The sequence below is a fragment of the Pituophis catenifer genome, unplaced genomic scaffold, assembly GCF_029215685.1.
Source record: "Pituophis catenifer annectens isolate HBS135680 unplaced genomic scaffold, rPitCat1.0.hap2 SCAF_3, whole genome shotgun sequence".
In the NCBI taxonomy this organism is placed as follows: Eukaryota; Metazoa; Chordata; class Lepidosauria; order Squamata; family Colubridae; genus Pituophis; species Pituophis catenifer.
Genome location: NW_027256883.1, coordinates 168,222,871 through 168,367,049, shown reverse-complemented (window position 1 = coordinate 168,367,049; position 144,179 = coordinate 168,222,871). Strand labels below are relative to the sequence as shown.

Sequence of the window (144,179 nt, the reverse complement as noted above, 5' to 3'; positions counted from 1 at the left end):
ATGTTTATTCTTAATTGGCTGTGCAGTACATTGCATGTAATGTGTGGATTATAGTTACTGATAGAACTTGTGCATAATTGGCCCAGTCCTTTGCAAGCTAGTTGTGTGTGTGTGCATCCTTAAGAGCTGGTAATATAAAAGAAATTGCCACAGATTTCTCTGTGCCTAAAAGAGTGAGATTCAGCAGTTACCAAATCTATTGTGTCAGGATAGCAGGCAGTTCTTAGTTTTATCTAGTGTATGTTATTCTCTTATTGAAAATTATACAAAATAAAGCTCCAGAACAAAAGTATTATGTTAAGAACTGTTACATATGACTGGAGATGATAATTTGAGGAGCTGGTGGGTACAGTTGAAATTTGTGAACATATCAAGGGAACTCTCACAAAATGGCTGTTGGGGGAGCCTTTTCTATTCACAAAATGGCTGTCATAATGTACCAAGCTGGCTACAGAACACCCATTATAGGTAAATGGGTCAAAGACAAATTGGTCAGCTAGCTTTTCCTACTAATCTCCCCCTTCCCCGGATACTTCCTACTGTCTCAGGTTTTTGTTCCTTTTCTCTGGGCAAATGGACACATTTCCATACAAATACATGGATGCAACCACTCTTTATGTTTCTGTTCTACAAGTGCCTAGGAATCTTCTGTGGAGCCCAGAATTGTCCTTTTAAACAGATATTTATAAGAAGCTTTGTCAGCTTTCAATTTCATTTTCATGCAGTGTTAACCCAAGCCAGATTTAAAATAGCTTTCCCCAAGGTTTATTGTTTATATAACCAATGTAGGAAGGCAGAATTTAGAATGGGATGTTAATGGTGATGGTGATGCAAATAGTTATATTCAATATATTGATTGACCAATATTTGAGGTGGGAAGGACCATAAAATCTTTGCAAACAATCACAATGTACTTACATTAAATGAGTTGAAAAGAAATAATTAAATATTTATTTAGAGGAAAAAATAATTTTATTGCTAAACTGGTGGTAAATATTTTAAAAACTATTTATATTATATATATCTAATAAAATAAAGATGCAGGATATCTTCAGCCATGTACTCAGCTTTGCAAAAAGAAAGGAACATATTGCCCATCATAGCTAACTAAATCAAAAGATATTTTTCTTGCTGAAAATAAGAAATGAATTGCCCAATTTATAGTTGGAATCAGTGAATGCAATCCCAATAAATTGAAAACATTGGGTTTTCATACACATACATCTTATTATTAAGTTCAAACTATTACTTTGAACTGTATATCATCCTAGACTCTAGGTTAGATACTACCTGTAAACATTAGTTCTTCTGATTCAATGCTGAGGGTTTATTTTAATTCTAAATTCTGCATGAATTTTATTTCTAGTATAAATTATTGTATTTATCTTGAATGCTGTTCAGGTATCATGTAATTTTCAAAGACCAATCTATATTGTTAATTTAGATTGTAAAATATATTTTAAAATGACATTTTTCTGTAAACTGTTCTGTTAAATAATTGTTTAATTTAGTTTTTTCTATTTTTTTTCTAGAAGCAGACTACGAATAAAATTAAAATTTCAGGCCTATAAACACTTGTCCTTGATTAGCAAGCTGTCTGTGTGATTCCTGCATGCTCTGTAGATCAATTTCCCTCCACCACCTCCTGAACTCATTACAATTAATGGTAACTGTTGTGAGAGATAAAGACTTAAATACTTTTGAAAAAGACCCATAACATTGTGAACAGTACTGGAATGCTTTATGTATTTGTGAAACAGATTATTTTTATGAGTAGCCCTGTAAATGTAAATAATTCCTTTGTGTGTGTGTGTGTGTGTGTGTGTGTGTGTGTGTTAATGATTTCCTTTTTAAAAAATAGTACTTTCAGCTATTTTTAAGATCCCTTGTAATAAAATATGAATGCCAATTATTATATATTATTGTAGTTTAATCCTCCCATCTCTTATATATTTATATAGTCATGCATATAAACAAATATAAATGTGGGATTGGACATGAGTCCTTTTTGCTAAATAAACAAAAGCCTGTCTTTTATTGCATCTAATTTTCTCCCCACTTATTAAAATGTTGGACTAGGACTAGGACCCAGATACAACTGACCCTCAGCCATGGAACTCACTGCATGACTTTAGATTAATCATTCCCTCTCTGCCCAATATCATTTCTCACTGGGTTGTGAGAAAAAATGGGAAGGGAGAGAGTGATGAACATTGTTTGAGCTCTTGGAAGGAAAGCAGGATGTAAAATTGGATTGCTATTTTTTTATACCGTAGTTCTATTTCTATGTTTTTAAAAGTGACCTATAAATTGAAAATACATAAATGAAGTTATTTTTGATGTTGAGATAGGCAAGAATGAGGAAAGTTTGTGTGTGCGCCACGATGTTAAGGCTTAGGGCCAAAGCTAATAAAAAATGTCTAACTTACAGTTTCTGATTGGTTTCAGCAGTGTAGATGTCTTTAAGTCATTTTCTGGGTGAAAGCACTTCCACACAAGGTCTTTCCACCACCCCAGGACCAGCTTCAGATCTTACACTGTTGCCTGCATTCACCAGCTGAGCTGGCTTATTTCTGGTTCAGTGGTGGTATATCCAAAATTGCACCAAAAGAAGTAATCTTTTTTGCTTTGCAGAGTTTGTGGGTGGCCTGTTCTTGCGTTGGTGGGACTCATTTGGCTTCTGGGCTTCAGCTGATGTATGTTCTGTTCACAGGATCTTAAAAGAGAAAGGTGTCTGAATAGCTTCCAAGTCTCAATATGCATTCAGATTGTGTGTGTGTGTGTGTGTGTGTGTGATTCAACAAATGCAGATAGTTTTTTGGTGGTTTCACCTTAAAATGTAACTCACATGAGCAGTTTTGACTGTGCAAATACTTGCAAATGATATTTTAGACAGAGATTTTCAAACTTTTTCAGGCTATGAAGCCTGTTAATTTTTTTTAAGTCTTACAATCTCCTATCAATAGTCAAAGCTCTAGTGAATGAAAGGGTTTTGTTTTTGTTTTTTGTTTGCTTTTAGTCTTTTATGGAATCCTATTAAGTTCTCATGGAATTTTAGGATTCCATTGAACACTTTGAAAGCACTACCTTAAGGTACAGTAGCCAGGCAAAGGAAGCAAGAGTTTTATCTGTATTCCATTTCTCTTATATATCCAACATGCAAAATCCCAGGATACATCTTGATGTTTTGTTCTAGCAATTTTCTTTTCGTTAGAGTTGGGTAAGAGGTAAAGGGTTCTGGATTGCTTCAAACTTTCTTTCCTTTAGGAGGAATGTCTGTCTGAAGGTATTGTTTCTTCTCTGCCTTTCTCCTTTTGTATTTCCATCTTTTCAGCAAGGTTGCAACCATTACAGTAGTTGTAAAATTTGTAGTACATTCCTCAGTAGAAGTCTTCTCAGTGCAACAAAGTAAAGGAATGACAGCTTGACAGCTATTATTTTTAGACAAATAATAGGAAGGGTCAGAATCCAGACGAGTGGTTTTTGCACTCTCCATTTGCTAGCTGGAGAAATAGCACTGATTGGCTCATGATGTCTCCTTGTTCTCTTTATTTTGGGGTCAGCAAAATTGAAGGCAGTCACAGACTGGCTTCAAGCTTTTTGGTGATAAATTGATAACATTGTGCTGAGGAAGTTACTTGATTGTTGAAATTTATAATTAAGTACTTATGCATAGGCTGTAATCCAAAATGTACTTATTAGAAAGCATGGAGTCCTTGGTGCTCTCTGACCTTGGTTGTTTGCTTGCACACATTTCATTATCCAACTGGGTAATATCAGTGTGGGTAAGTGTGGGATTTGCTCCCTGTTTATATATAATAGCATGGCCTGCCAATGTTAGAGGGACTGTGGTTTTTTTTATAGTTCCATCAACTTCTCCCAAGACAAAGAATAAATCAAATACTGTATAATGACTGGTGTTGGAATTTCCCCAACTTTCAATGGGGAGGTTGAGTTAATGGCCTCCATGGCAACCATAGGCTAGTTCCAGACAGCAGAAAGTATACTTTCTGAGAAAAATCTCCAACTTCAAGCACAGACACTTGCATCTTGTCATTCGAACAGGAGGACACCTGATCACACCTAAGTGGTGATCATTAAGAAGTACATTAAGAAGTCAGTGAACAATGTGGTACTTTTAATGAAATTATGTTCTTACCTTACTATTTACTACACAGTAACAATAGTTAAAGAAACTATTGGAAATGAAACTAATTAAAAGTAATTTAATTTTCCAATAAGTCTAATAATCATAATAGTCTGATTGATTTTTATAGTATTTGTTATCAATTTGTAAGATTTACCATTTAATAAACAGTAAATAGAATTATAGTACCCCAAATATGTATTATTTGATTGGAGTATATAAAGTGTTAGGATCATGTGTTCATTTGTTATGTTATTCAAGTATTAATACCAAGATGAAATTATTTGGATCAGAAATGCAGCCCTAGAAAGGTAATTTCCAATTAGAACTACTCTCTTGTAAAGCTTCTTGAATATAAAGGAAATGTGCATATATGCAAAAGTAGATCTGCTTTGCTTAACTTGTAAATGCACACTATGTTTGGTAAGAATTATTTAGGCTATGTATATACAGACAATCCTTGATTTACCATCATTTATTTAGCAATCATTACAATGGTGCTGAAGAAATGAAAAAGATTTCAGTTTGTTTTTTAACTGAACTGTACAGCTTATGTTATATTAAAGGTAGAAAAACTCTGAAGTGATTTATCTTTGGTTTTTTTTTTTCCATGTCAGAAGCCTGGTATTTTAACAGGAGTGTGTAGGCTTTTTATAGCAATTGTAGAGTTTGTAATTTACCATATTCATCAAAATGCGTTTGGTCAGCTAGATGATGATAATGCTTCAAGAAAGGGGAAAAATGTGTACACTTCTTCTTTCTTCAGGCATTTGCTCCCCAGGTTCCATTTCAGTGGAAAAATTAACATTCAAAAACACTATAAATTCTTGAGCATTGAGAGGAGAAATGCTTCATTAGAATTTAGAAGTACCACACTGCTGTATGCTTAGGTAATCTGATAAACTGTTGATTTGAGTTGCAAAGTTTATCACTGAAAAATATCCAGTTTCTGAAATCTGTTTTTATCAGTGATGACATTCCCTGAGTAAATATGTATAGGACTCCAGCCATAATGTTGATAATTACTGATAGCTAGAAATACTCCAACTAATCTTTCTTCATAGTCCTTCTAGCACTAAAACCTCTAGAGCACATGTGTCAAACTCGCAATGTCACATGATGTGACGTATTGCAACTTTTTTCTCTTTGCTAAACTGGGGGTGGGCGTGGCCAGCACGTAACACATCCGGCCTTCATGCCACGAGTTTGACACCTCTGTATTTAGAGAGTTGAGGTTCTTTCTAAGCAATAGGAGTTATAATATTATTCATATTCATATTATTCATAATATGGGAGATGGGGTTCAGTAAATATGGAATATTGACCAAAATTATATAAAGGATCAATATGCAAATAAACATAATTGCATCATTTTAATATATTTGTATACAACTATCCATTATTAAAAATCTCAAATTTGCTTAGAAATAAAATGCAATATGCAAAAATTATTTTATTGATTATGTGTCATTAAGTCTAAGTCCTTAGTGACCACATAGAATTGTTCTATGAAATCTGTCTTTTAATATTACATTATCAATGTTACACTCATTGCCACAATAATGAAATCATCTCAAGGTCACATTACTTTTTGAGACTTTGGGAATCTTAGAAATTAAAAAAAAAACATATAAGAAACATTTGCTCAGCCAGGAGAACAGAACAACAGATCACCCATAAGCTTATAAATAATCTTATCCCCACAGCCTGCAAAATAGCCAAGTCTTCAACAATTTTGAAAATGTCATAATGATGGGAGTCATGAATTTCTGAGACACCATTAATATAAGGCAAGAAAAATGAAATATTTAATTATTAATAGAATCAAAATAAAATGAAATCTAAACCATGTACATCAAAGAAGTAAAATTTGGGTAAAAATGTAGGCCCAGTTTAAAAAAAAACTTCAACAGATGCCTAAAAGATTCTGGTGGTTTAATTGTTCATATAAGTTTTTTATTTAGTTATGGATAATTTCCTTTTTTCTGTTGCAGTCCCCAGTGTAACACTGTTCAAAAGTAAGAATCCTCCTTCTGGTATTTTTCTGGAGTATCTTTTCAAGATATTCAGGGAGCCTCAGGAGGGAAGAGAAAAGGCACAAATACCTTTCTGGCCTTGTAGCTATTAAATAGGTCTCAAGTACCTTTCCCAATGTATAATAATGTGACAGGTAATTAAGACTGAAAGAGGTTGATCATCTTTCAGTATAGAATAACTTCTCTGCTAGCATGCCTATTTATCTAAGGTCTGGGAAGCACTAGCCCATGTACGTGCTGTCCCTGCTTGAATTAGCTGATCTTCTGTTGCCTGTCCAAAATACGAAAATTGCTGGTTCTACTGGAAACATCAATTTCTTCTTTTTTCTATATTTTCCATCCTTATATCTGAGCAAGATTTGAAGAGGGAATATACAATATACTAGGAATTTATAATAGGGATGTGATGTAAAAGCAGTAGATAGTTATTCCAGAGTTAAAACTATGGCACCATAGCAAACATCATTTATAGCAATCTTATAAGAGCTGTGGTGGTGAAATGATTAGAATGCAGTATTGCAGGCTAACTCTGCCAACTGCCAGCAGTTTGATCCTGACCGAGTGTTCCATCCTTCCAAGATCGGTAAAATGACCCAGATTGCTGGGGAAATATGCTGACTCCGTAAACCACTTAGAGACGGCTGTAAAGCACTATGAAGCAGTATATAAGTCTTAAGTGCTATTGCTATTATCAGCTTTTTCCTATTGTAAAATTGAAATGCTATTCACCCATTATTGAATTCACTGAAAAACAATTCCAACATAAAATTTGCAGAATCTATTGCTGATTCCAATCCTGTCTCTTTGGCATTTGTTTCTGGTTCATCTGATTTCTCTGCTTAATACACCTTGACACTTTGCTTAAATTTGTCAGAATAAGGGATTTTTAACAAATAAGCATTTCTTAAGCCTTTCTCCCTTATAGGCTAGGGACAAGTTAAAGGCAGCATCATGTGAACAAATCATTTTTTAAAAAATTGACATTTTACTACCACAGTTAAAAACAAATAGGGATAGGTCATGTTAGGGTTGGATATGTTTTAATGTTCTTTTTCTGTTTCTATTAATTCAGTGAGAAACTTTATAGATGAACATATTTCTCAGGTTCTTGATTTTGCTTTGAGAGGGAAATGTTATAGATAAGGAGATGATAAAAAATGATGATTACAGTGCACTTGCAAAAAATCCTGTGTTGTTTTGGCCATATGAACAGCTGCAAAAAGGCAAATGCTATCTTTCTTACTATTTTATGTATTTATTACCAGGCTTATTTAGCAACTCATCTCACTCTGGCAGCTTTCAAGCATAGTAGCAATTAAACCATATCACCACAGTATAAAAATATCAAACATATAACAACAAAGATGAAAACATAAACCACAAAATAACCTGCAGATAGTGGAGGAACAACCATCATTTAGCCTCATATAGTCACTTTGCAGGCTCACAATGGGATCCTCAATGTTAATGGAAGAACCATGTTTTCAAAGGGGTACCATTCCATTCCACATCACACCACACCACCTGTTAAGTAACAGAACAGATTATCACATCAAGGTATGTTCTCTTTAACTAGAGATCTTTAGACAGAATGCATGGTCAGTGATGTCAGTGATGTTGTAATAAATCATGAACCAAACAGGAGATTGGATTAGAGAATATCTAGTATCCATTCCAACTCTCTGATTTTGTGATGTAAAAGACAAATGTGCATAAATTTCTGTAGAGGGTACTAGAAATTTTTGCATGCAGATTCGGATTTGCACTATATCCTAAGCCTGCCTTTCTCCTCACTTATGAAGTTGACAGATGCAGTTCTAGTAACATTTTTATCTCTCCTTGCTTCTTATAAGATCTATCATTTTAAATTACCGGTATATAAATGCTGCATTACTTCTAATTGATTAAAGTGATTGTTTTATTTAAACAAATTGAACAACTAGGAAAGGAGGGATTGTGATGTCACACGTGATAGCCAATGAACATTTTACAAAGCAGATGTCTATTGCAAACTGGTAGTACCAATTTTCTCAAAGCTCAACCTTAGAGAAAGAAATAGGTACGTTTTTGAAACATGATTTATTTCTAAAATAATTTTTCCACTATTTATATATTTGTATATAATTTTTAATATTTATGACTCATTGGATGAAATGTTTTCTAATTAGGGCCATCAGTTTAGAATTTTAAGATTATTTATGCTCTAAATGTCACTCTAAATGTTATATTTTCACAAACTTAAATGATGAGAAATAAATGAACATTTAATTTTTATGGGCTTTTTCCTGTCAATCTTGTTATTTGTAGAGTTATACATAGTGTCAGAAATTAGAGTTATTTAATTCAGGCCAATTATTTCTCCTATAATGTGCCTTTTTAATATTGAAATTGGTATTTTTAATCCTTTGTACACTGTGTAGTCAAGAAAGTAAAACAACTGCTGACTGATACTAAAAGCAAAAATTACCCTCCCTCATGCTTTCCAATCAGTTATATCAGATTGTTCAGTGTCAAGTAAATTATCAGCAAATTCTGACATTCTTCTCAATGTATTAAAACATCATTTCTGAAACTCATCATGAATTAAAATAGACCAGTTAGCTACAGTCCAATTTTAAGATACTAATACCCTCTAATTTAAACATTTAGCTAGTAAACAAAGTGCTTTGCAAAAGAATTTCTAAAATACATATTTTTTTCATACTTGTACAAATCCCCCCCCCCCAATGGCCACACACATACACACAAACCTATACTGGCAATTGAGACATATCTTTCCCCTTTTTAAAATTTTTTAGCTTTGACAAAACATCTCTATCATATTGAAACCAGCGAAGGCTGTTTTTTCTTCTAAAATATCTAAAAAAAAAACCTGAAGAAGATTCCTCTTATACGTTGAACATTCATTTAAGAGGTTTAAGTAAACATTAAATGTATTGAAACATTGGCCTTCCAATCTCAACCCTGGACGACAAAGTGATGGGCTATATATAGTAGTGTCACTCTATTACTGATTGAGATTGGACCAGTAGAAACAAGAAACAAAATGAGGCAAAGTTTCATTATGCAGACGTTGGTTTACTTAAATAATAGTCAGAAATATGATGAGCTGCCTCTACCAATTGCATAAAATAAAGTCCAAATAAATGAGTGTAAGTAGACAGTTCTCTAAACAAGATAAAAAATAATTTTCTTCCAATAAACAGAATTGTTTTCAAAATAGTTTGACTAGATGACTATTTCCTAATCTCATATTTACAACAGTTGTGTTAATCATAACACAATTTGCAGTTACCCCTGTTTTCTATTATTATGGACTTTTTGTTTATAGATAGTCCTCGACTTACAACCACAATTGAGCCCAAAATTACTACTAAGACATTTGTTAAGTGAGTTTTGTCCCATTTTACGATTTTTCTTGCCACAATTATTAAGTGAATCACTGCAGTTGTTAAATTAGTAACATGATTATTAAGTGAATCTGACTTGCCCATTGACTTTGCTTGTCAGAAAGTTACAAAAGGATCACATGACCCCAGTCACTGCAACCTTCATAAATATGAGTCAGTTGTCATATGTCTGAATTTTCATCATATGACCATGGGGATGCTGCTATAGTCATAAGTGTGAAAAACAGTCATAAGTCACCTTTTTCAGTGCTGTTGCAACTTTGAATGGTCACTAATGAACTGTTGTAAATTAAGGACTACTGTATTTAAATTTATGTCCACCATTTCTCTGGGAGCTCACAATGGAATACAGAACACTTCTTCTCCAGTTGTTTTCTTAATCTTGTTAAATAAATTAGGCTGAGAGAAAGTGAGTAGACTTAGTAACCCACTAAGCCTCTATGATTAGTAACCTGAATCTGGATCTTTCCAATCAAAGGTCAGACACAGTTTCACTTTTTTCATAAAATTGTCCTGGCAAGTTTTTGTTTGTGATGTCAACAGAAGATATTTTTATCAGCTGTGCAAAATCCTTCAGTTAATATATACAGTATATTAAAAATCTCTCTCTCTCTCTCTCTCCTCTCCCTCCCTCTCTCCCTCTTTTGCTTAGACAAATAAGAATTACATAGTGAATTGAAATCAGTGATGCACTGGATATTTATTGGTATCAGTTATTGCTCAGAATAATACAGATACTGCTTATGAAAATTTATCAGTCTGCAAAAGTAGACTACATTGAGTTACCTTGTTCCTAAGTAAGCAATATAGAATTTATAATTCACATTAAAACACATATGCTATATAATTATATAATTAAATAGAAGAGCTATTTTTTCCAAAATAAGCAATAGACCTCAAACATCTCTACACAAGAAAAACTTTGCCCTATCTGTTGGTGAAAATAGATAGGCTCCCAGATATTTCTCTGTTCTTCCTGTAATATGATACACCAAGTCAACATCTTAATGCCTTAGTCACTTGATCAAAATTCAGATGCTTGGCAACTGACTCATATTTATGATGGTTGCAGTGTCTCCTTTTGTGACCTTCTGGCAAGTAAAATCAATGGGGAACCCAGATTCACTTAAAAACCATGTTACTAATTTAACTACTACAGGTCATAAAATGGGGCAAAACTCACTTAACAAATGCCTCATTTAGTAACAGTAATTTTGGGCTTAATTGTGGTTATTAATTGAGACTACCTATACACAAAAATTCCATAATAATGGAAAACAGGTATGTGCAAATTGTGTTATAATTAACACAACTGTTGTAAATATGAGATTAGAAAATAGTCATCTCGTCAAGATGACTAATTAACTTAATATGTCAACTTATGTTGATATGGTCATAACCTGTATATTACTAGTTGCCGTTCTTAATGAGGGTAGCTTTTAAAAAAAACTGTTAGATTTTTTTTAAAAAAATAGAAAAATAAAAACCAAGAAAAACTAATATTTAAGATAAAAAAGGAAAAGCAAAGCTAAAAGTGCAGACAAAAAAGGAAAGAAAAAGAAATACAAAGAAATGACTTACATTTTTTTACAACCAATATAAATTTTAAATGATCTCTTACTCAAAGGTTAAAACATATCTGGGGTGTAGTTTCTACAACATTGCCTTTGAATACATTGAGAAATAACAGTACAGATTCATATAGTCATGTAGGAAAAGATCTTAATAAATTACCCATATGTATGTTATTGTGGTATTAAAATTAGCTTTACAGAATGCTACTGATGTATATTTATCTTTTAGAAATGTAAATGATTTTCTATATTTAACCAAATTCATTAAAATGCTATGGTTGTTCCTTTGTAAATCTCTCTGGCATTATTTATACATTGTCATTAATGTATAATGACATTAATGGTATGCACTTCAATAAATAAAAATAACAGATCACTCGTCTGAGAAAACTCCCGTTGTGAAATACTGCAAGAGAACAACTGACAGAAGGCATAACCATTCATTTATTGACATCTAAAGTTACAACAGCACTGAAAGAAGTGACTTACAGCCTTTTTTTCACAGTTTACAACCATTGCAGGTTCCCCATGGTCACATGATCAAAATTCAGATGTTTGACAACTGGTTCATATTTATGACGGTTGCAATGTTCCAGGGTCATATGATCTGTGATCACCTTTTGCAAACTTCTGAAAAACAGTCAATGGGGAACCAAGATTCACTTAACAACCATGTTACTAACTTAACTGTGATAAGAAAGGTCATAAAGTGGGGCAAAAATCACTTAACTGTCTCACTAAGCAACATAAATTCTGGGCTCAATTGTCGTAAATCGAGGACTAGTTGTATATAACAATTATCAAGATGTGTAAGACTATTTCATTGGGGGTGATAATTGTATGACTAAATACAGACTTTATGTAATTTGTTTTATACACAGAAGTAGTTAATGTCTGTTAATATCTATGGTTATCTTTAGCATAATTTAATTTTTAAAGGAATAGTTACATTCATGAAAGAAAAAGATACTTTTAATTATCTCAGAAAAAATCTTCAGAGTTCCTTGTTCTTTCTCCAATTGCACCCACTGTCTTAATATTATCTGATGTTTCTTTGTTCTTTACTAAAATTCATGAAAGGTTCTCAGAATCCCTACTCTGGTTAACTGATCCCATGTAGGGGCAGATTTAATTCCTATTGAATCTGCTTAGTGGGAGGCCAAACCCATGCAAATAGAGAGATTCCCCATAGGGCTAATGTTAGAGGATAAATTAGATTGTTTCCAGAACAAAGGATCTTCCAGGAAAAGATAGCCTCTGTTAGTTGTGAGCATAAAACAATGTGTGGGATGATTTACTATATTATCAAAGATGCTCCAACTGGCGCAGAGTACGGCCGCGCGGGTGGTGATGGGAGTGACATGGAGTTCCCATGTAACACCTCTCCTGCGTGAGCTGCACTGGCTCCTGGTGGTCTTCCGAGTGCGCTTCAAGGTTCTGGTTATCACCTTTAAAGCGCTCCATGGCTTAGGACCTGGTTATTTACGGGACCGCCTGCTACCACCAATAGCCTCCCACCGGCCAGTACGCTCCCATAGAGAGGGGCTCCTCTGGGTGCCGTCAGCCAAACAATGTCGGCTGTCGGCCCCTAGGGGGAGAGCCTTCTCTGTGGGGGCACCTACGATTTGGAACGAGCTCCCCCCGGAGATACGTAGGATCCCGGATCTGCGCACCTTCCGCCGCGCGCTTAAGACTTTTCTATTTTATCAAGCTGGCCTGGCCTAAATCTTCCCCCTTTTTAAATGTGGAAATTTTAAATTTTAAATTCGTCTTATTTATAGGGTCATGGGTAAGGCGTTTTAAATTGGGGAGCCATTTTGGATTTAATTCTGTTTTAAACGTATTTTAATGTTTATATTGTATGTTTTTTTAATTTTGGCTGTTCACCGCCCCGAGTCCTTCGGGAGAGGGGGCGGTATAAAAATCTAATAAATAAATAAATAAAAAATAAATAAAATAAATGCTTTTGGTGTGAAAGATTCTTTTCCTTAGCAAGGCCCATCAGACACATCTATAACTGTTTTGCAGAGGAATGATCTTTTCATTAGCTAGTATTGTTAATTTGTTTTTGTTTTTATTGTGCAAAAGTACGATATTTTGCCATTGTAAATGGGACTCAATGTACTGTGTTATTAATCTGATTGAAGAGTAATCCTTATTGTAATTACCTTATACAGGCACAGTATAATCCAAAACCATAAAATTACCAAAGCTAAATATGGAATAGAATTTTTCAGCAAAGGCTGTTTTCTCAATCGTCTCATATCAAAATAGTTCATTAGAACTTTTGATTTAGAAAGCTTTATAAAGATAGCGCAGCTTTAAGTAAAGAGTGCTGTCTTCAGAAAGAAGGAATAGAATTAGGGAAGCAGGAAATGTTTGTTGGAGAAGCTGGGTTGGAAAAGAAGTTGGGAAGACACAAAAGGTCAATGCAAGGAACTGGGAGAGAAGGAGCTGGATAAATGAATGCTTGCTGGGGAAGGCTGAAGCTTCCTAGGGTATGGCAAGCAGGCTTAGAGCCACGCGATTCAGGGACTGCGAAGCAGGGTGCAGGGCAGTCAAAAGGGCATAGTTTGGGCAGGAGATTAGTGGGTGGGGGAGTTGAAGCACCCCTGTAGTTGTAAGTGCAGACGAGGTGCCAAGTGCCACATTTTGATCACATGATCACAAGATGCTTCATCAGCCATAACTAAGTCCATTTTTACAGCATCATTGTAATGTTGAACTGTCACTGAACAAATGGTTATAAGCCAAGGACTATCTGTATTTTGTTATTTCAATTACATTTTTCTTAATAAGGGAATTGGAGAAATTATTAATTCTAAAACTCCAGAGTTGTGTGTTCGTTTAATTAAAAATATTTCATGAAAAGTTTAATGAAAAAGCTGCATACTGTATTTGTTTCATGAGGATATTTCTCTCTTCAGGGCTTTTATATTACATTACTTTTTCTCATGAATATCCAAAGCTGCTGAAAGGAAAATTGACCTCCTATTGACTGAAATGGGGATGTTCTGGCCACTGATTATTGAATTGCGAGAATATTTAAATATGAATCGGTAAGTATTATTTCTTGTCTTAAATTATGTTTCTGTCTGGCCTATACTTTTTCTCCTTGAAAAAGCATATGCCACATTTCAACCTGAAGAAGACAGAACTCATGTCTTATCACTAAGCACAGAGGAAAGTACTTTCAGCAGTACTCATGAAACTAATAAATCATTATTGTACGTGAAGCTTCTTTTGTTGCAGTTACTTACATTTCATTCCCATTATTATTGATATAATGCATAAATTGTTACATCCTGCTCATTAATATGTCTTATGTTTTTTATTATGTTACTGACAATTTGTGTACCATATTTTGTAGGTTCTGCCTACTGCAAAACAGAAATAAAATCCTGATAAAATGTCAAGTTCAGGTTGCAATTCAGCCCTTTCCTCCTACCTTTTAAAATCAATAGACTTGTGTTAATCTTTTCTAAGTCTTGTAAATTAGAGACACTTGTTCCATATATTTATAATAATTCCTTCAAGCCTGATAATAATTGAGTCCCATCTTGCCAATTTCAGTTCTTATAGTAGACCTTTAAATGTTTTTCCATTAATAGTATAATGGAGACCAACTTATTGTTTAACAATAAGTTTGAGGAAGAAATTAGGCATCTTAAAAGGCTATTATAAATAAACATAGATTCAAAATAGTGTGCATTTATAGTGTACTAATTCTATATTCTCCAAGCTTCAACTGTTTCTGATATGCATTTTTCTTGCATATGTTATTACTCAACAGCTTTAATTTTATGTATAAGTGTTCAGAATTGTAGATAAATATTTAAATACTGTTTAGTGTTTTAGTATAATTTATTACTTTGGCACAGCTGTCTATATTTGCTTCCATCCTAAAAATACACATTATCTTTGTTTTGAATCATTTAATGCCATTCTTCAATGTAACTAGAGTATTTTAGAATAATCTGCACATTTTACTTCTTTCTATCATAACAAGAGTAGAAGTAAACAGTCTGTTAAAAACTTCCTCAACGATTTGTACTTAAAAAGCATTTTGTGTAAAAAGACATCAATAATTAAAATCCTTTAATGAAATAATTTTACCAATAGAACATCACTTTATTTACTTAGAATGTTTTCTCTCCAGTCATTATTTGCTTAATTTCTGGTATTAATTTTTGGTTTGTAGTCACCTGCTTGAATTAAAGTGCCCTTGATCATTGGGCTACCTATTTAGATTTCTGTGCCAAAGTTTTTAGTGAAACAATTCCCAGCAGTTTTGATAGTAGATGTAAGTTTCATGAAATCACCTTATAATACTGATAACTTCCTAAATCTTGAAAGAGAGCAAAAATATATACTAGACTAAAATCCCAGTTTTCGTACATAACATGAAAATGCTTTTTTAATGATCAACATAAAATCTTGAGTTTCTGAACATTTTTTTTTTTTTACAAAATCAAATTCTTAAGTTAAATATTTAAGGGTATCTTTCTGCAAACTTGCGCACATTTAACACTTGTTGACTTAGCTGTTCTTCTCTCATAAAATGCATTCAATTTCTATCACCAACACTGACTGGAATTGGCTTTGCAGAAGGGAGGGAAACATTGTAAAACAGTATCTCACACTCGCAACTCCTAAAGCTGGCCCAGAAGGATACTGCACCAATAGTATGGAAAGCTGCTGAGAAATTTAGGAAGACAAGGATGGATGTACCACCTCATCTCAAACATTTCAAAGGTCAACTTCAAATATGACCAGTATTGTCCCACTGTTATACCTTATCCAGATCCAGATAATCCACTTTTTGCAGGGCCTTCTGAAACTCTATACCTACTACTTTCTCAAAATTTCCATAAAAAGGAAAGGTTGGACACTGGATGAAAATTATCTAGTAATGTATCATCTATCTTTTTTCTAACTCCTTGCTCAGTGTTGAACAGTTTGCTAAGTATTCCATTAATTCCCATGGATGCTTTTGTTCCATTGTATATCACTTTTCTTGCATTTAGCAAGAATGCATTCATCTCCACATTATTGCAAAGCATTCTATAATTCAAGCCTATTCATATTATAATATGTTTTCTTTAAAAAGACACATGTAAAAAACCTCTTCCTTTTCACATTCATACTTTCAGTGACTTGCTGAAGAGCAAAAATAAATTTTATTATAACTTTCTAAATTTTACTCACTGTCACCTTTCATACCCTTCAGTCACACTTATGCTAGATACCTTTCCTGGAACATTAGATTTTATGTGACAACAGGAATTAACTAAATGAAACATACATTCATGCATACAAACATATATGCAAAATGTAAAATATAACTTGTGTCCAGCTGGATTAGACTCCTCATTCATCTAGTCTGTTCTCACAGTGGCCAACCAACTGTTCAAGGAAGTGCACAGGTTTCTCAACAGGCTGCTTTAATCACAAGAACAAACGTGTAGTGAGCAGATAATTAATAAAAAAATTTTTTGCATGCCTGGAATATATTCAATCTCTTTTCCCTGTTCTATTAATCTATTAAACTCTACAAATATGTAATTCTCTGAAGAAAATGATAGAACTTATATATTTTTGATTGTGTGCAATAATTACATTCTTTTCTGCCTCCTTTGTAAGGTTAAAGCAACGGAGTTTTATGTAAGACATGGATAGATGCAAACATGTTGGGCGGCTAAGACTTGCCCAGGATCATTCCATTCTGAACCCCCAGAAATGGTACTGCATGGACTGTAACACCACGGAATCCATTTGGGCTTGCCTAAAATGTTCCCATGTGGCATGTGGAAGATATATTGAGGACCATGCACTTAAACACTTTGAAGAGACCAGACATCCTTTGGCTATGGAAGTAAACGATCTGTATGTATTTTGCTATCTTTGTGAAGACTATGTATTGAATGATAATCCCGAGGGTGACCTGAAATTACTGAGGAGTTCTTTATCTGCAGTTAAAAGTCAAAAGCATGATCCTTCTGCTAGAAGTAGTAGGACATTGCGGTCAATGGCTTTGGGGGAGGATGTTTGCAACCATCAAAGAGCCCCTCAGGGACAACCTCAGATGCTTACAGCTCTCTGGTATAGACGGCAATCGTTGCTTGCAAAAGCATTGCGAACATGGTTTGATAAAAGTTCTAGAGGCCAACGAAAATTAGAACAAAAAAAGCAAATGGAAGAACTGGAGAGGAAAAAGGAAGTGGCCAGGCAGCGACGTCAAGAGATGAAACGGAGATTGTTAGAGGAGCTGGCAAACACTCCTCCAAGAAAAAGTGCCAGGCTTTTATCGCACATTCACAGAGAGAACCTGATTCCTCGGAAGTTCAGAGATATGGAAGCTAGTTCCCCTACCTCAAGACAAGTGCAGAGTAGCAAATTCAAACAATTCTATTCCATCCGGCGTAAACCTCTTATGACTCCTGGTGTGACTGGACTAAAGAATTTAGGAAATACATGCTACATGAACTCTATCCTTCAAGTATTAAGTCACCTCCAGAAATTTAGAGAATGTTTCCTGACGTTGGATCTTTGTGAAACTGAAGAACTCTTAGCTAAGACTGTAATTGGAAAATCTAGAATATCTGGAAAGCTAGTCACTGGATCTACTCCAACAGAGTCAGGCAGAAATGATCAACTGGGTTCATTTGGCAGGCAAAGCCTGTCTGTTGGTTTAAATGGTGGGTCCTCAATAAGCAAAAGTTTAGAACTAATACAGCCCAAGGAACCAAGTTCAAAGCACATCTCTCTCTGTCATGAACTGCACACACTCTTCAGAGTTATGTGGTCTGGGAAATGGGCTTCAGTGTCTCCTTTTGCCATGCTACACTCTGTATGGAGTTTGATTCCAGCATTTCGAGGTTATGATCAGCAAGATGCTCAGGAATTTCTTTGTGAATTGTTGGACAAAGTGCAGCAAGAGCTGGAATCAGAAGGAACAAAACGCAGGATCCTCATCCCTTTTCCACAAAGGAAGCTCACCAAGCAGGTCCTGAAAGTGGTGAACACCATTTTTCATGGGCAGCTACTCAGTCAGGTATGCATGTTATCTGATCCTTTGCCCAGCCAGAAATACTCATTTACATACATAGAAAAAGAATGTTATTTTTTCTAATGCGGTATGATTGTTGCATGATTCTTTTTCTCTAGTTGTAGCCAAAAGTGAGCTTTTAAAATTTAGCAGACAATTCTGTGTGTGTTTATGGACTAACATGATTCTTCCTCTTCAGATTCTTGTTTCTATTAAGGTTGTTTTATGACCAGTATACAGTAGTGGCCAAAATTGTGGAAACCTTTTGGGAAAAGTGTATTTTTGAGGTTTGATGGCTAATAACACCATTTATTATTATTATTTTTTTTTTGAGTTTCAAGATAATCATATTTCACTGCTGGAATGGCCTGAGAATAGCCCAGACCTTAACCCAATTGAAAATCTATGGAGCCGACTAAAGAAACTTGTTAATCAGCAATAAAACCCAGTTAATAGAAGCAATCATTCAATCTTGGTTTCACATTATAACAGCTGCAGAACTAAAAGACTTGGTTCACTTTATGGGAAGATGTTGTAAGGCCGTAATTCAGGCTAAAGGTTACCCAACTAAGTATTAAGTATTGTGATAATTTTTGTATATCTCGTTTTTTCTACGTTTCACTTTTCTTCTTTATACTGTAACTGCTATTCTAATAGCAAAATCGGTTTAATTATTTTAAATTATTTTTATTTCACATTATGTTATTCTGACTGTTCACCGCCCTGAGTCCTTCGGGAGAAGGGCAGTATCAAAATTAAATAAATAAATAAAAAAATAGCAAATCCTTCATAAAAGTTATTGCATTACATTCTTGATTAAATTATCTTTCCATTGATATATAATTTTATGGTACTACTCCAAAAAAAAGTGGTGGTGTTAGCTAGTTTTAGAAAATACACTTTCCCCAAAAGGTTTCCACAATTTTGACCACTATTGTAGGTGGGACTGTTGTTTCTTCTTTCCTTGAATATTCACCCTTGTATATTCTGACATGTCTTTTATAAACTTTATCATTTCTTCAAAAGCATATTTGATTGAGTGAGACTGGTTTTACATTTTAAGCCATAAAGAAGTTTTGCCAAAACAATAATATTTTCTTAAAATAGCATTTAATACTTTGTTTGTTTCGCTTTCATATTCTATAAATATGAACTTATTCTTGTGTCACTGTGATCCTTGGCATTATGGTAAGTGAGCTTCAGTCTTGCAAACTCTGTTACCTTTCACAATCTCTGATTTCTTAATGTTTTTATTCATGCTATCTATAGTAGACCACCACTTTTCCTAATGTTGGGACTGTGGGTGAGGGTTATAATGAGGGCTTGCTCAGAGCTGAAGCTCATATACTGACAAATCATTATTTTTTTACATAGAGTGTGGCAACTGGTCTCCTAATTTGATAAACCTAGCAAATTGAATAACATTTATTAATTTAATTCAATTCAATTCAACATGTTTTCTTTCTTTAACCTGTTTTGTATCACTGACTGTTGTGAGAGATATATATTGACATTTCAGCAGTGCAATATTTTGGTGATTCCAGGGATCTGGAATTAAGCATTTTATTCCAGCTTAATAGTTAAATTGTTGGATTTTTTTAAAGCAACATTTTAAAATTAACATTTGATTAATAGAATAGGATTCTTTATTGGCCAGTGTGATTGGACACACAAGGAATTTGTCTTTGGTGCATATGCTCTCGGTGCACATAAAAAGACAAGATACACTTGTCAAGAATCACAGGGCACAACACCCAGTGACAGCCATATGGTACAATAAGCAATCAAATCATACTAGGAAACAATATCAATATTAATCGCAAGGATACAAGCAACAAAGTTACAGTCATGCAGTCACAAGTGGGAGGAGATGGGCGACAGGAACGATAAGAAGACCAATAGCAATAATAATGCAGCCTAATGTGAATAGTTTGACAGTGTTGAAGGAATTATTTGTTTAATAGAGTGATGGCGTTCGGGGAAAAACTGTTCCTGTATCTAGTTGTCTTGGTGTGCAATGCTCTATAGCTTTATGCTAATTTTATATAACTTTATGCTAATAGAATAGTCTTTGTATTAGACACAGAATCCAATAGAGTAAAACTGATTATTATACTAGTGAGTTGTAGGAAGGTAGTAAAATCACACGATGCTTTTTTTGAAAATGATTCTTTTTATCTGAGAATTTTAAAACAAAATATCCTATGGTTACAGATTTGTGTCATTTCAGACTGGAAAATAAGCCCACAAGAATCACAATTTTTGTCTCTATTGGAATGTTCTGATATTCTTTTTTTCCTTGACAGGTCACTTGTATAACGTGTAATTATAAATCCAATACTGTGGAACCCTTTTGGGATCTTTCCCTGGAATTTCCAGAACGTTATCATTCTATCAATAAAGGGATTGTGCCTCTTAATCAGACTGAGTGCATGCTGACTGAAATGTTGGCCAAATTCACAGAAACAGAAGCTTTGGAAGGGAGAATTTATGCATGTGACCAGTGTAACAGTAAGAAAAATCTGTTTTGTTATGTGTTCTCCTTGAATCTATTGAGAAATGTCCCTGTATGTTTTTATAATTATAAAGCTCAGGTTTTTCCCAAGAAGGTGTTTCCAGATGTATTGCATGTGAAATCATGGAATTTCCAGTCAATGCAGTTATATGTCCTGCTGGATGGAAATTTAGCTAGATAATGCCAGATAAGTAAAGCTGGTATAGTTTCTCTTTCATTATTTTTAAATTGCTGTGAAATAGTTCAGGAAAGTTATTAATAATGATGTTTACATAATATCAGCAATTAAAATTGATAATAGATTGTAAAAAGATTTACTCCCGTATAGATCTGCCAACAGATCGCAGTGTCTTGTATCTATCTTTCCCAGAACAAAGCAAAGAAAACAACATTTCTTGAAAGAGACTGCCTTCTCTCAATGGATAGAAATAGTTGTTTTGGAACACAATTGCACATATTATAATCCCTTAAAAAGGAATGGGTGGATGAGGTCCCAAAATTACATGGAGTCATTAAGCTTTTGTTTTGGGATTTCCAGAATTTTTTTCCAATCACTATTGTCAGAAACCAGAGATACTGTTTATTGCCATTTTTAGGAGGCAACCAAAGCTGTATGTTATAAGGCATAAATAAAGCAAATTAAAAATCCTAAATTCCCATCCTATAAAGAAAGGAAAGAAAATCAGAAAAATGTCAGACTGTCCAAAAAGAATATATGCATGATCTTACCCACTTTGCTTCACTGATCAACAATTATAATCTTGCTCCCTTAAAAAATGTACAATGGCCCTGGTCATTAAAACATTGCCCAACCTTGTCCTGCAACTCTGGTAATTGTCCCTAGAAACCTTCCAGATGTTGCAATCAAATTGTACTTTTTAAGAGCTAGGAGAAACAATTAAATACTTCGGTGGAATAATTATGTTGCATTATAATTTAATCTTTTCTGCCATAGTTCTTTGTCTGGAACCCATCCAGTTTTTGGAATTCAATCACTGACATACCACTAAAGCCCATATCTAGTCAATGGCCTAGATAAAGTTGTGTACCCCAGTTTTATAATTTTTTACCTTCAAAAAAATAAAAGGAATAGCATATGGGGAGAAAGCAATACAGGCATTCCTTGAGTTATGATGACAGTTGGAAGCAGAACGTCCATCTGTAAGTGATATCATTATAAAGTGTGATGTCACGTGACTACATCACTTAGTGATGGCATTTCTGGCAATCCTGATTACTGTCATAGCCCCAGTAGCATGTTTCATTAAGTAGGAAGAAGCAGACGTCCCAGGCAAGGATAATAGGATGTGTGTGGGTGGCATAGAGGTGGTGGTGAGTGCCATAGGCAGGTCCTATGAAGTGTGGGTGAGTGGTGGGGGTCACAGATGTGTTATCAGAAGCCATGGGCAGGCACTAAGGGGTGGGTGCTGTGGGGGATGCTGCCAGGGAGTCACACTACAAAGCAAGGGGTGCTGCTAGTGGGCATGTACTACAGAGAACAGGTAGGGGGGTGCTTCAGAGTATGGGATTCCTGGGGACTTCATAGTGAGGCTCCTCAGGAGTAAAAGCAGCAGAAGGGACTTGTGATCTTCCCTGCCAACTTCCACATTGACTCTGCTGGTGGGAAGCTGGCAAGGAAGATTGCAAATGGCAACCATGGAAAGTTGCAATGGTCATAACTTTGAGGACTAATCATAAGTACTATTTGTTCAGTGCCACTTTAATTATGAATGGTCTCTGAACCAAGTGGTCATAAGTTGAGGACTATCTGTAATGGTTGAAGGAGAATTCTCTTTTTATAACTCTTTTGCTAATTCCTTCATGAAATGAGAACCGAATTGGTTTTGAAATCCATAACTAGTCCATGTATAGCTAAAGAAATTGAGCTACAGTCCCATATTTCAAAAGAGAGCAACATGCTCAAGGCCTCATATCACTTGAGCACCTTCTTTGTGGTCCTTGGAATTTCCTTGATGAAAATATATAGTAATATTCCCACTATTTTTATGTGGGAAACTGAAATCATAGCCATAAAAATAGACATATTACAGTTTTAAAAAGCAACTCCCCAAACCACCAAAACTAAAAAAATTAAAAGAGGTATAAGCAGAAATTCCAGGAATATTTATCCTTCCTGCCTTTATTATTTAGATTATGGCTTGCTTTATTTCTACTATCCAAGTTTAAAATAAAAAACTTTTTAAAATTAAAAAGAAAAAGATTATGGCTTGCTAAAAATGGTGTCTCCATTTTCAGCAAGCCGTAATCTTGAATCTAAATTCAAGACAGTATCTCAGTTTGTTGGGTACAACTTTTATATTGGAAGATGGAAGCCTTTAACGCATGACATTTTGTATTCTTTCTTAAATGTGACATAGGCAAACGACGGAAGTCTTCTCCCAAACCTCTTGTTCTAAGTGAAGCTAAAAAGCAGTTAATGATCTACAGACTACCTCAGGTCCTCCGGCTGCACCTTAAACGATTCAGGTGAATAGAAGGGGGTAGAAATGTGGAGTCATTTTTGTATCTGAAATGGCAGTATAGTTATTACTATTTTATTTCTGGAGTACTAAATATAACACTTATATGTCATATTACTTTTAAAGAGAATTGGAAGAAAGTTTTACATTCCTTTTTTATTTTTCTGAAAGAAATGTTACAGAGCATAAAGGAAGTAGCTACCTGTAAAAATGTGATGTACATAGTCAAATATTAGTATACTTTGCAGTTGAGCAGTTCTGAAAAAAAGCCTGTTATATTCTTTCTTCATGTATATTCACTTTTGTAAAGAGAGTTCTCAAGTTTAAATGTTTGCTATATTTGCAAAATTTGTTGATTCCTCTTCTAATTACTGTATAAGGATTAAAATTATTGTTTTATAGAATTCTTTTAAGTTGTGATTTAAGGGAAGACTTTTCAAAACTTGACATTAAAATCTACTAGGGTCAACCTAAAGTATAGAAATGATAGAAAATGTTTTAGCCATTTGCCTAGGAATACCGCTGCCAGTGGAGTATGTCTATATACATAGCAGTTGAAAATGCTTGTAATATAATTGCAGCTCTGTATGTTTCAAGTGAAACATTATTTGGGAAGCAACTCATAATAGCACTGCTGTTTCTTTTGTGGAAGCTGATGTTTGTCAAACAGGAGACTCCCAAAGCAGATTGCAATGAATTGCATAATTACATAATTAATAAAATTTGAAAAAATATTCATCAGCATGATGTATCTTTTAATGACCAGTTTACAGTAAAGGAAAAGTTACTTCTGGCCTTTGAAAGTTTTATATTTATATAATTTTTAAACATAATTCTGTTGCTTCCATTTCTTTGAAGATTCTGAAAAGTTTCTTTACTTTCTTTACAACATTTCTGTGTTTTGATTCAGCCATAGTAGAAAAAGTTTGTTGTAGTATTAACTTGTAGTAATGAGAGTTCTTTTGTAGAGCTGATCGATAGTGACTAGACACTATGCTATTGTTCTATACATCAGAGGTTTCTAACAGAAAAAGAAACATCCTTCCTTCCAGGAAGTATATTTCAATATCTACATTTGTTGTGAGTCATGTTGAGTTATTGCCATAAAGGTTAGACAGGGATGCATTTTATCATCTTTTTGTTCAATCTGTATGCTGAAGTGATCATGCGGAAATTAGATCTTGAACTGCCTGATGTTGGAGTGTAGATTGGGGAAGAACCATAAATAATTTGAGGTATGCAGATGATACAACATTATTGGCTGAAAATAAGGAAGACCTGGAAAAAGTGATCTGGAAAATTAAGGACGAAAGTGAAAAAGTGGGATCGAGTCTTAACATCAGGAAAACAAAGTTAATGACAACAGCTGCAGATGGACATGAGACATTCAAAATCAACAAGGAGGAAATTGAATTAGTTCAAGAATTTATCTTCCTTGGATCCAAAATTGTTCACAGTGGCAGTTCTACTCCTGAAATCAAGTGCAGGATAACCGTAGGCCGCACTGCAATGGTTAACATGAATAAGTTCTGGAAAAACAGAGATATTGATATAATTACAACAAGCAGGCTAGTTAGAGCAAACATTTTCTCTATAATGATGTATGGTTGTGAGAGTTGGACACTAAGAATTGGCTGATCAAAGAAGAATTGATGCCTTTGAACTGTGATGCTAGCATAAATTTTTGCGTATGCCATACCATGGATAGCCAGAGTAATTAACAGAGAGGTGCTAATCGTATAAAACCAGACACATCACTAGAAGCTAAAATCATAAAACTCTGTCTGATTTACTTTGGCTCTGTCATACATGCAAATTCATCGGAGAAGGCAATGATGCTAGGAATGGTTAGTGGAGCAAGCAAAGAACAAACTGGCTTGATAACATCAAATCTGATACAAAGTTCAACTTGCAACAATTGAAAGAAGCCTTTGCTTCACAGAGTAGAATGGAGAGCACTTCCTATAAAGTTGCCAAGAGTAGGACATGACTGAATGGTTAAAACAACAACAAATTTGTTATATCTGGCAGCATAATCAGTATTGGTAGTTTCCCAGGACATTAAGAATCTTAGCCCTAGCATAAATACGTTTTATCTTAATAATTATCTATTTCAGAAAAGGATTTGGTAAATAAAAGCAGAATAGTTTTTCAAATGTTATATCAGAGAAGTTAGGTAATAACAATGTTTTAAAAAAACATATTAAGTGAATGTCAATTAAATTTGGAAAAAAATTAGTTGAAAATATATATAATAATGACAATAATTAGTATATTAATTTTTTTCAAAGATGTTGTATCAGATTCTTTTTCATTTTAAAAGTCCTTTTGATTAAATGTTTTCAAATTGCAGGTGGTCTGGACGTAATCACCGTGAGAAGATTGGGGTCCATGTCCTCTTTGACCAGGTATTAAACATGGAACCTTACTGCTGCAGGGATACTTTCTCCTCTCTTGACAAAGAGACCTTTGTCTATGACCTCTCGGCTGTGGTGATGCATCACGGGAAAGGGTTTGGCTCAGGACATTACACGGCATATTGCTACAACACAGAGGGAGGTGCGTGAGCCTTATTACAGGGGAAAAAATTAATTCATCTTATAAATTTATCTCTTCCATAAGAAACATACTTGTTTTGTGTGAGTTTATATTGCTCAGCTTTCACTGTGCACTAATAATAACATTAGAATAAAAAAATCTATTAGGTTTCTATAGCTTAAACACAATGAGGAGAAACTTTATTGCTTGTTTCTTTTAAAAAAGAGGTTACTTTCTCTCTTTCTCAGGCTCGCATTTTATTTGCTTGTGTGTGCATGTGAGACAGAATCACAGCAATTGATGTTTCCAGTACTTAGGCTGAAAAACAAACTTTTAAGAAATCTGCTATGAAGAATTTAATTGCTTTGTCTCCAATCAGTTATTGCATTTCTTTATAAAATGTTTGTATTACATTTTTCCAACCTTCTGTAGAAAGAATTAGAGTTATTTTTTCTCTTAACTATCATTCAGAAATATCAGTGAAACAGAAAAACTGAGATCAAGAGAATCTTTTTAAGGCACAATCAGAATTTCAAACCTCTTGGGCTTATGGAATTGATTGCATTATTCTTTAGATGTCTTTCTCCCAATGACTATTTAAAAAGAATTTGTTGGACCACAATCTTGCCATTAATATTCTATGTTTTTCTCTCGTTTTTAGGGTTTTGGGTCCACTGCAATGACTCCAAACTGAATGTATGTAGCGTGGAGGAGGTATGCAAAACCCAAGCATACATTCTTTTTTATACACAAAGAACTATACAGGGCAGAGCAAGTATCTCAGAAACACAACTTCAAGCTCAGGTGCTGTCTAAACACAATGTTAGAAGACTGACACTCCCCTGAAAGGAGACATTATTCTCAATCAACTGATTCTTTTTCAAAAGCCTTTGGAATTAATTCAGCTAGGCAGGAACAAATACTGTTGCAAGAATTTTGGATCCACTGTCTGGAAAATTTGTCCTCCTACCATGTGCAACTGTGTTCTATAAGATTGTAGCAGAACATCTATTTTTTTTAAAAGGCAGATGCATTTGTAAACCCTTCCTCCTCCAAACAAAGAGTAACAGCCTCCAATGTGTACGACCATTTATCTTCTTTCAAAGAGGAATTGCTATGTGATATGAAAAAGTAGGTACATTCAAAACTTCTGTGTACAGCCAGGATACAAAGCCATTAAACTGACCATAAATCTATACATTACTTAAGAAAATAAATGAATAGTAGAATTCTATCTCTGTTCTGTTGATGTGGTGATCTGTTGTTGCACCTCTTGGTGTAAATAACTCACCAATATCATACATTGTTCTTTCCAACCAACATAATTTATGTAGATAGGATTGTACTATACAAAAACTCTTAAATGATTTTTCTAAACTGGGAAAATATGCTCATTGGTTCTTGTTTATATCTTTCGGGTAACAAAACAAATGTTTGTACCCTACAATTACCCCAATCTGTTAGAATGAACAAAAGTGGAAATTATATACACATCTGAGTAATTGTTGCATATTTCAATTTGAACCTGTGCTAAAAATTACAAGTACTGTTTTTCTTCCCCAACTAATCTTATTCTTAGCTGCTAACAAGACAGCTATGTAAACTGAATTTGCAACCTTTCTTGTGTATTTATAATAGTTAATATGGGATACATTACTTTCAAGACTTTCATCATCTACTGTTTTATGATGAGTACTGCATGAATAGGTCTTATGAATCCATTCAGGTTCACAGCGACGCTTAGGTTTTTACTATTACTGACACATTGTTCAACAAACACAGATTTTTAAAAAATCAATTCTTACCCTAAATGCATAAAACTTCTGCATATACAAGAAAAAATGGTCAGGAATATAGTAGCCATTACATAGAGTTACAAGATCATTTCACCCTAATAATCTCCTTTTCATGACCATTTTTCCATTCAGTTTTCCCTTTGTTGTGTTTTTGGGAAGTCTCAAAGAGGTTTATTTTGGAGTCTTATGGTGAAAGGGATTGCACCATAAGGGATTGTGCACCTATATTGTCTTTTCCCCCAGTTGCTGTTCTTGCTGTCTCAGAGACATATACAGCTCTGGAAACAGTAAAAAATCTAGTATACTGTGTATCTTAAGGGAAAAGCCCCTGACCATGTCATGTAGACTTTAAATTGGATGAATAACATCCAATTTATCATGGTTACTTTTAACTGTTAACCTTTCATGATTATCACTAGATCTCATTGCAGCTAAGCAACTTGCTGCCTTTCAGTTAAATACTGATGTACAGCATACAAATCCCATGTTATTCATTTAAGATACATGAAGTGTCAAGCTGGGGGTCTTTAAAAACAAAAATGGACATGGTTCTGGCACATGCAGTGTTTTTATGTGCTTTCCTGTGGTAATTCTGAATTGGTATTTTAAATCCATCAGCAAATTCCTGGTGAAATTGAATCACAAAATAATTTTAAAAAACCTACCGACTTGTTTCTTCTCATCCTGCTAGGGAACTATATTGGAAGTGCATGGAATTATTATATGCAGTATTAGTCTTGACCCTATGATTCACTTTCTGATTGTATCAAATTAGTCTCCAGTCAGACAGATAGGAATACTCAGAGGCCAGATGTGACTTATAAAACAACATAATTGCCATTCCAGAAAGTTTTCTTTTAGCAGAAGCATTCTTGATAATAAATTCACAATTCAACTACTGTAATTATTAAGAGACATTTAATATAACTTGAATCAAGGAGCAGACCTTTTTTGGTAGAATTGACTTTGAAAGGTGAATTAGTGTAAAAATCAGCACAATGATTTTTACAGCATGAAAAGCTTTGTAAGGATTATCTCCAGGAAAGATATTTGGGGCTGACGTGCAGGCCTCAATTATTTTGCTTCAATATTATCATTATTTCAGATTATTCCTCTATTCAAGAATCTCAAAACAAAAATGAAAAGTGGACATTTTTATAAATCAAGATCTTTCAGCCACTGCCATTTGCATTTTCCAATTTTTTTCTCCCATTATTTGTTTTCTTACTGTCTTCCTCATTGAGTGCCATAAAATATCTTGCTCCCCCAACTCCACCACACCCCAATAATTCAAAACATGACCAAGAATATCTTGCATGTAACATTCCAGTTGTTTTTACTCTCATAAAGAAAAAAAATGCTGCCTGGCTAGACAATTTTGAGAGGGTCCTCAGTGGCTCTAATTCATGGATTCTATGAGAGATTTGAGTTCTTGAGATCTCTTATGTACCCATCACCTTCTTTCTTGTCCTTGCGGTCAGTGGCTGATGTAGAATTTATCATTGTGAGGTATTCAGAACTGTAGAAACCTCAAAGGTTCCCCCCCTCTAGAAAAAGTAAAAATAGATTGATCAAAAGCTGGCACAGCTTCCATTAATACTGTTTGAGTATTACATCCATATTTGAGTAAATAGGAATATCTGACACTTATAGGAGATATATGGGGAAGATAATAGAGAGGTGGGTGTATTAATAGCCATGAATGTTTTACATTTCCCAAGATTTGAAAAGTCGTAGTCTCTTATGTGAGTAATAGTGCCATGGGATATAAAAATGTGCAATTAAAAGTTATCTTGAGAGATGGAAGTAACTTACTTTTGAATTGAGCTTGCTGTTCCCAACACTGTGAGGTTTCTGTAATATTAGCTTTTATTTGGAAGCGATAGTGTATAGCATTTTATGCTGTTTCTTTTATATCTGCTGCAAGCAGTGTTCTTGCTATTCTTTGTACACTGTTTTAAAGTGTCCTGATTGGCAGAAAATGAAATAATTGATAATTCTATCTATTGCCATTATAATCGAAGCCTAACAGAATAATAAATGATACCATGTCTTCCCTTATTATTTTTTTCTAGCCACATTCAATTCCTTTCTTTGCATATATATTAATTGCAGGGCTGACAGGATCAACCAGTCCTGATTTGAAAATATTTATCATAGAGTAAGTGATTCATTCACACAAAACATAGTGTACCAGCAAAAATATGACTCAAAGTATATACGTACCTGTTAAACCATGATAAATAGTTTAGTCATGCTAAGAGTTACATGGTCCTAAGAATGCTAACTAGGGAGCAAGCCCATAACCTTGAGTAACTTACTTCTGCATAAACATCTTTGGGAAACAACTTTTAAATTTACCTACAAAAGTAAGCTGGCTACATTTAAAACTTAATCAGCTAATTCTGTGCCTATTGCTAAAACTAGTGATGAAAAATAAAGTTGAGTGAACCAATTCAGCACATAATTTTTTTAAAGGACTATCAAATCAGATATAAATCAGATTTTATTAATTTGATACACCTGTATCTCTAAAATTTGCAGAAAAATAAACAGCTCCTAATAAAAAATAAACGTATAGGAAGAAGGAAAAGAAAATAATGGCTATTTTTCCTATTAGATAACAATGGAAAATATTACCAACTTTATCAAGCAAATTAATTAGGACAATATCCTAGCATATTTCTTCATTGCATAAAGCTGAACTATGGAGACCTTTTTTATTGCTGTTGCTTTTGAATGAGCTGTTTTCATTTATTTCAGGGAAAGTTTCTACACACAGAAATTAAAATGCACAAGTAAATGTTGTATGGATTCATAAGGAGATGCTAAGAAAAAAGCATGTCTCCTTATATATACAATCTCTGATTGTAAAATTCCATATTTTATGAATGTTATATCTAAGGAAAGAAAGTGAACAAATTAATTTTGAAATAACAATCCCCAGCACAAATTGCAGCCACATCCAACAGTATTGCTATTATGTTTATGGATTGAGTGAAAGTTGGGTATAGGATTAATTTTCCCTCCTGATAAAACTTTATGAACAATTTTTTAAAGTTTAAAATGGTGCCTTGTACCTAACTATATTTTGCATGGGACACAAGTTTTTAGTTTCTTCACTCCCAGATCTGAGTCTTTACAATACTTAGGTAGCAGGTTTGGGTTTTTTAAAAACATTTCTTATCTGTATGTGAATGGAAAAATATTTCCTACCAGCAACTTGATGTATTTTATTGTATATGTCTAAATACTGTATTTCTAATGATGCAAATGGTTTGCTCAAAAGTAGATCATTTTGGATTTTGTGTTAAATCTTTGTCGGTAATTTTTTTTAGATAGAATTATTCCTCTTCAAGTAATTCGTAATTAAAACACAAATGGTAAGAATGCCTAGAGCATCTTATTGACAAAGCAGTTTGAAAAAGGCTCTTAAACTACTGACTGGTGCCTTGCATGATAATGGTTCTCTTTTGCCATGATGTTCTTTCTCTTACTTCTGTTAAAGATGACAATGACTTAACATATCTTCATGCAGATAATATTTCAATAGAATGAATCAGGCATATATATGTTTCAGTATAAAAAAGATTAACAGATCAACCATATACTGAATACTTTTTCATGAAATTAGACCTGACATCTAGTTGTCTAATAATTAAAAATGCATTCTTGAATACAATACTTTGAATAAGATTATTCCTGGTTACTATTGCATAGGTGTAATATGCCTCTTTTGTGTTGTAACACTTCTCAATACGGTCAAGACTTCCGGATTATTTGTACTGCAGAGCATGCAATGCTGATGCAGGCTGAATTGTGCTCTTCAAATTCACTTTAAATGGGATTGTAAATGGAGATGTTAAATACACTACCAAGTGTTAAAATATTTCATTTGAACAGAAAGGTTTGGATATATGCATGCATTATCAGTTGAATCTAAAAATTCACATCTCAATTGCCACTATTTCTTAGTAAAATAAGAATGGCCTCTTCTATATATTCAGCCCATCAGTAAGACAAAAGAATGTTATTACATCAATACATTTAATAGTAAAATTACACTATTGTGGATGCTATGTAATATCCTAATACATAGTGTCTTGTAAAATTCCTTCCAAATCCAATACAGCATATATTGAAATGATTGGAACTGAACACAAACTTGTTTCTAGTGCTGCTATAATGCTACATTTAAGAAAAATCAATTTGATTACTTAGGAATCCAGCAAAATATAAGATGAATAGTGATCTTAGTAAAATGTTTACCACCACTTAGGAAATCCCAATACATATACTGCAGTTCTGCAGAATACATCATTAACAATTGGGAGACTTAAAAATTAACTCCTAGTAAGTGAAGTGGTAGTTGAAGCAGTCTGGGTTTAGAGTTGATGTTGTTATTCCAGCAGCAAATAGGATTCTATCAGCAAACAAAATTAATCTTTTCCCATTCCAATCAATTCAGAGAGAATTTATTTCCATAAGATGTAAGATTTAGTATATTAGCCTTATTAGACTAAAATTAAGGAGTAGGCTTTCTTTCTACTTGCTTTTTGAAATTGTATAGAAATTGCTTTTACCTAAAGTATGCTGAATGCTTGGATTAGATTGTGGGTTTTCAGTATACAAAATTCAATACGTCTTCTCTGAGAATTGATATATTTTGACACCAAAACAACCCTATTTCACACTGAAAAGTTGATTTTAAAGGCATTTCCTAAATGCAAGGATTCTCTACTTTTGTCTTACTCCTAAATTATTCTAACTATAAGAGTAGCAAAAGTTGTTAAAATTTTGTCTTTGGGAAGAATTATGAGTAGTAATTTACAGCTTCACTTTTTACTACTTAAAGAATCTTAATTATTGAAGTGGTCTTATTCTACATTTGCTATCTATATGATACTGCCTCTTCTACAAGATTTTGTAGAATGGAAGTGAATAAAAGAGGACAGATCTGTCAATATCCAGCTGTCTGTCAATCTGTTTTTAAACTTCATCTAATCCAAAATGTTTAGGTGGATTAGTTTTTTTTAACGCAAGAACCTTTAGTGACACAAAGATGGAAAATGACATTTTCTGTCCATTAAGTATAGCTCCATCAGGATTGCATTCTTTGTCCTTTTATCCTCTAATTTTATCTAAGACGACTAATGATAGATTTATTGGTTTATGTTTCTTTTGGCTTAAGCTATCTTCTATCCAAATTTTGAAAAATATTTCTGATGAAAAATCATTCTGCTTTTGCTAACTAACATATTAAAAGATGTCTTGCAAAGGCAGTGGCAATCTTCCAAAAGAGGCAAAACATCTCAACTTAAAAAATACATCTTTCATAGTTTCCAGTTAACTTGAAAGGCACATAGAGCAATTCAAGGAATCAAAATGCTATGCAACAATTCTTTTTCCATGTATAACATACAATCGACTCAAAGCACCACACAACTGTTATATCGGCTGAAACTTGTCCATAATTAACCCTCACCTAGGCCTTTTTAAAATGTATTTTTTCCGTTCAATAGTTAATAGTCCTACTTAAACACAGGACTGGGGCTTGTTACTTCTTTAAAAGTGAAATATGAATCATGTTTTTATGATTTTGTAAATCTCTACTCTTTTTACCTTGTTTTGTAAGCTGAAATTTCCTATTAAAAAAGAAAGAAAAATCCAGTGCACCGGCATGTCTTTATTTCACATTTCAGGTCAGAATCTTAACAGTTCAATTCTGCAAAATAATGTACATATATCAAAAACATTTCAACAAAACAAAAAAATAACAATAGAATACTGTTATCTATAATTATTTGAGTATAAAACCTAATGGTGCCAAAGAATCAATTAAGCATAGTGAAAAATGATGTACAGGTAAAATATTGTCTGTTTTCTCCAATTCTTCTTGCTATTTTCTCATACAGAGGAGGGAAGTTCAGATTTGTAAAATCTGTAAAAAATGTAATGGTAAAAAAAATTAGAGGGTTGATGGCACTGCTCAACTGAATAAAAGAAGCAATATATAGCCTTTTCACAAATATACATAATCTATAACTTACAACACAACTCTCATTTTCAAATTCTTATTCTGGGAGAATGTAAAATAAATCCTAAAAGATTTTAAAATTATATAGTTCATCATAGTGATGGCTACAATTACTTAGTGATAAGTAATGAAGATTTTAAGAAAGATTGTACATTTTCATATTTTCAGGAAGGCTACAGAATTAAAATCTTGCAGATTAAACTTTCAAATCCACTTATCAAAAAAGACATCATGCTTACTGTATGCTCTTAGCAAGGATGTAGTTTCAGGGATACAAGAACAACTGTAATCAGTTTAATAGTCTTCCAACTACCACTAAATATTCTTTTATACCAAATATCTCTCTTTAATGTATTTCTTGCAGACAAGTTCAAATAGAATTAGAAACATTTGCTAAAAGGGTTTTTATATTAGGAGTCAAGTAGAGCCTTGATAGTACAGGGGTTTAGCGCACCCTGTTATTAACACAGCTGCCTGCAATTTCTGCTGGTTCGAATCTCTCCAAGGCTCAAGGTTGACTCAGCCTTCCATCCTTTCTAAGGTAGGTGAAATGAGGACCCAGTTTGTGGGGGCAATAAGCTGACTTTGTATAAAATATACAAAAGAATGAAGGCTATTGCTTAACGCATTGTAAGCCGCCCTGAGTCTCCGGAGAAGGGCGGCATATAAATCAAATAAAAAAAAAAAAAAAAAAAGTACACAGCCTCCTTGTCTCAGTTCAAGACATTCTACTTCCCACCCTTATAGCAGAGCCTCCATCTTATTGCCAGCTCACTGGAGGAGCAGGCTGAAGCTGATCCAAGGTACTCTGGCTTGAAAATAGTTTTCCTTGGAAAAAGGGAAGAAAACCACCTATGCAAACATTTTCATGCATGTAGAGAAGGCGCTTCCTGCTAAAGGGACTTCATCACCACTGCCTAGTTTTGGCTTTCAAAATTATTCACTTAAAAATACCAATCTATTTACTAGGAGGTTGATATTCATATGGCACACAAATGGCTCTGCAGGACCTAATATCAATTCCTGCCTCTGCAAAGAATTACATTTGACGCTTGTTATTTACCAGTTTTTGCAAGGATATAGCCAGTTGTCAGTATGCTGCATTTGAGCCCTTGAATTCTAGAATGGAAATTCCATGCACTGAATAATAAATATGGGGCATTGAGAATAGGAAGGAAGAAAAGCCTTAGTAGGGGTAAGAAGAATGGTTTGGCGCAAGTAGCAAAAAGGACTGAATTCAAATGTTCTTGTCATTGGATGCACCAGAAACCAGACTGGGAAAAGTTGAATCTCTCTTACTTATTACCAATACCAAATATATATATAAAAAGATTGGAGCAAGGTCTTTTGGAAAGCTGCCTGCCAATAATTATCAGGCTCAAACTGAATGCCTGCTCTCTCTCCCCCCACTTCCAAGAAGAGCTAATTTAGTTGCTGAGGCAATCATGTTTCATTGAGAATTTCTGACTTTAGGGAGGCAGAATATTGTTTTGAAATCCCAACTTCCATCTGCATCTTAGGGCTATGTAATTTTCCTAAGTTGTTTTGTCTGTAGCAGGACAGAGCATCTGTTCAGGATTGGCAGGACTCTTCACACAGCTGTTTTTGGAAAACCATGTTACTTTTAGTGAGGGCTGGTAAACTACCTGTCTTTTCCTGAGGCCTAATAAAAGATAAGATGTGAAAGCTGTGAGTTTTAGACAGTATACTTTATTCCCATCTCAAGGACAGGAAAAAAATCCATTTGCCCCTAAATTAACGTAACAATATTAGAAAAGGCATAGTTTCTTTAAAATTAAAAATAAGTGGACAATTTTTGCCTAATTTCAATTTTAAGAAAAACAATAACAAAGGGCTGGGCTGATATTTAAAGTAACCAATACAAAGATCATGAATGTAGCACATTTTATACAACATTAGGGAAGGAGGGCTGAAAATAAAACATGCTTTATGTCATGCCATGACATATATTTGCATGAGATATTGGGACCCAAATATATAATTGTGGCACTTATATGTGTCACCAAATGGATATTGTCATTTAAGCATAATTGTGGTTTGCTAAAAAAAAAAAAAAAGGCAAGGGTTCTTAGATTTTTTTAAATCCTGCCTTTATTATTTTTAAATAACTTAAGGTAGCAAACATATCTAAAATTCCTTCCTTCTATTTTTCTACACCTGCCCTGTGAGGTAAGGTGAACTGGTCCAGTCACCCAGCTGGTTTTCATGCCTAAAGTAGAACTAGAATTCACAGTCTCCTGGTTTCTAGTCTGATATCATTACCACTGGCTCAAGCTGCGTTGCTTTCATAAAACAAGTGTAAGTCAGTTTATCAGGCTCAATAATTCAGTTTAATAATTAATTGGGCTTGACATAAATGAATAATTTGCTTAATAAGAAACATATTAAGAAATCCCACACTATGGTATATACTCACCTGTTATGCAACAGGTTGTGGTGCCATCAAATCAATGTCTGTTAAGTTTCTGGCTACCCAGACACCTACTGCAAAGAGTCCCAGATTAACTATGAGGTTTCTGTAACAAATACAAGTGAGAGCTAATGACAACTGATACTGATTATACAGAATGCAAAATAGAATTTTCTATCTAGAAACACTGAAAGAGTATTCTTAGGTAACAACACTATCAAATAACATTTTTTCAGTTGTGGAATTTATCTGTGTGTTCTCCAATGTTTTTGGGGGACTTTTTCTAACCCAATTTTTTTTAATACTGCTATAAAGAAAATGCATAGGAAGGTGAAGCATGATGTCTTCATGTAGCTCTTCTGTATATCTTAAGAACACAAGAGGTTAACTGCCTCAAGGCCTGTCAGATCTAGTGGTAGTTCCACAGGGACTAGATACTTATGGAAACTTTCCAAGGACATAAAGAATAACACTTGTGTTCCTGAGCAAATAGCAATCCCTGAAAGTCTTAATTCTTCACTTGTTCCCCAATTACATCTTCAAGATTAACGAACGTCGATACATCGAGAGGCACATACATATTTTCAACCTCTGGTACCTTCCAGATTGTTGGGCTTTTAACCTTCAGCAGTTCCCAGCCGCGGCACGTGTTAAAATCAGGTGGGGAAAAACGAGTTTATAAGGACACGAGAAGCTTTAGCTAAGAAGCGCAGGGCGCTCCCTCTTTTTTCCAGTAAGGTTTCTGGTCGAGACCCGAAGCTCTTCAATACCTCTCTCACCTGCGGAAGTCATTGCGGTCGGTGGCAAAGCGATAAGCTCCTCGGATCCAGCCCCGCAGACCATCAGGGGTAACCGCGCCAGCGGAACTCCCGCCAGCAGGGCCTATTTGACCGCCTGTCACCATAGCTAAAGCTCCGGGCTCCTGGACAGAACTATTCGCACGAGTTCTTCGAAGCGGAGGAAATATCGACCCCGCCGGCAACCCCCCCCCAAAAAAAACCGTCACTGCCGGCGCGCGGCCTTTACGTCACTGCCGGTTTTCGGAGCCCTTGAAGAAGGAGAGAAGCTCCCGCTGGTTTGTTTCCTCCGTTGAGGAGGTGTGAGGAAAAGAAAAGCGCGAGGTGCGCAGGGGAAACGATTACCGGTGTTTTCAACCTTGGCAACTTTAAAATGTGTGGACTTCAACTCCGTGTTGGCTGAGGAATTCTGCGTCTTGAAATCCACACAGCTTAAAATTGCCAAGTGGCTGCCCCTACAGTACCTCGTGGAACACTTTCCCCCACTTGGTTTGACAACATACATACATACATCATTTATATATGTGTGTGTATATATGTGTGTATGTATTATATGTATGTATGTATGTATGTATGTATGTATATATATATATATATATATATATATATATATATATATATATATATATATAATAAATTATGTATGTATGTATACATACACGTCTTATAGCCTTTGGAAGGCTATCAAGGTTTGGCTTTTTAACCAATGCTCTGGGACAGAATATAATGCAACAGAAAAAATAGGAATGAGGGTAATTGGAGTTTGCTGCAATGATTAAGGCATAGGGTTTTTGTTTTGTAGGTTTACTGTGTTATGGTTATGTTTGGTAGTACTTGTTTTACCTCTGTTGTGAGCCGCTCAAAGCTGTTGTAAGATGAGTGGCCATACAAATACATTAAATGAATAAATGCTTAATAGTGTGGAAATGCTTCTTGTCCCATCAGCTGTTCCTACAATTCTCAATTGAGAACTGAGTAACAAGTGTATTTGCAGGATTATGCCAGTGATAACTACCCCCTGAATCAGTTGGGTTTGATAACAGTTACCTGTGCATTGATATTATAATTTTCTTTTATGAGGCTATAATCTCTGAAAAGAACTCAGTTTACTTAGTGTTAAATACTGTATGGAACTTAATTTAAATTTCTGGGCCAGAAGAATTTGTAACAGCCTGCTGTGAGTGAGCAAAAAGAACAGTAATAAATCTTCCTGTTACTCTTTCAATAGGGTTACAATTACAATGATTGCAGTATATTTCCAAGGATGGGAGGTATTTGGAATGCATTTTCTAGAAGCAAAAGTTGGAGGATGGGATTAGTACATTCCAAGTCAGGTCAGTCTGACTGGCTATTTTAACAGTAGAAGGAAGGAAGCTGTCTTGTTCAGATTAATTGTATTGTTAAGAAATGTGGCAAGGGGATTTCTGATTCAGGAAATGTGTTGCGGAATAGCCAAAAGCTTATATAACTTCAGATAGCCAATGATAAGTCGGGGCGTTGAATTGCTTTGCTGCTTGGTTGAAAATGTATTTAAGCCATGTATTCAGACCTGTATAGTGTTCTCTCTCTTTTCTTGAAGAACCTTTTTGCAAAAGATTATGATATATATATCTTTTGAATAAATATGCTTTTTATTGTTCATGGTCTCCTCATTTTTATCTGAGAGGTTTATTTTTCAAATCTCACTGCTACTGAGTTTCTGGAGGTCGGAAGCAAAAAAAAACCCCTGGTAACTAGCATAGAAAGAATCATAAGACACCCCCCCCCCCCAGGAAAAGAAAAAGAGCCATTCCTGAAGGCTAGGAGAAAGGGGGGAGAAAAAAAAAGAACTCTGCCTCTCCATCAAGGGGAATAGCCTCAGGCAACCCGATAAGAGCATTCTGCAAATGGATAAATTGTATGTAATTATTGAACCAAAAAAAAAAATCACCCAAGAATGTACCAATAAGCTACTTTAGCATTTCAGACCAAGGCCAGACAAATTGACTAGAATTGAATTGACTAGAATTGAATTGAATTGAATTCTTTATTGGCCAAGTGTGATTGGATACACAAGGAATTTGTCTTTGATGCATATGCTCTTAGTGTACATAAAAAGAAAAGATACATTCATCAAGAATCATAGGTACAACACTTAATGATAGTCATAGGGTACAAATAAGCAATCCAATCAAATCATACTAGGAAATAATATCAATATAAACCCTAAGGATACAAGCAACAAAGTTACAGTCATGCAGTCATAAGTGGGACATGATAGGAACGATGAGAAAACTAATAGTAATAGTAATGCAGACTTAGTGAATAGTTTGATTGTTGAGGGAATTATTTGTTTAGCTGAGTGATGGCGTTTGGGAAAAAAATGTTCTTGTGTCTAGTTGTCTTGGTGTGCAGTGCTCAATAGCGTCATTTTGAGAGTAGTAGTTGAAACAATTTATGTCCAGGATGCGAGGGGTCTGTAAATATTTTCACAGCCCTCTTTTTAATTCGTGCAGTATACAGGTCTTCAATGGAAGACAGGTTGGTAGTAGTTGTTTTTTCTGCAGTTCTAATTATCCTCTGAAGTCTGTCTGTCTTGATAGGTTGCAGAACCAAACCAGACAGTTATAGAGGTGCAGATGACAGACTCAATAATTCATCTGAAGAACTATCAGCAGCTCCTTGGGCAGTTTGAGCTTCCTGAGTTGGTGCAGAAAGAACATTCTTTGTTATGCTTTTTTGATGACATTTTTGATGTTAGGTGTCCATTTTAGGTCTTGAGATATGATAGAACCTAGAAATTTGAAGGTCTCTACTGTTGATACTGTGTTGTCTAGTATTGTAAGAGGTGGTAGTATGGGAGGGTATCTCCTAAAATCTACCACCATTTCTACAGTTTTGAGTGTGTTCAGTTCCAGATTGTTCCAGTCATACCACGAGGCTAATTGTTCAACCTGTGTGTATGCGGATTCATCATTATCTCGAAAGTCCAATCACCAATCACTGTTGTATCATCTGCAAACTTCAGTAGTTTAACAGATGGATCATTTGAGATGCAGTCATTCATTGGTATAGAGAAAGAAGAAAAGAGAAGTGGAGAAAGCACACATCCCTGTGCTAATTGTACAGGTATCTGATGTGATTCTTCTTAGCTTCACCTGCTGCTTCCTGTAAAACGCAAAAATCTACTAAATTTACATTCTCTTCCCCTCCCCAAGGCTGGACTTGATCCACCATCCAGAAGGGCAGACAAAATATCAAAAGACACATTGTGAAACTAATCAAATACCCGATCAGGCATCTCAGTCAAAAAAGCCCCAAAGGGTATAAAAATCATCTTGCTCATCTTTCCAAAATAAAGCCCCTCTTCCCGGCTTCTTATTTCGTACATCAGCGCTGATCACATTGTCCCAGCTGGAAGGAACTTTTTCCTGAGACTTTTTTGTTCTTCCTACACTAGTATGGGAAGCAGCTTTGCATATGTGAGGTAACAGGATGAGTAGAGAAATTTTGAAAATGATGTGGCCAGTCTCCTTTCTATTTATCTTATCCACAGTATTACCAGAAAAGTGGAGGAAGAAAAAGAACCCCTTACAGATGCTATTTAGAACCAGTAGACCACTTGGTTCCCAAAATCTACTCTATGTAACTGCTACTCTGTTATTTCCCTTTAGCATGGTAACTCCAACCTCATAATGACAGGTTTGCTGAAGAAATAGATTTTTAACTTGCTAGTGTCTCACCTTCAAATAAAATCAGATAACAGCAGTTTATGAGACCTGTTCAGTACTATTTAGAAAATATTTATTCCATTGATAAGATCTTATAATTAGTGCTATCATCAAGGGAAAATCCAGTGGTGGGTTTCTACCAGTTTGTAGTGGCGGCGGTGGGAGGCTCCGCCCACCTGCCCAGACATCATCACGGACACTCTGAGCATGCGCAGAAGCTTCTGCGTGTGCGCATAAAGCATGCGCTCACGCTTGTGCGACCACAGTTCCGAACTGGTAGCAAAGGTAAGTGAAACCCACCACTGGGAAAATCACGGACTAAAAGAAAGAAATATGCTGTTTTTGAAAGGATACACATTTTTCCCATTGGAGGGCTTTAGTTATGCTATATGTTTATAATTGTTGGTTGTTTCTGTGAATGGATATTAGTGCTTCTGAACCAATTTCTTTTGTTATGTCTTTTAGGTGTACAGAGGATAGCAGTGTTAACTAAAGCTCAGTGGAGTACCAGATGTTTCCTTTTTCTACAGAGGACTGCAAAACTGACAGGAAGCATATTAGCTCATTTAAATCTTGATTCAGAGGCAGAATTTGCAGCTGAGTTTGTGATGGCAACTAAAAAAAACCCTTCAGCTGCAGGGTCTCCTGAATCTAGATTTAATTGGATTACCCACATTTTGTTGCAGCTATGACCAGAAACACATCAAACATAGAAAAATAGGGGGGAAAGTTTTTATAAGAATAAGGACATGCACTTTCCAAAAAAAAAAACATCAACAACAACAGAATTCAGTTTCTAATTGTGGTAAGAAATTAATGACCTATCACATACGACAAATGTCAGAATAAAAATTGAGAGTCTATGTCAATTGCTTCTTATGTTTTGAATTCTTGGTACTGAGTTGTTTTCCTGCAGACATTTCATTACCACTCTAGGTATTGTTGGAAGAAATGTCCATCTGGGTTCAGTTCCAAGTGGGGAGAAAGATACTGGAAACATGGAAGCTGTTTGGAAAGATGGTTTAATGGTGGACAGGATCACATGGTTTGATGTCCTGGGCAATCGAGCCCATGGGTGAGAGAGAGAGATTTATACCCTCTCTTGGGCTTTGAACTTGCTTCCTATTCCTGTGAAAGAAATGTATTCTGATTGGTTGTCAGACTCCCATGGGGCCGTGCAGGGGTAACTTTGTAGGTTGTCTTGAGTCCCAGGCTTGATTGAATCTTGCTGGGTGATGTAATAAAGGGGCTTTGGGCAATTCCTATTATGGTTTAATGGCTTTGTCCTGGTTTGGATCTTGAGTGAGGGCTAATCCTATCACTCTGGAGCTGAAGGTCTTTTGTCTTATAGATAAAATGGCCCAGTCTTTTGTCTTGTAGATAAGCTGGCATCAAAATATCTGCTAGGACTGAGTTTCTGTGTCCCTTTCTATTTCTCTTTTAGGGCAAATATTCTGTCTTTTTAATATTCTCTAGAATATTTCATTCTTCTAGGAGAGGGGTAGGTGCTAATTTTCTATAGTATCATAATAAGTGCAGTGGAGAGGGGAGTTTGGCTGTTTATGGTAGATTGTGCTATAATTCTTTTTTTTCAAGTTTTTTTTAATAAAAATATCAAATCAATGCATGAACAGTGTGGCACCTGGGTGCCATACATTCCAATACAAATAAAACTGATCACATTAAACATTATTACATTCAATCAAGATATATATTTCTAATAATAATACACATTTATATTAGGTTACAGTCTATCATTATTCAATTATTCCACCTATTTCTCATTATTACTTTCATTTTATCAACTAAAAATGTATACATTAATATTCCTTTTATTTCTATCACTTATTCCAGCTTTTAATCATGTCACCCTTTATTAAGAAACTTTTTCTTTCTTTCCTGTCTAACGTCTAATCATGTTATCTGCCTAAAAAAAGAAGGAAAAAAAGAACAGAAAGAGAGAGGGAAAAGCAACTCAGAGCAACAACAAAAAAGAGGAATCATCCATCCATCATACTTTGTCCACATCATACTTTAATTGCTATGCTTTAAAAGAGAGGAAAAGGGAAAAGCGAATCAGAACAACAATAAAGAAGAAAATCATCTATCCATTGTCTCTTGTACGCTTCAATACTTCAATTTTTATGCTTTTTTTTTTTGACTTGCCTCCCAATTCCTCTCTTAAGTCTCCACCTATATCTATTTCTTGGATGTCCAATCTAAGTGTTCCTCCCACCTCTACCCTCTTCCACTGCCAAGTTTCTAAAATTTCTACCGAGGCCACTGCCTCCATTTCAGACGTATCTTCCAACTCTCTTAATATGTTTTCCCCCTCATTTAATTCATCAATCACTATTATTTTCATTGTTATCTCCTCTTTGTCTTCTTCCTTCTTATCTTCTTTTGACTCCTCCCTTTCCTGGGCGTCTTAGTCTGTACTCATCATCCCTTGTATAGTATTTTCCATTTTTTCCATAATGTCCTTAAATCCTTTATCCATAATGTCTTTTGTATTTTGAAAGAGTAAATCCATCTCCTGCACAATTCCACTCATTTCTCCTTCTTAAGTATCTTATTTTGTTTTTTAAAGAAAGTTGATTTTTCTCTAGCAGTCCAAGAACTATTTATATATCGGTAGTCTTTGAATTACCCTTCAAGGAGTACACTAGTCCCAGTTCTTTATGTATCATAGGTTAACATTCCATTTACACTCCTCAATGTCGGCTGGCGACCCCCAGGGGGAGGGCCTTCTCTGTGGCAGCTCCTGCCCTCTGGAACGATTTGCCCCCGGAGATATGAAGGATATCGGATCTCCGGGTCTTTCACCGTGCTCTAAAAACTTTTCCATCAAGCAGGGCTGGCGTGACCCCCCCCCCCTTTTAAATTGTCAATGGGTTTTAGTTTTAATGTTTTAAATTTTGGGCCAAAGTCATATAATTCTTTTTTAAAAATTTAAATTTTGTATTGGTATGTGTTTTAGTTCTGGCTGTGCACCACCCTGAGTCCACTAGGAGAAGGGCGGGATACAAATTGAATAAAATAAATAAATAAATTTCATTTGAGTAGTCCCAGAGGTTATCCAAAGCCCCTTTATGCCCTCTTTGCAAATTCAATCCTCTAATATAATATTCAAATGTCTCTTTGATTGAATCACTTTCTTGTAGTTTCCCTTTTTGTCTACAGGTGGCACTCTCCACTTAGATTTCAGTTTACTAGTCCACTATCATTTTGATTATACAACAAATGTAAAAGCAGAATAAGTTTTGTATACAGATAATTCCAATATTTAAAAATGCCTTCCCAGTAACCGCTTCTTCCCAATTTAGGAGTCAATTTTCTGTTTATTTCAAAATCTGTTATTTATTCTCCTGCGCCTTCCATTTCAGGTTAGGTGTTTCTTCAGAGTGCCTCAAAATGCTTACACACCGCTTGAACACATAGTTCTGGGCAAATGGTTCTGAATTATTTCTTGTGGTTAAATTTAAAGGGGGAAAAAAATCCTCAGTTCCACCACAACTCATCTTCTTCTCTCTAGCACCAGTCTTAGCTGTTACACTTCAGTTGTCCCAGCTTTGTAGCGGCCATCTTTAGGCTGCTGCTTCTTCTTGCCATGGCTGAGAGGGGAAAAAGATCCTGGGCTGGACAGGAGAACTGCGATTCTCCCCGACCTCACAGGGTACTCCACTCCACTTCACTATCCCTACAGGGTGGCTTAGGCTCCCTCTGGAGCTCACAAACATGAAGAATTCAGGGAACGCGGAGACCCATTCCTCTGTGTCTGTATCACCGCAACGTCAACCGGAAGGTTTTTTTGTTGTGCTATCACTCTTGGTGAGGGTATAACTTCTACCTTGATGGTTCCTTGATAGTTCCTTGATAAGGTACTGTTTCTTCTGATTGTTTATTTGGTGCTCTGCCCTGCTTATCTGGAAATAGACTACTAGAAGGGATGTTCTAGGCTGTTTCTTCCCTAGGCTTTTCATTTTATTCTGGAAATGGTACATAAATGGGGTTTATCTCTAGAGATAATCCTCAATTTATGACTGATTGTTTAATGACTAGTCAGTTACAATGGCCTCCAAAAGGGTGCTTTATGGCCCATAAAGCACTTTCAGCCAACAATGTAAAATGTTATGCTGCCCTCCAAGTCATGTGATCACATTTCAGGTTCTTGGAAATTGGCTTGCATTTACCACTGGTTGCCAAGTGTTCTGAAAGCATATTATTGTCATTTGTGAACTTTTCTGTCAGAAAGTCAGTTGGGAAGCTGGCAGGGAAAGTTGCAAAAGGAGAGGATTGGAGGGGGAAATGAAATATTTTATTGGGCTACAGGAATGCAGTTAAATATCCAGGATTTCAACTCTGTTCCTGCAGACCCACAAGGGTTTTACCCTTCATGAATTGAGAGAAATTGAAATCCCTGGGAGGGGAGGGGGGCTTCAGGAATGTTTAAGATTGACAGGGCGGTCATACATGAAAGCCAGCTGGGTGATTTTGGGACAGTCATTCTCAGCCCAACTCATCTCACAGGGTGTAGGAAAATAAGAGGAGGAAGGTGTGTTGGATATGTTCACTGCCTACAGTTGTTTGAAAAAAAAATAAAGATGGGATATAAATAAATAAAAATATTAAAAGGGCCAACATGAAACCATCAACATCTTCAAAGGAATAAAACTCACTAGGGAAGAAGAAAATAACACAGTATCTTTCCTGGATATCCTCATCAGCAGAGGCAGTGAGGGCAAATTAGAACCACAAGTCTATCATAAAACCATCCACACCAACCAAATGCTCTACTGCAGTGGTGGGTTTCACTTATCTTTGCTATTGGTTCGCACGTGCGCGCGCTTTGCTCGCTCACGCACCACTTCTGCACAAGCACAGAACCTTCTGCACATGTGCAGAGCATATTTGATGGCATCCAGACGGGTGGGTGGAGCCTTCTGCTGCCATTGCTACAGATTCGCCCAAACCGGGGTGAACCGGTAGCAAGCCACCACTGCTCTACTGCCAAAGCAACAACCCAACCTCCCATAAGAGAAGTTGGGTAAGACAAGCACAAACACACTATAGCAATCCTGAGCATCAGAAAAAGCTAATAGATTACAACTTCTTCCAACAAAATGGGTATCCACACAACTTCATCAAAAAGTGCTTAACCACTCAACACAAGCTGTTAAAAGGATGACAGCACCATACATCAAAAACATCTCAGAAACCATCATCAGACGCTTACAACCACATGACATTATCATAGCATGCACACCAACTAAAGCCCTTCAAAACATCCTAAGTAAACCAGAAAGATCCAGCAGCACTAGAAAACTCATCTACAGCATACAGCGTAAGGACTGCAATGGCCACTATGTAGGACAAACAGGCAGAAGACTAGTAGAATGCATCCATGTATACCAGGGTTGTCAAACTCAAGGCCCAGGGCCCGGATCCAGCCCGCAGGGTGCTTAGATCCTGGAAACAGTGAAGGACCAGCCCGTGGTGCCTCTGCCAGCAAAAACTAAAATCGCGAGGGCTGCGGGTGGCCCTCCTGATCTCTGTTTTCACTGGCAGAGGGTTGCAGGAGGTTGTCGCAAGTGAAAACAGAGCTCGGGAGCCCATTTTCACTGGCAGAGTGCTCAGGTTACCATTGGTACCCCCAACACAAGTGACGAGCTGGCCATGCCCACCCTGGCCATGCCCTCCCATCCCCCCAAGGTCAAACAATGCTGATACAGCCCTCAATGAAATCGAGTTTGACGCCCCTGATGTATACCAACTAGCAGTCAGAAAATACGAAGAAGCCTTCTTAATTTCACAACACATGGACAGATTTAACTACTGTTCCAGCTGGGAAACTACAGGTAGTCCTCAAGTTATGACTACAATTGAGCCCAAAATTTATGTTGCTAAATGAAACATTTGTTAATTGAGTTTCCCCCATTTTACAACTTTTCTTGCCACAGTTGTTAAGTGAATCATTGCATTTGTTAAGTCAGTAACATGGTTAAGTGAATCTGGATTCTCCATTGACTTTGCTTGCAAGAGGAGATCATGTGAGCCTAAGACACTGCAACTGTCATAAATATGAAACCCTTGCCAATCATCTAAATTTGGTCACATGACCACGGAGATGCTCCAATGGTCATAAGTGTGAAAAACGGTCATAAGTAATTTTTTAACAGCCGTTGGAACTTTGAATGGTCATTAAATGAATTGTTGTAAGTTGAGGACTACCTGTATGAGAATCCTAGACCAAGTCAAGACCAAAAAATTTTACGTTCCTGGAAGCCTGGCAGAAAAATCAGCCATCAATAAGCAAACAGACATAAACAACATCTACATATCATTCAAAAGAGGCAATCAAAAACTCCAAAAGGAAACAAAAAAACCCAAACCACTTCCTCACCAGCAATCAATACTCAGATGAGCAAAGAACCCAAATCAAAACAACAGCCCAAATCAAAGAATTACCAAGACCATTCCCAACAACACTAACAGGGCAAACCACTAGTATATAAAATGAGAGCACTACTAGCACTGATGATGTTATCTAGTTTAGTAATGAAACATCTTCAAGAAAACAATCATGCTCAAGAGAGTACCAAGGATCCCAGAGTTGAACTATGAACTACAAATAGCCCCTTCTATCAAAATACTTCATATAAATCATACGTTGTGGGTTAGATTTTCTCATACAATAATTGGAGAAGGCTCAGTGGAACCTTAACAACTAAATTGGGACAAAATATTAATACTGTTGGCTACCTTTCCAACAAGTTAACATTTATAGATCTGATAATTTATCCTTTTTTTACATTCAAGGCATTTACAGAAGTGAGGTCCTAGGACTCAGTTCAGATACTAGTAGTATAGTGCTCTTCTTGAATTGTCCCTTCATATTGGCAGTGAGCCATTAATAATAATTTGATTACCAATGATAAGGTCAGTATGCTGCAGTTTGCAAGCTTAAATACATTTGTGAAGGCAATTTTCAAACATCAATTTTCTGAAATAATCTACCAATCTAGTGATCATCTTAAAAGAGAAAGAGAGAAGGGTTTGGTTCCTAGATTAAAAGTGAGATCCTAAAGCCACTGCATTACAATGACCAGCAATTGCAGTCAACATGGTCAGTGGTGAGGGATGTTATTCAGTATTTGCAGTGCATACCCAAGATGAAAGCCTTTAGTCACCTTGTTCAAAAGTGCAGTGGAATACAACTACTTTTATTCCTTTATAACACATAAGGGGGAAGAGACCTAAAGATATGTAGATTAAGATCTATTTGTTTGGGTTTGTCACCTATGTAAATTTTTAAACTTTAGTGACTAACTGTTTTAAGGCCATTGTTATCTTAGAAAATTCTAACTGTAACTTTGACTATCAAGTGATATTTGAATCTCATCTGTCATTAACCTAAATACTATTTAATAAATGGGTATTAATTGATTAACAATTATCATGGGGGAATTGGATTTCCAAAACATGTAAAACCATTTAATGCTCTACAATGTTTAAGATATAGGACAAAAGAAATATAAAGCATGTTTTGTTAAATTAAATACATATAATGTCTTTTAAAATATCTGGTATAGGTAAAAGTTAAGTGATAGAAGTAATGTTATAAAACATAGAATAGCCAAATAACAAAGAAAATACAGAACCCAAACATAACAGTGTGAAGCTTAAAAATTGACCCACAATTTAAAAAGCTTTCCAAAGAAAATCAGAATAGTTTTTGAATGAGAAAAGAGATCATAAGATGAACAATCCTTAAGAAAGGCATTTCAGAGGCCAAGAGCAATACTTCCCCCTAAAGGAGCTGTTGCAATATTTTCAGGATCAGACTCAATAAATCTAGTAAGAGTTAAGAGTTCAAATATATCTCTCTTTATTTACACAAGGCATTCTATATTCACTGAATATTCACAGATAGAAGCAAGGAATGGGTGCGTGCAGCTCCTTATATATACAATGGGTGGAGCTAGGTATGGGAGTGGTAAAGTATGAATACATTAAGAAGTGAAGAATAAATTAACCCCTGATATCCCGTTCATATACTATTTACATATTAGAGAATAAGGCATTTACATGTGACAAATCCCCCTCTAAATGCCGATTCGATATGCTACACCAATTACATTCAGATTCAGAACAATACAAAACATATAACTTGGAAGTCAAGTATTTATGTTGCTTAGATGGCAAAGGCTTTGTCAATATGTCAGCTAACTGTTCTGATGTCTCACAATGCACCGCTTTAATAAATCCATCCTGAGATAATTGTCTCACATGTTTAAATTTTATGTCTATATGTCTGGACCTCTGTCCAATGGCGTCAGATCTAGATATTTCGATAGCCGCTTTATTATCTTCATGCATGACAAAAGGTAAGGCAGGTTTTTTCCAAACATCAGAAATTAAATCATTAAACCATACAAGGTTATTTGCTGCTTTAGATAAACAAACATATTCTGCTTCTGTCGTTGAAGTGGCCACTAAATCTTGTTTGCCAGTGTACCAGTAAACTGGACAACCGTTTAGGAGGAATAAATAACCAGATGTACTTTTTCTGCATGAAGTGTCTCCAGCCCAATCCGCATCTACGTAACATGTGAGGTTTGGCTCCTTGACATTATTAGGCTCTAATATCAAACAAAAATCTAAGGTATTCTTTAAATATCTTAATATCCTTTTAACAGCTTCCCAATGGTACATTGTTGGTTTGCTGACATATCTGGACAATAAATTGAGGGGTAAAGCGATATCAGGTCTAGTCCAATTGGAAATGTAAAGAAGGGAACCTATGATTGATCTATAGAATGTGTTATCTTTGAATTCAGGGGATCATTCATCTGTATTTCTTAGGAAGTCAGTCTGCATAGGAGTGTCACAGGGTTTGGCATCGCTTAGATTACATTTGTTCAAGAGTTCTATGATCTTATCTCTCTGAGAAAGCTTGAATCCTCTTCTAGTTTTACTAATTTGAACACCAAGATACTTATTTACTTTGCCTAAAGATTTCAATGAGAAATGTTCATTTAGCTTTGCTACAAATGTTTCTCTTCTTTCTTTATGTTTACCTATGTACAAAATGTCATCCACATAGATCAATACAAATTCTATGTAATCATCACCCTTTTTAACAAAGAAACAGTTATCAGCAGTAGTAGCATTGAAATCCATAGTTTTAAGTACTTTTACTAAACAATCATACCATCGTTTACCAGATTGTTTTAACCCGTATAAACTTTTGTTTAATAACCAAGTCTCATTCTTGTTTGTGTATTGACTGTGGGGTGCTCTTACATATATTTCCTTATCTAATTTTGCGTGTAAATACGCAGTCTGTATGTCATATTGGAATACATCGAGATTGAGTGCTGATGCTACAACTAGAGCTGTTTTGACACTCTCAGTTCTTACTGTGGGGGAGTATGTGTCAGTATAGTCCTCCGGATATTTCTGTGCATAACCTTGTGCAACTAATCTAGCCTTGTATAGAGTATTGCCTCCCTCTAAATTTTTAATTTTATATATCCACCTAGTGCCAATAATGGTTTTGTCCTTTGGTGCAATTGCAGGTGTAAATACATTTAATCCTTGTAAACTTTCCATCTCTTTTGTCATTGCTAATTCCCATTTTTCTTTTTCTTTACGAGGAAGTTTTAACACTTCCTCATACGTATTAGGTGTCGTTGATTCTCCATCCATATGCATTATATAATCTTTGTATTTATTTGGCATTTGGTTTCTGGTGTTTCTAATTGTTTTTTCAGGTTTACTATTATTATCGTGCAAATATCTTGCTTCCTTTTTTGTTAATGTATCTGTCTTTATTTTGTGTTGACTGTTTGTCCATGTTTTGGTTTTGTTTCTATGTTTGTTGTCATTTTGCTTTTCTATAGTCCTTTTCTCTTGGGATTTTGTATCTGTGTTGTTGCTTGGGAATATTTCATTAAGATGTATTTTAGACCAGTTGGCCTGTTCATGGAACACAGCTGTTCTGGAAACTATAAATTTGTTATTATTATCAATGAATCTGTATCCTTTTGTACCTGTCTCATATCCCATAAATCTAAGTCTTCTAGACACATTTTCTCCCTTTCTTCTCAATTGCTTAGGTATGTGTACGTCTGCAGTGACTCCAAATATGTGCATGTGTGCTAATTTTGGTTTCCTATTATACATCACTTCATATGGCATCTTATTTACAATGCTGGACCAAGTTCTATTTTGTGTGTAATTGGAATATTGTAGGGCTTCTGACCAGAATTGTTTGCTTAAGCCAGCATCTTCCAATGTGCATCTAATCATGGTTTGTAATGTTGAGTTCTTCCTCTCTACAATTCCATTCTGGAATGCAGAAAATGGGCTAGATGTGTAATGTAACATTCCTTTGTCCTTCAGCCATTGGGAGAATTCCTTAGACATGAATTCACATCCCCTATCTGTCATGATTTGTTTTATTTTGATATTGTGTTGTGTTTCTATGCGTTTGTAAAATTCTTTAAATTTCTGAAAAGTTTCATCTTTGTGTTTTAATGTGTAAACAAATCCATAGCGACTATAATCGTCCACAATGGTTAAGAAGTAACGTTTTTTTATAAGTGATTGATGGAGTTAGTGGACCAACCAGGTCCATGTGTACTAAATCAAAAATTTTGTTGGTTGACCTTGTTGATTTTCTAGGCCTGGGACTAGTTTTTAGTTTTGTAGATTTACATACTGAGCATTCCAAATAGTTTTCACAATTTTTTATTTTAACACCTTCTGCGTGTTCAGTCATTTTTTGTACTACAGGAAAACTGGCATGTCCTAACTTCCTATGTAAAACATGAGCACACTCATCATGAATTGGCTTACCTATTTTTGGTTTTTTTTCATTATGTGCTTCCTTGTGATCATGAGCCACTTTACATTCATCATTGTCACTGTTGCTAATGTTTCCATTATCTAGTTCAATACAATCTTCCATATTTGAATCAATGTTGTGTAACCATTTTTCCTTTGTTATTAAATAAGGTAGGCCTCCTTTGATCATTACTGTACCTATATCTATTTTATTTTTCTCCAAGGTCGCTTTTCCTTTTGAAAACACAATATTAATATCAGAATCTCTGTTTAGTTTTATGGCACTTAGTATGTTATGAGGTATTTCAGGTATTAGTAATACCCCCTCTATTTTTCCTAGGCCAGGTAAGGTTACATTCCCTCTACCTAATACTTGGACCTTTTCTTGGTTAGCTACCTTTATTACAAATTTATCTTCTACAAATGAAGATAATATACTTTTATTATTAGTGGTGTGATTAGTTGCTCCAGAATCAATAAGCCAATTATTGTTCTCAGTTTGCTGTATGTTAGAGTTGTCTTGTTTGTTTAGTCCATTTAGTGAACCAGATTTTCTATCCTTTGAATTATCTCTGCCCCCTCTATGCTCTTTGTAATTTGGTGGGCTTCTATATCTATGTCTATCAATGGAAGACTGTCTATAATTGTATTTATTTCTGTGTTCTGACCTATGTCTTTCTTTTGAAATTTTGGGGCAATCCCTTCTATTGTGTTCCCTGGATCCACAGTTGTGGCATCTAAATGTTTCATTATATCTTTCTTGAAAAGCTACTTTTCTATATGGTTTGTGTTCTATGTGGTTGTTAGAGCGACTCCTCCTTGAATTGTCTTCAGCTATTAACTTATTGGATAGACTTTCTATGGATAAGTATCCTAGATTGATTGTGTCTAAATGTGACATATAATTATCCCATGATGGGTCAAGTGAGTTGATGATAACACTTTTCATCGTTTGGTCTGAAATCACCTCCCCCCTTAAATGCAGTTCAGCTCTTATTTTGTTTAAAGATATTAAATGTTCACTTATGGAAACCCCTGGTTTTATCCTAGAAGAAAAGAAATCTTTAGACATTCTTGTGGTAGTAGCTACACTATCACTGTGAAATAAATTGAACATGCATTGAATAATTTCTGAGACAGTCAGATTTTGCTTAATGCTGTGATACATAGCAGGAGATACACTAGAAATTAATAAGAAAAATGCTCTATGGTGTAAGCAGTCTAACTTTAGAGTCCAAGGTCTTTTTGGGGGATTAGTGATAAAAAACAGTAAGCTTTCTTTCATAAAGACAACCTGGAGCTGCTGATACCATTCTTGTAAATTAATGCCATCTATTCTCAGCTTTGGGAAGTCACTGGGCAAGTTTCCGACATTATTGGGTCCATTACTTACAACCGGAGGTAGTCCGTGGTCTCGTAAATGCTGGAAATTACAAAACGGCGTGGGAATGCTCGCAACGAGCCTGCGCGATCCTTTCAGCAATTCATGTCTTCCTGGGCCGTCTGCGTAGTCTTGCGCATGCATGTTGCTCATTTCGTCCCTGGAGTCGTCGTGAGAGGTTCTCGTCGTTGCGGCTCGCTCGTTCTGCTCCTCCTCAGATGAATCGGTCTCCGGCTCGATCTTGGGAGTCCTGACGATGGCGGTTGTTCTTTTTCTTCTCTTGAGAGCGTTGGTGCTTGCATTGGTCTGTGGTGTGGGGCGGTATCTGCAGGGCTCTCTGGGTTCAGGCGTCGGTGCTCTCATCGTCAGGATGGGAGCGGGTAGATTTTGAGACATTGGCTTGCTCGCTTGCTTTCTAGTTGACTTTTTGGTAATCTTTAGTTTCGGTCCAAATGCAGCAAAAAGCGTTTTCATTGCTGACTTTATTTGAGTATCTGTTGAATCACCTTCACTTTCTGATTCTGATCCTTCTGAGGTGTTTGACTTTTCTTTTTCGATTTCATTATCTAGTAATGTCTTTCGCGCCAGAAATTTTGAATCGAGTTTTCTGATTGGCTCTGCTTCGCTCACCCTGGAGGTCTGTTGAAACCAAGATGGCTGCCATTCAAAATTTTGCGCGGGATCACCGTTTTTCTTCTTCATAGTGTTTTTTTCTGTAATCGTATCACTCACTATTTTTGAATCTTTTGGCTTTTCAGTAGCGATGTGCTTCTCTCTCGCTGCTCCGCTGTTTTTCAGCATATCTTGGAGGTTCGCGATGAGGCTTTCATCGTTCTTCTGGCTTTTTAACAGTTTTAATATCTCTGACCTGAGTTCGTTGTTTTCTATTTTGATTTCCTCTCGGTCATCATTTTCATTTATTATTTCTTCGTCTTCAGTGGTGTATTCTTCAGATTCTCTCGAAATCGCATTTGTGGACTCATCGATTATTTCTTGATCCATTTCCATTTCTTTGCTGTATGCCCTGGTGTTGGGCCTATCTCTCTTAGACATATTTAAGTTTTTATTGAGTCAATTCAACCATCCTCTGCTACCAGCTTGTTGCAATATTTTCAGGATCAGACTCAATAAATCTAGTAAGAGTTAAGAGTTCAAATATATCTCTCTTTATTTACACAAGGCATTCTATATTCACTGAATATTCACAGATAGAAGCAAGGAATGGGTGCGTGCAGCTCCTTATATATACAATGGGTGGAGCTAGGTATGGGAGTGGTAAAGTATGAATACATTAAGAAGTGAAGAATAAATTAACCCCTGATATCCCGTTCATATACTATTTACATATTAGAGAATAAGGCATTTACATGTGACAGGAGCAATATTTAAGACTTACGGAATTCTAAATACTTAAGGAAGAGAAGAGATATTTAGTCATTTTTATTGTAGGTGAAACATACATCTCCTTCCTCCTTTTGGTCAACCCTCCTTAAGAACAATAAAACAATTGGATTCACATGTCTTGTTAAGTCTTAATGCTCAATGACTTTGTAGGAGGAAAGCTGTATTAATGGCAGCAAAATATCAGAAAGTGTCTGCTATCATCCTTCCATTGTGATTTGAAAATTATATTTTATGGCTCAGTTGCTGAATTGTGAAGTATGAATGTTTTGGCCAGTGCCAACACTGGGTTCATTCATCTGGTGTGATGAGCCAAGGAATCATGTGGAATCGAGGAAAATAGAATTTGAACAGTTTATTTCTGCGCAGAAGCGAAGGGGCATATTGCTGATAGTTTCAGCAAAACAGCTCCAAGGCATATTTACAGCAAGCTTTTTATACTTGTTATACTTTTGCACAAGGAAACATAAGGATATAACTTCATTCATTGGTTATTTGCAACTTCCTAGTTTTACCTACTGCACATGCAATCACATGTAACATGTTCCATCTCATAATATTCTTAGCATGATCTCTATAATGCTCATCTAAATATTTAGGGGGCTGTGCTTCTAGCATGCTAATGACAAACTTTGTTCACCTCCAGACCCTTGTCCAGACCTCTTTCCTACAGCTTAAGGTAAATATCATGTCACCTTCCTTTATTCCAGGTACAGACTTGCTTGCAAAGTTTCTTAGCAATGTTCCTTAGCCACATCCCTCCACTAAACTAACATTTTCTATATGTGGTCAGTCCCCTCAGCTTCAGTTAGCAAGCAGCTATACTAATACTTCTTGTCAAAGAATTGTGGAGCAGCTCTCCAGATGAAGTCGGAGATACTGGCATAAACTTGTAGTCTTTTATATAAATATATTTAATATTCAAATTTACAGCAGTCTTTGACATCATCCTGAAATGGAAGAATATAAGATATCATGAACACAGGAATACCATGAGGTAAATCTAAAACAGTATACAGAATATACAGAAAAAGAAGGGGGAAAAGGGAAACTCCCCCTTTATACTTTGAGCAACCAATCATAGCATAGATTGCATCATGCATAATGTTAGCACTACATTAGCACTCTCTAATGTAAAATGGATATCGTGTTGTTTTTGCAAAAAGGATGTACCTTTTGAGAATGTATGTTTAGAAGTTCAATAGGGTCTTGGTACACTAAGGAAAAAAGGTCAAGAGTGGAAAACAGAAAATGTCTGCGGTCCTAAAAAGAAAGTCAGCTTGTAAAAATAGACTAGCCAACAGTTTTAACCACATAACCTTACACATAATGAAGAAATTAATTGCTTGTCTCAATTTATTATGTGTATGCCACTAAAATCCTAAAGAAACAGGAATTGTGGGTTAAACTAAAGTGGACTGATGGGATTAAGTCCCCGCTCTCAATGCCTACATGACATTGTTGAATGAGAGGACTGATGGGATTAAGTCCCCGCTCTTTGTATACGTGACATCTCACCTTTGTTGGGCTACCCCAGCAGGACCAAGGAAGTGGGCATGTCATACCCATATATGGTAATCATGTATACATCCGGAAATGAATATACTGACTGAAAAGAATATATAAACCTGTATGTAAAAACCCCTCGGGGTTCAGACTTTGCTTGAGCTATCGCTGCTGAACCTTGCGCAATAAACCTTTCCTTTCGATAAAGAGCTGGTGTGGTTTCTTTTCTGTAACAAAGCAAAATGCATAGGCATGAAGAAACCAACTTATAGTTGAAAGGGCAAAAGGTAGTTTAAAGGAAAAGGGGGGAACTGGACAAAAGGTGGGGAGCAGGGGTGAAATGCTCCCGGTTCGGACCGGCTCGGGCGAGTAGGTAGCAATGGCGGCAGGCAGTTCGGAGAACCGTTAGCAAAAATCCCTGCCCCCACCCCTCATGCCCAGCTGAGCTGCGCGATCATCAGAACCTTTTTTTTCTTTAAAATGGCTCTGAGGAACCAAACTCTGACGATCCCAGCTGAGTTGCCTGCTAATCAGGCAACTCAGCTTGGATCGCCAGAGCTATGTAAAAGAAAAAAAACTTTACTGCTAATCAGTAGCAAAAATCCCTCCCACTCCCCCCCTCTGCTTGCTTACCTTAGCTGCTGGTCACAACGCATTGCTGTAATCCCTGCTGCAATCCATTGCATCAGCAAGCAACTGAATCTCCCTGCCTGCAATCAAGCAGGCAGGGAGTTATGGACTTCAACTCCCAGAATTCCTCAGCCAGCAAAGCAAAGCTGGCTGAGGAATTCTGGGAGTTGAAGTCTACAAGCCTTAAAGTTGCCAAGGTTGGAAACCCCTGTTCTATTGGGTAAGTTTTTTCCCCCTTTGGGAGTTTTAAAAAAATAGTTAATTGGGTTTTTTTTTAGTTGTTCTTTTTTTAGACCTAGCCATTTAAAGTTTAGGAAGTTTTAAATTTAGCTGCTTTTATATAAAAATAAAAATAAATTAAAATAATATTTGTGCAGCTATCTGAGATTTAGTGTGTTTCTGTAGTGTTTCACTCTAACTACACAAACACAAAAAATCTCACAAAGCTGTATGTGGAATTTTGTGTGTGTAAAGTGTGAAAGTTGATTTTTTTGGGCTTTTTGTGGCTGTGTGAGGTTCCTGCTTGTTGCAGGGGCCATTTTGGGTCTAGCACAGCTGCTTTTATATTGTGGGTGAGCCTGTTGTGTTGTGTTGTGTTGTGTTTTGTAGGTTAAAAAAGGGCAAAGAAGTGACATTGACTTGGCCACGCCCACCTGACCAACAAGCCACGCCCTCTCAGTTACCTTACCACCAAGCCCCGCCCACTAATTAAGCCCCGCCCACAGAACCGGTAGCAAAAAATTTTAGATTTCATCCCTGGTGGGGAGACAGATAAAAATGGGGAAGTTCGCAAAAGAATTAGGTGTTCTGGGAAGAGTGTGAACTTGTGGTCAAGGGGGCTGCAAGGGAGGGCCTTATGCTTCGGGTGGAGGGAATAAAAGTTGCTGGAATCTGTTCTTGGATGTGCCTACTAGCCACCCACTCTTGCAAGAACGTATTTTGCACAAAACTGCTTGTTGCTTCACTTAATGATTGTCAAATTTGTGACTGGTTACTGTTTGCTTTGTTGTAGGAAAGACAAGACTAGGCCAAACTCTTCATTGTAGGAAAGTTTATTTGCGCAAGTTCAAACTCAAAAGCAAGCAAAATGTCTGAACCCCGAAGGGTTGTACAAAGTGGGGCTTATATAGTGTTTAATACGTAACAGTTTCTATATTTATTTATTTATTTATTTATTTATTTATTAAATTTTTATACCGCCCCCTCTCCCGAAGGACTCGGGGCGGTGAACAGCCAAAATTAAAAACACACAATACAAATATTAAAATACATTAAAACAGAATTAAATTATCTTAGGCTTCTCCAATTTAAAACCCCATTACCCATAAAATTCACCAATTAAAAAATTTTTTAACCCAGCCCGGCTTGCTGAAATAAAAACGTCTTCAGGGCCCGGCGGAAGGTCCGGAGATCCGGGATTAGTCGTATCCCTGGGGGCAGCTCATTCCAGAGGGCGGGTGCCCCCACAGAGAAGGCTCTTCCCCGGGGGGTCGCCAGCCGACATTGCCTGACAGACGGCACCCTGAGGAGACCCTCTCTGTGGGAGCGTGTTGGCCGGTGGGAGGTTATCGGAGGCAGAAGGTGGTCTCGTAAATAACTTATATATAGACATATAAGGTAATATAAGGAATTAAACTGTTCCTTCCAGACATGGGAGTTGAGATAATACAGCAAGGGAGTAACATACGTTATCTAAGTCTGCCATGTGACATCTTGAGACAGCAGTTCCCAGAGAACAACAGGATGCATCTGTCTGGGTCATGAAGACAAAAATAAATTCTTGCTAATACAGCAATTTATCTAGCTGACAAAGGGGAACCAGCTCCGGTTTCAGGCCCATTAGTATCAAACATTGGTTCGAACCAAGGATTTGCCTACCTCAGCTTCCAGAGCGGTTGGGTGGACAAGCCGAGAGAGTGTGTTTCTCACACTAACTAATCAGCTACAACTGTGTGTTCTGGCCTATTACACATTTTACCTGTTCCAACTGCTAAATTCAATATCTTATTTTAGTAAAACTCAACTTTGAAGTTATTGGCATACAAAACAATTTTATTGAACTGTTTGCAAAGGCTGGTGGATCTCAATACGCACAGGTAAGAGACCACCCCCAAGTAATGAAAAAGCATACTTTTATAATCATCCTATGCCTGTCAACTTACTCCACATCATTCCTTTGCAGGCCCAGTTTGGTCACATGCCTTCTGACCACCTATAAATTACTATCACACCTAAATGTTTAAAGTTAGTGTGGGAAGCCTCCCTCCACACTTCCAGAAGAGTGAAATATTTTGGGAAATATTTAAAAAGGCAGAATATTATATTTACCTGAAGGAGAAATGGATAAACATGTTTTTAGGGTCAGGAAGCAGTCCCCAAGTCTTTCTTAATAGCCCACTGCAGATGCCAACACTTAAGAGATAAAGAACTTATTGAAAGAATAAGCCAACTATCTAGATGGCTCAATTCATAAGCAAAGCAAATACTGCAGGCATAAATCCATTCAAGACAGGATATTTCAAAACTGCTTGCAGCAAAGTTTGACAGCTAATAAAAGCAGAATGGTAGGATTAGAAAGCAGCCCCTCACCCAAGACCCAACACAGGACAAAAGCCATTAGCCACAATAGGTATTGCCCAACACCCTTTCAGAATACAAACCCCTTATTGCACCACCCCCAGAGCAGTCCAAACTTCAAAGTCACAGAAACCTGGGTGCTCAGATAAACAATAAGCCAGAGGTTGACCAGATTAGCTCAGACAAACACATAGGATTTGCATTTCCTCTTTTGCTTATAGAGCCAGCTATGACCCCTACATGACCCCATAGGAATCTGACAACAGCCAATAGAATATTAAAGGACATGTTCTTGCACAGGAACAAGAAGCTCAAATACAAAGCCCAAAGAAGGTATAAAAAACCCCCACTGTCAACTACATTTTGTCAGCTGCACCAGAACCACAAACCCTGGTGGTTCTGTTCACCAATAAATGGACCTTCTTTTCAATCAGCCTCCGGCTTCCATTTTGTTTCAAGTGCCTTTCTCCCCGCTTGGAACTGAACCAGATGGATTTTTCTTCCAACATTAGTTAAGCCCTTATTGTCATCTAAACTTGCTAAGCATTCACACCTCCCCACATCACATGCCTCACTTTTTTCATACATTTCATAAGAATTGCAACATAGCAATAGAAAATAACATTGCTCAAATGAAAGAAACATTTGAGGAAGAAAAATATCAAAGTGGGTTTGGGTTAGATACCTTCTCAGCCTTCTCAAGGTTAGACTTAACTATTTTCTTTGTTACTGGGAATTTAAGAACAGCTAAAGATAAGGTGGTATCTACAATGTATACAATTGAAAAGAAAATTTAATCATGATTGTACTTTGGATATGTAGCAGTGTGGCTGTATGTTAAGGTACTAACTCTAGATAATTTGACCAAAGGAGAAACCCCATATAAATTATAAAATACAGTATTAAATGGAAAATTACAACTTATTATCTTATACCCCCACACCCCTTCATGCATTTGGCATAATGCTAATACTACACTATATGTGAATTAATGGGCTAACATTCTACATGCATTTTTGTTATAAGAGAGAGAAAAATACATTTGGCCCCTCCGGTTCTTTTTCATCCTATCCTGTTAACTCATAGGTCTCATTTTCCTGGCCAATTGCCAAAGGAAACGTCTGCATGAACGTTTGGTCCCTCCTTGCTCTCGAAAATGCGGGCGTTCTTGTGCGCCGCTTTCCTGCCTGCCAGTGCAAAGGCGAAAAGAAGCGCGTCTTAAGAAGGTTGTTGCTTGGTCCTGTTGGAAGGAAAAAGTAGCCTTTCCCTTTAAGGATTGTCAGAAGGCAGAGCTTTCCCTTCTTAAATTCAAAACTCCTGGCTGGGAGATTACTTCGCCAATGATTGGAGGTCAGCTGCTTGAGAGCAGAATTAGTTTATTGTTTATAGGAAGGCAGGCAAGAAACAAATACAAGCAGAGCGTTTTCTATGTGACCCTTTAAAGTCTTTTAAAATTCTTTTGATTTGGCGTGTGAATCCTTTGATTTGTGTGTGTGATTGTTTTATGGTGTTGAAATCCTGTTTTTGTTTGTGATTGGGTTCTTCCGTCCTGGATCTGGCAAATAAATAATTGTTTTATAGTCCACTCTCTGTTTTTCCCAGCCCTTTGTAGTTGTTCGTTCCCTATTCAGCTTGCTATTTCTGTGTTTTCTCCTTTTTCTCATGTGTTTAAATTACTTTGGCTTGATTTCTTTTCCTTTTTGGGTGTTTGTTTTTCTTTCCTGTGTCCCATATATCTGTTTGGATGTTGCAGGCCCCTGTAATTTTGTCCTTCCTTTGTTGTGGAAAATAGGGTGGCTTCAGTTTCTTAATGGCCCATTGATAAAGGTGGGGGCTGAAACTCTGCCTGGGTTTCTGCTTATTTATTTTAGGGGAATTTCCCTGCTCTTTTAATATTGAGTTTCTCATATCTTCCAACAGTCCAATATCTTTATTTTCCGCGTTACTCGGCTGCGCTTTCCCTCTGAGCCCGTGGGCGGAGACTTCAACCTTATCAGCGCGCACCTCAAGTCTGATCTTTAATAAAACTCCAGTCAGCCCTCAACGTTTCTGGTGAGTGGTGAAATTGGACTGGATCCCTGTTTTAAAGCAAAGCCGAAGTAGATGCTGGCTTGGTAAGTTTTCCAAGACTGGTTTTCTTAGGTATCTGGACAAACGATGAGGAAGCAAGACTGCCCTGAAACCAAAGTAACTGCTGTGGAATATTGCATATTATTTAAAACCATGACTATACAAGATTCTGAAGCAAGGTCAATCTGTTGACTTTGTGTAATATAAGCCGGTAGGGGAGAATGAGGGTAGGGGGAAGAGCAGGCTTTCTCAAGAGTGGTTTAATTATATTTATAATTAAACACATGTTCTAGAATGTCGTATAATTTTTAGGAGTTGCTGTAATAGCCTTGTTATTACTATAATTATTTCTTGATTTCTCTTTTCTTTCTTCCGACTATTTTGAAGATACTCTTAAAACAGATTTTCACTTTGGCGATCAGAAAGAGTATAAATTACGGGTCTACTTGTGCACGAGAAGTGTTACTTATTGCTGCGGCCCTATTTCAGAATCGGTTGAGAAACACCATAGTGGGGGGGGGAGAGGGGGGAAAGATTGATATTTGTTTACGCCTCTTTTGTGTGGCGGATGGTGAATCCGGAACCATGCTGAGTTGTGCCTTCTGCGCGCAGTGAGGTCGATGCAACGGTTCACGCGTGGATGGCGACTATTTTTAAGCAGGCAGCTCGTGGCTACCCTGTCACTTCTTGGGAATAAGGGGCTGCCTCCTGTAATAGGTTTTAAGAATTAGTTTGTAAACAGCTTCCATTATTTAGAGTCCTTAAGGTGGAAGGTGTGAATGTAAATTCCTAGTTGTAGCTCCTAGAGGTTTCAGAACACCGCGGTGGAGAAAACTATTTAGTCATCCTCAAGACCATAATCTTGAGAAAAAGTGTGTTAGAGATGGTCTGTCTCTATGTTTCCGCTGTTAGTTTTCTTTGAGTTTTAGTGTTATTAGCTCCCTCACCCCTTTTCTCCTTACAATTTGCCTTGCTTTTAAAATAATTTTTATTAAAAGTTTAAAATGAAAATAAAAACCTAATACAAACTTTAAAAAAAAAAAGAAATGCAGAGGAAAAAAAAGGGGGACAGGTAAAAAAAATATAAAGAAAGAAGAAAGTATATAACTTTATCTTTGTATTTTTACACCATTTCCTTCCCTTTAAAGACTGACTGCCTGGCTTTTGCTTTTGAAAATACACTTTTAGCCTTCTAGCAGGAATCCTTTTTTTAAAAAAAAGGTCTTGAGAAACAATGTGCATTTAGAAAGATAACTGAGTAACTTTTGTGCTGAAACGTTAATATTGGATATTTCCACTCCCAAGTGAGAGAAATGAGAATTATTTCTGTAAAGAAGAGAGCAATAGTAACGCCATATTTATCCTCTGTATGGGACACCAGCTGTGAGACATTATAAGAATGAGAGTTTTAGGAAAATACCAAAGCCATACATTTATTAGTACATTCCAGGTCAGGTCATGCTAACATTGGCAGGAAAGCAAGTTGTCATGCTAAAATTACGTGTTGTTATGATCAAGATATAACAACTGTCAGGGGGAATAGCATGTCCCGGAAACCATCTGTCAGGATTGTGCAGCCAAAACTCAACTGACCTAAATTGACCAATAGTGATAAAGGGCAGTGATGGGTGGGTTTTTATTGGAACTGTATTTATTCCTGTATTCATTTGTATCATTGCTCTTCTGTGGCTCTACCCACATGAGACACAGAAGGCCAACTTTTGCAAAAGTTCAAATAAAGCTCTTGTGTTGTTCACAGAGTCTCCTGTTGATTCAAACTGATAAATTTAAATCTCACATAAGTATTGTGTTAACATGTTTAGATTATATTTGCTTTTCTTATCCTATCGAAGTTCCTCTTAAGTGAAAGTGTGAATTGCTTCAGTTTTATTTCCAAGATCTTCACCAGATGGTGGCATATCACATTTTTTTTTCTTTTATAAATGAGATGTGTAGTAATCTACTTGATTTCTATAGCTGTTAGCCTATAGTAGTGACTTTTTTTCCCTAAAGGACTTCTCTCACCTTTTGTCACTTTTTATTTTGCTTATATTTGGCATTATTAGATATAATTAGATATAATACGAAGTAGAGTTACTAAATTATATTCATTTTTAATTGTTGTGGAAAAATTGAGACTGAACAACATTCCTGGGTCAGCCAGAGTCAGTTTATTGCTCAGGTTCAGAGCCAGATTTGTATCTGAAACTTTGAACCAAGAAAGAGCCCTGATAGAACTGTTTTTATACATATCCAAGACAAAGGATTCGCTGAGCTCATGCATTTTCCATATATGGTTAACATACATTTGATAATTTGTACATCCTAATTACTAAACCATTACTTGCTAGTTTATAAGATTATCTTAGCTACACAACTTTTCCTTAAGTGCTATGGTTGCTAATGGGAGATTTATTGCTGTTCTTAGGTAAATTTATTGGCTTAAGTAACTCTTTGTAACATATATGTCCTTGTCTTTGACAGTGAGGCCCCTCAAATGTTTTCCATACGGCTGTCCTTCTGTGACAGCTAGGCCTCATCAGAAGATACATTATCACTTAATGGGGTTTAGCTGATTTTTAATATAATCTCCAAGCAAGCACTTTTCTCTCTTACAATAATGTGAATAGAGAGGGTCCTTTAGAGTTCATGTAGCTGACTCTGTATGATTCCTATTTTATTCACATTATTATGGATTTTCTAATCTGGATGAAAAGTTTTTTGAATTGTTTTAAGAATCTTTGCTGTTGTAGAATATATGAAAACAAGCTATCTGTTCTAAGTCGGTTCTATATTTCTATTTGTAATTTCAAATTTAAGCATTTAACTCCCCAATGTAGTCTGTTTTAAAATATTTCTAGTCCATTTAGGCAAGCCTTCCAGTGCCCTCCTAAATAGTCAAATCAGTTTCAGCAGAGTGATAAAACTTGTTCATGGAATGCTTAAGTAAGCTTTATATTTCCTACTACATACTGTAGAATAATAATTACTTTTGCAAATAGTTTTTACTTAGATTGTCTAAAGTCTGCACATTCACTAAGGCATGTCATCTTTTCAGTGTTGGTCCTTCTGACATAAAGCTTCCTCCATAGGCAGGAATATTTATATAGTTACAGTTTGGTTTATTAACTAGGAAAATAGCTTGATAGTATCAGGGAGGAGCATCAATTCTGGTGTATGTTGGCATCAGAGACATTTGGAACATTAGTTCTGAAACCCAAATGCAGGGAGGTGGTATTTTCAGAAATGCTGCATTTTCCTTAATCTCAACTGGTTAGATGGACAGACAGATCTTAGAGGTTTCAAGACATTGAAGAAATAGTACAAGTAATCCTCAATTTACAACCACAATTGGGACCAGAGTTTTCACTGCTATGACCATTTTCTGACATAGTTGGTAAGAAAATCACTGCAGTCATTAAGTGAATCACACAATCATTAAACGAATCCAGCTTCCCTCATTGACTTTGCTTGTCAGAAGCCAGTCAGGAAGCCATTTATATGGTGTCCACCTGAACTTAAATACAAACAGTTGCTGGTGCATAACATCAAAAGTGCTAGGCAGCATCCAGTTTCGGTTGTGTAGATATTTTGGAAAGTACCATAAGGGAGAAGGCTAATATTGGAAGTAGGTTAATGGATGCCAGAAATTATCAGAAAAACTCAGACCTGATTTTATACAAGTCTGAAGACAGGATTTGGCAAAACATTCACAGAGATAGCTTTGACTAGCACTATAATGTATTATCTAGCTGCTAGATAATGTTTCAACAAATAAAAATGATGCCAAACGTAATAGTTGATTGTGAGCATAGAAGTATCTGTTTCTTTCCATGGTAACCTTGAACTTGATCAGTTGTTAAGTGTTTCACTAAGTATTCAGTACAGAAAACAATTGGTTTTCAGTGTCTATGACAATGTAAGAAAGGCTGTGAATAAAACACCAGCAATATTTGAAAATGTGCACCATGTACATGTGTGACAGCATCGTTGCTAAGTAATTACAGTGTTTGGCTATGAGCAGGAATATATGATGGAAAACTGATGGAATGGAAATAACCAGTAGGACATAATCATTCTTGGATACAAGCATTGTGTCATGCTTTGACTCATTACACACACACACACACACACACACACACACACACACCTCACAAGCAGACAACAGAAACAGGGAGGGGGATGGGTAGATTTGGAATGCAAGGGAGGGAATTGTGGAATGTAAAGAAAAGTCTTGTATGCACTGAAGAAGGTTTGTTATTTATATCAAAGAGATTATAAGATCTAACTCATTAGAAACTTTGGAAGACCAAATTCCTTCATTCTGCCACAAATGTAAAATAGATTTAAGGAAGTTCTATTGTCCACTTGATAAAAATGATAATAGTGATCTTGACACAGTGAAATAGAGAATGGAAAGGAAATGTTACTTTAATAATGGGGTAGTCATCACTTATCTTCATGTAAACTACCAGTAGGTATTTTCATGCAAAGAACACAAAAAGAAGCCAAATTTCTATGCATCCTAAGTGACTGTGCTTTAAACATTTTTTGTTGGAACTGAGCAGGGAAGAAGGGACTCTAGATTTATTCTTAAATGGTGAACAAGTTGCAAGGCTTGGGGAACTATTAAGAACCAGTGACCATAATTCTGTTACCGTTAGCATACATGTAAATGAGAACTTGCAGCAGGGTGCAATATAATGATATTTGACTACCTGTGGATAGATAGACTGTCTATGAAAAGGGTCTGTGAAAATACAGTTACTTCAAAGAAATGGCAAAGAAGTAAAATAATAAAGTCCGTTTTCCCTTTGCGCATAAGATTTTATAAATTCCTTCTACCTGTACATATTAAGTTTCAAGGCAAGTTTTATAAATCTACACAAATAGTCTTGCTTAATGAATACCTCATATAACAACTATTCACAATTACAACAAAAAGTGAGCTTTGATGAAAAAATAACCTTGCCTCCAGTTCTTGCATTTATAATCTTTGCAAATCTGTAAAGCAAAGGAAAGCTGAATCAAGATTGTAAGTAGTGGTTTCATTTAGTGACCTCTTTGCTTAATAACTGAGTTGCTGGCCTAAATTGTGGTCACTAAATGTGGACTGCCTGTATTTTGATTTCCACCAAAACCCTGATTCATCTTCATGTAAAATTGATGAATCGCTGCATACCAGGGTGCATGTGTGTATACAGCTTTTTAATTACATAATCAAATGAAAAATGACCAGCAATATGCACTACCATGAAATCCATAGAAAAAATGGTATTGCTTCTGTGATTTTCTTAAGCATAAGCTCAGTTGTGGCCATTTTATGCATTGAAACTCTATGGACAACAATTCAGTGTGGCTATGTGCTGGAGTTTTAGTAGTTCTCATTGAAGGCTATTTGTAGTTGTATCTTCATTCTCATACCTTATTTACCAAAATTGTAAAATGTGAAATGGGTTGCTCCATTCAGGGATACATATATCCATTAGACAAACAGCATCATTTCCTGCATATATTTCCACCTTCTCTGCAAATAATTATAATAATCTGTATTTGGCAATTCCCAGTCAAAATTGATTACAACTGGAAAACTCTTAGATTCTTTGGGATGCTAACAGTGGGGCCATCTTAATAATCCAAAATGTATATGTGGTAGTTATGATGGCTTTGCATTTTTATTTTTTTCTGTTTTTATCATGTTTTTCTACTTGTTTATTGATGAACAGAACCACCAGGGTTTGTGGTTCTGGGGCAGCAGACCAAATGGTTGAATAATTAGTGGATGGATCATTATAGGTTTCTGGACTTTGAAGTTTGAACTGTTCTGGAGATTGTGCAATGAAGGAGTTTGTGTTCTGAAAGGGTGTTGGGCAATTCCTATTGCGGCTAATGGCTGTGTTGGATCTTGGGCGAGGGGCTGCTTGTTCTAATCCTACCATTCTGCTTATGTTAGCTGTCAAACTTTGCTGCAAGGAGTTTGAAATATCCTGTCTTGAATGGATTTCTGCCTGCAATATTTGCTTTCCTTATGAATGGAACCATCTAGATAGTTTGCTTCCTCTTTCAATAAGCTCTTTATCTCTTTAATTGCTGGCATCTGCTGTGGGCTATTAAGAAAGACTGGGGGCTGCTTTCTGCCTCTAAAAACAAGTTTCTCCATTTCTTCTTTAGGGAAATATAATATTCTGCCTTTTTAAATATTTCCCAAAATATTTCATTCTTCTCGGAGCGAGGACTTCCCACACTATCATGAGTACTGTCTAAGTGTGGTGGTATTTGAGCACAAAATACTAAACACATTAAATGCATGGGTATGTGTATATAATGAGCTCAAGGTATCGCACAATGATAAATAATAGTAATTTGATTATAATTAAATTTTGAATTGATTGTTTTGGTATAAAATTTAATTTAAAAAAGCCTCTTAAAATGGAGAAGATGTCAGGGCATACATTATTTGCCAAAAAGTATGATCCCTGCTCTTAAGGACAATATGTGGGGAGATGGATGATTGTTTAATCAGGGGGGAGGGTGTCCCCTATTTTTTGAATGTTTATTGGACCATTACAGAATGTTTGAGAAACACTGCTCTGGAAAGAGATTTGCATAGTGACATTAGCCATAAATTTCTGTGCATTTCTGTTTAGAAGATTTCTAAACAGAATGTATCTAAATATAATGCCGATACAGTTTATTATTTTTAATTCCACACAGGCCTTGAAATATGGGCAGGGGTTTTTTCCCACGAAGGCAGAGCTTCCCCAGAAGATGCCATGATCAGTGGTTTCACCAAAATGTAAGTTTTTTTCTGTTCCCAACTCTCAGCTCTAGTTTCTTATTACAGACATCAGAGAAACACACACACACACACATGGATACACACAAAAACACAAAATTAATTCTTGGAGAATAAAGGTTATTTTTCTTCAGAAAATAATCTGGTTCAAAAAGTGTACTGATTTATAAAATTATTTTTTATGAACAAGATGAAAAGAATGATGTCTAGAACCTCAATACTGTGGCTGAAAATTTGAGGAAATTAATGTGATGCTGGATATGCAAAGTTATGTAGCACAAACTTTTCTCCATTTTCTTATCAATCATTCCTAGAAGAAACAACTCTGGTTTGAAATCAGAGTTTCAAGTGTAATCTCTTCTAACCCCTTCTGATTTTATACCAAAATTTTTTAATACTGGGGCACATCCACCACATGTGGTAGTATGTTCCTAATTTATGGCCACATCTCCAACATTTAGGTGATAGGCTGGAATACATTTTTGCCAATCTCGCTGGTGCTAAATGCCATCTATAAAACAGAAGAAGAAAGGGAACATGCTGCAGGGGTAAATGAACTGTGGTCAAGAGAGGAATGGATGAATGCATAAGAGAAGAAGATCAACACCAGAAGAGGCGAATAGGTGTGTGATAGAGAGATCAAAGGCAAAGAGGAGAAAGAGCCTATACAGATTATCCTCGATTTACAACCTTTTGTTTAGTGACCTTTTGAAGTTACAAGAGCATTGAAAAGAAATGACTTACAACTGGTCTTTCACTTACAAGCATTGCAGCTTTCCCATTTGGACACTTGGCAACCAGCCATGTATTTACCAGGGTTGCAGCATCCCCAGTCATATGATGGCCATTTGAAATTTTTCCAGCCAGCTTCTGACAAGCAAAATAATTTGGAGAATCTGAATTTGTTTAGTGACCATATAATCACTTAACAACTGCAACCATTTGCTTAACAATTAAGGCAAAAAAGCTTGTAAAATTGGGCACGACTGATTTAACAACTGCCTTGCTTAGAAATGGACAAAATGGACATTCTAGTCTCAATTGTGGTCATAAGTTGAGGATTACTTGTATGTGAGAGCAGTCAGTGTCAAAATATATGAAACTGGTTGTTCTGCCATGGAGAAGACCTCTGCTATTTGAAATGGCAGAAGTCAAGAGATGAATGCATTATTTTCTTGGGCTTCAACTTTTTTCTTTAAGAGGGAGGGGAGAAAGTAAAGGAAACAGAGAGGGACAGCTGGTAGAGAAGAGAGTGGGGAGAGGAGAGGAGAGGATTTAGTTGAGGCTCAGAGACTCCTGTGAGATTTAAACACTAAAAAAAAATTTATACTCACTAATTTGATAGACAACTCTGATGTACAAACCAAGAGAATTTATTGGAATGTGTTTGCAAAGGCAGGCCTCCATGTCACTTCCCAAGTTGGATTGAGATCATGAAGCGAGCTTTTCAAAGTTTCAAACAATACTTTTATACCTTTCCCCCCAGTATACATCATACCTCCTTCCCCCCAGTTCCTGCCTGTTTACATCCTGCGTACGTGTCCAACATGATTCCTTTTGGTTATGGCTTCTTTTATTTACTGATTTCCAAATTCCTGTGTTTTGCAGTGATTGCTTTTGCTAATTTACAACAGGATGCATATTATTTCTCTCACCCTTTGTGGGTGAGCTTTCTTGAACATTTTGGTCAAGCTGCCACATAATAATTAACCTTTTTCCATTTGTGGCTTTTCCTTTGCCTTGTTACTGAGGCAATAGAGCCTTTATAATTTCTTTTATGCAATTAATACATTCTATAAAAGAGTAACTTTTTATCTTTTCTTACACTCTCTATCACTATTCTAACATTTGGTGGAACAAGGGATTTGTTCAACATTTTAAGATGCTTTCTCTCCTCCCCACCACTTTGAGTTTTCCTATAGAGAATGTTTTGAGCAGATTTTCAACATCATATCAGAGATTCAGAATAGTCATGAAAATAATGTCAAATCCATTTATTTTGAATCTGACATATTTTGTTGATTTGGCTTCTGAAATTCAACCTATTAGAGGAGAAAGCTCTCAGAATCTAAGCTGAGATATAGTATGGAAACTGTGTATTTTTGATATGTTATAATTTACTACAGGTGTACCAATTTTCGTAGAATGCATCTGCATGATAGTTCAGTAGTTCCAAGAAATTATTTTCAGCAATTCTGGCTTATTATACAACCTATGAAGTGGGTTGGGCTGAGAGAGTGACTGGCCCAAAGTTATCCAGCTGTCTTATATATAAAACAGCTGGATAACTTTGGGCCAGTCACTCTCTCAAGCCCAACCCACTTCATAGGTTGTATAATAGAGAAAAGAGTGAGATGGCAATATTATATACAATGTATCCATTTGAGTTCTACAAATTAAAGATCATGTACAGTATAAATCAGTAATAATACTGCTATTTTGTAATAGCAAGTGCTTTTTTATTTAATGTTTTGGAGTGCTTCTGGCTCCTTTTAAAAACACTGTGGGAGGAGGCAGCAACATAAGATAAACATTACCTCTTTTCAAGGTTGTTTCAGATTTAGATAAAATATGTGGGTGTACCACCCTGTGTCAAGCTGTGCTGTTGATAAAAACTATAGCCACAACAGCTCCACTGCTGTTTTCTCTCTGCTTAGCAAAGAGAAAATTGTTTCTGGAATTCAACTTGCTTTTATATTAATATGAATACAGTTGTACATCTATACATTCCTCTCTTTTATGTCGTCTTCTCCTATCTTTTTGAAATAGTGGGAGTAGAGAATATGCTTCTTGTTATGCCACATAGGCTTCAGATATGAAATGGAATTTCAGTTATGTTCTTATATACACATAACTAGAGAATCTTCTGGCAATTTTCCCCAGCAAATGATGCATAACTACAATGTCTTCTGAACAGTGGATCAATTTATTTCAAATTCATCAACAGATCTATATGATTAAAGTTCTGGGAAAATTTTAAAAATTCAAACTAGGTTTTCACAGATACTTAGTTTAATTGCTTAAACTATGGTCTTTTTGCTTATAGCAATAGCAATAGCACTTAGACTTGTATACAGCTTCATAGTGCTTTTACAGCCCTCTCTAAGTGGTTTACAGAGTCACCATAATGCCCCCAACAATTTGGGCCCTCATTTTACCCCCCTCGGAAGGATGAAAGGATGAGTCAACCTTGAGCCTGGTGAGATTTGAACTGCCGAACTGCAGCTAGCAGTCAGCTGAAGTAGCCTGCAGTACTGCCCTCTAATCAGAGGTGGGTTTCAGCAGGTTCTGACCAGTTCTGAAGAACCGGTAGCAGAAATTTTGAGTAGTTTGGGGAACCGGTAGTAAAAATTCTGACTGGCCCCACCCCCATCTATTCTCTGCCTCCCAAGTCCCAGCTGATCGGGAGGAAATGGGGATTTTGCAGTAACCCTCCCTTGGATTGGGGAGGGAATGGAGATTTTACAGTATCCTTCCCCTGGAGTGGGGTGGGATGGAGATTTTACAGTAGCCTTCCCCTGCCATGCCCACCAAGCCACGCCCACAGAACCGGTAGTATAAAAATTTGAAACCCACCACTGACTAATCACTGTGTCACCTCAGCTCTGTAGTGACTAGATGTTTGATTGGAGGCCATATTAAGGCATTGTGGAGTTTTCTAGGGTTAAGAATTTTTTTTACTTGTGCTGTGATAAGTGGAGAGGAAAGCCATTTCCTATATCAATTCGGAATTACCAAAGTTTTCTAGGCAGGTTTTCCTTGGTTTTACAAAAATGCAGAGTCTGACCAAACAATGTTGAACAGAAATCAGCCTTGCTTATTGAATATTTGCATTGTGCCATAATATTGTCATGCAAAGATGACTTTGTTGCACAGCCAGAAATAATAATCTGCCTTTCTGTCAATAATATGACTTTTGTTACCTGTTAAAGGATTTCTAGATTAGTCACAATTGTGAATAATACTTATTTTTTAATTGCCCAGAATATACCAAATGAAAACTTTTGGATGGGTACTTGGAACATGCCACAGAATCAGTTTCCAGAGAGACCCCCTCCATGGTGGAACCAACACCATCCAGAGGAACAGAGGTATGTTACTTCCTCATCTTACATTATTTAGTAACATCTTTTATTTTCTAGGTACCATATTTCCCCAAAAATAAGACTCTGTTTTATATTTATTTGAATCCTGAAATAAGTGCTTGGCCTTATTTACTCAATTGGGCTTTTGGGCTTATTATCAGGGGATGTCTTATTTTGGGGGAAACGGTAGTTTGGGTTATTGTTCTTTAAAAAAGTATGAAGCTACTTTCAATTGCTTAAATTAGCAGAATAAAAAGCAATAAAGCATAAATAAATAAAAGCCACATAATACTATTTATTTAACAAGCATGGGCAAATAATTTTTCACCAGAGAGTGTCTATGAAGATTCTCAGTCATGGTTGTCCCAAAGGTGTTTTTTCAAGAGGGAATTGGACTTTCTGGTTTTTCTTTGAAGACATTTTGCTTCTCATCCAAGAGGCTTCTTAAACTCTGACTGGATGGTGGGGAATGGAAGGATTTATACTCCTTGCAGACAGCTGGTTATTTGCATTCTTTTAGCAGGTCATTAAGGTCACCTGGAGGTTTATCTCTGTCATCAGGGTCACCCGAGTGGTGCAAATGGGTGTGGAGCCTTCTTGGAACTGTTAAAAGGACTGTGTTGTAGATTGGAGATACATGATGTCCTATTCCTCCTCCTCTGTTGAGAGAGGGCTGCTCAATTTTGACATAGATGGCCCTTTAACCCCTCTTTCAAATCAGTGATCCTCTCTGTCCAAAATGTGGACCTTGTTGTCTTCAAAAGAGTGGCCTGTGTCTTTTAAATGCAGTTGGACAGCTGAACCTAGTCCTGATGTGTTTGGTCTCCTATGTTGTGCCATGCATTATGAAGTGGTTGTTTCATTTTCCCAATGTACAGATCTGCACATGGCTCACTGCATTGTACTGCATATACCACTTTGCTCAAACACCCAGACAGAAACTGAGCAACATGGTATCATAGTTCAAGAAACATAATCTCTACAATATAGAGAGAATACCATCAATCTGGTATAAATACCATTATGTGTGAAGTTGAAAGGCATCATTTAGTGAGTCTCCCAGAAAAAGACGTTTAGAAAATTTTTTTGAATTTCTGGTTTTTACTTAATAGCGTACAAAATTGGGAATAGCAGTAAAAGTTTGGGAACAAATTATGAAAATGGTAAAAGAGAAATTGTAAGGATTTTTAATAATTAATATGAGAGGAACTGTGAACAAAGTCATCTACACCAAGAAGATCCTGTAGTTCAGAGGCTTCACAAACTCCACAAACAGGAGACTCCCTAGAGGACTAGAGGACTCCCTAAAAAAGGAGTCCTCTAGTCTAGAGGCTTACAACCAAAGTACCTGCTTGCAGAATAGCACAGAGTTACCATGAGGCAGGCAGCATCTGTGATAAAGCTGAGCTTTGCATCACATCAGCTGGGCACCTCTGTAAAAAACAGAAAGATAAGTTGCTGCTGGTCCATGGAGCTAGCTGAGCAGCAGACCGAGTCCTGCAAGTATTTGGCTGGATGGATGGAAAGTAGACTGAAGTTTATGAGCTACAACTGCCCTGTGTGTTTCAGTAGAGTCTGCTGCCTGGCTTTAGGCTCCCTTGGAGGCTGAGTGCCCAGGTTGGGAGCAGCCTGAAGCCTGTGGGAACCTGAGGGACAGAGGGAGGCCCTTGGGTGACTGGATGGGAGGTATGCCGAGGCCTGTGAGCTACAACTGCCCTTTGTGTGCTGGAAGCATCTGCTGCCCAAATTTGGTCTCCCTTGGGTGCTTTGATGGCAACAGACCAAGGAATCTGGTGGGATGGGTGGCTGAGATAGATGCAGTATCCCTGAGGTCAGTCATACGAGTGAACAACTGCAGAAGAACTTCAGTGGTCATAACTTTGAAACTGCTTTATAAGTCACTCTTGGCAGAGCTGTCATAATTTCGAACGGTTGCTAAGTGACTGGTTATAAGTCAAGGACTACCTGTATTTTCAACAGAAATGAAGGCAAGTACTGTAGAATGAAGCCTATGTTTGTTTGTACTTCTGCAGGCCCTACAACATCGGTTTTGATGATTACACCCGAGGTTCCTATCATAGGCGTTCTTACCAAGATCGTTTTAATACAAGATCTAAAAAGACCTTCTCAAGAGGTTTGTGAGAGTTAAAATACTGGTATGTACTCCAAAGGGATACGGTGGCTCAGTGGCTAAGACACCGAGCTTGTTGATCGAAAGGTCGGCAGTTCATTGGTTTGAATCCCTAGTGCCGCGTAATGGGGTGAGCTCCAGTTACTTGTCCCAGCTTCTGCCAACCTAGCAGTTCGAAAGCATGTAAAAATGCAAGTAGAAAAATAGGGACCACCTTTGGTGGGAAGGTAACAGCGTTCCATGTGCCTTTGGCGTTTCGTCATGCCGGCCACATGACCATGGAGACGTCTTCGGACAGCGCTGGCTCTTCGGCTTTGAAACGGAGATGAGCACTGCTCCCTAGAGTTGGGAACGACTAGCACATATGTGCGAGGGGAACCTTTACCTTTAACTTATGTACTCCAAGCATAAGAGAATGAAAGAGGAGGAAGCCTCCAAATAGTACAGAAGAAAAGTAGCTTATGAATAAGTGTAATCATGTAACAAAATATTAGTGTGTGTGTGTGTGTGTGTGTGTTTGTGTATTCTATCTATCTATCTATCTATCTATCTATCTATCTATCTATCTATCTACGTCTCTGTCTCTGTCTCTCTCTATTAACCGAGTCAACCATGGCTCATTTAACCATGGATAAGAATGTAATGGAAATAGAGAAGAATCTGTAGTCATTGCCAAAGAGGATAAATGAAAACATAAATTGATCTTTATAGAAATATATTTACCAAATATGTAGCAGATATTGCCTTAAAACTGATAGGTGTTTCAGCACATGCTCTAATGGACTGTCCATTATTACTATTATTTCCATGATTTCTCAATCTAGGATTCAATTTTTTAAAAAGTGTCAGCAATCTCCTGTTCAGGAAAGCAGCATTTAAGTTTTAAGGGAGGAACCTTCCTTTTCCTGGTTCCAGTATAGTAGCCAAAACAAACAGCAGAATTTAAATCTGTTTCTTTTAACTCTTTGGATGGTTTCTCTCCTCTATTATATTTAACTTTCAGCACAACAATATACGTGTGCATGACTGAGACCCCAATATTCTTTCAGGTACTCTGTAAAGAATAATACTGTGAAACAAAGCTTTTCCAAATGTTTGTCTCTTACCTCATGGAATTCATTGGAAACTTCTTAATTTCATTTAACTGTTTCTCTTTCTGCAGGAAGAGGTAATTTTCAAAACCAGTCAAGTTCTCCTTTAAGCAATGTGGCGGTAAGAAATAAATAATAATTCTTCAGGAACAGTGTGTATTTTTGCACCAAATATATTCAGACAATTTCTCATGTGTATGTTCGTGGATATCTGGGAAGGTAAGGGGAGGAAATACTGAGATATGCATGATAATACCACACTTTTGACATGATTTAAGTATATGTCTCAAGTCTCATTATGCAATTATATAATTGCAGTATTTGCATCTCATTTTGATATAGTGCAGTTTGTTGTGGACATCGTATGCCAATTGGAAAACACATGCAATCTTTTGCTCTTACATGAAGGAAAATATAACGCTGGTATCTCAGTGGGGAACACTCAAAAAGATACAAATGAAGACAAATGCAGCTTAAAGATACATACAGTGGCAGTTTGTGACCATTAAATAATTGTTTAGAGCAGTTACTATTGCTTTCTTAACTACTTCCCTGTTTCTGTGCTCCAAATAATTATGTATCTTAATGTTTGGAAATTACAAGCAAAGCCAAATAACTATTTCCCTTAATGAAGCTAGACATAAAGGCCTAAGCAAAATAGACTACAGGTAGTCCTTGACTTACAACCATTCATTTAGTGACCGTTCAAAGTTACAATGGCACTGAAAAAGGTGACTTAGATCAGTCTTTTGCTTACTTCCTTTTCTCACCTGATTTCACTCTTACAATTGTTGCAGTAGCCCTGTGGTCACATGATCAGAATTCAGGCACTTGGCAACTAGCATGTATGTATGATGTTTGCGGTGTCTCAGGGTTGTGTGATCACCTTTTGCAACCTTCTGACAAGCAAAGTCAAAAGTCAATGGGGAAGCCAGATTCATTTAACAATCATGTTACTAACTTAACAACTGCAGTGATTCACTTAACAACTGTAGCAAGAAAGGTGGTAAAATGGGACAAAATTCTTTTAACAACTGTCTTAACAATGGAAATTTTGGGCTCAGTTGTGGTCATAAGACATACAACCATTCATTTAGTGACTGTTGGAAGTTATAATGATACTGAAAAAAAAGCGACCTATGATCGGTCCTTGTACTTACGACATTGCAACATCCCTATAGACAAGTGATCAAAATTTGAGCACTTGGCAACTGGCAAAGATTTATGACAGTTGTATCCTTAATGGGTCATGTGGTTGCCATTTGTGACCTTCCCAGCTGGCTTCCAACAAGTAGAGTCAATGGGGTTCATTTAACAACCGTGGCAAAAAAGGTTATAAAATCAGGTGAGCTTCACTTACCCTGGTTTAGTAATGGAAATTCTAGTCCCAATTGTGGTCATAAGTCAAAGACTACCTATATAGTTGTAGTGTTTACAAGAAGGTAATGGTGTGGAGGCACATAGTGGTGTGAACTACTTTTTCTCTGATACCTTATATAAACTCTGTATTATCCTATATCACCGTGAGATTTAAAAAAACAGCAAACCTCATAAAAAGTGAAACAGGCCATGAACAAGTAAAAAGCAGATTTATTGTAAGGATATATGTATCCCATAAACTTTTGCAAAAGGATTCTCCCATGAAAGAGAGAGAACGTTTTACCACTCCAAATACATGGTTAAATACATTTTCAGGCAATCAGCAAAACAATTAAAACGCCCCCACCTGTCATTGTTTTTCATTTTGGCTTTCTCACATGTTCCACCCTGGAGTTCCCCTCCAAAAATACCCTCTAAACATATATTCTTAATTGTTTGTTATTGTTCTTATTAATTGGATAATTAGTCTCTTCTTCCTTTTCAGTGGAGTTTGGTTCAGCCTGACCCAACTTAGAATGTACCAGAACATCTATTTCCTCAAAACAGATGTCATAAACATTTCCCATATCTTACTCATCTTAATGTCAGAGAGGATTAACTCAGGTTATATAAAGGATAAATATGGAGTCACTCAGGCTATATTCTTTACAGGAATAATTCTTTTCCTCTAAATCACCCATTATTGTTTGCCTTTGCACGCTGTATTTCCTTTGCCTACCCCTACTACCAGCCTTATCTTGTACTGACCTTGATACATACACACAGTTGCCTTAATCAGGCCAGCTGCAGAGTTGACACACATTTTATGTCCTAGACTTATTTATTTATTTATTTATTTTATTGGATTTATATACTGCCCTACTCCCGAAGGACTCAGGGCGGTGAACAGCCACAGAATAAAACACATAAATACAAAAATTTAAAATAGAATAAAAACAAATTAAATAATTTGGCTGAGACAAATTTAAAATACCCAATAATTTAAAAACAAATTAAAATTTACATTTAAAAGGGGAAAAGATTTAGGCCAGGCCAGCTTGATGAAATAAGAAAGTCTTAAGCATGCGACGGAAGGTGCGCAGATCCGGGATCCTCCGTATCTCCGGGGGGGAGCTCGTTCCAGATCGTAGCTGCCCCCACAGAGAAGGCTCTCCCCCTAGGGGCTGCCAGTCGACATTATTTGGCCGACGGCACCGAGAGGAGCACCTCTCTATGGGAGCGTACTGGCCGGTGGGAGGCTATTGGTGGTAGCAGGCAGTCCCGTAACCAGGTCCTAAGCCATGGAGCGCTCTAAAGGTGATAACCAAAACCTTGAAGTGCACCCGGAAGACCACCGGGAGCCAGTGCAGCTCGCTTAAGTTGTTTATCTTGTCCTTATTATTATGAACAAATGTATGACTCCAAAAGGAAGGATGAGTTGATAGATGCCAAGAAAAAACATGGAATGTCCTTGGCAGGCATTTCCAGATGCTAAATCAGATTAATCTCCCTCACTTACAAAAATATATGTAAGCCAAGACAAGGTAGGATGGGATGGGAACACCATTGTAGAACTACCTGGGAAGGTGCAGTGTTCCAGCTGGTATGCGAAGGGATCCCTTTTACAATTCCTGTTAGCAGAAAGAACATATGGGTACATTCTCTTTAATCAACTTTCAAGCACTTTATTCTATGACTGTGTTTATTGTCTTGAATCTTAAATAACCTGTCTGGTCATTAGGTGCCAGAACAATAAAAACAGAATGTCTATATATAATAAATATCCATCATGTGAGACTCTTCTGTTGCAGCCAAAGAAAAAGTTTGAGAAAGTGAAAAAACAGCCAGAAGATTCTAAGAAATTCGAACAGGACAAGGGAAATACTGCAGCATCAGTGAAAAAAGATGTCCCATCCAAGGTAATAATAGGAAAAGATTTAGAATATTTGTATAATAAGATGATGAGCTTCCAAACCATAAAAAGGATGTTGGCAATACTAACTTCTATACTTTGTCCTAAAACAGTGTTTCTCAACCTTGGCAATTTAAGATGTGTGGACTTCACATTTTAAATGCCTGGGTAAAGTAGATTTTAATTGGATGCATAAAAATATAGGGAGAGATATTCCTTAAGGCATTTAGTTTTAAAATTCTTCAATTCTTTAAAAGTAAGTTCTTGTATCTTGAACTGGGCTTGAAAGCAAGTAGCTAATCAGTGCTGTCTTTTAAAACTGGTCCACCCTGATTCTTCTTGTCTGTGTGACTAGAGGTTTAGTTACTGCATACACTTCTGTGCATATTATAAGCTTCTAGGATTTTCAGGAATAGTCATAGCATAGGAATAACACGATGAAGGAGGGGGAGGGAGAGGAGAGGGGGAAGGGGATTCAGTTCAAACCATAATTCATATTCAAATATATGTAAAGTTGATCAGTTTCAATTTTTGAACACTTTTAACATATTAGTGACTGGTCGATAATGTAATTTCCATAGAAAATTTCTCAAAAATTGGTCATACATCTTGAAGTTTTAATTTAGAGGGACTCTCTTTTCCTAGTAAAAAGACAATATTTTGTTATTTAGGGAAAAAAGGTTTGCTTTTAAAATCTTTTCCAAGTTCTAATCTATATAAATGCTGCAGGTCAAACCAAAAGATAGTCAGCCTGATGAAGAGTCTCCTAGCCAGACTGACTCTGTTACATCTCCTGAAGCTGTTGCAGAAGAAGAAACACCATCTGGAATTACAAAAATCCCTCCTCACACCCAGAATGAAGATATTGTAGTGGTATGAACATTTCTTCCTTTTATATGTTCTTTTGCTGAGATTCCCTGTGATAATACTGTCATTACGTCTCATTAACTCTGGTTGCATGTTTCTTTGATTTTGTGCTATGAGTATTCGTATTTTGCTTTATTTGCTCAGTTTTTCTGACAAAGTTATTTAACTTCTTGCAGATATGGAGCAGAATAAACTCTAGAACTTTCTGATTCCCAAAAACCTATTTGATTTTTAGCAGCTGCTACTGTGGTATATATCTTCATTTTCTTTAGAAGAAGATTTCTGATCTGCAGGTGTAGTTTAGTTAAGCATAAACTGTGTGTAGAATTTAAACAACAATATTCATTAATATTGGATTAGTCATTGTTTAATTTGTATTAAGCATATACATGTCACTTCCAAATTGGATTGAGATTGTGAAGTGTGCTTTTCAAAATTTCAAACAATACTTTTATACCTTTTCCCCAGTATACATCACACCTCCTTCCCCCCACCCCCCAGTTCCTGCCTGTTTACATCCTGCGTACGTGTCCAACATGATTCCTTTTGGTTATGGCTTCTTTTATTTACTGATTTCCAATTTCCTGTGCTTTGCAGTGATTGATTTTGCTGATTTACAAGAGGATGCATCTTATCTCTCTCACCCTTTGTGGGTGAGCTTTCTTGAACATTTTGGTCAAGCTGACACAATAATTAATCTTTTTCCGTTTGTGGCTTTTCCTTTGCCTTGTTACTGAAGCTTTGCAATAGAGCCTTTATAATTTCTTTTATGCAATTAATACATTCTATAAAAGAGTAAGTTTTTATCTTTTCTTACAATAATATACCAAACTGAGTTGTATATTTCTTTTATTAGGGAGATGCTATTATGAACATCTCATTCAGGAAAAATATTCCTTATTAAGTTATGATTTTTAACTAATGAGGATATATAATGAGCCTATCTTCTTTCTTACTTTTATCTCATTAATCCTTTTGTGGGGCGGGGAAAGCTAACATAGTGATCATGAGATAAGCGACTGCTGGCAAATGGGAATTCCACAGGCTCCTCTAATTTATGTTTTCTCTAATGCTAATGGCAACACTAGTGTGAGGAGTAAAACTCACTCAAAGTTGTTGGAATATAAAACAGTTTAGTTGAAGCTTTTGCAAAAGCTGGTGGTCCTCAATACACACAGGCAAGAGACCATACCCAAGTAATGAAAAAGCACTTTTATAATCATCCTACCCCCATCAGCTTATGCCATATCATTCCTTTCCAGGCCAAGTTGATAGCCCCAGTCTGGTCACATGCTTTCCGACAGCTGCCCTAGAATCTATTATCATCCCTAAATGTTTAAAGTTAGTTAAGCCCTTATTGTCACCCAAGCTTGCTAAACATTCACACACACCCTCATCTCTTACTTCTTTGATATTCCCTTATCAGTTACCTTGCTTCACAAGAATTATAACATAGCCATAAAAAAAGAACATCACTCAAGTAAAATAAACATTTGAGAGAGAAAGCTGTCAAAGCAAGTTTGGATTAAATGCATTCTTAGCCTTCCCAAGGTCAGACTTGACTATTCTCTTTGTTTATGGAGACTCGAGAACAGCTAAAAACGCTACAATATATTAAACACTCTCCTGTCAGTCATGGTCTAAAGGGGAGAGAGAGAGAGAGGCCTTTTAAGGCTTATAGGAAATTATCAGTAAGAAAATTGTAAACATGGCTGGAGTCTGGCTATATGTTAAGATACTAACATATAGGTTATGTATAGGTTCTAGGTAATTTGAACAAAGAATAAACCTTATATAAAGTGTATATGTCTTTCATAAGCTATATGCTAGTCTATATTATAGAAAATTACAACTTCTTATATTGTACCCCAAACTAGGAAGGAGGGAGGAGGCTAATTGTTCTTGCATGCCAACCTCTATCCCACAAATTGTCTCTTCTCCCCTTTCCCTCCCCCACTCTTATCCTAGAAATAACCTAGAAAAGTAACATTTCCGAGGAAACTCTTAAAGGTAAAATACATACCTACAATCCTGATAACTAAATATAAATGTATATATAATTCTGAGTAATAAGTAGTACAAGTCAATATTAAAAACAAAAACTAAACACAAAAGAAATGCCAAAATACAATCCAAAACGCCCACTTGCTTACAGAATTGTAGCAAGGTGGGAGCGGCACACATTTCTGGAGAGGAGAGTACAGGTTGTCCTCAAGTTACAAATGTAATTGAGCTTGGCAATTATTATTGTAAATCGTGATGGTCGTAAAGCAGGCCACCGTGTGACCGGACTCAATTTTACAACCTTTTTTGTGGCAGTCATTTAGTGAACCCATTGTTCACTATTGTTGTGGAAAAATTGAGACTGAACAACATTCCTGGGTCAGCCAGAGTCAGTTTATTGCGCAAGGTTCAGAGCCAGATTTGTACCTGAAACTTTGAACAATGAAAGAGCTCTGATAGACAGTTTATATATGTTTCTAAGACAAAGGATTTGGTGAGCTCATGCAGTTTTCCATATATGATTAATATGAGCTCATGCATTTTCCATATATGGTTAACATACACTTGTTATATGATAATTGACACACTTCCTAATTACTAAACCATAACTTGCTAATTTATAAGATTATTTTAGCTACACAACTTTTCCTTAAGTGCTGTGGTTGCTAATGGGAGATTTACTGCTGTCCTTGGGTAATAAGAGGTAATAAGTGACTCTTTGTTTCCTGTGTCTGTCTTTGTGTATTTGACAGAGAGGCCCCCCTCAGATGTTTTCCATATGGCTGTCCTTCCGTGACAGCTAGGCCTCATCAGAAGATTTATTACCATTAATGGGATTTAGCTGTTTTTAATGTAATCTCCATCAAGCATGTTTCTCCCTTATAATAATGTGAATAGAGAGGGTCCTTTAGAGTTCATGTAGCTGACTCTGTATGATTCCTATTATTCACATTACTATGGCCTGATTTTTGCCAGAAACCAGAAATAAATACCAGTTTTCAGCAGAACTGTTGTAAATTGTGATTACATGACTATGGGTCGCTGCATAAATGTGAGCCCGTTGCCAAGTGCCAAAATGCGGTCATGGGACCACAGGAGGAGTTGACACCAGAACCAGAACTTTGTAACTGGGTCCCTTCTGGGATGGTGGGCATGTCATAACTTTGAATGGTCACTAAAAAAACTGGTCATAAATCAATGAGTTCTTGTATTCCGCAAGGTGTGGGTTGCCACAAAGGAAGACCTGTTGACTCACCTAAACCCTATGAATCTCATTAAAGGAGACATCTTTCAGCATACTTGCTTCTGATCATGGATCTTAAACAGGCTGCTGGAGGGGGGGAAGTCCCATTTTTCTTTCTTACCTGGCTCCAGATCCTCTCTATGCATCTGGGAAGGGCGAAAACAGCCTTTCCCACTCCTTTGGAGGCCCTACAGAGGCTGAAAGGGCCCATTTCCCGACTCCCGGTGGGGCAGGAAGTGACTTTTTTGCTGTCCCCAGCCTCCAGAGACTCCTAGAGAGGCTCCTAGAGACTCCCAGAGAGGCTCTGGAGGCTGAGGACAGCAAAAAATTTTACTTCCTGTCCCACCGGGAGTTGGGAAATGGGCCGTTTCAGGCCTTTGGACGGCCTCCAAGAGAGTGAGAAAGGCTGTTTTCACCCTTCCCAGATAAATAGAGAGGATCTGGAACCAAGTAAGAAAGAAAAACGGGCCTACCAGGCCATCATGTGCCAGGAGCGGGGGAGGGGGTTGTTGCGCATGTGGGCACGTGCGCGTGCGACCCTCCCTCGCCCCCCCCTCCTGGCACATGATGGCAAAAAGGTTAGCCATCACTGGAGTAAAGCATTCTGATCCAGGTGGGGTCATAATTAAAATATCACGTAAAGCTGAGCAAAAGTTTCCCTTAACCACAACTTCTAGCTACTGTTCAAGCAAGAGTTCCACATCCAGGAGGGCCTCTAAGTCTGTATTAAAGGGTAAAAAGGAAAAAAAAGTATTTCCAAATAGAAATGTACTGTATCTTGTGATATAGAAATAGTTTTTCTTCAAGTCTTCTTTGTTAAGCTTGGTTAGCATTAAACTGGTTCTTATTTTTTTTCCTTAAAAAAAAAAAAACAACTTCAGGATAAACTGGAAGATTGTGAGGCCACTGAAGATCTTCTCAGTCAGACTGTCTCTATTTTGTCTCCTGGAGTATCCACAGAAGATAAAACATCATCTTGTAGCACAGAAGTCCTTCAAGACATTGAGGAGAAAGATTCTGTATTGGTATGAATGCTTCCTTTATTTTGTTAAGGAATTGTTTTTTCATGACATGTTAGTCTAAATAAGTAACATAACTTTTCTTTGTTGTCAGAGATGTTTATATTCAGTTACTTATTTGCTAAAAAATCAGGGAGTACTTTCATAAGTTTGCACTTTTTGTTTTTCACTGGTCTATGTTTGTGAGGCTGGTTATTTTGTTTGTTCCCTTCTATGAATACAGGTTGCCATGACTTGAAATAATCCCTGGGTGGGCAGTCTTAATACAGATTTTTAATGAAGAGCTAACTTTACTGGACAAGTTTAAACAACAAGTTGCTCTAATCATATTGAAGAACACATTGCAGGGTCCATTTTAAAGCATTTTAAATTACATTCTGCTGCTGTGTTTCTGCATCACTTGTACCTAGATTTCTAAGTGAGAGATCTCCCTTGAACTATACCAATGAATACTGTATTTGTTGAATCAGAATAGAGCTGGAAGGGACTTTGGAGGTTTCTAGTTCAACCCTCTGCCTATACCATTTCAGACAAGTGGGTGTCCAGTCTCTTCTTAAAAACTTCCAGTGATGAAGCACCCACAAGGTCTGAAGGCAAGCTGTTCCATTGGCTAATTGTCCTCACTGTTAGGAAGTTTCTCCTCAATTCCAGGTTCCTTCTCTCCTTAATTAGTTTCCATCTATTGTTTCTTGTCTTGCCCTCTGGTGCTTTGGAAAATAAATTGACCCCCTCTTCTTTGTGGCAGCCTCTCAAATACTGGAATACTGCTATCATATCTCCCCTAGTCCTTCTTTTTTCTAGACTAGCCGAAGCCAAATCCTTCAACTGTTCTTCATATGTTTTAGCCTTCGGGCCTTTAATCATCTTCGTTGCTCTTCTTTGCACTGTTTCCAAAGTTCTCAACTTTTTTGTAATATGGTGACCAAAACTGGATGCAATATTCCAGATGTGGTCTTACCAAGGCTTTATAAAGTGGTACTAATACTTCACATTATTTTGATTCTATGCCTCTGTTTATACAACCAAGGATTGTATTAGCTTTTTTGGCTGTTGCTGCACACTGCTGACTCATGTTTAAGTGATCGTCCACTAAAAACTCCAAGGTCCCTCTCACAGTTACTGTTTTGGAGCCAGTTTATGTTCTCAAACTCAGAGAATAATCTTTTGCACAGATTTGGACAAGAATTTATATAAAATATGCTTGACTTCTCATTCATCTTTCGATATCTGTGTAACTGGCAAATTAAACATGTCAAATATCTTTGTTTTGAGACTACAGGTAGGTGTTGATTTAAAACTACAATTGTGTCCAAAATTTTCATTGCTAAGCAAGATGCCGTTAAGTGAGTTGTGCCCCATTTCACGATATTTTTGCCACAGTTATTAAATGAATCACTCCAGTTGTTAAGCAGGTCTGGCTTACTCCATTAACTTTGCTTCTTTAAGCAAAGTTGGGAAGGTTACAAACTGTGATCACCTGACATAGGACAGTGCAACTGTCATAAATATATGGCAGTTGCAAAGTGTTTGAATTTTGACCACATGACCATAGGGATGCTGCAACAGTCATAAGTGTGAAAAGCAGTTCTAAGTCTGCTTTTTTCAGTGCTGCTGTAAACAAATGGTCACTAAACATATGGTTGTAGGTTGAGGACTACCTGTACCTCTTCCACAACCCTATGCTCTCCAGATGTGCTTGATTAAAGAGTTTAGGATCAATGGCTGTGAATTATGGCAGGTAAAATGCAACATAAATAGAAGCCTTCAGAATGATGAAGACAACCCAGCAAGAACAGCATTCATTCTGCACTCAATTGTTGAAATTTTATCTTCATGCCTTCCAACTTGAAGACAGAAAATTAAGATTCACTTAAAATATTAAAGCTCTTGCTACCACTCTTAACTCACAATCTTTAATGCAGATATTTCCTTATCTTTGGTCACATTGAATAGGATTTATGTGGGTTAGACAACATCAAGAAGATCACATTTGGCTTATTATTAAGTTATTATCTTACTAGTTATAAAATATATTTTAATTTGTGAAATATACCAGTTAAATACCAGTAAAATATTTTGTATTTTAAAACAGAGTTTCTCAACTTTGGCCAGTTGAAGATGGGTGGACTTCAGTTCCCTTGCTTTGCTGCAGGGGAATTCTAGGAGTTGAAGTCCACCCATCTTCAACTTGCAAAGGTTGAGAAAGATTGTTTTAAAATATTTCCTCACTACTTCTCAAAAGATTGACGGAAATTGCACTGCGGCTAGAATTGCATATGCGCAACTTTGGAAAGGGAAAGAAGTACCATCGGATCAGATGATTATCAACAAAATTTTGTGGTGTGCAGAATGTGATAGACTAACGTATATTCTTTAAGATGGACAAGAATCAACTTTCAATCAAAGCTGGGATAAATGGTACCAATGGATAGAAGTAAAAATGTCATGAGGCAGATGTTAGGGAAGCATGTAGCATAGATATGTAAATAGCAAGTTAAATATAAATAAGGTTATATTAGATATAAGAAGATTAACAAATGCAAGATGCAGTATGAAAAACCAAATTGAAGATGTAGTATGATGATATGTGAAGTTATTTAGAAACTGTATATATATGGGGGTTGAATCAACCTCAGTCGTACGTATGTGATTGTGTTTCGTTATAGTCTTCTTTCTGTTTTTTGTTTCTAATTTATAATAAAAAACTTTATTAAAAAGAAAAAGATTGACGGAAATTGCATCCTGGAATCTGATTTTATTGAAAAGTATGTCCCTGGTTAGAATAAGTCATCCACGTCTTCCTTAGACAAGAGGCTTATGATTTATCTTGTAAAACTAATATAGAAAAATGATTTATTAGATGCTGTATGTAACTGATTTATTAATATACCTGGATAAATTAAGTGGTATTTCTACTATTTAAGCCTGTTGCCCATTCCCTCCTGATCCATATTTTTCATCATGAAAGCAGCATACTGTTTTTACAAACATTATAAGGCTTTTGCAGAAGTTATTTGATCAGAGAAGACTCAAACAATTAGTTTGTAGACCAGCTGATTATTTTATTATGAAAGTCATACCTGTAACACAGCTTTGCATTTCAGTTGGCCTCTGCAGAATGCACCCAAACCAGATGTTTCACTCTAGAGAAGAAATGTATGTAGTTGAGACTGAAAGCATGCAGGAATTGAAAGGACATACAAAGAAGTAAATTCTTAAAGGGGATGAACAATGATCCTCAAACTGAGCAAATCGATGATCCAGGTCTGTGTAGTAACAGATCCATTCATTTTGCTTCCCAAAATATTCTAATTCCGCTTTTGTTTTAAATTGACGTAGACTGAAACTTCAGCCAAGCAGAATGATACAGACCACTATCAAACTTGTGTTGCTCCAATTTTTGATTCTTCCAGCCTTCCAAGTACCCTCACTGATGTTCACTGTGAGCCTGTCCTAGTGAGAGAAAAAGATAATGAATTGGTAAGAATGGGAAAAATGTTTGTATATATTTTCCTAGGAAATATAAGTACGTTCAATTTAAAATCTGAAAGTTAGTTATGACTACAGGAATTTTGGTTGTTCAATTCCTCTTATGTCTGAAAATCTGCTTCCCAGAATGTTCTAATCTCCATTTTGTTTTAAATTGTAGTCTGAAACTTCAGCCAAGCAAAATGATACAGATGATTCTCAAACTTACGTTGTTGCTCCAGCTCTTGATTCTTCCAACCTTCTAAATACCTTCAATGATGTTCACTGTGACCCTGTCCTAGTGAGAGGAAAAGATAATGAATTGGTAAGAATGGGAAAAACTTTTGTTTATATTTTCCTTGGAAATATAAGTACATTCAATTTGGAATCTGGAATTTATTTGTGACTACAGGAATTTTGGTTGTTCAATTCCTCTTATGTCTGAAAATCTGCTTCCTAGAATGTTCTAATCTCCATTTTGTTTTAAATTGTAGTCTGAAACTTCAGCCAAGCAAAATGATACAGATGATTCTCAAACTTACGTTGTTGCTCCAGCTCTTGATTCTTCCAACCTTCTAAATACCTTCAATGATGTTCACTGTGACCCTGTCCTAGTGAGAGGAAAAGATAATGAATTGGTAAGAATGGGAAAAACTTTTGTTTATATTTTCCTTGGAAATATAAGTACATTCAATTTGGAATCTGGAATTTATTTGTGACTACAGGAATTTTGGTTGTTCAATTCCTCTTATGTCTGAAAATCTGCTTCCCAGAATGTTCTAATCTCCATTTTATTTTAAATTGATGTAGGCTGAAACTTCAGCTAAGCAGAATGATGCAGATGATTCTCAAGCTTATGTTGTTGCTCCAGCTCTTGATTCTTCCAACCTTCTAAATACCCTCAATGATGTTCACTGTGAGCCTGTGCTAGTGAGAGAGAAAGATAATGAATTGGTAAGAATGGGAAAAACCTTTGTTTATATTTTTCTTGGAAATATAAGTACGTTCAATTTGGAATCTGGCAGTTAGTTGTAACTACAGGAATTTTGGTTGTTCAATTCAACTAATATCTGAAAATCTGCTTTCGAAAATTTTCTAATCTCTATTTTGTTTTAAATTGATGTAGACTGAAACTTCAGCCAAGCAGAATTATGCAGATGATTCTCAAGCTTATGTTGCTCCAGATCTTGATTCTTCCAGCCTTCCAAGTACCTTTAATGATGTTCACTGTGAGCCTGTCCCAGTGAGAGGAAAAGATACTGGACTGGTAAGAATGGGAAACCTCTTTGTATATATTTTCCTTGGAAATATAAGTACATTCAATTTGGAATCTGGAATTTATTTGTGATTACAGGAATTTGGGTTGTTCAATTCCTCTTATGTCTGAAAATCTGTTTCCCAAAATATTCTAATCTCCATTTTGTTTTAAATTGATGTAGACTGAAACTTCAACTAAGCAGAATGATACAGATGATTCTCAAGTTGATGTTGCCCCAGCTCTTGATTCTTCCAGCCTTCCAAGTACCCTCAATGATATTCACTGTGTATCTGTGCTAGTGAGAAGAAACGTTATTGGATTGGTAAGAAAGGGAAAGCTCTTTGTATATATTTTTCATGGAAATTAAGTACGTTCAATTTGGAATCTGGAATTTATTTTTGAGTACAGGAATTTTGGTTGTTCAATTCCTCTTATATCTGAAAATCTGCTTTCGAAAATTTTCTAATCTCTATTTTGTTTTAAATTGATGTAGACTGAAACTTCAGCCAAGCAGAATTATGCAGATGATTCTCAAGCTTATGTTGCTCCAGATCTCGATTCTTCCAGCCTTCCAAGTACCTTTAATGATGTTCACTGTGAGCCTGTCCCAGTGAGAGGAAAAGATACTGGACTGGTAAGAATGGGAAACCTCTTTGTATATACTTTCCTTGGAAATATAAGTACATTCAATTTGGAATCTGGAATTTATTTGTGATTACAGGAATTTTGGTTGTTCAATTCCTCTTATGTCTGAAAATCTGCTTCCCAAAATGTTCTAATCTCCATTTTGTTTTAAATTGATGTAGACTGAAACTTCAACTAAGCAGAATGATACAGATGATTCTCAAGCTGATATTGCTCCAGCTCTTGATTCTTCCAGCCTTCCAAGTACCCTCAATGATATTCACTGTGTACCTGTGCTAGTGAGAAGAAACGTTATTGGATTGGTAAGAAAGGGAAAACTCTTTGTATATATTTTCCATGGAAATTAAGTACGTTCAATTTGGAATCTGGAATTTATTTTTGAGTACAGGAATTTTGGTTGTTCAATTCCTCTTATATCTGAAAATCTGCTTTAGAAAATTTTCTAATCTCTATTTTGTTTTAAATTGATGTAGACTGAAACTTCATCTAAGCAGAATGATACAGATGATTCTCAAGCTGATGTTGCTCCAGCTCTCGATTCTTCCAGCCTTCCAAGTACCCTGAATGATATTCATTGTGTACCTGTGCTAGTGAGAAGAAATGTTACTGGATTGGTAAGAATGGGAATATTTGCATACATTTTCCTTGAAAATATAGGTAGGTTCAATTTTGAATTTTGAATTTATGTTTGACTATACGAATGTTGGCTGTTCAGTTACTTTTATGTCAGAAAGTCCCCAAGAAAGCTAATTCCCCGGGAATTAGTTGAAGTTTAAACATATATCGAAGGCAGCAAGCAATAAAAGATTATTCGGTGTGTCCTCCACCTCCATTTGTTGTCCTAATTCATGTGTTTTATTTCATTTATCTCTAGTCATACACTTGGGAAGCTGTTCCTTTTCATTCATTCATTCGTTCAATCATTCATTAATTCCCCGTCAAATACAAATAACTCAAGGTAGTGAACATATCCAACACAACTTCTTCCTATTTTCCCCACAACAACAGGCTGAAAATCAGGGAGCATGGGCACCTGAAGATTATCAGGAGCCACCCTGGAATGTGAACCAAGCTGACCAATATCTTAAAGTGTCTGAATGTTACAAAGACTCAGTAAGTTGATTCTGATCATAATGAAAATAATTGTTAGTAAGGGGAGAGGGGAAACTGGGTGTGGGATATGAGTGAAGAGCGAATGAGGGTTATAGAGAGGAGGAGAAAAAGTTGTTTCCAAGAAAAAGAAAGACCTACCTTGACACTTTAAAGCATCTCCAACTTGGCCCCCTCTCGATATATATATATACAACTCCTATAGTTTGCAGAGTCTGTTATCTGGAAAAAATGAGAGGATGATCTCAGTATATTTCAGAATAGAAAAAGAGAGAATTGTTTTCTTTATTGTATGGTTTCATTCTCTTTTCAGGTGTCTACTTCTATTTCTTCTAATGGAAAACATAATATTGAAAGCTTGGTAAAATCCAAGTCTAGTTCTCCAAATATTTATCACAGCATCAATTCCAAACATTCTAGTACAAATCAGACCTCAAGAGACTTATGTTGCCAAAGTCCAAGATCCTACATCAGGCAAGAGTGTAACTCAAGATCTTCTGGCAAGCAAGACCTGTCCACTGAAAGACAGGGCAGAAGTTCAAAATTATCCTGTAGGCAAGGACATCGTTCAGGATCTTCCCACAAACAAGAAGACTCTCCTCAAAGAGAAAAGCATACATCAAAATCTCCTTACAGACAAGAACAGTCTTCTCAGAAACGAGACTGTAGCCCAAAAACCTCTCTCATGCAAGAACATGGTGTGAAGTCAACATGCAAGCGAAAGCGTAGTTCAAATTCTCCTCCAAAAAGGAAACAAAATTCAAAATCTCAGAAGCTGGATAGGTACTTTGGATAGCTAATTGTCTATATTTTTTTAAGGAATTAGGCAAGTAAGAAAAAGTAAGGCCACATGGATAGGACAAATTAAGAAAAGGACCATGAAAAAGCAGGAATTCTCATAACAAAAAGGAAATAATAGGTGGATATATTCAGCTCTTAAAGAATGTTCTAGCGGGCATCAGACTGAGATACAGACATTTCCACATAAGCACCAACTTTGCCTTCAGACTTTTTTACTTCATTTCTTCACTGCATTTTGTCCTCCCCATTGAGCCATTAGTACTTCATTCAGGTGGCATATGTCTTTAACCAGTGAATATGTTTTTAGTTTGTGAGAGTAAGACTTAATCTTACATTCTTAATCAGTATGTTGAGTTTTAAATGTGATATATTAGTTGAGTCAGATTCCTGAGGTTGAATTGAGGCAGAAGGTTTCTGCCGCTCAAGCGAGTCCTTTTCTCCTGCTTCAGGTGGAAAGAGAAAAAGTTGGGAAGAAGTTGTTGCTGCCATTGCTATTACCACTGTCAACAGAGCTGCAGTCCACCCCAAGAGAGTTTGTGGCACAGAAGTGGCTCTCCTGCTTACTTAACTTGTAAAACAGAGCACCTCAATGTTTCCAAAGGTTTGCTTTTCCTGAGAATTTTATGTCAGAAATAGCTCTGAATGTGACCTAATCTGTTCTCCTTGAAGGGACTGAGTTTTAGCACCTTTAGGATAGTTACTTAACAAATTATTGTGGGTTAGCTTTTTCTCTAAACTTCAAACAGAGGTTATAATTGCTTTTTTTGTGATAATGTGATCTCCAAAAGGAAAACTATGGTGGAGCTTAATATTAAGTTAATAGAAGTGGCCAATGAGATGCCCATGGGAAGCCCAAAAATTATCAAACAAATTGAAAGGCATGTGCCATGAGTTTATTGAAATGCCTTTCAATGTTAGCAGGAATAATTACATCTTGTAATGAATTCTTTAGATTGACTGAACTTTTTATGAAGAAATGCTTCCTTCCATGGGGATATGATTATATTTTGGAAAAGAACTTTGTACCATGTTTCCCCGAAAATAAGACCCTGTCTTATACACTGCTCAAAAAAATAAAGGGAACACTTAAACAACACAATGTAACTCCAAGTCAATCACACTTCTGTGAAATCAAACTGTCCACTTAGGTAGCAACACTGATTGACAATCAATTTCACATGCTGTTGTGCAAATGGAATAGACAACAGGTGGAAAGCATAGGCAGTTAGCAAGACATCCCCAATAAAGGAATGGTTCTGCAGGTGGTGACCACAGACCACTTCTCAGTTCCTATGCTTTCTGGCTGATGGTTTGGTCACTTTTGAATGCTGGCGGTGCTGTCACTCTAGTGGTAGCATGAGATGGAGTCTACAATCCACACAAGTGGCTCAGGTAGTGCAGCTCATCCAGGATGGCACATCAATGCGAGCTGTGGCAAGAAGGTTTGCTGTGTCTGTCAGCGTAGTGTCCAGAACATGGAGGCGCTACCAGGAGACAGGCCAGTACATCAGGAGACTGTAGGAGGAGGCTGTAGGAGGGCAACAACCCAGCATCAGGACCGCTACCTCCGCCTTTGTGCAAGGAGGGACAGGAGGACCACTGCCAGAGCCCTGCAAAATTATCTCCAGCGGGCCACAAATGTGCATGTGGCTGCTCAAACGGTCAGAAACAGACTCCATGAGGGTGGTATGAGGGCCCAACGTCCACAGGTGGAGGTTGTGTTTACAACCCAACACCATGCAGGACGTTTGGCATTTGCCAGAGAACACCAAGATTGGCAACTTCGCCACTGGCGCCCTGTGCTCTTCACAGATGAAAGCAGGTTCACACTGAGCACATATGACAGACGTGACAGGGTCTGGAGATGCCGTGGAGAGCATTCTGCTGCCTGCAACGTCCTCCAGCATGACCGGTTTGGCAGTGGGTCAGTAATGGTGTGGAGTGGCATTTCTTTGGGGGGGTCGCACAGCCCTCCATGTGCTCGCCAGAGGTAGCCTGACTGCCATTAGGTAACGAGAGGAGATCCTCAGACCCCTGGTGAGACCATATGCTGGTGTGGTTGGCCCTGGGTTCCACCTAATGCATGCAAATGCTAGGCCTCATGTGGCTGGAGTGTGTCAGCAGTTCCTGCAAGACGAAGGCATTGGTGCTATGGACTGGCCCGCCCGTTTCCCTGACCTGAATCCAATTGAGCACATCTGGGACATCATGTCTCGCTCCATCCACCAACGCCACATTGCACCACAGACTGTCCAGGAGTTGGGGGATGCTTTAGTCCAGGTGTGGGAGGAGATCCCTCAGGAGACCATCCGCCACCTCATCAGGAGCATGCCCAGGTGTTGTAGGGAGGTCATACAGGCACGTGGAGGCCACACACACTACTGAGCCTCATTTTGACTTGTTTTAAGGACATTACATCAAAGTTGGATCAGCCTGTAGTGTTTTTTCCCACTTTAATTTTGAGTGTAACTCCACATCCAGACCTCCATGGGTTGATAAATTTGATTTCCATTGATAATTTTCATGTGATTTTGTTGTCAGCACATTAAACTATGTAATGAACAAAGTATTTACTAAGAATATTTCATTCATTCAGATCTAGGATGTCTTATTTTTGTGTTCCCTTTATTTTTTTGAGCAGTGTATTTTTTTGAACCCAGAAATAAGCTCTTGGCCTTATTGCCATGCGCTCAAAAGCTCAATTGGGCTTTATCAGGGGATGCCTTATTTTGGGGAAACAGGGTAAATAAAGAACAAAGCTAATAGTTGGCCCCTGTTGAATATCTTTTTGGATAGAGATTTCCAAAATTATATGGAAGGATATATTACTTTAATTTAATTTAATTTAATTTAATTTAATTTAATTTAATTTATACCAAGGGTGAAATCCAGCAGGTTCCAACAGGTTCTAGAGAACTGGGAGCAGAAATTTTGAGCAGTTTGGAGAACCGGTAGCGGAAATTTTGAGTAGTTCGGAGAACCGGCAAATACCACCTCTGGCTGGCCCCAGGTGGAGTGGGAATAGAGATTTTGCAGTATCCTTCCCCTGCCACGCCCACCAAGCCACACCCACAGAACCATTAGTAAAAAAATTGGGATTTCACCACTGATTTATACTGTGCCTTTATAATTTTTACAAATAATTCAGTGGTGAAATCTAAAATTTGTTACTACCGGTTCTGTGGGCGTGGCTTGGGGTAATGTGACTGGGTGGGTGTGGCCAATTTTTTTTTTACTTTTAAAACCATTTTTTACATGTAAAACCATGTAAAAAAATGCTTTCAAAAGGCTCTGACGATCCCAGCTGATTTGCCTGATCGTCAGAGGGTTTTTAAAAAACCCTCTGCTGATCAGGCAACTCAGCTGGGATCGTCAGAGCTTGGCTCATCAGAGGCATTTAAAAGAAAAAAAGCCTCTGATGATCATGCGGCTCAGCTGGGCATAGGGGGGCAGGGGCAGGGATTTTTGCTACCAGTTCTCCGAACTGCCCGCCGCCATCGCTACTTACTCTCCTGAACCGGTCCGAACCGGGAGCATTTCGCCCCTGAAATAACTCAAGGTGGTGAACATATACAACACACCTTCCTTCTCTCCTATTTCTCCCACAACAACAACCCTGTGAGTTGGGTTGGGCTGGGAGAGAGCGACTGACCCAAAGTTACCCAGCTGACTTTCATGGCTAAGGTGGGATTTGAATTCACAATCTCCTGTTTTCTAGACCAGTGCCTTAACTACTAGACCAACCAGTATTTTATTTTATTTTATTTTTTATTTTATATCACTCATATTGTTTTCTCCTTCATTGTTTGCATTTGTATTGTTTTGGTCTTGGAATAGAAAACGAAGCATCTCTATGGAGAAAATAATAATCTGTTTCTGATTTTGTTTTTATTTCACAGAAATAAGAAACGTCTATGGAATGCCATACCACCTTTCTCCCGAGAGGTCTATTGCAGTAAGAGAATATGGTTTTATTCTGCTACTGACCATGCTAGATGAGAGGGTGAAGAGAAACTAGTAAATTATATCATACCAGAAGAGATGATGCAAAGATGAAAGTGTATTCCCATCTCTTCCGTTACGATGAAAGGAAATTCAGACTGTCTTCTTTAGGAATTCATATAGAGATTATATTAATTTTTGGGTATCCAGCCCAATTTTTCTCATTTTCTTCTCTCTTGCCCCTAGGAGAGGCAAAGTTGGTAGGAGACCCTGGTGTAGGAGAAAGCTACTAGGGTGCAATTAATATTTCACTTATCTAATTCAGGAATCTCCTGGAAATTTATTTGATGACAATCACATATATTGTTTATATTTTGATTTATCTTTTGACATTTGAGTTCTATTACCAATTTTCATGTGTCTATTGCATGATTACTAATACATTTAATATTAAGTATTTTTTTTTTCCTACATTCATTCCGCATGCTTGTAAATTGTTATTAATTTACCCTTCCAGGAAATTATCTCACCATAAAAATCATTCTGGGAAACTGGATACTTAATTATTCATTATGTACTGGATAATTAGTGTCCACCAGGCTTCAGAGCATTCCATCAGCCGAGGGCCCAGGGGAGGGGCGGGGGGGGTGGCGGTTATTATTAACGAAGGTCTGGGTCCGAGGGAGACCACTGTGCCACAGATTGCCGGGTGTGAGTCCCTCTTTGTGAGATGGGGTCATGGGGTTCAGATGGGCTTGCTGCTTACGTACCTGGCTCCCTGCCGCGTGGCAACGGCCCTGCCCAAGCTACTCGACGTGATAGCCACGGTGGCAGTTGATACACCCAGGCTTATGGTCATGGGTGATTTCAATCTGCCGTCCGTTGGTGAAACGTCAGAGATAGCTCGGGAGTTCATGGCTTCCATGACGGCCATGGACCTGACCCAGTTAGTTCATGGCCCCACCCACAGGGGGGGACACACACTGGACCTGATTTTTGTCTCTGGCCAGTGGTTGAGTGGTCTTATTATAGGGGATATAGACATGAAACCCTTGTCATGGTCAGATCACTCACTCCTTCGTCTGGACCTTCGAACCGCTACACCCCGCCGCAGGGAGGCGGACCCAATTAGATGGATCCGCCCCAGGCGCCTGATGGATCCTGATAGGTTCCAGACGGAGCTTGGGCCAATTCCTGAAGATCTGGCACACGACTCGGCCGAGGACCTGGTAGCTGCCTGGGATCGGGCGGCTGGTGGGGCCTTGGATCGAGTCGTGCCTTTGCGGCCTCTGACCCGGTGTCGATCCCTCGCGGCTCCTTGGTTCACCGAGGAGCTGAGGGAGATGAAACGCCGGAAAAGACGCCTAGAGAGTGGTTGGAGGGCCAGTCTCGCTGAATCTGACCGAACACTGGTAAGGTCGCATATTAAGACCTACCTAGTGGCGATAAAGACGGCAAAGTTTAACTACTTTTCCGCCTCTATTGCGTCATCAGGGAATCGTCCGGCCGCCCTGTTCAGGGTAACCCGCTCCCTGCTCCATCCGGGAGCGCGGGAGGATCCCTTGGAAGGCAGGGCGGAGGATTTCGGACAATACCTGTATGACAAAATCGCTCAGATCCGGGGGGATTTGGACTCTGACTGGGTAGATCAGAGCAGGGTGACGAGGAATAGTCTTGAGAATGTTACCTGGGAGGAGTTTGATGCTGTGACTCCGGATGATGTGGACAGGATTTTGGGGAGACTTAGTGCGGCCACATGTTTACTGGATCCGTGTCCCTCCTGGTTGGTACTGGCCTCCCGGGAGGTTACACGAGGCTGGCTCCAGGGTGTTATCAACGCTTCGTTGAGTGAGGGTCACTTCCCCGCCGCCTTGAAAGAAGCGGTGGTGAGGCCTCTCCTCAAGAAGCCGTCCCTGGATCCGGCAATATTGGCCAACTATCGTCCTGTCTCCAACCTTTGCTTCCTCGCGAAGGTTGTTGAGAGTGTGGTCGCGCGACAGTTTCCACAATTCTTGGAGGAAACATCCTATCTAGATCCGTTCCAGTCGGGTTTCAGGCCTGGACACAGCACGGAAACGGCATTGGTCGCGTTGGTTGATGATCTCTGGAGGGCTCGGGACAGGGGTTGTTCCTCTGTTCTGGTCCTGTTAGACCTCTCAGCGGCTTTTGATACCATCGACCATGGTATCATGCTGCACCGGCTGGAAGAGTTGGGGATGGGGGGCACCGTATTACGGTGGTTCTCCTCCTTTCTCTCCGACCGGTCGCAGTTCGTGTTGGCAGGTGGGCAGAGGTCAACCTCAAGGCCTCTTATATGTGGAGTGCCTCAGGGGTCGGTCCTCTCGCCCCTCCTGTTCAACATTTATGTGAAGCCGCTGGGCGAGATCATCCGTGGCTTTGGGGTGAGATACCACCAGTACGCTGATGACACCCAGCTGTACATCTCCACCCCAGGCCACCCCAACGATGCCCTTGAAGTGATGTCCCAGTGCCTGGAGGCTGTGCGGATCTGGATGGGGAGGAACAGGCTCAGGCTCAACCCTTCCAAGACTGAGTGGCTGTGGCTCCCGGCATCCCGATATAGTCAGTTGACTCCATCACTGACTATTGGGGGCGAGTCGTTGGCCCCCACAGAGAGGGCTCGCAATCTGGGAGTCCTCCTGGATAGGCAGCTGTCCTTGGAGGAACATCTGACGGCTGTAACCAGGGGGACCTTTTGTCAGGTTCGCCTGATCCGCCAGTTGCGGCCCTTTCTTGATCGGGATTCCCTGTGCACAGTCACTCATGCCCTTGTCACCTCTCGCCTTGACTACTGCAACGCTCTCTACATGGGGCTCCCCTTGAGGAGCACCCGGAGGCTCCAACTGGTCCAGAATGCAGCAGCGCGGGTAGTGACGGGAGCAGCCTGGCGCTCCCATGTAACACCGCTCCTGCGCGAGCTGCACTGGCTCCCAGTGGTCTTCCGGGTGCGCTTCAAGGTGTTGGTTATCACCTTTAAAGCGCTCCATGGCATAGGGCCTAGCTATCTTCGAGACCGCCTGCTGCCACCGACAATCTCCCATCGACCCGTGCGCTCCCACAGAGAGGGCCTCCTCGGGGTGCCATCAGCCAAACAGTGCAGGCTGGTGACCCCCAGGGGGAGGGCCTTCTCTGTGGGGGCACCTACCCTCTGGAATCAATTGCCTCCAGAGATAAGGAGAATCCAAGACCTCAGTGCCTTCCGCCGTGCCCTTAAAACCTTCCTTTTTCAGCAAGCCGGGCTGGCCTAATTTTTTAAGTGTTTTTAAGTGTTTTGTTTATTGTTTTTAATTAATGGGGCCAAATTTATATATGTATATTTTAACTGTATTTTAATATTTGTACTTGATGTTTTTACTTGGCTGTTCACCGCCCTGAGTCCTCAGGGAGAAGGGCGGTATACAAATTCAAAATAAAATAAAAATAAAAAAAAATAGATAAACACTAGGTTTAATATTGTTATAGTTTGCTGTTATTAACTAAACATATCTCCCAGTGGAATTACCTGCGTCCCAATGCTATCCAGATGTCTTTGGAGTGCATTGTTGTAACCATAGTTTGTTTGATTAACAAACAGGGCAGAGTGATTCTGCTGTTCAGCTGTAGCATTTGTACAATATCTGTACTGTACAAGTGCTGTTTAGTCTGTCCGTGCCAATTGGTTCCTTACAACCACTTGCTACAAATGTCTATTCATTCTTCACTCACATATTAAGACAATTACATGATCCCAAAATGTATATAACTTTTTCATTACATTCCACATCCACATCCATACAATTGGCCATGTAAATTATTATAGGACTGGTAGAGGGAGCTCAAATCCTGCCAAAAACTTCAATAAAAATCGTCAATAAAAATTCAACAAAACTTAAATTTTAGAACAAGGCATAGTGTTTAGCTTGTGAAAATGTAACTCCAAATCTACTATGAGACAAGGCATAAGGCACAAACAGGAAATGTTTGCATATATTATAGCTAAATATGGATCCCAGAAATGGACACTCACTGGAAGAAGTTATGGAATATATAGAAATATTGTGGTTAGACTTATGTACAGGTTAGGAATAGTTTTGCTGAAAACAGGTAGTCTTTGATTTACAACAATAATGGAGTCTGTCCATTAAGGTTGGGCAGGGATGGCCATTAAATGAAACACTTCACTTAACGATCCCCATCCCTGCTCTCCCTAATGCAATCATTAAACAAATGTGCAAGTTGTTAAAGTTGGTTCCGGGCTGCAGGCATGCTGTCTAGGGACATCAAGGGATGGGATAGCTTACACCAGTATTGGGTTGGGACAACAGGGTGAATAATTTATACTTTAGTAGTATTGCAACTCCTATAATTGCCAGCCACAGCAACCTAGCTGCCTTTCTTCACATATCCTTACACTTGTATGCAAATAATTAAGTTAAATTTGTCATTTCAATAAATCTGTAGGTGAACATATGCTGACAAATTTCCATATGGTGCATAGTGAACATATTTTTCTGCGAATCTAAATGCAATCTTGCTATTTATGTGCAGTTGTTTAGAAAAGAGAGAATATGTAGGTGTAAAAGTCTGAACACCCTTTATAACATCTTTTTTGGGAGAAGTATTAGCTTCTAAACATTTCTTATAAACGTTTGTTTATTTTCATTTGTTTTGTGTGTTTTTGGTTTTTTTACTGTTCTTCCTTACAGAACAAGAAACTCTTCTAGCTCAGAAATATGCTTAGGACTCCTCATGTCTGCTGCATGTTTGAAATCCTCCCACAAGTTGCAGTAATATTCAAATCTGGAGACTATGAAGTCCATTCCAAAACCTTTCTCTGAAGCATATAATTTAACCAGTGATATCTAAATTTTTTCATACAGCTAAATATCTTTTAAATTTTATTTACTTATCTTCACTGGGCAATAAATGTCAGTGGAAAATACACTGCTCCATTTTTTTAAAGACAAGTGGCTTTCTGGTATTATCTCAGTACTTCCCTTTTGGATCCTGACACAATCTTTTCTCCTTTTGGGCCTATAGAATGAAAAGGAAATAATAGAGAGCAGACAAGTGGTGGAACCTAAGATACCAGTAATTAAAAAGAAAAAAAGAGCAACATCAAAGACTGGAAGAAAGGCTTTGAAGGTAATTTATAATACATATTTCCAGATGCTATGTGAAATAAGACATATCTTAATTATATACATGTTTTTGATTGTGTGAACATTCATATGTATGCAAGACATCTGTGGGGAGTAAAGGAGAATGTTGTCACATGTCATAATGTCATCACAGGAATGATGAGATTAAGTATTGTACATCATTCTCATCATGCAACTGACACAAATTAGTTCATTTGCACAATTGTCAGTGAAAGTTAACATCCAAAAATTCCATTTAATTTACATCTAGTTTCTCCCAATACAGGTCCTTTACTTACAACTCGTTATTTAACGACTATTCAAAGTTAAAACAGCTCAGAAAGGATCCTTTACAGTCCATAAAGCATTTCCAGTTCTCATAAAACATCCTGCTGCTCTCTCCCCTAGTCACATGATTGTGATCCGGATGCTTGGCAACCATTCACAATCGGTTGTCAAGCGCCCCACAATCATGTGATCTCCATTTAACAGTCTTCTCTACTGAATTCCCAAGAAAGTCAGTGGGGAAGCCAGCAGGGAAGGTTGCAAGCTGCTGCCATCAGCAAAAGGATTTCCCCTCCATGCATGGAACAGAATTCTTGTGCTGGGCTGGAGAAACAAAGCTCAGATTCCAAAGACCTGGGCTTCATTTCTCTAACCCGCAGCAAGCTCTCAAAGGCTAGGGAACTGGTTCTTTTTTGGCACCAGAAAGGCAGGGGCAACTTGGCAGGACGAAGGGCAGTGGCAGGACCAAGAAAGACAGGGGAGCCCAGTGTTTTCCTTCCCCCTTGTTTCTTGCTGGCAAAACAGCTGTTCACTGTTCAGTGAGAGCCACTTGAGAGATGGGAAGCAGAACACAGGGTATCTTGAGATGGGGGAAGCCTTGGGAGGCCCAAGGCAAGTCAGTTTCAGCCTGCACTAGGCCTTCCTGGATCTCCCCCGGCATCCCATGCTGCACTTAGAGAACTGTCCGTTCATTTAACAAATGCATTGGAAAGAGCAGAGATGGCTGGTCATTACTTGAGGCAGTTCATTTAACATTTGTCCTGACTTTCAACCCTAATGGGCAGGCTTTCTTACAGTCATAACTCAAGGACTACTTATACTAGAAAGTTAGATCTACTTTGCAGCAAAATTATTATATCGACAAAGGAGACTATTTGTAGCTTATAGTTGAAACGGGGGACTCTTGGTGCTCCCTGAGCTTGCTTGTTTTCTTGCAAACATTTCATTACCCTAACTAGGTAACATCACCAGTGCTAGTAAGGAGGGCTGCTTATTGTCAGTTTATATTCTGATGTCTTGCCTGTCTGTGTGGGTGGGGGTGGCCTTAGGGATTCTTTGTGATTTGGCGGTTTACTGATGGCTCTTTGGCAGTTTCTTGATTGGGGTATTGCTTACTTGATTGTTGGTCTGAAGGTTAAGGACCCCTCAGATTACTATATCTCCTTACTATAGACCTCCTTATTATAGACCACCTTTTTCCTAAGTATTCAAAATATGAATATTTTTTACATACTTTTACACAACGCTTTGCAGCACGAGTTTCTTTAAATTGGGGAGGCTGTTGTTAGCCTTGTTAATTACAAATCTCATTGGGAAATTTATTGATACAGTCATCAACCAAAAAGAAGATAACAAGCTCTCCTTGCCACCTTAATGCTGAAGAAGAAACTAATTCTTCAGTCCCATCCTGGACTCCTAAAGACCGATCTGCAGCAGTGCTGGCAAGAAAAGAAGAGCTTGAACAGGTAAGGAGAAGCTTCCCCACTGTTTCCCAAACATGACTGATGAAGACAGAGGTGAGTTTCAGCAGGTTCTGACCAGTTCTGGAGAACCAGTAGCAAAAATTTTGAGTAGTTCGGAGAATTGATAAATACCACCTCTGACTGGCCCCACCCGCATCTATTCTCTGCCTCCCGAGTCCCAGCTGATCAGGAGGAAATGGGGATTTTGCAGTAACCTTCCCCTGGAGTGGGGAGGGAATGGAGATTTTGCAGTATCCTTCCCCTGCCATGCCCACCAAGCCACACCCACAGAACCGGTAGTAAAAAATTTTGAAACCCACCACTGGATGAAGATAACAAAAAGAAATGGTAGAGAGGAAAGAAAGAAGACGACCTCAGAAAACTAGTTTTGGAGTCGGAGGACTTAGCTTGTGCATTTCAACTGCCTGCTTAAAGATTGGGCTTCTTTGCATTTGTTTATTTATTTTCAATTTATTGTACTGTAGCTGAGACTATAAACAAGAACTACAGAATCAGGGAACATAAGCACACATTACGAACCCTAAATCCTAATTTGTAAATTAGATTCTGAGAATTCATGGTTTGTTTATAGTGAATAGGAAAGGAAGATGACCCTGATGAAAATATGCAGGTGATATTGCATGTTTCATTCAAGGTCATCTTTCTTACTCAATACACCTGCCTTTAATACTCCAGAAGTTGCTGAACAATGATCATCAACATTTCCACAGTTGGCCATGAACTGTGGCTGCTAGAAGAGGTTTTTCAGAAGGCCCAGCTCTGCCATCCCTGCTTTAAAAGAATAACTTTCAGAATCTAGTTGACAACCTTTGTTTCAAAGAATTTATCTTCTCTGCCCAATCAGCATATATTTTCAGTGTTACATCCATAGGTGAGCTCAGTGATGTTCCAAATGTGGATGGGGCTGTGACACCCCATGTGTTACCTATATACTGAATTCATTGTGGTTCAGCAGATTCATCTGAATGCTAATCATTTGAAATAATACTGCTACTATCCAAATGCATATCATATCCAGTTTATTCCAGGGAAAAAAACAAGGACAAAAATTTGCAAACATGGATGCTTTGTGCATTCTCTACTTTGAAGCTTTTAAAAACAAATAATATATACTCTCATCTATTATTAGGTCTGTTTCCCCCAGAGGTGAAATCAAGCAGGTTCTGGAGAATGGGTAGCAAAAATTTTGAGCAGTTCGGAGAACTGGCAAATACCACCTCTGGCTGGCCCCAGAGTGGGGTGGGAATGGAGATTTTGCAGTATCCTTCCCCCTGGAGTGGGGTGGAAATGGAGATTTTGCAGTATCCTTCCCCTGCCACGCGTACCAAGCCACGCCTACCAAGTCTTGCCCACAGAACCGATAGTAAAAAAATTTGGATTTCACCACTGGTTTCCCCCCGTTTTATGCGCTTCTGATCATTGCCACCACCCCAATAATTATAGACAGGGTATTCAGTAGTGTGGTCTTAAAAATACATTGCTTGCTCATTGGCCTGATGGAACTTGGTCTTTCACTTTAGGCCTACCTGCAGGTCCTTCTCAACTTTGGAGTAATAGCCATCATGCTGGTGGAAAAGGAACCCTGCATGATAGAAGCAATGAGCTCAGCACTACGAGCTAACCTGAGAAAGATTGGAGACTACTATGAATGTCTGCTAAAGAACTACATTGACAGCTTAACTGAAGCCAGCTGAAAGACATTGGCAAATCTACCTAATGTACCTGAAGCTTTTTCTAAGACAATAAACAGGAGGAAGCTTTCTGTTCTTCAAGCCCGGGATAAACTATGGCCTTGGAGAAGGACGCCTTTTGGCAGTAGAGCTGAGAAACCACTTTCTCCTGCAACAGCTACAGGGTGCAGAAGTGACAGCTAGAAGACTTGAAAGTATTATTGTAATATCAATCCAAGGACTTTGGAAGAGAAAAATGGGAGGCAAAAAGGGTAAAAAGATGAGTGTGATGCCTAATGAATTCTGAATGGCTCAGGTAACTCAGGTCAGGTGGTAACTGGAATAGAAGTAGAATCTACTAAGATTTATACTTTGAGTTATATGGAAGCTTCACGTTCTTGGTAATGTGGAAGAAGTTCTTATTTTAGCTTATTAAAAATACTGTTGAGCAGTTTTGAATGTTGGACTTTGTGCAGAAGCAAGCTAGAGGTCTCTGTTCTGTGATGGTCCAGTAATACTCAAGAGAAGCCCTGGTGAAAATAGTATTTGCTCCTTTTAAATCTATGAAGTAGTATTTTTAAAGAAAAAATAAAATAATTTTGAGACAATTTATCTCTTAGAGCTGCCTTTACTGGTGAGTTTGACTTCAAGGTGTTGTCCCTATTCAGACATATATTTCTTAAACTTCTGGTTGAGATTTACCAAGTTAAGCAGTCAAATAAGATAATGAAGGCAGGCTCAATTTTTCTTTATCTCAGCATCTTTTCAATATATCTCTATGTGGAACTTTGGACAGTAAATAAAGGTCCACCACAGGGTTTTAAGATTTTATGTGGACCAAATAAAAGGGCTTATTTAGATCATGTTATCTCATTACCTGCATTAGAATACATAAAGTATGTTGCTCCTTCTTTAATTTCATGTGGTACAAATGACCTTCTGCAATCTTGCATTTGCAAGCTATGATGGGCTTGCAGCATGGCTTAGAGCTAGAAAATTTCTGTATCTTATTTTTGGAAGAAAATTGAATGGCCTACAAGAGCTCCCTGCCCTGATTTTGACAGATCAGCTAAGGGACCTTTCACACAAAGAAAGATAGCAAAAATAAATGTGAGGTGATGATAGGTGAGACAATAGGACAGCCCCCCAAAATGGAATAGCATTGAATCCATTTTTTTTTTAAATTTGATTTATATGCCGCCCTTCTCCGGAGACTCAGGGCGGCTTACAATGCGTTAAGCAATAGCCTTCATACTTTTGTATATTTATACAAAGTCAGCTTATTGCCCCCGCAAACTGGGTCCTCATTTCACCTACCTTAGAAAGGATGGAAGGCTGAGTCAACCTTGAGCCTTGGAGAGATTCGAACCAGCAGTAATTGCAGGCAGCTGTGTTAATAACAGGGTGCTTAGACCACTGTACCATCAAGGCTCTTAGCATATACAGCTTCTTAGCAAGATCCAATATAAGCAACAATTGCTGTCTAACCCATTTTATCATCATCTTCCTACCATTATTCCCACAGAAGCAGGGTCTGCTTTTCAGATCAACAAACAACATTTTTATTTATTTTTAATTTTATTTATATGCTGCCCTTCTCCGGAGACTCAGGGCGGCTTACAATGCGTTAAGCAATAGCCTTCATACTTTTGTATAGTTTATACAAAGTCAGCTTATTGCCCCCACAAACTGGCTCCTCATTTAACCTACCTTAGAAAGGATGGAAGGCTGAGTCAACCTTGAGCCTGGTGAGATTCGAATTTACAGTATCTTGCACTACCAAGTGCAGCTGGGTAATGTCTGCATTTCGATGGAGATGACTGTAAATCTATTGGTTGCAACAAAAACCCCTACCTGACTGGCTTGTCGCCTGGGCCTCACATTGGTTTGGTCTGTGTTCAGTTTAGCACTTCCCTGATGGGCAGGCAGCATCCAATAATAGCACCACTACCGGTAGGAGGAGCAGATCTCACTGCCTGCTGTCTAACCCATAACAATTGTTCTCTACCTTCCCTTAAAATTTTGTCTTACCACTAGTTTGAAGCAGTATTAAAAATTGATCATATACCGACCATAATTTAGCTCAGGGAGAATCAGTTTCTGATCCTTTTTTGGTTGACTGCACTCTTGATTTGCCATCTAACTCACTGTTGAAATAATTGGCTATGTAAATGACTACAGTGTAATTTCTAATTTGGCAAAAGCATTGGAAAAATGTTTTCTATTTCTATTAAAACCCAATGAAGATGCTCCAAGATCATATGAGCTTCCAGAAACATTACCACAAATGTTAACATTTTCCATCCTCCAATTAACATTTATATTGCAGAGCCTGTCCAAGGGGAGAAGTTTTATAAATAGCTATAAAGATTCATCAGATAGGCTACGTACAGTATTTATGCAGAAGTTAATTTTCTGATACTGAACTTGACATAAAAAGATTGAATCTATCTCGACTTTGTATCCCAATTTATCAAGCCTTCACTTTAAGAAAGCATTTTCTTAAAATAATGAAAACATTGATCATTATGCTACAAAATCACCATCCTTTTGACTTCCTTCAGCCTAGCAAAATTGAAGGAAAACAACATTCCTTCTTTTTGACTCCTGACCACTTCTCAAATCCTGAAATGAGAATCTGGTTTTGATTTAATTGACTTAATTCCACAAGAGAAGTATAAAAATGGCTGTCAACAGTTGAGTCAGAGGAAAACACTGCTTGCTTTTTTAAAAATAAATTCCAAGAAGCTGCACCAGCTTCCAGCACATCAGGGCCCACACCTTAGCCTAGATTTCCAAAGGAAAGGTAATTATTTTCCTAATTTCTGCCTCTTTTTTTTCAGTTAAGAACATCATCTTCTCATATTAATCTTTCCCAAGCAAAGTGTAACTATGCAAAAGGGCCTCCCTTTTAGCAGCATGAATGCGTATGTGATGTGTATGAATGTAAACCTTTGCCTTCATTGTTGTAACTATCACCCTTAATACATTTTGCCTCTTATGGTCTTGACAAGAGGCCTCAATGCCACATCTGATGTTATTTTTCTATCTTTCTTGTCTATAGTCAAACTCTCTGTATGCTCCACCAAAAGTGAATCACATCTCCAAACCACTTACCTCGCCCACTTTTCTTTGAACTCGCTCTTAGCTTGTCATTGAATTGAAAATATTAAAATCTCTGGAGGCTGTTGCTTCAATTCCCAACCCACTAATTTCATTGTATGACATTAACCTCAAATCTTATTTGAGAAATTGTATTTTATTTCATTAACTTCCAGAACATACAAATCTGTGTAATAACATATAGTAAGCAACATCCAATCAGTACTGCTGCTATAGGAGGCCCCAGTTTGTTACATTGACTTAATGTTCCGACCACAAGTGTGTGTTTAATTAACAGTCTTGATGGAGTATGGGAGTCAGCTGCAGACATTCAAATGAGGCTGTATGTGATGCTGAGATAGGAAATCTGAGTCAGCATGAAAATAAGTCCTGTAGCAGAATGTTTTGGAAAAACATCTTAAGTACAGAAAACAAGTATAAGATCAAGCCTGTTTCCTTGACAGGTGAAAGAGCATTAAGTGGTTTGTTTCTTCAGAGCAAACTTGGAGTAATCTTGTCAACCTGAAATACTCCTGGTACTTGTCAGAGCCAAGGTTGAATACCGTAACTTTTCCCCAATATCATCAAAACTAAATACAGTAATATAGATTATAGTCTGAGAAGCAGGTAGTATTTTTTTTCTTTCTTCAGCAGCTATCTTATGTGATGAAGAAAATTTAAGAATTAATTTTAAACTCTTGAGTGAGCCAAATAAAAGTGGTTTAGAGGTCTTCTTCTAGCCAAGATGGTAACTAACTTTATTTGATTTAATAAAAATGTGCTGACTCGTTAGAAATAATTATCTCTGGCATCCAAAATTATAAAACAAATGCTGACTTTTTAATCTGCTTTTTGGACTTAGAATTATCAGCCTTGCAGCAGGAAGAGAATGGAATATTTATGCATGCACGCGTGCATCTTTGAGCAGGTTTCTGATACTAATTTTAATTTATTCATTGCAGAAGGTGATCTGCTTTCATTACTGTCTCTTCCCCATTTGCTTTACTTCTTCAGATGGCTGATCATTGCCTGTCTGCTAGGATATACTACAGTGTTTGCTGTTGGCTCTTGCTCTGGCAGCCCACCCCATTCCTTTCCCAAGTGTTTCCTGCTCCATGTTGGCAAAAGTTCCACATCTGTAACCAGGCTTTGGAATTGGCTTCCCAAAGAAGAAACCTTCTGGCTCAGAGTCAGAAGAGGATGAGGATGAGCAAGTGAGGTACTTGGAATCATCTTGTTCCACAGTAGCTTCCTGTTCCCCAGTGCTGCCTTCATGTATTCTGTCTGGAAAATCCATAATTAATACAGATGCCTGTGAGGCTACAGAGTGCCTGCTTTTGAAATGGAAGTCCGCTTGTGGCTGAGATGTTTCTTGAAAATATGTTTCCAAGTTGCGATTATCCCTCACAACTGTGGTGCTCCAAGCTGTGTCCATAGGATGAGAGATGGAGATTCGTACATCCTCTTGAGGTGAAACAGTCAATGACTCAAATATATGAAGCTGTGGGGTGATAATTCTATTTCTGAAAGAAACTGATTCCTCCTGGCTGTTAAACTCTGCGTACACTGAGGAATTCCCACATGAGTGAAGCCTTTCAGTCACTGCAAAAGGAATTAAATGTTAGCATTTATGAGAAGTGGGGGTGATCCTGATTACTGAATTTATTCCTAGAAAACATTCCAATAACCATTTGCTGGTATCAATGAATTAGCAAGAGGTTGAAATTTCCATACAGGTGTGTTCACACATTACTTTTTTAATCCTGGTTTGTTGAATAAACTATAAAAGCTTGATTCACAGAATTTGCTAAGACATATATCATGCCTTAGAAACTACGTCTAAACTCATGTACCACACAGAATCAAAATCAGACGTTATGGATTTGCATTTTATAACTCAGCTAAAGGTTCCAGTTATTCTTTGAAGCCATTTCATAGATTCATTGAGTTGAAGTCATTTAAGTTACAGAGTCCCGTTCATTGTGGGAATCCAATTTAAAGCCTGTGTTTGAAACCCAGTCAAAGGAAAACTCAGAGAAATTTTTTCATTTCTCTAGTTTAAACTGGTCTTAAATTTTGATTACCATTTCAGTTAGAGTCTACTAATGTGACTGTATAATCTGCCCTAGAATTTGGCCTGGTCTGTAGTTCCCTGGATTCTTCTTTCTTCAGTTTTTGAAGATAGAGATAATTGTCCTTCTGTAACCACATTTGCTAAACTTAGTTCTGCAGGATTTCTCAAAGAGAATGTATAATCATATATAATCCACCACTTATGTTGATCAGACCATCAGCAAATTGCTTTTATATTCCAGTTGAATTCATTCAAATTCAGTAGGCAATTCCTTATATTTTTTATCAAGCTAGAACTGGAAATCTGTTTCTCCAAACAGTTCTTCATAATTGGCTGAAGAAGAGACTGACTGAAAATAGGAGTCAATTAATTCTGCCCTTTTTGTGTTATTCTCTTAGTTTTATGTGCTATTCATGGAACAACTGGAACACTGCGTTTAAATATAACTGATTGATTGTTCTTAGCATCTTTAATTATGGTTTTCTCATCAACATGTCTATATGTCCCTGTTTGCAAGCCTCTTCCTTCTCTCTTAATGAGTGCCTTTTTTAACTTTTCAGACCTTCATTAAGTTTTTTGGGAAATTATATTGGCTTTTTCTGCTATCTATATTTTTTTCTTCATTGGAATTCTTTGCAATTGTGCTTTTAAGAACTTGTGTTCTATAAATTACTTATCTTTCCCAGTTTCTCCTAATATTTATTGTTCTGAATTCATTAAAATCTGCTTTTTTGACATCCAAGATATGTAATCAAGTACACCCAGTGTTAGCTTCCACTAATTTCAAGAATTCCAGTATTATATGGTCATTTTCATCCAAAGGTACAATTTCTACTATTATTGCCATTGTTGTCTGTATTGGAAACTACCATCAAGCCAATGATTGGTTGGCTATTTCTGAAGCCCTAGAACACGGGTGTCAAACTTGCCATGTTACATGACATTTTGCAATGTTTTTACCCTTCACGGACCTGGGATGGACGTGGGCTGGTTGTGACACATCTGACCCACAGGCCGCCAGTTTGACACCCCTGCCCTAGAACCTCCTATAATTTCCTGCCTCTTAGCACAAGTTCATCTGTAATCTCTTGAGTAGTGAGAACAGACAGATAATAGTTGTCAGCTGCCTTCTTCCTACAGTACTCTGGCATAGATTGCCTTCAAATGTGCAGTGATGATAGAGGTTAGTTGGAAACTCAGTGGAAGTATATTGAGGTTATATTACCTACAGAATCTTAAACAAAACTGAAGAAAGATTCAATAAGAGAAAAGCTTCATTTGGGCAGGATCAAATAGCATCTGTTCCACCCAAAATTCTAGAGGATGATATGCAAAAGCCTTACCAACTGCACCTGCCCTTTCTTCATGGCCATTTCTTTGCGTTCTTGTAGTTTCAGAGGATCCGTCAGGGCTGCTGTTTCTAGCTCTTGAAATTGGGGTGGAGTCCGGGGATGGGGCAGAGATGAAAGCAGAGTCAGAGGAATCCGAGCCACTGGAAGACAAAGCTGATTCCTTTTCCAAACTACAGGCCTCAGAGCAGAAGAGAAGACCATTGTGAATGGTGATTGGCTGACCCAGCAGTGCTTTACGGCAAAGGCTGCAACAGAAACACGAGTCTTTGCTGTGCCAGTGTTGACCTTGTAGTACGATCTGTTTACTGTTGACACCTGTGCGAAGAGAGTAATTGACAAAGCATTTTACCTCCTGCAGTGTTGCTGGAAAACTATGTCCTAACTTGGTTAAGAACAATCTATCCATTATTTTGCAGACTTTTAAAAGATAGAATAAAAATTCAAGTTTCAAAACATGTAAACAAAAGACAACACAAGATTAATATTAAATCAGAATGTTTTATAAACATGAAGCGGCATTGCATCCTAAATTAAGTTTTAACATTGTGAATCTTGTCCAACTTCACAAATCTATATAGCAGTACTATATTACTCTTTTGCTTTTTACTTTTCTTGGTTCATATCTTGGGAGAGGAACCTCTGGCCTTCCAGCTGTTGTTGAATCACAACTTCCAGAATTTTGTATTATCAGGTGGCTTTGAAAACAGATTAAATCCCTATTATAACACTATCTCACTCAGTAACAACCACTCACTCAGAACCACAGATTTCAATGGAACTTATTCCTAGACAGTAAATATAGGATTCCAGCCACAAACCAATGGCTAACAGCCACAAAATCCACTGAATGAACCCCAGTATCAGCATCTGTCAAAGCCAGAGAAAGCTAGTTTATGAACTATAATTTATAGTCATCATAAGCAGCTAACCATATTATTCAGAGGTATAATAAATCTAAAATTACTATATGCTTGACACCTATTACACTATTTGAAAGCTCCTCAGTGATACGAGTTTGTACTGAGATTTTCATTTGATTCAGCAAAGCAAAGCAAAGCAAAGCAAAATACATATTTAGCATTGCAACTATCACATTATGTAAAATACTTACAATATATATGTAATTCTGTTTAGCTTACTACTACGGTTATTGCTTTTAAACAATATGACCTGATCCTAGCAGCTGTAACTGAAGGTAACACCCTGAGTTGCAAATAGCAGAATGGAAGATCTAGTTGTAGTAAACTGTATAACAGATTTTTATATTTGCAACAATAAGAATTGTAAGGAGAAGTTGGCCTAATTATTAAATTAGACACAAACTGTATCTATTGTGGTGATAAAGAGCATATTAAAGCTTGTTGTCAATTTCCTTTGCAAACGTTTAGCTTTTTGTGTAGCTTGGTAGCAATAATTTGAATTTAGAACCTAACACCTAGTGGTATGGCCTTAAAATGGAGACAGCTAATGTTACACAGATGCTACACACCTAGAGGCAAATCACAAGAGATCATCATTGAAACACTGATGTTTATGGTACATATTGATAACATCATGAAGAATATTAGACGTGTGAAAAGTAATAGTAAGGTCAATCTAAGAGCTTATCAAAACATTCCACAGGAAAAGATGCTGTATAATTGCATTAATGTATTTATCTCATCTCAATACTGATATAATCTGGAGAGTAGGGTTACTGCAGAACCTCAGTTTGTTGGCAGGGAGCCCAGTGATCACTAAAAGTTGTGTCCAATGAAGTATGCTTTGTTGCTTCTATCTTCAAATGCTTTGGTTCTCCTTTTAGGTGAGCATTTTTCTCATAACACTATAAACGCCAAATACATAATCATTAAAATATATACCAGACCAAACTCTGAGTCATGGGCATGCACAAATGCCAATAGTGATGGCATAAAATGAATTATATTCTTACGTATTTGCATATGGTAGCTAGTGCAAATCTATAAATAGCACGTTTTGTATCATGTTGTATCTTGATCATGTCACTTCCCCCTCCCATTATCTTCTCCAGTAAATGCCCATGTGTATCTTTACAATCACGTAGTCCCAAGTAACCTTTGAGTAACATTCAGGCAATCTTTAGGCAAGTTGATACTTCTGAAAAACGGGAAGGGCCGTAAATTCTGTGCACATGCTTGGCTTGCAAGAACATGCCAGATTCACTCCTTAATAGGCAGCACTGATCTAGATGGAGTGATGATCTGAGGCAGGTTCATACTTTCCTCAAGTCTACAGAAGGATTCTGGACCTACCAACAATCTCTCCACAGGCTTGACAGATATCTGCATAAAGACTCTCAAAGCAAGCACAACAGCAGGGTTGTCCACCCTTCATCACATATTGCTGAATGCTCAGGGGCAAGTCACACTCGAGACAGCAAAAGTGTTCTTCATGCCAGCGCATGCCTTCTGCCTCCACGCACTCGGAGGTGAAGATCAGCTGAAGAGACATAAGAGATGAAAACTCATATTGCTATGAACTACATATTAAGATGAAGTATGCAGTGTACCAAGTTCAGTTATCTTCCTAAGGTAAGAGCACAGGCTACAGAACTATTATTTACTCAACTCTTTGCAGTGACCCTATCCTATAAATCAAGCTTTCTGCTTAAAAGTACACCATATTTATCCAATTGATAATGTTCTCTTGATATTTATTTATTTATTTATTTATTTATTTATTTATTTATTTTTCAAAGTTATATGCCGCCCTTCTCCCGTAAGACTAGGGGCGGCTCACAAAATAAAAACAATACAACAATCCAAGTGCTAAAATATAATCTCTAATATATATCAAATAGGTCATAATCTATTCTTTAGATATATCTCCAAAATTATCAGGCTTGAAACCATGTTAAATATGTACACTTAGTTTACTTTTGCCTGTTTTGATGTTTCTCAGCAGAGTAAAGAATTCTGAAACTCCACTAATAACACATTGATCTCTGTATATTCTAATTTCTTCCCTATTCCCAATTACAAGATCAAAAAATTTAAGGGAAGCAAATTTAGGAATTTCTACAGGGGACTATATATATATAAAATCAAAAAAGTTAAGGAAAGCAAATTTAGGAATTTCTACATACGTATACTATTATACACACACACACACACACACACACACACCAGGGGTGGGTTCTACTTACCTTTACTACCAGTTTGCAGGGAGGCAGCACACGCTCGCTTCATGTGCGCTCTTCTGCACATGCGCAGAAGCGTTTTGATGACATCGGGGTCGGTGGGCGGAGCCTCCCGCTGGTTTTACTACCGGTTCTATAGAACCGGTGTGAACCAGGGGCAACCCACCACTGACACACATACACACACATATGGTTAGATCTCCTCCAAAATAAAATCTCTCCCATTATGATGGGGAAAAATTAAAAATCCCACTATATCATGAATGCTCTCCTATGGGTAACCGGATTGTAGCTCCAGTTTTATCAATCTGGATTTGGAAATGGCCAGGCTAGATATATCAGTTGATTTAGTTACAAAAGCACAAACATACCTACCTGATCACATGAAGCACAGCGAGGGCGGAAAAATTCTGCATGGTGCCGACCACAAAAAATCTTCTCATCTCGATGGAAGTAAATTAGATCTATGAGTGGTTGCTGGCAAATGTGGCAGACAAAGCAGGTAGGATGCCACCAGCACTGTTCGCCCAGCTTAGAGGCAAATACACCTTGGTCTCCTCTGATTATATTCATATCACACTAAAAATCAAGCAGAAATAATTTCTTTATCTAAAAGCCTTAATTATAACTTTCTTCCATCTGTAAACTATTAAGACTGCTATGCATGCTTTCATTCAACAATTAAAATCAAATTATTTTACCCAGGCAATTTAAATTATGAGTGAAAGGAACATGCATAGTGCAATGTTAGCAAATTGCACTTGTTTGCCTAACTGTTTTTTCTGCATATAGTTCTATTGTGTTTGCTGTTTTGTCTAACATATATTGGTTTTCATAACAGAGGAGACAACCACTCAGTGTTCCTCCAACCAGTACAATTATTATATAGTCATTTCTTGCATTTCTAAGATTTCAGTAAACACTGCCTATATCTTTTTCAAATATACCTTCTCCGACATAAGGACCTACAACTTCCACCTGCACCTGTTACCATATCCAAAGTTAGTGTAACTGCAAAGATCACACTAAGTAAGAAAAACAGGGCTAGAGATCAATCCAGACAACTTGATAATATGTCCAATATCATGGTAAGAATAGCTCACATTTCTGCATAGGTACTCTTGAGCTGTGAAAGGCAGATGACGTAAAACTCCCTGTCCCAGCGATTCCTGTCGCCGCCATGCAGCAAAGTTACGGAGTTGCTTTCTTTCCTCTTCACCGATGAATGGACAATATCTCTCCTTAAATTAAAAAAAAGCAAAAATGGTGCCAAGATCCAAAAGAAGCATTTAGATAAAAATGTGTATTTGAGATGCAGGAACAAAACAGACATATGTTGATCAAGTTGCAAATATTTTTGAAGTTTTATTGTAATACCCAAATATTCTTTTCAGACTTTGTGGTTTTTTTTCCTTGACAACATTTTGCTTCTCATTCAGCTTCTTAGATGAGAAGTGAAATGTTCTGAAGGAAAAAAAAAATCCAAGAAAGTCCAGTTGCCTTTTGAAAAGCACCTTTGGAACAACCATGGCCTAGATGATTGAGAATCTGCATAGGCATTTATTATAATGACATAATTTTATTTTCACATTTGTGTTTTATTCGATGACTTTGGTCGGCTTGGTTAAAAAAAATTGGCTTGTAAATATTTAAATGAAGATCTTGCTGCATATAGTTATCTTATTAGTCAAGACCGTATCATGTATATGTTAACAATAAACTCCAAAGCTATATTTAGTTGGCAGCTCATTTCTCTACACTCTTAGCTCTTTTTCTCTAACATGATTCTGAAATTCTATACATATCTACTCAGAAGAAATCCTACTATGTCAAATGTGACTAATTCCTAAGTTAATAGATACAGGATTACAGCTTGGCTTTTCTCTATATCCTATTTTTGTCCAATACACATTATTTGGAAGGAAAAAAATTACACGGTGGGCACTGGGCAGTAGGTCCCAATTTAGTGATGTCTTCAATATTTGAGTGCTAATTTTGACATTAATGTTGGAGTCAGTCCTGCCTGTATGGAGGGTACCAAATTGAAGAAGAAAGTGCTAGGGGTTGGCTAAGTCATTAGAACAGCATTGCAACAATAGCTTTAATCAAAGCTGGTTAGTACCTAGTGGATTTGAACCCAAAGAGTTTATTTGTAAAGATAGCATATTCCGTGTAGACAGAAAGAGACACTGAATCTATCTTTACTTCAGTGGGCCAAAAACCTTTCAGTTGTTTAGTTCTTGGAAACAGCAATAAAATCCTGAGTTAGCTTTCTGACCGGAATATCCTAGAGCAGGGGTTCCCAACCCCCAGTCCGTGGACCGACACCAGTCCGCAGCATGCCAGAAACCAGGCCACACAAATAAGCGAAGCCCCATCCGCGGATTACAAGTAGCACATGAAACCACATCCTGTCTGGTCTGCGGAAAAATCTCTCTTCAAAGAACCGGTCCCTGGTGCCCAAAAGGTTGGGGACCACTGTCCTAGAGGATCTTCATGAGAGCATTAGTTGCAAGTAAGTTTGGTGATCCATATAGCAGTGGGATTCTGGCACAAGAGGCCGTACAAACGTATCTTCCCAATCACAGTGATGTCAAAATGGCAAACCGTGTCATGATCTGCAATGCAACTTTGCACTGCATGTAAGAACATGAAGAATAAATTGTGTTACTGTGCACATTTCATCACTCGTCCCCTCTTTTCCCCCACAGGCATTTCAATCACCAAGTTAGTGCATTATTATTATTTATTAAATTTCCATACCACCCATCTCACCTAAGTGACACTGGCCTGTTTGTAACATTTGTGTGGTTACCTTTTCTCCTTGTTACCATATAAAGAAAGAGAAAGAAAACTGCTCCTACTGCTGTTTTTTAGAAAGATGATGGAGCTGCATGACTAGAATTTGAAAAGAATGGACAGCCCAAATAATTTTTTCAGTGCAAACAAGGGGCAGAAGAAAATAGTTTTAGCAGGACTCTTCAATCAAGTGATGCACGAGTAAAAAAGACCGGCAAACTCTGGATAAGGCTTTAAGAAGCTTACATCACAGTCTTGTGGAGGCAGCTGGTAGAGGAGAATTTTAATACGGAGCTGATTGTGAATAGCAGCAGGTACCACAGCTGATGAAAATGAGCTACTGCTTTGTAATACCTGTAAAAGTAAATGAGATGGAAATGAAACAGTGATATTTCTATGTATTGGGGAAAGAGTTTTCTGCACTATCCTCTGTCTTACAGGTCATCTTCTCTAAGCTTGATAAAAGAATCTGAAGTCCTTCCCACATTAAGAGATGAAGGGATAATTAAAACAAACCAACAGAAGGAAGAGAGCTAATTTACTTTCCATTTATTGTATAGCACATAAACTAGGAAAAAAGAGTTTGGCAAAAGCTAGACTTATCCTCCTGCATATGAATTTGATCAAGCAGTTAAGACTTGAGATGGGAAGTCTCCTCACCAAAAGAACAGAAAAATTGGGCAAAAATGATTTTTAAAAAAAGTTTCTTTGTTTTCTGCACTTTTCCGTAGCCTTTTTCCTGAAAATTAAAAATACTGAAAAATATATTTCCTAATACATTTATTTTTATACAATAAAATTGTTGAAATGAACAGAAATAAATTTATAAAGAAAGGAAGAAAAACATTTTTTGGAAATACAGTAAATTAAGAAATAAGTGAAAATACAAGGGTATAGTGAAGCTTTTCTCAGTATAGTTTTAGTATGAAAATGATAAATTATCAGACAAAGAAAATACTGATAATTTCAAATTCAGAATAGAAGACTGATTAAACAACATTTCATAATTCTGAAAATTATGAGTAGTTTTTCTCAGCCTTACTCAGCCATAAGTATTACACATATTTCAAATTTCCTCCCATTAGTTTTTGCTCCCCAAAATGGAAACGGGATCTTTCCATTTGAACCCACTGCTTCAAAACTGCCAGAAAGTTTACATCTTCAAGTGATTTTACATTTTCAAGTTGTAATCATCTACTGATTACAATCAGTGGTGGGTTCCTCCCGGTTCCGCCAAGCCGGTAGCGGTGGCAATATGATGTCACCGAACCGGTTCTGGGCCCACCCACCCCCCACGTTATTCTTACCTTTTATTTGGCCCCACCCCCAATCTATTGCTGCCTCTTGAGTCCCAGCTGATGGCTAGAGGGAAAAAAAACTGTTTAAACTCTTGCCACAGGGCTTCAAAGGGCCACCCTACAGCTGATCAGTGTTAAAAGAAAACAAATGAGTAGACAGTTGCCTGCAAAAATACATGAGTAGACCAGTGCCTGCAAAAATAAATGGGTAGATCGGTACAGCTCTGCAAGCAGTTAAAAGCCTGGTAGACCAGTACCTCTGCTAAATCCTATAATTATCACATGACCATCAAGCCACACCCACAAAATAAGCCACGCCCACAGAACCGGTAGTAAAAAAAATTAGAATCCACCCCTGATTACAATCCATCTGTTTTCAAATTCTTTTCTTTCCTGGAATCAAGCTTGACAAAAGGTCATGTGTGCAGTACTGATATTTACACAGATTCATGTGATGTGGGCTTGGTCCCAGATCCAGAGGCAGTAGCCAACCTTGCTACTGTCACAACTCCAAGTGATTGTCAAATGAAAACACTGTTCACTAGCCAATCTGGGGGAAAAAAATCTCAGCAGGGTTAAACTTTGTGAATATTTAAACAGGAAATCAAAATAAAATCCCAGAACTTTAAACTTGTCTGTGAAATTGAGGGGGGAAAACATCCTGGAGTAAGGCAGTGGCAAGCCATATTGTTTGAAGAAGACAAAAATGATCTTCTGTGTATAGTCATCAAGAAGTCTGACCTGAGGAAAATTTTACCTTATACCAAAAATAATATATCACACAAAGATGTAGACCTGAAAGCGTCTTACTGGATCTGATGGAGGAAATTCAGTGGTTGGACCTGGATAATCTTCCAGGGCGCAGCCAGAATCACTGTCTGAAGATGAAGCAGGTGGTAGAGAAGTTACAATTCTACTACATGGAGACCTCTCTCTCTGGGACCAAATATGGCTTGGCTGGGACATCCGCAGAAAGGAAGTGCTGAAAAAAACAAAACAAGAGTCTATAAAAAAAGACCAATTATTTCCTTTCCCCTTACAGTCTCAGAATAAGGATAACAGAGTTGGAAGGGACCTTGGAGGTCTTCTAGTCCAATCCCCTGCTTAGACAGGAAACCCTACACCACTTCAGACAAATGGTTATCCAATCTCTTCTTAAAAACGTCCCATGTTGGAGCATTCACAACTTCTGGAGGCAAGTTGTTCACTGATTAATTGTTCTAACTGTCAGGAAATTTCTCCTTAGTTCTAAGCTGCTTCTCTCCTTGATTAGTTTCCACCCATTGTTTCTTGTCCTGCCCTCACGTGCTTTGGAGAATAGCTTGACTCCCTCTTCTTTGTGGCAGTCCCTGAGATATTGGAACACTGCTATCATGTTCCCCTAGTCCTTCTTTTCATTAAACTAGACATACCCAGTTCCTGCAACCGTTCTTAAATACTCTTTCCGGGGCGGGTTCCAAATCCCATCGCTACCAGTTCGCTTGTGCGCACAGTGCTTCTATGGGCAGGTGGGCGGAGTCTCCCGCCACTGCGGTGACAGTAGCAACCCACCAATAGCAACCCACCACTGACTCTTTCCCAACATTACACCTCTCAGATGAGATACACTTTGGCTACCAATGTCTCACTTATACAGGATTACTGATATATATATTTAACATGGATTACTAAGATTTTCTATTATATCTGTGAGACAGAGGAGAAACAGAAGCAAAGTATTTCACAGGATCATTGTAATTTGGGGTGTGTGTGTGGTAAGTGAGACTTGTAGTCATGTAGCCTTTTAAACCAAAAGGGATACTGTGGGGGATTTTCCTTTGGCCCTACATATATTAGTTAATCAAATTAAGAGTTTTTGTTAAAAGAACAAGCAGAGTCATGTTCTATAGACATAAGTTATACAGCTAATCACTTTGAATATGACTAATTTCTCATTCACATATGGCTAAGGGGTACAGATTTCATTATGCCCTATTGCACTCTTTATATTGAATGCCTTATATTCACAAGAAACCCTGTTACAATTTTTAACTTTTGCAAAGCTGATATTTTCTCCAAATGCTGGTGCCATAGTCAGAAGAATCGATGTATTACAAGTTTGAAGTAGCACTAGTCTTTGGCTATTTTTGCATTTGAATTTCACTATTTGAAATTCAGTACCCTTGGTACTGGAATGTACCCATCACTCTCCCCAATCCTCAATCAGCCAACTATATATAGTTGAATTTTCTCATATCAATGTATATTTTTATCCAGTTCATCAGGAATAGCTTCAAGCCTGATGGAATGCTGGTGGACTACTCTCTTTCAATGACAATAGCACAAGTTGGCTGCCCATTATAGGTATTTTTATAATGAATTCAAGTTAGGGTGAAAAATGTAAGCACTGTACTAAGGATGACACATAGAGAGAGACCTAACCCAAACGTCAATGTTTAGCTAAACCGGGGTATGGTGGCTTTAGCATTTGTCTAAGAATGCTGTATTCCTGAAGTTCTGATCTAACTTTTGGTCTCCAAAATGGCAGCCAATATGCCCTTAGAATATATCAAGATCACTACTCCAATGAATTTTCTTAAATACTATGTTAACTGTAAATGGAAAATGGACATGTCACAAAATAAAGCACAACCCTCCAGTGTAAATTTTATTCCCCGAATGCTTCTAGGTCCCAAAGGTGTTCTTCGAAAGTTATTTTAAAAATGGTTGATGTAGCCAAATCTTTACTTGAGGTATGTCTTCTTGCTCTAACAAAAAACAGGAAAAGATAAGTAGCATCCTATGGAGTTAGCTGAAATGGCAAGGAACACTCACACCAAATTCCTTTCTGATATGGCTATTTTGTGAATAGCTATGTCAGTTTTTTTGTGAGAACTTTTTTCTTTCATTCCAAAGATGCACATTTGTATTCCAACTTTTTAAAGCGAAAACCATAGCATAATTCTTCCATATAGTACTGGGATATATCCCAATTTATACCTCTGGAAATTACTTCACTCAAAATATCTAAGTGCAGTCTTTCTAATTCCTAACTTTATTTTGTGAGCCTGGATTTCTGGAGACAAAAGTGTTAGGTCTCGATCACAATATTTTCATTATTGGCTAAACTGAATTTATCCCCCTTGTATTTGGCTCCATTATACTTACAGAATCCTATCTTCTCACAACCACGTTAGATGTATGGTTTCTCTCCAGAAGGCCTTCTCGGTATCAGGATTAAGGAGTGGCAGAATCCCCTCTAAACAAGAAATAAGGGATATTTCATTGATTACAAGTGATAGTAATTTGAATGGAATAAATTGCTCTGTGAAACCCATTGATCATTTATTTAATATAACAATTCACAATTATAGAATAGCCTTCTCATTGATAAGCTCTTGATACTTGTATTTGGGGAAATACATATTATGTGAAAGTTCATTCTTACAAACAAAACATGTCTTTCGAAGCTTGTTGTGTATTTTATAAAGATATTTTGTCTTACTTTTCTCGTTTTCCTGCTTCTACAGTCCTTCCAATATTATTACTAAAATGCATTGAAACCACATTTTTCCTTACCATCAGATCTAGACACACAGATAAATATTATTTATTCACTCAAACTGCCTTTATTTTTTATTGTGAGTCACATAAAGCTTGGATGAAACACAGTGGCAAAGATATGCAAATAAACAAGGAACCATACCAGACATATGCTTTATTAAAGAGACTAGTAGATGATTTCACATAATCCCTAATTTGTTACAAATTGCCCACAGGTGCTTGTTAACTGGAAGAGCATTCATTTTTTCCTCCTTCTTGAGGCCATGACTATTTCATAAATGGTTGACATAATACAGATTTAAAGTCATGATTATTAATATAAATTTTGGTTCTTGTTCCTTTTATGCCTACCACTAGTATTAAAATCTCATATCCAAAAAGTTTTTGCCAGCCACAAACATAATCAGCTAGTGTAATCCATAATACTTCTTGTGATTGTGGTGTGAATACATAGATTGACAGCAGTAAATATTAACTATTAATTGATCACCCTAACCCAGTGATGGCTAATCCTTTTGCCATCACATGCCAGGAGGGAGGGGCGGAGTCACACGCCCGCATGCCCACACCCATAATTCTATGTGCCCCGCCCCTGCGCATGCGACCCCCCTGCTCCCCCCACTCCTGGCACGTGATGGCCCAGTAGGCCCATTTTTCTTTCTCACCTGGCTCCAGGGCCTCTCTAGGAGTCTGGGGAGGGCAAAAACAGCCTTTCCCACCCCCCGGAGGTCAAAAACAGTCTGTTCGACAACTTCCGGTGGGACTGGAAGGCCCTTTTGCTGTCCTCAGCCTCCAGGGCCTCTCTAGGAGTCTGGAGAGGGCGAAAACGGCCTCCCCCCTCCTGGAGGTCCTCCGGAGGCCGAAAACAGCCCGTTTGGCAATTTCAAACGGGCCATTTTCAATTTCAAATGGGCCATTTTCAATTTCAAATGGGCCATTTTCGGCCTCCGGAGGACCTCTGCGGGTTGGGGGGGGGGGGAAGGCCATTGCTTCAGTTAATGACCTTGTAGGCCACACATTACTATATATGCAAATAAACATACCTGCATTTAAAGTTGAATAGCGACTATGGCCACTCAAGAATGAACAACTGTATGGATCTTTCTCCATTGGCAAGTTACAGCGCTACCTACCCAAGCTTGAGTTGGCAGAAAACTGCTGTCTACTGTCCCAATTTCTGACCCCCTAGCCAGAGCCAGAGCTCTACTGTATTTGTTCTGAATCACTGCTTAATTATGTTGTCCTGATTATCTCTGTGTAATGCATGGAATACAGTGTGCGATTGACAATTCCTCCAACCTCCAAAAACCAACTTTCAGATTACTCTGGGTTCTGTTTGGGAGGCAACAGGACAGTTTGGGCCTATCTTTCCCTTGTTGCACAAAACCAGAAAGGACCATGGAATTAAAGCACTTGTAGCACTGCACCACTGCTTCATTCAGATAAAGCATTCACATTCAAAAGTGAATCATCTTTTGTATCAGTGAAAGTAGCAATGGGAATCTCTCAGAAATTATGCTGTGAATGAGACCACAGTAAATGTCTATGTGAGAAATGGACAGAATCAGAATCCAATGGCTCTGCTGATACCATCCCATATTCCGTGGACCTGTCTACACACATTCCAAACTCTATGGCTGCATTGTTATAGTCCTCCCTAACTTGGTTCCTTCTGATAGGTTGAACTTCAACTTTAATCAGTCCAATCCAGGAGGGAAACACTTATCAGGTACTAGTTATAAGTTAAGGTAGGTATTATTACTACATTATTTAAAAGGTGGATTAATTGTGCAAGTATATAATCAACATAACTGATAAACATAAACATAACTGATAACATAAAAATAACTGATAAAAATGAATCCAGAAACTACCATCTTGCATGTTGCTTGAATTTCAATTTCGGAATCGGGGAGTCTTAACTATGGATTCGTCAGTTATAACACAACACACACACGCCTGCAAACTATAAAAAACAGAACATTCATTGGATCTTCTTAAATACCTTGCGCAAAGCAAAAATGGTGGCATTGTTTTTAGGGGAGCCCTTTTCTAGTCTTGGAACCCTGGCATATGCCCAACTTTGCCACTACACAATTGAGGACTCACACATCCTGTCTGTGAGAAAGCCTGACAATGGCCTTATAAAGTTGCCTTGGGCTTCATTTCTTTCCTTGACTCTCCTGAAAGCATTGCGGAGATTTGCCATTTTTCTTTCAAAATGTCACCCTTTTATTTTTGCTACTTTACTGAGTTTAAATATAATTATGTTGTTTAATGCTGTTTCTTGTAACTTTTTTAAAAAAAATGTTGCTAGGCTTCACAGCTTTAAAAAGCAGAACAGACATTTCATTCAACACACTGGGATTGTTCGTGCTATGACTAGTTGAATTAATAGGCTTGGCATGTGCCCAGATTAGCAGCAAATCCGCTGCCATTGTGTGCAAACTGTTATACAGTTACTGATACATAAACTGGCACTTGGGTGTGTGGCAAACCTATCAACACTATCCCAGACTTAATTCAAACTGAGTTGATGTATTGAGTCCAACTTCCTAAAAAACCTATGAGTCAACTCCATTTTCCAAAAACGTTTTCCATTCACGCAGCCATATATTTACATGGCAAGGATGCAGGTACTGTTCAAAGTTCAAACAGTTTATTTTCAGGGATATGGCAATCTTTTGGTTCTGGTGTTAGACTCGATCTACTCTGGCTGTGGGAATTGATTTTTCCCTTCATGCCTTCATAAGCCTGCAGTGTTAATCATTCCCAGATGCTTGGGCAGGGGGTTCATATACTGGGCAACTTTCCTGGTTAATGGTTATGGAAAGAAACAAGTTGATTTTATAACTCCCTTTTCCAGCTCTTGCTTGCTGACTTCCTTCCTCTTCTCCGTTTCCAAAACAAAAGGGGTTTTGATGGCAGTTTGATGGCTCAGTTCAACTTCTGTGACGACTTGGATACTTTCCCAGAGAGCGGCTCTCTCTAGCTAACTTTCCTTTCCCAACACCAAAGGGAGCAGAGAAAAAGAGGCAGAATGGGACTGAGGAAGAATGAAGATGCAACAGCCTCACTCTATCAGGAACCATGAGTGGTTATAGCTTTAGTGGTGAGGAGGTGATCGGATCAGATGCTGTTTAAGCATGTAGTTATAAAAAGCTTTTCTGTCCAACTGGCAGGTAGCCAGAGAGCAAGTAACCAAGTTCTACCTGATTCATTTGGGACGTTTCACAATTTCTGAAATTCACCTCAGAATAGTACTAATGTAGAGGGACATATATAGTCAAAGACAAATATAGCATACATTACTCTAGCTTCAACTACTTATTTTTTAGGTTGGGAGAAGGAATGGCACTTCTATATATTGCCATTAGATTGCAAACAGCTATCCCCACATCCAACTTTCTCTTCCCCGATTTCTGATTTTCAACACACATTGTTGGATATTATTGGTACCTCACTACAAAATGGCAATTACACAATTAAAAATCTTCAGCAGAAAGAAGGCAAGACAACTGGAAACTGTAAAGATCAGCAACCAACTATAGAGTTTAACAACCAGCTAATTATTTTCAAGTGCTTCAGAAGCATGCCTCATTTTTGGTACAGTGCACTCTTCTTAAATATAATTAGCAAAGAGAGCTCAAATTGTTTCATTTGCATCTGGATCAATAATTAACTGAGCAAATTAACTGGTGAGCAGGAGGAAAAATAAAAATAATACAAGTAATCCTCAAGTTACGAATGTAATGCTTACATTTGTAACCCGAGGATTCATTGGAGTGAATCACATCAAACAAACGTGATCACTCCCTGCTTTCACCCACGCATTCGCTAATCAAATGCACTAGTCATTAAGTGCACATGAGGTATCTCCAGGTGGGAAAGGCCATGGGGAGGGGGGCTAGCGATGGAACGGGCCACCTGCTTCAGATCCACCCAAGGACCCACCCTCATGATCCCTCCCCTGGAGTCCCCACAATTGCTCCCCCCCACCATCCTGCCCTGCCAGGTCATTTACCTTGTGAAGATCTAGCAAGCTGTCTCCTCTCCAGCCTCTCTGCTGCAGTTTCTTTGCCTGCTTGCACTCTTGGTGCAAAAAAGTGTTTGCAAGCTGACAAGACTTTGGGGCAGCAAAATTGCATTGCTTCAAGCCTCCCATTGGCTTGCAAATGCTTTTCGTGCCGAGACTGGAAGCTTCTGGGGGCCGTGATCTTGCGCTACTGATCTTGCGTGATCTCGCACTATAGTACTTTAGGCCCCTGTTCTCTACAGAGGTCTATAGCAGTCCCATGGCAAAAGGCTTTGCAATGCCTTTTGCCACAGATCTCTTGCAGGCCTCAGTGCAGAGAGAACAGAGGCCTAAAGTACTGCAAGATCAGTAGCGCAAGATCTCACACTACTGATTTCACACTACTGTGTGAGTAGTGATCTCGCACTACTTTAGGTCTCTGTTCTCTGCATATGCACCAAAACAGGCAAAGGAACTGATGGCTCGCTAGATCGTCACAAAGTAAATGACTCTCCACAGGCCCAGTTCCTGTGGAGACCCAACAGGGTGGGGGAGTAGGCAGGGTAAATATTGCAGTGCCTTTGTGGGTCGTTCATAAGTGTGAACAACTGCTGTGGTGCTGCAACATTCATAACTTCAGTACTGTGTTGTAAATACATGGGGGAGGGAGGGTAATGTCATAACTTCGAATGGTCACTAAGTGAACTGTCATAATTTGAGAATTACCTATAGTTGATTTTACCAGATTCCTATATCTTACCTCCCAAATGCAGGACTAATATCGATAACTGCCTTGTTTCCCTGAAAATAAGACCCTATCTTATATTTTTTTGAACCCTGAAATAAGCGCTTGGCCTTATTGCCAAGCGCGATTGGGCTTATTATCAGGGGGTGTCTTATTTTGGGGGAAATAAGGTAGTATAGATAAGCATTGGAGGAGAGGACTCCGAAGAACAAATGGCCATGTGGAAAAAAATATTTAATTGTGTAACAGCAGAGGGGTGGGCAGGAAAAAATGTTTCTTTAGGGCCTGTACAAATTAAGAAGTTGAATTAAGTTCAACTTTATCAGTGATATCTAACTGGAGCAAACTCACTATCATTTAAAACAGATGAAATAGATCATGCAAGTGAGACAAATCCAGCACCAGAAAACTTCTATTTAGTGGGGATTCAGGAGGACTAGGTGAAACCCCATACTATACATATGGTCAAAACGCATGTTATCACTGTTTTAATTGAATTTCACAATAATTGATATTGTTTATTTGCATATTAGCACAGACCGAATGAAGGCAGTAAATCTTAACTAGGTTCTAGCGAATCCTTAACAATTTGTACGAATCATAACTTGTGGCTTTCAAAACCCTAATCAATTGTAATCTATTCAACAAACCATGGTTAAGACTAATTTAAATTGCATTGAGTGTATTTCCAATTCCACATAAACTGGATCTAATCTATTGCATTTTTCTCTGGAAACAAAATCTTTATAGAAAAGTGACTGATCAAAATGAAATGCTGAAGATACCTATTTCAATGAAATTAAAAGACCTACTTGGATACAAATGACTTGAATCAGTTTTCAGATGTCTTGCTTTTAAAGCAACGTTTGTAATGAAAAACAGTTTCTCAAATGAGTTGTTGCAAGAGTGTCAAAAATTCCATACTGTATAACTTTTCACCCAAGTTGCTGTGGGACCTCTATGGCGAGCCTTCACTTTCACATGGCAGGTAGACTACATGCAGTAGTACTCTGGCTTTAATTTTCACCAGTAGATTTAGGTTCGAAAGCCAACATATAAATTAAACAACAGTCCATAAGCAATAATCTGGATAGCAGTATCCAGTAATCTACTTGTGGTTTCCTTAGAACATTTTTAATGGAAATTTCCAGGCAAGAGGACCTCATAACCCCTATCTATAGCACTGAAAAATGCATGTTTTCAGGAAGCCAGTTATATCACAAATTATTTCATCAGAACAGGTAACCACCCATCAGATGACTCAAGCCAGAGGTGTTGATTGAATAACACAAAAACTGTCTCTTCCAGATGAAAAGCAGCAATCTGTTCATATCACTGCCTTCATTAAAGACTCTTGTCAGCAGCCCTGTCAAATTAGCTACTGTATGGCTGCTCTCATTAAAAACAAGCTTTCTCAAAACTCTGCACATACAAACACTATGAAAATGAAGCTATTTAGATTAACAAGACATTTTAAAAGCCCCACCCCAAAAACTATTAGCTGTTTCCTTCCACGATATACTGTTCTGGCCAGACTTCTTTTCCAAATGATTTGCTCTTGAAGAGAGCTGGCTTTTTGTGCCTCCACATCAGGTATGAAGAATCAATTCTTTACAATATAGGAAGTTCTCCTCAGTTTAATTATTCTCTAAATGTGCAGGGGGTTTCATCTCCCATAATTCCTAGCTATCAGTATAGAATTCTGGAACTTGTGGCCTCTGGAGTAGAGCAGCTGAGATAAAAATCACTGTCCTTCCAATCGCTAACTGTGCCCTCAAGTCAAGTTGGCTCCCGGTGAATGCATCCATGCAGTTTTCTTAGCAATTTTAAGTAGTTCCCCATTGCCTCTTCTACAGTATTTTCCCAACATCCTATCAGAAGGCAGGCCCCAAACAAAGGCATTCCTACAGAGCCACTAGCCTCACCCAACTGACTATCTGCTACACTTGTGCCAGGTTTCTGATTCTGCTTCCTAGGGCTTCCATGAATGAGGAACAAAGAATAGCAATGTGCATAGGACTGGGGAGACCTAGACTCAGCCTCAAAAATTCACTACATCTGTCATTCTCTCTGCCCAATGTATCCCAAACACAATTGTTGCAGGAAATTGGTAAAAAAGGACTACTGTGAAGGGAAGATGGTGTAGATATCAAATGAATAAAGGCCAGGCCTTTAGACAGTAGGGAAATGGAAAAGTCAGTGTTCCAGCCAGGGTCCTGTTCTCATTTCCTCATCTGCTTTTTTAGCAGTCAAAGAAAAAGAAGACAGTTATCTAGGGGTAGAGACAAAAGCTCTCCATAATGGCTTGACTCCTGGCATGAGATTGGAAATCTGGGAGGGAGAATGAGGCAACCATGTCTGCCATTAGGGAATCTGTCCATATCACAGTTCCAGAAGTCCACAGTGTTGAACTGTGAACCACACTTGAATTAGATGTTACAGCCCTGTAGAAGCCCTGTAGTAAGGGTGCAGGAAACAGCTCCAAGGTTAGATTGATACTAACCCGTGGGTGGAAGAGACCTCAGACTTAAACATGAAGAGAAGACCCTCAGAGAAAGCAGGAATGTCTGTAGCATTTTCCTACATCTCTGGCTATTACTGAAGCTATATAATGACTGTCCTCATTTGTGTAACTATGGATGGCTCAGTAAAATGCTGTATTACTGGAGATACTATGAGAGTGGAGTGTCCTTGTCTTTATTCATTGTGAATCACTGAAGATCCATATAAGAGTTGTTATTTGCTGGGTCAAGGGAAATAAGAAAAGTAGAAACTACTTGTAACGACATGCACTGGAGGCTTTATGTTATGCCCATTGTCACTTGCAACATAAACATTTAAATGAAACAAGGATACTTTAGAGCTGAAACAGCTGCTTTCAACTTTATTCTTGTGGAACCATGAACCTAAGATTAAGCTTCTGGCTTGACAGTGTGGAAAGCAAAGGTAATATCCGCCATAACCTGCATCTGACTTAGGACCAGCAGTGTTGTATTTTCCCATTTCTCATGCATCATTCCAAAAAGATCCACACAGTTAAAGCTGCAATTAGCCTAGGTGTGGTATTGAGATAGTCTTATCTCATGCCAAACTGTACCTCTTCAAAGAGGAACGAACTTTTCCCAAGGCACATGGAACATATTTGTATAAATCAGAAACAATGATGTCTGCAATTAAAAATAAAAGTAGAGTGATGTTGTAGTAGAAGGAAACAGGAATTTACATCAAACAAGGGCTGTTGAAATTTTTTACACAACAAACTACAACATCTGGCAGCTCATCTGCTACCAAGGAGTGAAACTGGAGCCATGAGGCAGGGGAGGGGAGGGAATCTACATTTCCATGAGATTATGAAGTTGCGACTATGAGAATAATTATACCTTCAGGGACTTTTCTACACTCACAGCTGTTTCGTGAGAATAACCTCTGACCACATTCTAACATTTATTTTCAGGGGGAGGGATACTTACTTAGGCAATAGATCAGATGAAATTATTTTGATGAAAGAGAAGATGTAAGTCCTGCTAATAAAAGGCTTTTGATTCCTTTCCATTTCAAGTGGATTTTTTCCCCCACCATCTACTCCACTGCTAACAAAAAGAAAGCAAGATTATGTCTTTTGGGAGCTCACAGTTACAAAAAAAAGGAATATCAATTTTTAAATTATTCCTTGAATAGCAGTACATAATCTCCCACCATACAACTTTCTCCCTCCCCACCCATTTTTTAATCATATTACTGAATTTTCAGCATTTCACCCCAACGATGCCCTTGAAGTGATGTCTCGGTGTCTGGAGGCCGTGCGGATCTGGATGGGGAGGAACAGGCTCAGGCTCAACCCATCCAAGACCGAGTGGCTGTGGTTTCCGACGTCCCGATATAGTCAGTTGACGCCATCGCTGACTATTGGGGGCGAATCGCTGGCCCCCACGGAGAGGGCTCGCAACTTGGGCGTCCTCCTGGACTCACGGTTGTCTTTAGAAGAGCACTTGACGGCCGTGACCGGGAGGATCTTTCATCAGGTTCGCCTGATTCGCCAGTTGCGTCCCTTTCTGGATCGGGACTCCCTACACACAGTCACTCATGCCCTCGTTACCTCCCGCCTGGACTATTGTAACACTCTCTACATGGGGCTCCCCTTGAGGAGCACCCGGAGGCTCCAACTGGCGCAGAGTGCGGCCACGCGGGTGGTTATGGGAGCAACATGGCGCTCCTGTGTGACACCTCTCCTGCGCGAGCTGCACTGGCTCCCGGTGGTCTTCCGGGTGCGCTTCAAGGTTTTGGTTACCACCTTTAGAGCACTCCATGGCTTAGGACCTGGCTACTTACAGGACCGCCTACTACCACAAACAGCCTCCCACCGGCCGGTACGCTCTCATAGAGAGGGGCTCCTCCAGGTGCCGTCAGCCAAACAATGTCGACTGGCGGCCCCTAGGCCTTCTCTGTGGGGGCACCTACTATCTGGAACGAGCTCCCCCCAGAGATACGGAGGATCCTGGATCTGCGCACTTTCCGCCGTGCTTTGAAGACACTCCTATTCCAGCAGGCCGGCCTGGCCTAATTTTTTCCCCTTCTTTTAAATTTTTAAACTCAAATTTTAATTCGTTTTAAATTATTGGGAGTTTTAAATTGTCTCGGGCAAAAATTATTTAATTGGGTTTTAATCATGTCTTAACTTTTGTATTTATGTGTTTTATTTCGTGCCTGTTCACCGCCCTGAGTCCTTCGGGAGTAGGGCGGTATACAAATTTAATAAAATGAAAATGAAATGAAATGAAATTTAATTTGTTTCATTGTTTTACTATTGTTATGTTGATATTTTTGTAATTTTACATTTTACTGTTGTAAACTACCCAGAGTAACCCCAGGAAGAGATAGGCAGCAAATAAATGTAATTAATTAATTAATAAACAATCAAATAGGCTGCAGAAGCAGATGGACTTGTAATTCTGTATCCGAAGTACGTAACATGAGGAAGGCTGGGAATTATTATCTTTTAATTCTAATTCTGTTAACAACCAATAGTGAAGCATTGTATGTCTGCTACTAATTAACCAGTGTTTGAATATACAGTACTGTTAAAAGTTGACTTAGAGAATAGATTCAGAAAACATGAGCTAAGAGTCTCTCTTTTTCTTGTTAAAACCTCCCTATTGGCAAGCACATCAAGAGATAAGGTATCTTTCAAAATCCTGGAACACCAGGGAATTACTTGAGGACTGGAAAAGAACTGACGTGGTTCCCATCTTCAAAAAAAAAGGAGAGGGGAAACAAACCCAGGAAACTACAGACCAATCAGCCTGACATCAATACCTGGGAAGATATTGGAAAAGATAATAAAAAAACAAACAAATCTACAAACATCAAGAAACAAATAAAGTTATAACTAAAAGCCAGCATGAATTTGTTAAAAACAGATCATGCCAAACCAATCTTATTTCATTCTTTGACAAAGTGATTAAATTAGTAGCCCTGCGAAATGTTGTGGTCATGGTATACTTAGATTTCAGCAAGGCATTCGACAAAGTAGACCACAACCTACTTCTTTGTAAGTTAGAAAAATGTGGGATAGACAGCATCATCACCAGACGGATTTGTACTTGGCTGACAAACTATACTCAACGAGTTGTTCTTAACGGTACTACATCTACATCAGGGGTGTCAAACTCGATTTCATCGAGGGCCACATCAGGGTTGTGTTTGATCTGGGGGGGAGCGGAGAGCATGCCCAGTGTGGGCATGGCTAGGGTGGGCGTGGCCAGCTTGACATCACTCGTCGAGGTTCCATTTTCACTAGCACACAGCCTCCCCAAGCTCTGTTTTCGCTGGCAGAGGGCTGCAGAAGGCCGTTGTGGCCAAAAACGGAGCCCAGGCGGGCTGAGCACAGCCCTCCCAAGCTCCATTTTCACTGGCAGAGGCACCATGGGCCGGTCCTTTGCTGTTTCCAGGGCAGCTCTGCAGGCCAAATCTAAGCACCCCATGAGCCAGATCCATGGGCCTTGAGTTTGACACCCGTGATCTACATGGAGAGAAGTAAGCAGTGGGGTACCACAAGGTTTCGTCTTAGGCCCAGTATTTTTCAATATCTTCATAAATGACTTAGATGAGGGCATAGAAGAACTCATCAAATTTGCAGATGATACTAAACTGACAAGAATAGCCAACATCCCAGAAGACAAGCTCAGGATCCAAAAAGATCTTGACAGACTTGAACAACAAAATGAAATTGAATGTGGAGAAAAGCAAGGTTTTACACTTAGGCAGGAAAAACCAAAGGTATAAGTACAGATTAAGTGAAACCTGTCTTAAAAAAGGTAACTGTGAGATAGACCTTGGAATCCTAGTGGACATCACTTAAATATGAGCCAGCAGTGCGCAGCAGCAACCAAAAAAGCTAATACAATCCTTGGTTGTATAAACAAAGGCATAGAATCAAAATCACGTGAAGTATTAGTACCGCTTTATAAATCCTTAGTAGCCACATCTGAAATACTGCATCCAATTTTGGTTACCGCATTACAAAAAAGATGTTGAGACTGTGGGAAAAGTGCAAAGAAGGGCAACTAAGATGATTAAAGGCCTGGAGAGTAAAACATATGAAGAACAGTTTTAGGATTTGGGTTTGGCTAGTCTAGAGAAAAGAAGGACTAGGGGGGATACAATAGCAGTATTCCAGTATTTGAGAGGTTGCCACAAAGAGGAGAAGGTGAGCTTATTTTCCAAAGCATCAGAAGACATACCATGAGGGTATTAAGGAGAAAATGCATAAAAAACTTTCACCAGCACTCTTTTAAAGTGTTCTTGCTGTAGGCAAATTTCACAAAGCACAAATATTCACATGAAAAATCAAATATATTAGAGATACCAGTTGTGGGCTGCAAAAATTCAGGAAATTCCCACACACCAGCAAATAAGATAAGAAGATATATAGAAAATTTATTATTTATTTATTTATTTATTTATTTATTTATTTATTTATTTATTTATTTATTTATTTAATTTCTATACCGCCTTTCTCCCGTAGGACTCAAGGCGGTGTACAGTCAAGAAAAATATAGACACACAAACATCATAAAATTGCTAATTAAAATTATTACTTAGTTTGGTCAATTAAATAAAACCCAGAATTAGATAACATTTAAAAAATCATTCACATGTTCGTATGTTTAGCCCCGCCTGTTGGAACATCAGGGTCTTGAGGGCATGGCGGAAAGCACGGAGATCAGGGATATTCCGTATCTCCGGGGGCAGTTCATTCCAAAGGATTGGAGCCCCCACAGAGAAGGCCCTCCCCCTGGGAGTCGCCAGTCATAATTTGACTGACGGTACCCTGAGTTATAAAAAACACAAGATATAGAAAATTCTAATTGTTGCAATTGTCTAGCAAATGTCTGGATTTTGCAGTCCAGATCTGATAACCTAACATATGTTTCACATAATTAATGACCTAGGAAATGTTTAGAGCAGCAATAATTTGAAGTTACCAATTAAACAGCCTGTAATTGTAAAGATGGTCTCTATACAGAATTACATATAAGATTTATTTTTATTTATAAAATTTAGGCACCACTCATCTCACTAATGAATGTAGAAGCAGGTCCCTAATTGTTCAGGTGATGAAACAAATACAGTTCAGTTAGAATAGGTGTGCACCGTTTTGCAAATTCATAGAAGAAATGTAGGGGAACATGAAAAAGAAGGGTTTTTTTTACATTTTTATTTATTCAGAGGATGTATCATTAAGAAATATTTTGCTCTCATCCAAACTATCATTAACTGATTCCAATTTAGCAAAACATCTAAGACAAACACTCTCTCAACTCACAAGTCAGAAAGGTCCTTAATGCAATGTACTATCCCTATTTTAATCTACGAAAGATTGCCAACGGACTAAGGCTGCTTGTATAATCGATCCTATGACCTAAAGAGGAGCTTCCCGTTTTTAACAGGTTATTGTTATCTACAGGAAAGCGCCGTTTTAACCTCATCGGGGATTGCAACTACAAAATTAAAGCGAGAGATAATCGCTTGTAGAATTTAAGAACTACTGGCAGGGGTTTTTTTTTTTTTTAAAAAAAAAGGATTATCACACCCATAACAACTCCAGAGCGGGGGTCTCCAACTTTGGCAACTTTAAGCCTGGCGGACTTCAACTCCCAGAATTCCCCAGCCAGCATAGCAAAGCAAAGCTGGCTGGGGAATTCTGGGAGTTGAAGTCCGCCAGGCTTAAAGTTGCCAAAGTTGGAGACCCCTGCTCCAGATGACTGGAGCGACTCAAGATTCCGCCAAGTCAACAACAACAACTGATTTAAACGCAACTAATTATACCTTATTTCTGCACAACGAAGTACGTGCGGGGTTGGGATGACTGCAAGGGGAAAAGTGATTTTTTTTAAATATTTCCCCTCCTCTTGCTGCACGGAAAAAAAACATCGGGACCCACAGCTTTCCTCACCATTTTTGGGTTGCGATGAGCCGTCCACTCAAGGAGCCACCCCCGCCCTTCGCTTGAAAGCCACCCGAAAGTCACTTACCTGCGGTTGGTGCTCCTGCCTTTTTTTTTCTTCTTCTTCTTCTTCTTCTTTTTTTTTTCCCCCCCTCCCCCCGAGTCCGGCTCTGCCCGCGGCGGAACGGTCAGGAATTCCGCGGCCAACTTTCCTTCGCTTAACGAGAAACTTTGCAGCCAATGAGGCGCGTTTTTTCCGCCTCTGCCCAGGGCTTTTCTCTCTTCCTCCACGGTGTCCTCCACCACCTGCCTCGAGTGCAAATTAAACTCCTGGCTCTGGCCCGAGAAGAAAAAAGCCCGCGAAGCGAAACCAAATCAGTTCTGTTTTGAGGCGGCGAGGCTGGCGGCGACCGTCGTCGCTTGGACTTTGCTTTCTGGCTCCCCGTCTTTTCCCCCCGCCGCACCTATCTGCTTTGCCCAGGAAACGGGATCCGTGTCCGCCCGGGTCCTTATTAGAGAGCTTACTTGCCTTAAAGACTCCAGGCAGCCAATGGAAGGGAAGCAAAAAGAGAAGGCGGGGAGGGGAGAGAGCCGCGGCGCTGCGGGGAGGTGAAGGTTAACCCTGCAGGGGAGGCTCTGGCTGACCCTTTCCCTCCCTTTTGTTATCTCGAGCTGTTATGGAAACGGCGAAGGGACCGTAGGGAGCCTCAGGCCGCCTTAAAGAATAAGGCCATTTCCACATTAGGGACGTTATAACGTTTAATGTCACCCAGCCGGTGCCGTAATACATCACGAATGAAGCCAGGCATGCCGTCGCAGGCAGGGGTCTTCAATCTTGGCAACGTTTTTATTTTATTTTTATTTTATTTTAATTTTGATTTATATGCCGCCCTTCTCCGGAGACTCAGGGCGGCTTACAGTGCGTTAAGCAATAGCCTTCATACTTTTGTATATTTTATACGAAGTCAGCTTATTGCCCCCACAAACTGGGTCCTCAATTTACCTACCTTAGAAAGGATGGAAGGCTGAGTCAACCTTGAGCCTGGCAAGATTCGAACTTACTTTAATTGCAGACAGCTGGTGTTAAATTACAGTGCCTTGTCTGCAGAGCTATCCAGGCTCCCCAGCAAGCTTTGCTGGCTGGGGAATTCTGGGAGTTGAAGTCCGCCAGGCTTAACGTTGCCAAGGTTGGAGACCCCTAATCGCAGGGATGGTTTGGGGCCAGGCTGTATTAACTGCTCAGTAATTAGCCTGGGAATGGTATTCTGGCATGTGCTTTTGTGGGCTCCATTTTAGCAGATGCTTGGCTCCTTAACATCTCTCTCTGATGTGAAAAGGGCTTGTGCAATAACAAAGGCTGCAAGTTCACACAACCGAGACCTAAATCATTTTAGTTTAAGCCTGTTGGGTAACTAACAGACTTGCATAATGAGGCAAAATTGGGTTCAGTTGGGTTCAGTTCAGGGGTGAAATCCAGCAGGTTCTAACAGGTTCTGGAGAACCAGTAGCGGAAATTATGAGTTGTTCGGAGAACCGGCAAATACCACCTCTGGCTGGCCCGAGAGTGGGGAGGAAATGGAGATTTTGCAATATCCTTTCCCCAGGAGGGGAGGGAATGGAGATTTTGTAGTATTCTTCCCCTGCCATGCCCACCAAGCCATGCCTACAGAACCGGTAGGGAAAAATTTTGGATTTCACCCCTGGTTCAGTTAGTGGTGGATTTCTTTATTTGTATGCTGTCCATCCCCAAATCTCTGAAGGAATAACTTATTTTTTTTAAGTCATTAAAATGACCCTTCTAAAAAAAAAAAAGCATTAAAATATCAAAATGTATGGCCAATGTTCATAATATGCCTCCTTTCAGGGCTAGTTAGAAAAGCCAAGTCTCAAAAGCTTTCCTGAAACCCATGAGAGAGAGAGTACGTAGGATTTCTATACAGTGGGATTGAAAATACAGCTAATCCTCGATTTACAAGTTCATTTAGTGATGATTCAAAGTTACAATGGCACATAGTGACTTATGACTGTTTTTCACAGTTATGACCTTTCTCCAGGATCATGCGATCAAAATTCAGAGGCTTGGGAAATTGGTTCATACTTATGACCTTGCTGTGTCCAAGGTCATGTGATCCCCTTTTGTGACCTTCTGACAAGCAAAATCAACAGGGAAGGCAGATTCACTTAACAACTGGGTAATTAATGTATCAACTGCAGTGATTCACTTAACAACCGAAGCAAGGAAAGTTGTAAAAAAGAGCAAAATTCACTTAACAAATGTCTCACTGAGCAACAGAAATTTTGGGCTCAATTGTGGTCGTAAGTCAAGGACTATCGGTACTCATTTCTTAAGTCTTGTCAGATGGTACTCTTGAAGAGACATGACCTGAAGGGAGGTAATCTTGTCTGATCTGATTGGACAGGCCAATGAATTCAGGAGAAAGTAGTCTCATAAATAAACTGGTCCAGCAAGGTGAGAACCAACAATTTGAGTTGCATTCAGAAGACAACCAACAACCAGTAAAAGCAAATGAAATCATGTTGGCCATAAACAAGGATCCAAAATCTGTACTATGTGTGTATTTGCGTTCTATCTTCAGTCTGCCATTGCTTTCTGGAAAGTACTCCAGTCCCTGTTTTTTAGCAAAATGGTAGAGCTTCAATTACATGATGGTAGCTATCATATTGACTTTTTGACCCCTCTATAAACTCCTCTACTCAATAAGAAAGTTTGCAGGAGAAAAACTATGTTGCTTCTACTTGACAAAAGTGCCATGATATTGCAAGCTCTTGGCTCAAACAGAGTAAATGTGTAGTCATTGGTACAAAGGCTTCTCTGTTGTAGGCATTTGTATGAATGTCCGAAGGAGATCTTCATCTAATAAGGAATCAATGGAGATTGAGGCATTCCTGGAAAGCGCTCACTGTAAGAGTTCTCAAGTAAGAACACCTGAATACTGTGAGGTTAAATAAGTTCAAAGCGACTTAGTGTTTATAGAATGCAGATTGCAGAAGTTACTATGCACTTATTGTTCTGCCAAATAAATACTTTTTAAATTAAAATTCCGTAACCAACACTAATATGTATATTTCTAAATCCATGTACTCCCCCCAGTGTTTTCTTTTATCCTCGTGATTTTTACCAAATTAGATCTACTGTCATACAACATTTGTTATATTTTGGCATCACATAGACTTGCTAAAATAATTTTTTGATATATATTAACAGAAGTGTACATTTTATTTAAAAATAACTACTTTTATGCAACTAATAAAAGAAAAAAGTAAATACCTGATGGTACAAAAGTTATCATATATTTTCACTTTCTTAATAAAGGCAAGTATGGGTATGTTGGCCATAAAGAAAGATCCACAATCAGAATATTTTCTGCAGCTTTCTTGGCAACGTTTTTTTGTTTGCCATTACCTCCTTCCTAGGGCTAAGAAGAGACTGGTTCATGGTCACTCAGTGGGTTTTGTGCCTAAGGTGGGATAGAATTCATGGTCTCCTAATTTCTAGCCTGATGTCTTAACCACTACAACGAACTGGTTCGTAGAAATATTTTTTTGCTTTGCTGAATTAAGATCATCATATTATACTGTATATCATGTCAAGTTTCAGAGATTTCAGAGCTCACTGGGATAAATGAAGAATTCTGGAGAACATGAAAGTTTGCATATTCATATGTTGGCCTTGTATATGAATTCAACAATTTTCCTTTCTTGGGATATTAGTTATTTGCAAGTAAGTTTATGAATGCACACCCTATCTGGCTAAATATGATGTCCTGGTGTTATTCAATTATGTGCTATCTAGTTGGTGCTTTCTCTTAGCAATTACATACATAGATTTTCTCTATAATGATCACTCCCTAATCTGGTCTTTTAATGGGGTAGCCATCAGCACTGTAACTGAATCCATCTATCTTGCTGGTGATCATCTTTTTTTCTCTTTCTTTTCACCTTTCCTAGCACTAAAGGGAGAGAGTTAGATCTTCCCAGGATGTGTACAAAGTAGGGTAATTTGTTTCTGTTCATTTGTGCCTTGAGTGAGAATCTTGAGTCAATGTATTCAATGATACATTTGTTGGTTCTGTTGCCCATCCATGATATTCTCAAGAATTTTCTACAACACGAAAGTTAAAAAGCATCAATACTTTTCCTATACTCTTTTTTCAAAGTCCATGAAGTCCTGGACTTCTCCTCATATGTATAAGGCTCCCAAAGAATATTACAGCTTTGAAGGGCAGCCAGATTGCCTTTTTCAGATGTGCTGTCTGTGGGACTGACCCAGAGGTGGGTTTCTGCAGGTTCTGACCAGTTCTGGTCAGCGGAAATTTTGAGTAGTTCGGAGAACCGGTAGTAAAAATTCTGACTGGCCCCACCGCGCCCATCAATTTTCTGCCTCCCAAGTTCCAGCTGATCGGGAGGAAATGGGAATTGCAGTAATCTTCCCCTGGAGTGGGGTGGGAATGAAGATTTTACAGTATCCTTCCCCTGCCTCACCCACCAAGCCATGCCCACCAAGCAATGCCACACCCACAGAACCGGTAGCAAACATTTTTGAAACCCACCACTGGACTGACCCCTTCATACACAGAACAAGTGTTGGGAGTCTCTGGAGGCACCAAAGGAGTATGAAAACTCATTAATTTATCCACAATTGTCTCTTTAAACTATTAGGGTCAGAGTTTAAAAGCAAGTATTGACTCCTTTGAAAGCTTCAGTTACTGTTAAACTATTAATCAAACTGTAATGTTCAGCTATAATGTCCAACTAAAGAGATAAGTCATTGTGACAACAGTAATAGGAACATTGGAAATGCCAGTATCAGCTGAGAAAATAAGCTGTGAAAAGGTTTTGGGAATCTTTTCTTTTAAGTAACTAGTTCTTTTGCTTCTTACTTGGTGTTCCTCATACCTCTGCCATGGAAGTGAGCTCTTCCAAGGCCAGATTTCTTGAAGGATTTGGTATGAAGTCCAGCAGCAGTTTCTTCTTGCCTTTTACTTTCTCTCTGTAATCAGTTTAAGATTACTATTTCTCTAATCCTTTCTTTTCCTGCATCTTCAAAAGCCCTTTTCTCCAAGCCTTTCAGCTGTTCAGGCTCATTCATACAAAGTATGAAACTACTCCCTCCGTGATAATGAAGCTTACTCCCAAGGAAGCTGGCATTTTCCTTTAACCACACTGATTAAGTAAGGTTTTGTAGTTTAGCTCCTGGGCCGAAATGTATTAGTGGGGTAGGGTTCCTGGCATCTCTCCCATGTTTTTACAAACTCTTCATTTATGTATATGTGTATGTGTATGCATACGCTTTTAAACATGCTTATGTATATATGTAAAAGTTTATTAAAAATTGTAACAATTGCAAGATGGTTAATCTTGTCATTTTACGGTGCTCGAACCCATAGAAAATCACTGGCCTACTATCTCCTCGTGAGGAGTAGCTGTCCAGAGGACACGAGGGCAATCTCCCATCCTCTTGGATCTACTCTTCAATTCCTTGGTCTTTGCCATGTGGTCGACTCTCCTTTCAGAGTGGTCTTCTGTTCATCATACCTCCTCCAGAAGTTGGAATTCTTTGTTTAGATTCATACTCTTCCACTGATCTCTCTTTCCAATTTCCAATTATGTTTATCTGCCAAACCAGCCATTGTATGCCTGATAGTATAATATTATTGTCACTGGTACTACTGTGAATGTAGATTTGTTACTGGGACTCTGTTCTGAAAGTGCTCTGCATCAGTTAGGGCAACATGCAATATGACTCTTTCCTGGCACTTAGATTTGTAGACATATTGTTTAATTTTCTAAATGATGTAAACTAAAAAGCATATTTGCATGCCATAGTAAACCTGTGGAACATCCCATAATATAACTTTGCAGTGAGTTATCTCCATGTTTAGCAGAAGAGGTCGATCCTACGTTTTGCTGATACATGTATAGCATGCTACATATACAGCAACTGTGAATGTAACTAGAAAATGGATGTCATTCCCTTCTTTTTTTTTTCTGAAGCTATAAGAACCATTTCATTTTAGTTTGAAGTAGTAATGTACATCTGAAACACAAATGTCTGCTATGCCATGAAGATTTCTATTATTTGCAATTCATCCTTTCATCCTTCGACTCACTTTCAAACTCTCCTATCTCATGTTTACCAGCATTCTTATTGCTAATAAGGTACTCAAGGAGCAGCTATTAAAGCTTGTGGGAAAAATGAAAGAATAACCAATAAAAACTCCTCAATATCCATTAATTGTTTCAGATTCATTATGGTCACCAAGGAAGAGTGCATCACAATAACCAATCAACAGTAAGGCACAAGTGGCCATGGGCAGGATGCCCCAATCCAGGAACATGTGCAACTGGCACACAAGAAGATGTTGTGCAAAGACTGCCTTTGTTACAGTTTCCACCTGCTCTTCAAGCAGGAATTAGATGTCTAGTAGGCCCCAGATTGCACATAGAATCTGAGTGAGGCAGTGCAACTCCTCTCAAATTCAACAATATAATATCCAGTTCTGGAACTGGGGGGACCCTACAGTCACTCAGTGAAGTTCTTCCCCATTCTGACTCTCACAGCTTTCAAACACTGGGATAGAATCTTGGTGGCCTCATTTGGGAAGTCAGGGCTAGAAATCTAAATGATCAATCAACTTTAATGAATGTATATCATTAAATAAAAGGTCAGAAACTTTAAATAGAGTCCTCAACATGCTGAGGACAATAAAATCACTTGTCGTTTTAAGGATGCCATGGTAGCATTCTAAGGACAAGTTCTTAATAGAGCCTTGCCCACTAACTACTACTTGTTGTTTAAATAATATGTGCTGCTGGAGACTCAGCATTATTATCTCAATTATGGACTTTGCTCTTGCTGTTGGTGGACCTCTTTCTCTCAATATATTTTATGTATCAGTAGGGCTGTTGTACTTGTTATAGATAAGTTTTCTTTCTTTTTATTCTTTTACTTCATACAAGCAGTAAATTGCATTATGTGTATTAACTAAACATTATTATTAGACTAAAAGTATGTATTTTACCTTCATTCAAACAGAACATGTCATTACTCAACCATAAGGAAATATTCTTATTACTATAGGTTTAGATGTGTCCACTTAATATTTGTGGGGATTTGTATCTTTGGACAAAATTGGGTTGTTGATGTGTTTGGGGGGGGGAGTTTAAAACTCCCCTTTTCCACCCACATATTAGAAGGTTTTCTTGTTGCAGAAGGTCAGGTTAAGGGAACATAATGTCGGCAGGCATCAAAGTGCCCATGAACAATTTGTTTGATGACTGCCAGGCTCCATGTCCCATCTATCAATTTTTAAAAAACATATTTTAATTGTTTCTAAAAGTGTGGGAAATTGTGATGCTGCTTGCCCACAGACATTTTAAGTATATAACATCAGAAAGTAGTTGTAGCACCTTGCTTTGTTTGGAAGTATACACACCACCTAGAAAGAAGACAAAGGTAAGTTTGAAAGGATTGTCTAAAGGAGTTGGTGACAAGGGATAACTTTGCTTATTTTTATGTTGAATGCCCACAAAATGTTTGTAAAATTTACAATAAGCTTAGCAGCTCCAGAAGACTACTAACTGGAATCCACTTTACTAGTCAGTGCACAAATATGGAAATTAAGATGTTTTATCTTTTATGATTTATATTACCAAGTTCTAAATTCTTTCTTTATAAGTTCAACATCACTATACTGTGAAGATTAAGCTGAGAGAGTCATGATACCAAACTATATAATTCAAAAGTATATACAGAATGTCTTGGATTGACAAATCCAAGGGTGTTTTTTTTATGTGTGTGTATTTTTCTGTCAGTGTATCAGAGTGCCTGGTCCAGGGATGCTATTCAGCAGTTTCTGACAAGTTCTGGAGAACCGGTAGCGGAATTTTTGAATAGTTCGGAGAACTGGCAAATACCACCTCTGGCTGGCCCCAGAGTGGGATGGGAATGGAGATTTTGCAATATCCTTTCCCCAGGAGTGGGAGGGAATGGGGATTTTGCAGTATCCTTCCCCTGGAGTGGGGTGGGAATGGAGATTTTGCAGTATCCTTCCCCTGCCACACCCACCAAGCTACACCACGCCCATCAAGGCACGCCCACGGAACTGGTAGTAAAAAAAAAATTGAATTCCACCACTGGCCTGGTCTCTAGCTATAAAAAAATCTTACTGGGAATTGTCTGGCTAACTTGCACCTGCTACATTGAAAGAGTTTATTTCAAATTTACATTTAAGAAAATAATAAGCATGTTCTGTGTAGTGAGTTTGGGCTAAAATGGGGCCGTATACTTACTTTAGAGAAAAAAATAATTATTGGGCTATGATGAGATCTAAATTATTTATTTAAAAAGGCCTCCACATTTATCTGTAACATTTGGCACATGTAGAGTATTGGAAAAGTCTCTGTAGAGTTGGCCTCAGATACTGTTTTGTATAATCTGCCTAGCCACTTTCTGGAGCATGTAAGTGAAACACTGTGTATCGCTTGTAACTTTAATTACAGTAGTGCTAAAAACACACATGGAGCAGGAAAACAAGGGCACACCTTATTTTAACAGAATTCAAGGATGTGGAGCCCCCCCTCCCCCTTAAAAGGAAAAATAAATATTTTGCCTGGACAAATTGATTTAAGTGACAGCCCAATGTAGCAATTGGCAAAATAGTATTGTTTGTGTTGTGTTCATGTGGCGCTCCATCTGTGTTGGAAGAATTCATGTCAATTATTTGATAAATGTTTTGGTTGGAACTAAATGTATTATGCTATGAATCCTGATGAAGCTTCCAAGAATCTTTTTGTCATCACACAGAATTAAAATGGTATTCATATGAGCCATCCGGTTTTTGCTAGGGACAGGTGTTTTAACTTGGAGTCTTAATGAGATTTTCTTGCAACATAGAAAATGCCACTGATGTTTGCAAATACAGTATAATGATCTCTTCCAATCTACTGACTTTATATATGCACCTGGGAGTTAAAGTCCAATAGGTTTTTGCTGATAACCTCTCTTCTTTTCTGAGGAATGCATTCTTTAATGCTGTCTTTTAACAATAAAGATTACAATACTTTCCTTCAAAATAATTTGGGGTTGTTTCTTAGAGGTAACAGGAAGGGCCAGCTTGGTGTAGGCAGGGCCTCATTGTACCCCTCCCTGGTGTTGGTTGCCAAATCAACTCCCAGGATAAGACGCATTTCTGTCAGGTATACTACTAGTCATTTGATAGTGCTTTGGAATTTAAGCAGAAGAGTATCTTTCCTAGGCAATCTGTCTAGGATGCTTAGGAGGAAAGTTTTCAACACAAGAAAATGTGAGACACTACAAATGTATTTAACAACTTGCCTCATAAATGTCATGTTACATGTTTTGCTCTAGAAATGTTCTTTGATCTAAAGCCAAACACTTAAGAAAGGATTGTTTAGGGTTTAATCTTATTCCTTGATGATAAGATACCAGAAAAACTAGTTTGGAATTCAAAAGATCATTATAGGGTGATCTGTGTTTTGCAGATCTTCATATAATCACTGAAATGTGATGGCCATTGCTAAACGCAAGAGTGTGTTTATTTGCAGTTAACACAGATGCTCTGCCGTTCAATAATATATGGAGAGAATACTAACCCTAACCCATCTTCTGAGGATTGTCATGCATGGTCTCAGTATCCATGTATGAAAGGGGAAAGGAAAAGACATTCTTTGGCCTCAGAAAGGAAAACTAAATGCAATTGAGTGTATGATCTTTCAGATATACACATAGATATACACAGGTCACTCTGAAAGCAGAAAAAAGAGAAGATATTTGAGGAAAATGGGCAGATACTTAGAATAGAATAGAATAGAATAACAGAGTTGAGACCTTCTAGTCTAACTCCCTGCTTAGGCAGGAAACCCTACACCACTAGACAAATAGTTATCCAATCTCTTCTTTAAAATGTCCAATGTTGGAGCATTCACAACCTCTGGAGGCAAGTCGTTCCACTGATTAATTGTTCTGTCAGGAAATTTCTCCTTAGTTCTAAGTTGCTTCTCTCCTTGATTAGTTTCCACCCATTGCTTCTTGTCCTGCCCTCAGGTGCTTTGGAGAATAGCTTGACTCCCTCTTCTTCGTGGCAGCCCCTGAGAGATTGGAACATCGCTATCATTCTCCCCTAGTCCTTCTTTTCATTAAACTAGACATACTCAGTTCTTGTAACCATTTTTCATATGTTTTAGCCTCCAGTCCCCTAGTAATCTTTGTTGCTCTTCTCTGCACTCTTTCTAGAGTCTCAACATCTTTTTTACATTGTGGCAACCAAAACTGGATGAAGTAATCCAAGTGTGGCCTTTCCAAGGCATTATAAAGTGGTATTAACACTTCACGTGATCTTGATTCTATCCCTCTATG

At 37.9% G+C, this 144,179-nt stretch overlaps 4 protein-coding genes across 7 annotated transcripts; 2 read left to right on the top strand and 2 right to left on the bottom strand.

The window, feature by feature from the left end:
• Positions 1-14,171: 14,171 nt before the first annotated feature.
• On the top strand, positions 14,172-26,879 carry USP49 (ubiquitin specific peptidase 49). Its single transcript, XM_070939743.1, has 6 exons — positions 14,172-14,226; positions 16,811-18,221; positions 20,522-20,726; positions 23,109-23,217; positions 25,564-25,769; positions 26,410-26,879. The coding sequence occupies exons 2-6, from the start codon at positions 16,839-16,841 to the stop codon at positions 26,592-26,594; spliced, it is 2,088 nt and encodes a 695-aa protein (XP_070795844.1). The 5' UTR covers positions 14,172-14,226; positions 16,811-16,838; the 3' UTR covers positions 26,595-26,879.
• Positions 26,880-33,210: 6,331 nt separating this feature from the next.
• On the bottom strand, positions 33,211-36,996 carry TOMM6 (translocase of outer mitochondrial membrane 6). The gene is made up of 3 exons (XM_070939742.1): positions 36,792-36,996; positions 36,019-36,118; positions 33,211-33,485 (listed from the first exon to the last, which is right to left on the bottom strand). Exons 1-2 carry the CDS (start codon positions 36,914-36,916, stop codon positions 36,022-36,024), a joined length of 222 nt encoding a protein of 73 aa, XP_070795843.1. The 5' UTR covers positions 36,917-36,996; the 3' UTR covers positions 33,211-33,485; positions 36,019-36,021.
• A 23,139-nt stretch (positions 36,997-60,135) lies between these two features.
• Positions 60,136-103,858, top strand: LOC139315331 (uncharacterized). 4 transcript variants are annotated; one of them, XM_070941514.1, is made up of 25 exons: positions 60,136-60,215; positions 60,786-60,917; positions 67,650-67,731; positions 71,716-71,822; positions 73,850-73,950; positions 75,110-75,159; positions 78,209-78,316; positions 79,039-79,182; positions 83,305-83,448; positions 86,782-86,922; positions 87,092-87,235; positions 87,405-87,548; positions 87,721-87,864; positions 88,037-88,177; positions 88,350-88,490; positions 88,662-88,802; positions 88,975-89,115; positions 89,287-89,427; positions 89,822-89,926; positions 90,237-90,706; positions 91,174-91,325; positions 94,624-94,679; positions 99,707-99,811; positions 101,424-101,558; positions 103,097-103,858. In XM_070941514.1, exons 3-25 carry the CDS (start codon positions 67,660-67,662, stop codon positions 103,268-103,270), a joined length of 3,201 nt encoding a protein of 1,066 aa, XP_070797615.1. In that variant the 5' UTR covers positions 60,136-60,215; positions 60,786-60,917; positions 67,650-67,659; the 3' UTR covers positions 103,271-103,858. The 4 variants fall into 4 exon arrangements, with proteins under 4 accessions (XP_070797615.1, XP_070797614.1, XP_070797618.1 ...); XM_070941513.1 differs by lacking the exon at positions 60,136-60,215 and having other exon boundaries at positions 60,903-60,979; XM_070941517.1 differs by lacking the exons at positions 60,136-60,215; positions 88,350-88,490 and having other exon boundaries at positions 60,903-60,979.
• A 3,217-nt stretch (positions 103,859-107,075) lies between these two features.
• PRICKLE4 (prickle planar cell polarity protein 4) lies at positions 107,076-134,263 on the bottom strand. The gene is made up of 9 exons (XM_070941518.1): positions 133,869-134,263; positions 120,179-120,269; positions 117,842-118,013; positions 115,980-116,087; positions 114,038-114,175; positions 113,310-113,513; positions 112,048-112,234; positions 109,766-110,089; positions 107,076-107,950 (listed from the first exon to the last, which is right to left on the bottom strand). Exons 3-9 carry the CDS (start codon positions 117,995-117,997, stop codon positions 107,385-107,387), a joined length of 1,683 nt encoding a protein of 560 aa, XP_070797619.1. The 5' UTR covers positions 117,998-118,013; positions 120,179-120,269; positions 133,869-134,263; the 3' UTR covers positions 107,076-107,384.
• Between the last annotated feature and the right edge of the window lie 9,916 nt (positions 134,264-144,179).

Coding starts and splice junctions, on each gene's coding strand:
- USP49 (XM_070939743.1), top strand. CDS start 16,839: ATGGATAGATGCAAACATGTTGGGCGGCTAAGACTTGCCCAGGATCAT. Junction 18,222..20,521: donor ATGGGCAGCTACTCAGTCAG/GTATGCATGTTA, acceptor TTTCCTTGACAG/GTCACTTGTATAACGTGTAA. Junction 25,770..26,409: donor TTGCTACAACACAGAGGGAG/GTGCGTGAGCCT, acceptor TCTCGTTTTTAG/GGTTTTGGGTCCACTGCAAT.
- TOMM6 (XM_070939742.1), bottom strand. CDS start 36,916: ATGGTGACAGGCGGTCAAATAGGCCCTGCTGGCGGGAGTTCCGCTGGC. Junction 36,119..36,791: donor GACCGCAATGACTTCCGCAG/GTGAGAGAGGTA, acceptor TATTTGTTACAG/AAACCTCATAGTTAATCTGG.
- LOC139315331 (XM_070941514.1), top strand. CDS start 67,660: ATGGGCAGGGGTTTTTTCCCACGAAGGCAGAGCTTCCCCAGAAGATGC. Junction 87,236..87,404: donor GAGGAAAAGATAATGAATTG/GTAAGAATGGGA, acceptor TTTAAATTGTAG/TCTGAAACTTCAGCCAAGCA. Junction 101,559..103,096: donor GAAAAGAAGAGCTTGAACAG/GTAAGGAGAAGC, acceptor CTTTCACTTTAG/GCCTACCTGCAGGTCCTTCT.
- PRICKLE4 (XM_070941518.1), bottom strand. CDS start 117,997: ATGTCCCAGCCAAGCCATATTTGGTCCCAGAGAGAGAGGTCTCCATGT. Junction 113,514..114,037: donor AAGAGTACCTATGCAGAAAT/GTGAGCTATTCT, acceptor CTTGATTTTTAG/TGTGATATGAATATAATCAG. Junction 110,090..112,047: donor AGCCTGTGGAGAGATTGTTG/GTAGGTCCAGAA, acceptor CTCTTCGCACAG/GTGTCAACAGTAAACAGATC.